Genomic DNA, 142,598 nt, shown 5'->3' on the forward strand with positions numbered 1-142,598 from the left:
AAAGATGGCCCAGCACTCTATCCACTGTGTTACCTAGCTTCCCTGCCCTGTGTTCTACTTCCACAATATTATACAATTTTGCAAAGAGCTTTTCATTTAACTTTTTTTTTGTACAAATTTATACATGACTTCTATCCAAAGATTATGATTAATGTTGGAAACTACCTAGTTTTTCTTTTTCTTTTTTTCTTTTCTTTTCTTTTTTTTAGTGGGGCAATGAAGGTTAAGTGACTTGCCCAGGGTCACAGATCTAATAAGTGTCAAGTGTCTGAGGCTGGATTTGAACTCAGGTCCTCCTGAATCCAGGGCTGGTGCTTTATCCACTGCACCACCTAGCTGCCCCCCAACTTTTTTTTTTTAAAGGAATGTTTAATGAGGTTATAAAGTCCAGGTAGGGCCAGTCTGTAAAGGGTTTTATAAGCCAAATAGAGATGTATATATATATAGACTAGAAACAAGAGGAAGCCCCTGTAGTTTATTGACTCACAGGTCTGATATGGGTTTGACCTATACTTCATAAATATCACTTTGGCAGCTATAGAGGATTGAGTGAAATGGAGAGAAACTAGAGATAGGGGGATTGATTAGAAGGCTATTTAAATAGTTGAAGTGTGCAGTAAAGCCAGCCTGAACTAGGGTGATGACCATTTGTGAGAGAAAGGAACATAAAGGAGAGGTATCATAGAGGTAGAAATGACAAGATTTGATAGAGTGGATATGTGGAATAAATAAGAGTGAGGAATGAGGATGACCCTGAGGTTTAGAACCTAGGTGACTATGTTTTTGGCATATTGAGTTTAACTGGAATATATCCAGTTTCCAGTGTCCAACAGGCAGTTGGTGATGTATGTCTGGAGCTCAGGAGAGAGACTGGGGCTGGATATATAGATCTGGGAATCATCTTCATAGCTAATTGAACCTAAAGGAGTAGCTAAGATCACCTAGTGAAATAATATTGAGACAATAGAGAAGATGGCCTAGGATAGAGCATAGGGAGAAACCCACAATGAATGGGAGAGACAGATGAAAGTCCAGCAAGGAGACTTAGAAGGGAGTGGTCAGACAGGTAAGAGGAGTACTAAGACCCAGAAAGGAAAGACTATCCAAGAGGTAAAAGTGATCAATATTGTTAAATGCTGGAGAGAGTTCAAGAAGGATGAGAATTAAGAAAAGACATTGGATTTGGCAATTATAAGATCAAGGGTATCCTTCAAGCACCTAGTACAGTCCTTACACAGAATAGATGCTTAATAAATATATTGAATTCAGTAATATATATCAGAAAGATATATATTAAACAAAACAAAACAAAACAAAAAACCTTAAGAAAAGTCATAAGAGGCTGCTCAATTTCCAAACTGGAAATTGTTGGAATAAGAATGAGGCTCCTCCCTCCCTCCCTCCCTTCCTTCCTTCCTCTCTTCCTTCCTCCCTCTCTTCCTTCCTCCCTCTTTCTTTCCTTTCTTTTTCTTTTTTTTTTTACCCTCAGTTCGGTGAGAAACCTAACAGTTCTCTTTATTCTACTCCCATATAATTGACAGGGAGTTTAACTTATAGTTAGTACGGTCCAGGGCCCTTCGTTATCCAATCACCTCCACAGATTTCAGGGAGGGGGGCGGGCCCTGCAGCGCCACCTCTTAGCTTCGAAAGGGGGCGGGCCTCCGTGGCTTCTTGGACCGCGGCATTGTGGCTGCCTGGCAGTCCATCGAACCAATGAAAATGAAAGAGCCGGTTTGAATGACCCAATCCTGGATGGGGAAGAGGAGGGGTCTCGGCCCCATATAAAACGATCGGCCAGGGGCGGAGTGGGGTAGAGGGTGGGTTTTTTGTGTGTGTGTCTGTGTCTGTGAGTGGGTTCAGTCAGACCTTGTCCGAGAGCAGCGCTGCTCTCTGTCTTCGCCTGTCTGCCCTCCCCAGCCCCAGTCTGACTCCGGCTTCGCCATGACCACCACCACCACCTTCAAGGGCGTCGACCCCAATGGCAGGAATAGCTCCCGGTAAGCGGAGGGGGAAGAGGAAGAGGAAGAGGAGGAGGATCCGTGGCTTGGGGGAGGGGAGGGGGCGGAGGCCCGAGGCTCGGACCCCTGAGTCCGGCTGGCTCGGGCTCTGCTGGAGGGCGTGGGTGGAGCCGTAGGATGCCTCGCGTTGCCGTCGGCTTTAGCAGTTGGCTGGGGTCCGGTCCCCACCGCTTCTTCCCCGGGCTGGCTGAGTGGATCCCCTCCGGGGGATGGAGAAAGGGGGAGCGAGGCAAGGCTCCTTTGTGTGAGGAGCCGAGGCACTGGCCGCCCCACCCGGCTCACCCGCCGGGACGTGGACGCCGGGGCTCGTGGTCCCCACCCCCTGCCCTAGCTGGGGCTGGCCTGGGCTTTGTAAAAGGGGAGGGGGTGGCTTTTCTGGAGAGACGGGCGGGGGGAATCCTTGAGACATACCCCCTCCCCCCCTCCCCCCCCACCGACCAACCTCTTAGACACACACACACTTCACACTCCGTGGTGAAGTTCAGTCCCGCTCCCAGCCTGGAGTACCTGTCTGTCATGGTCTGCAATAGCCCCGACTTGTGGCTGTACTCTTACCCCTGTCCCCTTCCCCCGCCGAAAGGCCGAACTCGTGCTCCCGGCATCCATCCCCTCCTCCTTCCCCCCCTGCGGGGAGGGTGTTCTATGTCTGGGTGTAACCCACTCTCTCCCTCGCTGGACTGGATTGGAGAGGCTCGAGAAAGTAAGCCTCCCTTTGACAAAGGAAGGCTCGCCACCCCACCCACTCCCTCCCCTGTCCAAGCCCACCTGAGAAGCAGGGACCCTAGAGATCCTCTCTGTGGTCCACCCTTTTGGACAGCACCCTTTTATTCCTTCTCCTTTCTGCTTTCCCCCCTTAACATTTCTCTGGGGACTTGATCCTCCCATTTCCCCGTTGCAGTAGCTTCCTGCACTTGGGTGGGGCTAGAGGCACATCTATTGTCTCTTCTGTGGCCGTTCCACCTGGGAAGAAGATCCTCTGCAGGCTGGAAGGCAGAGTTATCAACACCTCTTTAACTCAACCTGGTGGTTTTGGGGGAAGTGGAGGGTTATGGTGTCCAGGCTGAAACCTTTTAGGCCCTTAACTTCTTGGAAAGGTTCGTTGGATCCTGGCTTTCTTTAAGGTGTCTACATTGTTTAAGCTAATCGGGCTCTGTGGCTTTAAATGTATTCCAGCCAGCTCGAAAGGAGCATGCTCCTCCTGGGTTGGAGGAGGCTTAGTACTTGGCTTCAATGTGTTCAGTTCTCCCGTTGATCACACAACCAGTACTGTCTTGGCAAGTGGCTGGTATTGGGGTCCTAGGGAAATGTTACACAGGGAGCCATTTTGTGGGGCGAAGGAGGCAGAGGTATGACAACAGTATTTCATAGGGGCTGTGGGAAAAGGGTTAGAGTACTTGAACAAAAAGCAAGCTGAGACCCAGGAGTCTTTTCAGAGAACATCTGGAAATCACGTCGTTGGTATCGCTTTTGAATTCATCTGAAATACGTGTTTGTTTATACAATATAAATTAGGTATCACGTTGCTAGCCTTCTCAATGGGTGGTGGAGGGGCCTGGAGGAAGGAAGAGAATTTGGAACTCAGTTTTAAAAATGAATGTTAAAATTTAAAATCTGGATGGACAGGATTTTTTTTTTTAAGCAAGAATGACAGTTTCTTGGGGAAAGGTGAGTGACATTTATTAGGTGAAAGTCCAGATACACAACTAAGATAGTACTTGCCCGCTGTTTGCCTTTTCATCTTTGAGCTGGAATGAATGTAATTAAACACAAAGTAACTTTTTGAAAGGGTAGTTTTAGGAAGAAAACCAAGCCTGGGTTTTATATTTCCTCGGAAGTGTCTCCTCCTGTTTGATCAACTTTCTGCTTAGCTGTCTGAGATGGTTAGAATGAGATCGAAAAATCTGGAGTTTTCTGGTCACCTTTTGGAGTTGATGACATAGTATACACATCACACAGAGGTTCATAAAAACTTTTATTTTTCTTTGCAAAACACTGACGATGCTGAGTTTTAGTGAAAGTTTTTATGGTGTAATTAGCATTAATTTACCATGAAGATTGACTTCCATAATTCATCATGACTCTGTATTATTGTACCTCACTTTCACTGTCTTCATCCTGTTTCCTGTATTTCCAGAACTTCCTTGTCTCATCTTTGCCAGATTTTCACAGCATCAAGTGTTCTTAACCTGGGAAGTTTGTTTTTTTTTAAAAATAACTTTCAATATAATTTGTCTCGGTTGTAATCTTATGCATTTTATATATTTACATTATTCTGAGAAAAGGGGTTTAATAGTCTTCACCAACTGCCAAAAAAGGAGGGGTCTATGACACCAAAAAAGTTAAGAACCTCTGGTCTACATAATTGTTTGATTTGAGGTTCCCATCCCCCCCTCGGTAAAAGTAAACTGATTTGGAATTTTAAAGAGGTAAGGTTAAAAAGGTTTTTTTGTTTTTTGTTTTTTTTGAAAAATGCATTCTACCACAGATAAATGGGCATAGTACTAATACTTCATTCAATTTGATCTTGAATTAGTCATAGTTTGTAATATCCAAGGAAAGAATGGACTCTACATTTTAAACAGAAGTTAATTTGATTTTTAAATCTCCCGAACCTTTGTTTAAGGACTTTTGCTACTTGCTGCTGTAAATGTCATCCACAAGGGCTTACTCTGTTGTGGGAGGCCACGATGTTGGCAGTTGTAGAAGGAACACAGACCTTTAGGGTGGGACGAAGCTTTTGCCTTTTTAAACTGTTGTTATACTTTTTAAAAAAAGATTGTAAAATTCCCCATTCTGAATACATTTATCTATAAATAGTTTGCTGTAACTTCCTTCTTAATTAAAAGAAGCTTTCCAGCCCTGAGAGTAAAGGGAAGGTGGACTGAGACTAATTGACTAGAATAATTCAAGTAGTTTAGCTGATAAAATTGCATATTTAGAGTTAGCAGAGATCTTAGAAGCTATTTAGCCCAACTTCATTTCACTTCAGCTGTGGTCCTTTTATTCCAAATCTAGTGCCCTTAATATATAGGTACAGATGGTAATTTAGCCCTTAGTGCTTTTATGGTTTACAAAGTACTTTCCTCAATCAACCACGTGGAAGGATTATCCCCATTTTATTAATGAGAAAACCGACTCCATTGGCAACCTGTCCATAGTTCACACAGGTGAGAGAGAATATGGTGCATGCACAGTGGATAAAGTGCCAGACTTGGAGTGTGCTAGACTTAAGCTCAAATAGCACAGCTGATAATGTTTAGCTGGAGGAATCCCTTTTATAATCAACAAGCATGTATAAAGTGCCTTCTGTGTGTCAGGTGCTGGAACTAAAGACAAAAAGATGAACTAGTTCCTGGCCTGAAAGAGTTTACACAATATATAGATATAGATAGCATTACATACATTCATACAAACAAAATAAATACAAGGTAATTTGGAGGGACAAAGACACTGGTTCCTGGGGGAGGGGGTGTCAGAAGACATATTCTGAAGATGGCACGTGGGGTGATGGAAGTTAGGGGTGCTCAGAGTTAAAAGGTGAGGATGGGAGCTTATTTCAGGCCCGGTGGGGGTGGGTACAATCAGTGCAAGGACTTGGACACAGAATACAGAATGTTGTATGTGAAGAACAGTAAGAAGGCTGGTTTGGTTGGAAGGAAATGTGCATGAAGGGGAACAATGTATCATGCCTAATAGAGGAGCTTGTATTTGGCCCTAGAGGTAATAGGTAGCTATTGGAGTTCATTGAGCAGGGAAGCGACACAATTGACTTGTGCTCCAGGAAAATTATTCTGGCAGTTTTATGGAATATGGATTGGAAAGAGGAGAGTCTTGAGTCTGGGATACCAGTTAGGTTATACCAGTAAGTAGTTCAAGTGAGAGTCGTGAGTGTATGGGCAAACTAGGGTAGTGATTCTGTGATTAGAACAGGACAATCTCTAGATGTTGAGGTAGAACTGACAAAACTTAGCAAGTGGATATGAGGGGTGAGGGAGAGTAAAGGGCTGAGGTTGTAAACCTCAGTTACTGGAAAAATTGATAGAAATAGGGAAGTTTGCCTGAGGCTTGGGGGAGGGGGAAGAGAACAAGTTCTGTTTTGGACATGTTAGAAATGATAAATTTCTATCATTTCTATCCGGTAGGTTGTTGGTGATGAAGCAAAGTTTAGGAGGTCTCTAAATCTGGGAATTATCTGTGGAGAGGAGAAACCCATGGGAGTCAGAGAAGGCTCAAGATAGAGCCAGATGGTATATGGATGATGAACCAGCAAAGGAAACTAAGAAGGGGCTGGTATGGGAGCTAGGAGAAGATAGAGAACAATGTCATAAAACCCAGAAAAGAGTTTCTAGGAGGAGAAGATGGTTAATGGTGTCAAATATTGCAGAGAAGTCAAGAAGGATAAAGAAACGTTTATCTGATTTCAGTTGAACTAGGAAGCCATAAGTGTAAACAGCTTTTCCATGAGTTTTACTTTGAAAGAGAGGAGGGAAATGGTTGGGTCTAGCCAGGGCTCTTAAACTGTTGGGACAGAACTAATAGACAGGGTGAGACACAATTAGGAGGATTGTGGGGGAGAACTGCTAGAGGGGGTGATGTGAACAGAGATATACTTGTTAATGTCTTGGTCTCTTCAGAGACTGGGGGGTTATGTTGAGATAGGAGAATTGGTAGAGAAGGAAATTTATGGTAAACTCCCATTAGTCAAGGATGAAGGAAGACTTCTCCACTGAAGGGTTGAGAAGAGCTATGGAATAGCTGCAGGTGAAGGAGGAGAAGGGACAGTATTTGTGAGCTATAGAAAATCAATTTTGGTGGAGTAAAAGGGCCTCCTAAATGTGAACCAAGGAAACAAGTTGAGCAAGTTGTAACTGAAGAAAAGAGTTTTGGCTTGAAGGAGCAAGACCTGGGGCCCAATCAGTTAAGCCTCTTCTTCCAAAAACCAAAATGGGGAACCAGTATCCCTGAACTATAGGATAGGTTATAAAGCACTGCATAATAGGGCAGCACCTGAAAGGAATTTAGTGCTGTAAATCTGCACAGAGCTGAGTAATAGGAGAACATATATGGAATTTACCTTAACTATGCAGAGGCTCAGATTCCTAAATTTATTTGTTCTATTTGTTTATTTGAACTGTGTGTTGGACACAGAAATGGGGGGGAGGGGTGGCAGCTTCTTACCCCTTAGAATTGATGACAATGGAGAGTTAATTTAAATCTTATCAATGGAGGGAATCATTTTGTTTACAATCTCTTACAATAGGAAAATAATTTGTTAAATTTTATTAATTAATTTATTTAATCTTTATAAGTCATTTGTGGTGGTGGCAAAAACCTTTCCCTCCCACTTCACCCCCCAAAAAAGAACATTAAGCAACAACAATCTGATTCAGCAACTACATCTGACAATGTACATAGCATTCTGTGCCAGTGGTTAGGTCACTGTTCTTCTGGGAGGATAGGAAGTTGTTTCTTTTGTTTCCAGGGACCTTCTCTTCATTTATATTACTATAGACAGGCATAGAGTTTTCTTTGGATTCTGCTTATTTCATTCCATTTGTCTGCTCATTTTTTTCTGTTTCTCTGAATTCTTCATTTATTATGTCTTGCTCAACAATAGAATTTTATTTCATTCACATGCCATTTTTTCCTAGCCATTCCCCAATTGATGGGCACCCTTAATCTGTTTCCACTTCTTTGCTACCACAAAATATTGAGCATAAAATTGAAAATAGTGTCTGGCATTTTAATATCTTTGCCAGGAAAACCCCAAATGGGATCACAAAGAGTCAGACATGACTGAAACAACTGACCACCACCACCAGAAAACACCCTAAAGAAACCACTAGGATTCTAGAAAGAATCCTGGATTCTAAGCATATTCTTCATACATCAGAATAATTCTTAGTTTTTGAACTAAATGTGTTTGCCTTTGTACCTAGTTGCTAATTGTTATTAGGGGTCATAGGCAAGATTAGTGTTATGTACAAACTGCTTAAGTGATTCTGAGATTTAAAACATTGCCTTATTTTCTACCATAATCTGGGCTTCAGTAAGTGGTGGAAATTAATTTATATCATATCCTCATTCAGTTTCTCGGGAAATAGTTCTAGATGGACCACTTTGGAGACTAAAATCTATTCCACTCTAAAATTCATCCTTGTAAATCAAGAAACTGGTAGTAAAGGCTTCTTTGCAAATGTACTCAACTGTGCCCATATAGTTTTAGTTTTCTGTAGAAATCTTTAGTGTTGGTTTACCAAGGCTTCCAACAGCTTCCATTCGTGATGAAATGTTATTATTCAGAGATGAGCTTGAACTGTGACTTCAGTTTTTCCTTAGTGGTCCTGTCTGCCTTTCTTCCTTGGAAAGTTTTTTAAACCCATGGTGTATGTTTGTTTTATATACTTTTAAATTCATAAGACTGTTGGGTTATTGATGAAGCTTTGTCCCTTTATTCCTAGGGTGTTACGTCCTCCAGGTGGTGGGTCAAATTTTACTTTGGGCTTTGATGAGCCTACAGAACAACCAGTGAGAAAGAACAAAATGGCATCTAATATTTTTGGAACACCTGAAGAAAATCGACCTCCTTGGGCCAAGTCAGCAGGTATCCCTCACTTGCATGAACTCAGCTTACCTTTCCAAAGTATACTCTCTGCTTAAATAATCTCAACTGTATACTGTCCATGAGGAAGACATTAAATCTTAGTCTAATCAAGAATAAAATAGGAAAGTTTAATTCTTTGTTAGTGAAGAACCTGCCTGGAAATAGTTACTATCCTTTGGATGAACTGATAAATTTTTCAAGACTGATTTATTAATCCTAAAACGGTACTGGGTGATATTTTTCTTTTTAGTCATTACATTCTTGGATTCTAAGGCTTTACTCTTATTTTTAGGGGCTCAGTCTAGTAGGGATGATCCTGAACCATCTGGACTCCAAAGAAGAAACTCTTCTGAAGCAGGTTCTGGAGATTTTTTAGGTCCAAAGGTTAGTATGCCATATTATAACGTAAAAAGAATGCTTTGGGATTTAAAAAAAAAAAGAAAAGAAGAATAGCTAACCCCTGTACAGTGCATGAAGATTTATAAATTGCTTTATATATCTCACCCCCAACAGCTTTGTATACTACTTCTATGGAAGGTGTAAGGCCACACATGAGACTCGAGACCCTTGGGCTTAGAGGCTGAGCTCTAAGTTAACATCTATTCAAACTTCTCTCTTAAACCAAGAATTACTTTTTGAGTGTGTGTATTTAACTATAGTGTTAGATTCATAGTCTCTGTTCAACTCACTCACTTTATAGATGAGGAAATTGAGGTCTAAAAAAGTTGTAACTTTACCAAAACCTTATACTAAAATAGCAAGACTAGAGCTAGAAATTAGGTTTCTAAGGTGCATTATTTTTCAGATCTGGTGGCTGCCATCACATGTGGAATTTAGGGGAAACTAGTTTAATTTTTTGGCAAATTATTCCCAATTGACTGGCCAGGTTTTAACCCTTAATCCCAACCCTTACTAGACAAAGATACAATGTACATGTCTGCTCTAGCTACTTAAAAATTGTCCAAAGTGCTCAGATCATTGTTGAGGAAGTTGAATCTGGAGGGGCTTCCACCCTAGACTAAATCAGTCAACAAGCATTTAATAAGAGGGACCCTAAAGTCCCTTTCTAAATCTATCCTCCTGTAATTTTCAGGGGATTTAGAATTGATATGTTGGATTTTTTTCAAAGGTTGGGGTAAGTGGGTTTAATAATTTCATATTTTGATAAGAGTTCAAGGTTTTTAAAAAGAACCAAAATCCACCAATCCACACAGCTAGATGACCATGAACCACAACATTAACTTGATATTAAGATTGTTGATAGAATTATTTCTTTCACTTTCAGTTTGGTGCTGTTTATTGGTTAAAGGTGGAAGTCATTTGTCACACAGATGCACACAATCATAATGTCTTAGGCTGAAAAAATAAATGAGAATTTTTAAGAAGGTAAAAGGGAATATGTATAAGTCAGACCACCTCAGCCAAAGAGTAGGACTGAACAAGTTAAAAAAGCTTTTGACATACCTAGATTTTTCTTTTACTGTGCTTCGTTTTGTCTCTTGTGCAAATATAAATTTGTTAGGAGACATTAAAGAAAGAAATCTTTTAAAATAGGAATTGCCTCTTTTGGGGGGGGGGGGCGGGCAATGGAGGTTAAGTGACTTGCCCAGGGTCACACAGCTAGTAAGTGTCAAATGTCTGAGGCCAGATTTGAACTCGGGTCCTCCTGAATCCAGGGCCAGTGCTTTATCTATTGTGACACTTAGCTGTCCCCCCAGGAATTGCCTCTTGAGTTGATTTGTGAATTTCATGATGTGGTATTTAACAAGAACTAAAATACCAATATACTTATCAATCTAGCTAGCTTTCTTTTGTGCCAAAACTCTGTTGGATATTAGATCAAAAACATTTTTGTAACTACTGTCTCTGTCAAACAGCCTCTAGGTGAAACAGAACTTGTAAGCCTCTGGCTGCTTGGGTTCACATGTTGTATCTGTGTTGACAAGTGTTGGATACAAAGTCTTACTTTTCCTTTCTTTTCTTTGGCAGGGAGAAGGCGATGTGCATGGTGAGTACTTCTAGTTTGTTTAATATAGTGGTATCTGTGCTTTGCTGCAAAAGGACAAGGACTTAACTAAATACTGTAAAATCCAGCCTTTTAAGTATTATCTTTGAATGTAAAAGAAGTGGTAGAAAAACATTATTACTGTTGCTTTCGATCAGGCTTTTGATAGGCCAGTTTACCCCTTCTATATATGTAGTTTATATATACACACACACATATATACATACATACATACATACATACACACACATACATACGTGCACACACACACATACCAGTATATGACATTTTGTATGACATTGTTCGCGTGGGCCTTTGTTATAGATGAGGTTCTTATAACTATCTTTCTGGTGATTACAGTAACTAAACTTCCTTACATAGAAACCGAAACAAAAGCAATGCAGATAGAAGGTAAGTTCACTTGGGAAAAAGAAAACTTGGTAGCAAATTTCTGTGATAAAGGTGTGATATCCAAGATACATAAGGAAATGATACAAAAATATTAAGAACAAAAGCCATTCCCCAGTAGGTAGATGGTCAAAGGATGTGAACAGACAGTTCTGAGGAGAAAAGCAAGCTATCAACAACCATATAAAAATGCTTCAAGTCACAAATAAGTGAAATGCAAAGGGAAAAGATGGATGTGTAAAAATATTCATAGCAATTCCATTTGTTGTAGCCAAGAACTGAAAATCAAGTTGGTAATTCTTCTCCCCCCACCCCCATCAACTGGGGAATAGCTGCATAAATTATGACAGATTCAAGAGAAAATGTATACAATAATAACATTGTGAAGGAAAACAATTGTGAGATATAAGATTTCTGATCAGTGTATGACCCTCAGAAGTGGTGGCAGACAGGTGGTAGATTAGAGGTGCAGAATTAGACATATGTTTTCAGATAGGGCCAAAGTTTACTATTGTGTTTTGTAACTATATTTGTTAGAAAGGTGGGCTTTTTTGGAGGGACGGGGGAGAAGTGGAGTAGAAAATTAGTGATAGTAATACTAAAAATCAGAACTATCAATGAGACATTAAAAAAAAAATACACAGAAGAGAGCTTACAGTAGGGGACATGGCCAAGCAGGGCAGTATTGGAACGACTATATTAAAATTGAAATAGAATAGAAAAAAATTTATCTTTTCATAGTGGTGATTTCATTTTTATAAGCCGTCCCTTTTCCTTTATCCTTTATATGTAGATGTTCATGTTTTGTGTTTGTCATGTTCATAATAAAATTGAGTAAAAATTTTAAATGGGAAAAACTGCAGCTATATATGATTAGTGCAGTAACAAGACATTGGTTATTGATTTTTGATTTTAACAAATGAAATGCATGCATTTTTGCTGTGAGCCTAGTTCAGAGCTCCAGTCTTGGAAAGCTTCTAAGGAGATTGTCACTTAACCTATGTAATGTGAGAATTTCATATTTGTTTGGATTATTAATTACTTTTATGGAGTATTCCCTGAATTCAGAATATTGAATACAAGTCATTGAGATTCTATCATGTTTCTGGAAGTCATAGAATAGTTTTCATTCTGGGAAAGGTTTTTTCCTCTTGGCTTTCTTGTATTTTAAAAATTTAAACCAAGGTTGTAGAGAAGATTTTTGTGAACATTTCATTTAAGGGTTTGTTTAATCATGTCAAAAAATCCCTGAAATATTAATATGTGAAATTTCAGTTGAATTGTCCCTTCCTATTAGAAGTCTGTTTTGTGGAATGGGATTTCAAGTGACTATCATTTTACTTTTCTCATTCCATATTTTTGAAACTCCTAAATCTTAGCTATAGAAATGCAATTTTATTAAAAAAACTTTTTTCCAATTACATGTAAAAACAATTTTTGTCATTTGTTTTAAAAAAATTGAGTTCCAAGTTCTCTCCTTTCCTCTCTACCCTCCCCCCTCACTGAGAAGGCAAACAATTTGATATAGATTATACATATGCAGTCATGCACAACATATCTCCATAATAGTCATATTGTAAAAGAAAACAGACATGCCCCCCCCACACTTCCCTCTCCTCCAAAAAACCCCAAGAAAAATAAAGATAGTAAAAAAAAAGGTATACTTCCATCTACATTCAGACTCTATCAGTTTTTTCTTTGGAGGTGGATAGTATTTTTCATCATAAGTCCTTTGGAATTTTCTTGGATCTTTGTATTGCTGAGAATAGCTAAGTTGTTCACAGCTGATCATTGTCACTATTGCTGCTACTGTGTACAGTGCTCTTCCCAGTGTTGCTCACTTCACTCTGCATCAGTTCACGTAAGTCTTAGAGGTTTTTCTGAAACCATCCTGCTTGTCATTTCTTATAGCACAATAGTATTCCATCACAATCATATACTACAACTTGTTTGGCCATTCCCCAATTGAAGGGCAGCTCCCCAGTTTCCAATTCTTTGCCACCACAAAAAGAACTGCTATAAATATTTTTGTACATATAGATTATTTCACCTTTTTTATGATCTCTTTGGAATACAGATCTAGTAGTGGTATTGCTGGGTCAAAGGATATGCAGAGTTTTATAGCCCTTTGGTGTAGTTTCAAATTTTTCTCTACAATGGTTGGGTCAGTTCACAACACTACCAACAATGCAATAGTGTCCCAATTATCCCACATCCTCTCTGACATTAGTCATATTCCTTTTCTGTCACATTAGCCAATCTGATAGGTTTGAGGTGGCACCTCAGAGTTGTGTTAATTTGTATTTTTTCTAATCAATAGTGATTTAGAGCACTATTTTTTTTTTTTGCAGGGCAAAGGGGGTTAAGTGACTTGCCCAGGGTCACACAGCTAGTAAGTGTCAAGTGTCTGAGGCCAGATTTGAACTCAGGTACTCCTGAATCCAGGGCCGGCGCTTTAGCTACTGCACCACCTAGCCTCCCCCCACTATTTTATTTTTAATAAGAGTTTGTTAAAAAAACCAGTTTGTTTTAATGTCCTTTTTTTGTTTGTTTTTAGTGAGGCAATTGGGTTTAAGTGACTTGCCCAGGGTCACACAGTTAGTAAGTGTTAAGTGTCTGAGGCTGGATTTGAACTCAGGTACTCCTGAATCCAGGGCTGGTGCTCTATCCACTGCGCCACCTAGCTGCCCCTAATGTCCAATTTTTAAAAGTAGAGTTTGTAGGGAAACTTTTTCGCCCATCAATAAGACTGTGCAATTTAGTTTTTTTAATTAGGTATTCTTGTTAAGGCAATATTGTTAAATCCTTTTACCAGATAATTTAAATATAAATTAAATGTGTACCTTTTACTATGAGGTTCCTAGCTAAATTAAAGCATCAATACTGATTATAAGTGACTTAGTATTTAAAAAGCTTTTAACCATCTTGATAGAGTTTTAGGAAGCTTTTCTGCACCCTTGGGTGTGGGACAGGACTGCAGATCCTCCTTGCTCTGACACTCACCAAGAAAGAGAAACACTCAGCTGGCCTGCTTCTGATTTGCCATCTTGGTAAAATGAGGACACATGATGATTTCCTAAGATCCTTAACAGCTCTGACTAGAAACTGTTCTATAACTACTTATCTCATTCGACTAAGTTTCACTGGACTTTTGTGTGCAAGGTTTTAAGCAAAAGCTTAAAGCAAAGCAAAACTTGTACTGATGAGTTTGCTTTGATGCTTCATACCTTACAGTGATGTGTGGTGCATTTCCTTGAATTTTAGCAGGAATATTTGTCTAAAAACTTCCGAGGGATTTCACCTAGAAAGATATGAAGAAGTCTTAGACCTATTTTAGATCTTTAAGACTTGAAACCCTTCTCATGGTTGTCTTGATTTGTAGACATGAGCTGAATTAATCTGTTTTGACTTTACAATTTGTTTTATACAACAACGAGTTGCTATAGTTAATATCTTTCAAAATCACTTAGGGTGTGAAGCTAAAGTATGTATGGTTAAACAGTGAAATCAGCCTTTGTTGGAGAGAAAATTAAAGCATATTGTATACTATAGTAACTTTAATTTATAAAAGTATTTTATTATTTTCCAGCTACATGTAGAGATAGTTTTCAACATTTCTTTTAAGATTTCTAGTTTCAAATTTTTCTCCCTCTCTCCCCCATCCCCACTGATAAAGGTTTTATATGTACAATCACATTAAACATATTTCTGCATTAGTCTTGCTGTGAAAGAAGAATCAGAGAAAAAAGGAAATACCTCAAAAAAAATGTATTGCTGAGAAGAATCAAGTCTACTATAGTAACTTCCAACCCTTCTGAGTTAATTTAGCTATTTTTTAAAAAGCAAAGCACTCCAACAAAGGCCATCCCTTTATGCAGTTATGAGCGTTGCTTTTTTAAAACCGTTCTTTTCTATGTATAGTGGAATGAATTTTTATCCTAGGAGATTGTTTCTTTAAGAATAGCTGCTGGAGGGGCAGCTAGGTGGCACAGTGGTTAGAGCACTGGCCCTGGAGTCAGGAGTACTTGAGTTCAAATCCGACCTCAGACACTTAACACTTACTAGCTGTGTGACCCTGGGCAAGTCACTTAACCTCAGTTGCCTCACAAAAAAAAAAATAGTAAGAATAGCTGCTAATTGGGAGTTAACCATACTACCCATTTAACTTCCTGATCTTAAGCAAAGGTCTAAACTTGGAAAACATTGGTTCCAAATGACTAACATTATGAAATGGAAAGGCTAGTAGAAATGGGAGTAGAGTTTGTGTTGTCTAACACTTATGCATCCAAAGTGATATTTCTTCAAGGGGACAAAAAAGGGAGGTCTAGAAAGTAGAAAGGGGCAGACTGTCTAACTTGATTTTTTTATCATGCCAGAAAATGTGGAGGCAGACTTACAAGTTGACCTGGGACAGAATGAAGAGAAATCTGTGCCTGCTGCACCTGTTCCCAGCCCAGTTGCATCAGCACCAGCACCATCCAGAAGAAATCCACCTGGTGGCAAGTCCAGCTTAGTCCTTGGTTAAATATGACTTTTTTTTCCTCCCCTTCATGCTTGTGAACTGCACAACTTGAGCCTGACTGTACATCTCTAAAATTTCTTTCATTAAAAAAGCACTTTATGTACTACTGCCTTTTTTTTTTAATTTTTTTTCTTTTATTAGAACAAGTAAACCCCCATTTGTCCAGGTCTGCAGGCTATGGCATGAGTGTTCTCTATAGTAGATTGCTGAGGGAACACTTGATGAAACTTAGTGATGTGTTTTCAAGAACTTAAAAACTCAATTCTAAATGTGTTAGGTTTTTTGTAACTAGGTGGTTTTTTAAACTCCATTCTTGATCAAGCTTACTGATCAATTGAGGCTCAATAAACCCATGTAAACAGTCTAAAGGTACAGTTCTTCTCAGGCCCCCGAAATACAAAGTTGACTTTATCCAAGACTGTCTCTTTGGTTTCGACCTAATTTATCCTGTAAATATCCTTTGCTACAAGCATCCACACTTTACTGTGCCATACAAACTTGTAAAAAGCCCTGGGCCTCATATGCCTTGCTGACTGGAAAGCAGAGAAACTGTCTTTGGATTTTGAACATAGGAATTAAACCACGTGTAAAATTGATGTCTGACAAGCTGAGCCTAAGAGAGGGGAAGGAGTTGAGTGTCCATTTGAATTTAACTGGATTCAAAAACAGTAGAGCAAGGGGAGTGACTCATACTGAAAGTGAGTATTCATCAAGGAATGTATCCTGCAGGGGTATTTTTCCTACAAAATGACTCAGTGCTGTGTGCATGATCATGCTGGTGCTTGACCATGAAGTGAAAGTCTCATCTTTAAAATGTGTTGTAATTTCATTAATCTGGGCTGTTTAAAGTAAACAACAGAGAAGTTTTGAAGTGTTGTGTCCTGTGTTTGTTTTTTTGGGGGAGGGTGTTGGGGGGGAAAGGTAGATTTTTACTCTTTGATATGTTTTGTTTTTTTCCTTGCACCTATGAATTGTTCATTTCTTTATTCAGCTATTTTTACAACTTACACTTGGTTTTGCCTTCTTGGTTTTAATTTTTTTAAACTCAAGAAATGGCAGAATTAAAAAACAAATAAAGGGGGCGGCTACGTGGCATAGTGGATAAAGCACCGGCCCTGGATTCAGGAGTACCTGAGTTCAAATCCAGCCTCAGACACTTGACACTTACTAGCTGTGTGACCCTGGGCAAGTCACTTAACCCCCATTGCCCCGCAAAAGATCCCCCAAACCCCAAAAGAAACCAAATAAAGATTTGCTATCTCCAGAAATGAGATAATGGAATAGTATGGATAATACTTGCCTAATGTAATTCAATAGCATCATATACTTCCTCCCTAAAACATTTTTTCCAGACCTGCTGGATAAACATTTTCTTCATATCAATGTGCTACATTGATGACCATAGCTGAAGGCCAACAAGTAGAAAAACAAAAGGCTGGGCTGTTCATTATCCATGGAATGATGGAAAGTGACCAGAATTAAGGTCTAATAAAATGATGTCCATAGTTTAGAGGCTGGCTGGTTTTTATTTTGGGCCACGAGACTACCATTAAGAAAGGAAGCTTGAGAGACAGAGAGAAGAGGGAGATTGCTATTAGCATTATGGTGGATTAGGCTGCAAAATGGATAGAGCCCCAAACCTGGAGTCAGGAAGACCAGTTCAAATACAGCTTCAGGCATATACTAGCTATGTGACTGGCCAAATCACTTAACCCTTTTTTGCCTTAGTTTCTGCATCTGTAAATGAGCTGGAAAAGGAAATGACAAACCACTCCAGTGGCCAAGAAAATTCCAAATGGGGTCACAAAGAGTTGGGACACAACTAAATGACTGAACAACAGATTACCACTATTGGAAATTTTTATATGGCTTGGAGGTAGCCACATAAGCCGCCCAGGTTTTATTTTAGCACAAGGAACTATATTAAAGAGTTTGGGACCTATGCTTATTCTTGGCTCTAGGGTTTTCACCTTGCCTGAAGAATGTATATTTGGAAGACTATCTCATCAAATACTGACCATACTTACTTTCTTGCAAATACTGAAAAACATGTTACTTGCTAAACAGTGTGAATCTACAGTTTTCACCTGCTTTTGTATTTGCCTTTAACCAAATCAGGTTGAGTCAGACTTATTAGCTTACATTTTAAGAAACTGATCATAGATTAATTCTAAAGCATGCAAAAATGTGATGTCTCTGCTGAAAAAGATTACACCAAGGGTTCCCCTTTCTACTCCCATCCTTCCAAATGGTAAGGGAAGGCTAATTTCCATGAAGACTTTAAATTTAACAGCATTACATTCTGGTTACCTCCCTTGGCTTTACCTTTGGCTACTGCCTCCTACTTATACTCCCGTATAAGTGGCTCAGAAGCCAATAGTCCAACCCCTCATTTAAAAAAATTATTTTAAGTTCGATCAGTAACATTTAGTAAATGCCAACTATGTTCCAGGCACTGAACAGGTGCTGGGGATACAAAAAATGGCAAGACAGTCTTCAAGGAGTTTACATTCTAAAGGGGCAGACAACAAGCAAACATAAAAAAAGCAAGCTATATACAGGAGGAATAAGACATAACAGAGAAGCACTGAAATTAAGAAGGGTTGGGGAAGGCTTCCTGTAGAAGATGGGGATTTTATTTGGGACTTAAAGGAAGCCAAGGAGGTCAGTAATTGGAGCAGAGGAGGGAGAGCATTTCAGGAATAGGGGAGAACCAGAGGAAATGCCCAGAGGTGAGAGAGGCCAGTGTCACTGAGTTGAGGAGTACTGAATTCTCTCCCTCTCCCAGTCCTTGAGAAGGCAAGAAAAACAAAACCCATTACAATATGCATAATCATGCAAAACAAATTCCCACATTAATCATGGCCAAAAAAAAAATAAGAAAATACATTTCAATTTGTGCTTGAGTTCGTCCACTCCCAGTCTGGAGGCTGACCGAATCAGGAGCCCTTTGGAATAGTGGTTGAATATTGCCCAACCTCTTTATTGTACAGATGAGGAAATGGGTCCTTGCAATTGTCAGACATGGTGTTCTCACTCCCTATCCTTGCCAGGGTTGGTTTTTTTTCACTGTACCACAATATCCTTTTTTTTAATCATAAAAGTATTTTTGTTATTTTCCAGTTACATGTAAACATAGTTTTCAACATTTGTTTTCATAAGGTTTTTAGTTCCAACTTTTTCTCCCTCTCTTCCCTCCCCAAGTCAAAAAGCAATCTGATATAGGCTATATATGTACAATCACATTTATGTGTTAGTCATGTTGTGAAAGAAGAATCAGAACAAAAGGGAAAAACCTCAAAAAACAAAAAAGCAAAAAGTAGAAACAGTATGGTTCATTCTGCATTCAGAATCCAGTTCTTTTTTTCTGGCTATAGAGAACACTTTCCATCATAAGTTCTTTGGAATTGTCTTGGATCATTGTATTGCTAAGAAGAGCTAAGTCATATCAGTTGATCATCACACAATGTTGCTGTTACTGTGTACAATGTTCTCCTGATTCTGCTCACTTCACTCAGCATCAGTTCATGTAAGTCCTTCCAGGTTTCTCTGAAATCCTCCTGCTCATTGTTTCTTACAGCACAATAGTATTCCATTACATTCATATACCACAACTTGTTTAGGCATTCCTCAATTGATGGGCATTTCCATTTCCAATTCTTTGCCACCACAAAGAGCGCTGCCATAAATATTTTTGTACATGTGGGTCTTTTTTTTTTTTAATGATCTCTTTGGATACAGACCTAGTAGTGGTATTACTGAGTCAAAGGGTATGCACAGTCCCATAGCCCTTTGGGCATAGTTCCAAATTGCTCTCCAGAATGGTTGGATCAGTTCACAACTCCACCAATACTTTAGTGTTCCAATTTTTCCACAGCTTCTCCAACATTTATTTTCCTTTTTTGTCATATTAGCCAATCTGATAGGTGAGTGTACCACGACATCCTTAATGAAGAAAGGATTCTCTTAATCTTCAGCTTCCAGAAAAAGGAAGGTGGCTTTCCAGGGTGGACCTGGAGCAGTCTATATGCTATATAGGGGGATGGACAGGGATCCTGAACCTTTTTGTTGTTCAGTAATATCTGACTTCCTGGCACCATCTGGGGTTTTCTTGGCAGAGATACTGGAGTGGTTTGCCATTTCCTTCTCCAGCTCATTTTACTGATGAGGAAACTGAGGCAAACGGGGTTAAGTGATTTGCCCAGGGTCCCATAGCTAGTGTCTGAGGCCAGATCTTAACTCTGGGAGATGAGCCTTCTGACTTCAAGCCCGGCGCTCTATCTACTGAGCCACCTAGTTAGACCTTTAAAGCAGATTAATTGCCACTTCCCCAAGGCTCCCCAAGTTAGAAGGTGCTCCGCCGCCTCGACTGACGGGAATGCCCTGATGAGGTTTGTCCTGCCAATTAGCCTCTCATTAGCCGCCCTTGGAGACATGGTTGCCTTTAGATGCTCATACCCTAGCGGCCCCAGGAAGCTGCCGGCGGGAGTGCAGACAAGTTACCGCCCCGGCCCCGCCCCGCCCCGCCCCTCCAGCCCAGGCCCCGCCCCTCCAAGCTCCGCCCCTCCCCTCACCCCACTCCTCTGACTGCAGCCTCTGCTGTTCCGGATTCGCCGCGATCCCGGGCCATGGAGCGGAGACCTCGTGCGTTGAGGGTGCTGGTGGACATGGACGGTGTGTTGGCCGACTTTGAGGGCGGCCTCCTGAGAGGCTTTCGCCTCCGCTTCCCCCAGGACCCCTACGTGGCCCTGGAGGAGCGGAGAGGCTTCTCGGCCCGGGACCAGTACGGGGCCCTGCGGCCCGACCTCGCGGTAAGAGGGGCCGGGCCGGGCCGGCCCCAAGCCTAGGGAAACCCTGCCGGGCTCACACCATCTCCCTCCCTCCCCTAGGCAGGACGGCCCGGGCTGAGCCCCGCGAACGCGTGAGCGACCAGGTCCTTCCTGGGCACTACGAGTCCGCTCTTCCAAACCTGCACCTTCCCCTCCTTTGGCCCCGACCTCAGCGATGTTTAGGAAGCTCTGGGATAGGCCAGTTCTCCCGTGAGCCTTCCTTTAGCAGGATGACCTTCACTGGAGTGAGAGCCACCGTCAGGGTGAGGAGGCTAGCTGGAACATTGTGTCTTTCAGGAGAAAGTGGCAAGTGTGTATGAAGCACCAGGTTTTTTCCTAGAGCTGGAGCCCATCCCTGGAGCCTTGGAAGCTTTGCGGGAAATGAAATGCATGAAGGAGTAAGGAAGTGTGTGGGGAGGTGGAGGGAGGGAGGGAGCAACCAAGGCAGAGGGAGGATTGAGACTGAACCAGTTCTTGGGGCCCCAGTTTCTCAAAAGGATCTGTTTATTTTGCAGCACTGAAGTCTTCATTTGCACAAGCCCACTGCAGAAGTACAATTACTGCACTAGTGAGAAGGTTGGGTTTTGTTGGGTTAGCATGTTTTAGAATTTCAAAGACTCATATAATGGGGGGATGAACCTAGTTTTCCAAACCCTGAATTAAAAAAAACAACCACCCAAACACCTCCCCCTAAGAAAACCAGAAAACACCAAGCATATGGGTACCTTGGGTAGGGAGGAATGGGTAGGAGGATGGGGGTGGAAGAGGATTATGCACTGTCTAGATATGCAAGTACAAAGCTTTTCCAGTCCTGGGACTGGCCAGTTTTCTCTTACAATTTGGCAAAGATACCCCAGCTCACTCAAAGAAAGTGAAAGCTTGAGTGTCAGCACATGGCTGAGCACCCCTTTCCTCTCCATTACAACAGTACCTTTGGGTGGACAAATACCTAGGTCCCGAGTTTGTGGAACGGATGATCCTGACCAGGGACAAGACAGTAGTGTCTGGGGACCTGCTCATTGATGACAAGGATACTATTCAAGGTTGGGACTTGTTCCTTAGAATTTTTTAAGGTGCAGGTTTGCCTCGGCACCACAGAGGGAACTTTTTGTGGACTCTTGTTAAAATACTGTGTGATTGGGGCAGCTAGGTGGCACAGTGGATAGAGCACCAGCCCTGGAGTCAGGAGGACCTGAGTTCAAATCTGGCCTCAGACACTTAACACTTACTAGCTGTGTGACCCTGGGCAAGTCACTTAACCCCAATTGCCTCACTAAAAAAAAAAAAAAATACTGTGTGACTCCAGTTGCTTTCTTGTGCCCTGCCCCAGGCCAAGAGGAGAACCCAAGCTGGGAGCACATCTTGTTTACTTGTTGCCACAACCAACACCTGGACCCATCCCCCTCCAAAAGAAGGCTTCATTCCTGGAGCGACAACTGGAGAGCCATCTTAGATAGTAAGCGGAAAGTACCACCAGGAGAGGACTGAAAGGGCATCTGCCGTAGGAACAAACAAGAGCTCTGTAAGCCGCATCAGCCCATTTTGGGAAGTGACTTGGAACAGGAGTGAGCAGTCGAGAGGAGGGAAGCTGAAACAGGCCAGGAAACAAACTTGTAGTCCAGGGGTAACCTCCCCGGCACAGAGCCAACCATTGAGTACCTCCAGGAATAACTGCCAGTATCACAGTAATAGCATGAGACTATGGTCACAAACTGTCAATAAAAATGTTGACTGAGGCCTGCTGTGTCTGTTTGGAATAGTGAAGGGGGCAGAAGGCCTGAGTTATCTTCCCAGACATTAACCCACTCATTCTCTTGTGCTGGTTTCACTCCATGGTCCTTCAGGCCCCCTCCCCCCCCACCTTCACCAGTCTTCTCTTGGGCTCCTGAAAGGCCACTGCAGATGAAGCTACAGATGGGAGAGAAAAATCTCTTTGCCTTCACTGCAGAGGTGGGAGAATACGGGTATGGAATACTGCACATACTGTTAGATGCAGCTGAGATGTTAGTTGGTTTTGCCAGCTTTTCTTATCTCTCTAGACCTTTGTTATAGGGAAGGGCTGGATGGTTCCCTGAGTATAGGGGAATTGGGAAGGATGCATTCAGAAATCAATGTGATGTAAAAACCCAGACTGCAGCTAGGTGGTGTGGTGGATAGAGCACCAGACCTGGAGTCGGGAAGACTCCTCTTCCTGAGTTCATATCTGGCCTCAGACATTCACTAACTAGCTATGTGACCCTGGGCAAGTCAATTCACCCTGGTTGCCTTATTTTCCTCATCTGTACAATGAAGTGGAGAAGGAAATGGCAAACCACTCTGGGATCTCTGCCAAGAAAACCCTAAATGGGGTAAAAAAAAAAGTCAGACATGACTGAAAAAAAAATCAAAAAGCTTCAATAAAAAAAGAAAATTTTATTTAAAGGAGAGGCAGAAATATACAGCCACCTATGGCCTCAACTCTTACCACAAAATAGTACAGTTAACGATTATGCAAATGTAGCAACCCATTCTAGAGAATGGCCCCCTCATGTGCTTAACTGCCTTCTCCCAGGTAAGTCTTCCTAAGGGGCCAGATGATGCATTAAATGTATTTCCTGGCCCTTCAACAAGGATGATTTTATATCAAACTGAGAGGGCAGAACCTAAAGAGGGTGGCTGGAGGATAGAGTGGCATAAACCAACTGGTATGATAACTGATCATCCCTACATGTTGTTGCTCTTGGACACAATCTCATTTGAGCTTCACATTGACAGTCATTTTATATCCATTTTGCAGATGGGAAAATCAAGGCTCATGGATGTTAAATGCCTTGTTTAACAGAGATCACATGGCTGGTAATCAGGCAGGGCCTGAACTAGAGTTCAGGTCCTAACTGTTCCTCTTTCTTCTACACTCACTCCTATTTAACTAGAGTAACAAAACTTTTTGATATTTGGTGTATGGCATTCATCTCAGGGCTCTGTAGTTTTACCTTGCAGATTTTGAGGGAACCTATATATTACTAGCCAAATCCCCCTACCAGAGAGGTATAAAACCCTTGGCCACTATCTGCTGCCAGACAGTGGCACTGTCCCTATCGATAGTACCACATCTTGTCTGTCCTCAGATTACTCTTTCAAGGCTTCCCCATCTTACCCCCCAAACTGCTTTACTGTTTGATGGGACATTTTTCTCCTGAAGAACCTTATGATCTTTCAGTCCCTGTAGCCCAGCTTAAATTGGTCTTTTCCCAGATTCAGCTTCCCTTACTTACATGGCCCTTCTAACAAGCTTCTCCACCAACTGTGCAGGGCCTGGTGAGGATGGACACCACCTCGCTGGCACAGTATCAGTCAGTCTCTGGGGAGTGGGATGCCTACGGCGGTGTGTGCACTCAGATTCTGGGCTTCTTCTACCTGGCTAGGGGAGCAGTAGTCTTCCAGGAAGATGGTGGCCAGATTGCTAAGTCTCTTATTTGCAGAGAGGGAGAAGCGTAGCATGCATTCCACCACAGGCAGGGCTGTGAGTTCCTGGATGGACTGGGCTGTGCTCAAGTACATGAGTGTTGTGACTGCTGACATGACGGTCTCCTCATTGGAGCTGGACAGGCAGTTGATGATGGGTTTAATGCCTCCCATCTGCAGAATATACTCTTTGTTGACTTTATCCAGGCACAGGTTGCAGAGGCCACCTACAGGACAAAAGAAGTCAAGCACCTTGTTGGTTTCTGGACCATAATCCTAGGGAGAGGGGGAGAGAAGATGGGGAGGAGGCCACATTTCTGCAATTCTAAAACTTGTTCCTAGGATCACATCATAGAACTTGAGAGCTGGAAGATGTTTCTGTGGCATTCTAGTGCAGTAGAGAGTTTGTTTTCAGGCATGGCTTACTTTTTGTGACTCCATTTGGGGGTTTCTTGGCAGAGATACTGGAGTGGTTTGCCATTTCCTCCTCCAGCTCATTTGACAGATGAGGAAACTGAGGCAAACAGGGTGAAGTGATTTGCCCAGAGTCACACAGCTAGTAAGTGTCTGAAGCCAGGTTTGAATTCAGGAAGACTCATGTTCCTGACTTCAGGCAGGATGTTCTATCCACTGCGCTGCCTAGCTGCCCATTCTAGTCCAACCCCTATCCCAAAAGAAATCCCTATCACAGCACACCTGATAAGGGGTGACAAGCTAATCCTAGGGGTGATGGGGATTCTTATTTTGGATTTTGCTTTTGGAAAATTCAATTTCTGCTTTTTGGATAGATGACTGGGGCCCATGGATAAAGGTGGAGAGACCAAACCTAAAAGCAGTTCCTTCTAATACCAAACCTAAGGATTAGACCCAATAGGAGAGAATCCTGTGAGAAGCCAAGCAAGTCAGGAAAGACTAACTTTCATCACTTTCATCAGGCTTTACCTCTCCTGGGATTTCTGGCTCTGTCTTTGCTCTAGAGCACGTTCAGTTCATAACCATCCTCTTCCCTAGTAAGTGATGTGTAAATATTCATATTTATCAAAAATATGAGAAAAGGGGGGGGCAGCTAGGTGGTGAAGTGGATAGAGCACCAACCCTGGATACAGGAAGACCTGAGTTCAAATCCGGCCTCAGACACTTGACACTTACTAGCTGTGTGACCCTGGGCAAGTCACTTAGCCCCCATTGCCCTGCAAAAAGAGAGAGAGAGAGAGAAAACAATGCCTTTCCTTCAGTCCCCTTGAAACAAGTTTACCAAATGGAACTTTTACTGGGAATTCATAGGAAAAAGAGAAGCACAACGATGTCCATGTTCTCCTAGTCCTGATCCCAGCCTAGAGTTTAGTCCCAGGCATGGCTGGCACCTGAATCCTTGTCCTCCTCTCAACCCTGTCTGTTTAGTTACATCTGGCCTCAAAAGCAATTGAGCATGACCTCATGCTGCTTCACCCACCAGCTGACTTGCCTCTGTCTCCAACCCAACTTCTCTTGGAGTCCACACTAAGTTCCTGTTTTCTGTCTCATGTGTGGAGCAAAGATGATAAACCTCTCATCTCTTTTCATTCCAAATTATTCTAGTTGTCACTGCCAGAAAACTCTTCTTAAAACAGCTGTGATCATGTGTGACAGGACTAATATCTGTTGGTTGTCCTCCACACCCCAGTTAGGACCATTCCTCCTCCTTCCTTCCTGGCACACAGATTAGTTTTTACCAAAAGGAGACAAAGCTGCCACCCTGGACCTGTTTGGCCTCCAGTTGGCTGATAGTTTCCTCTTTTTTGGATGGCTGACACTTAGGGCTCAGTAGGCCCATGAATGGAGGTGGAGAGACCAAAGTTTCATCTAAGGCCACTGAGTGTCACATATCCCAGCTCTCTTAGGGCAAAGTAAACTGCCTGTTATTAGTTGTTCAGTGGTTTATGAGCACCTCATTTCATCCCAACAGGGATCCTAAACTATGAATGTGCTGAACCTGAGTCACTTCCAACATCATGTAATTCACCTTCTCATTCCCCAGCTACTCGAAAGCCTCCAATGGCTTCCTTCCCCACTGCCAAATGCATAAAGTGAAAGCTTCTGAACTTGGCTCTGTGAAGTCCTCCACCATTTGGCCCCTGACAACCTCATCTCTGACTACTTCCCTCCACATAGCACACGTTTTACATACCAAACAACACTCCCTGCTATTCTCAAAGTCTGCCTAAACATCTCTACTTCTGGCCTTCTCATCAGTGTCAGAATTGCAGGACTGGATTGGAAGAAAGAACTAGAAGGAAATAATAGAATCCAGGGACCTGGATAGAATTCTGGCTCTATTACTCATGTGCTGAGGACCCTCTGCCAACCCTTTTCAGCTTTACAGAGCCTCAGTTTCCTCAATCTTATTCTTTTGAACATAGCACCTCTTCCTCCCTCAAACATTTAAGAGAGGATAACAAACAGGCAACAAATTGACCAACTCCCCCCCTTAATAAATAGCTAGCATTGACGTAGGGCTTTACAATTTGCAAAATGTTTTACATATGTTATCTCATCTGATCCCAGTAACAACCCTAGGAAGCAGGAGCTAGTTATCCTCTTTTTAGAAATAAAGAAACTGAGGCAGGCAGAGGTTAAGGGGCTTGCTCAGGGTCACACGGCTAGTACTTTCTGATCCAGTGACACTGGCTTCCTTGCTATTCCTCAAACAAGACACTCCATCTCCTCATTGTGGGTATTTTCACTGGCTGCCCCTCATGCCTGGAATGCTCTCCCTCCACATCTCATCTCAGCTAAAATCCCACGTTCTACCACCTTTCTCAATTCCTCTTAAATCTAGTGCTTTGCCTCAGTGATTACTTCCTACTTAAACCCAAACAACTCTGGCTCTTGTTTACTGGCCAACAAGAGGCCCCAGCCCAGGCTTCTTGATGGCTCAGAGTGGGTCTAAAGAGCAATTGTTTCTATTTTGGCCAGAAACCCTAAGGGTTTTCCCCAACACCCCCCATTTATTTATTTTCTTTGCCACAAGGTAAAAGAGGCCTTTATTTGCTTCATTTCTTACCTAGACTTAATCACTGAGTGGGTATTGCCTCTGGCAAACAGCCCAGTGAGAGGCCTTAGCTTAAAAGGCCTGCATCCTTGGCCATCTCCAGTTGTCCTGATTTATATCTTGTCCCTGGACCCAGATGGCTCTGGAGGAGAGAGTGTGAGGCTGGTGACTGCACAGCCCTGTTTCACTTAAATCCAGAAGGAAGGACAAACAACAACTTTCTATTTAACCTATATAGAACTTGTTTGTACACAGTACAAACAAGATAGCTAGGTGGTGCAGTGGATAGAGCACAAGGCCTGGAGTAAGACCTGAGCTAAAATCCAGGCTCAGACACTTACTAACTATGTGACCCTGGGTAAGTCACTTCAACTTGCTTACCTCAGTTTCCACATCTGTAAAAAATGAGCTGGAGAAGGAAATGGCAAATCACCCCAGTATCTTTGCTCAAGAAAACAACAATAAACATAGTTGTTTGTGTGTTGTCTTCCTCATTAGTCTGAGTTCTTTGAAGGGGTCTATCTTTTGCTTCTCTTTGTATCCCTGGTTTGGTAAAATAGAAATTGTTTCTGTTCTGGCTAAAAACTCTGAGGGTTTGCCCCTCCCGGATTGATTCTTTTGTGAAGACAAATCAGGCCATCTTTTTTTTGGGCAGGGCAATGAAGATTAAATGACCTGCCCAGGGTGTCACACAGCTAGTAAGTGTCAAGTGTCTGAGGCTGGATTTGAACTCAAGTCCTCCTGAATCCAGGGCCAGTGCTCTATCCACTGTGCCACCTAGCTGTCGTTCCCCACCCCCCCCATCTTTTGACTCAATTCTTACCTAGCCTTGAATTACTGAATGGGTGTTCCCTTAGACAAACTGAGACCTGGGAAAGACCTTAACTTAAAAAGGCCAAGGTCTCCCATTGTATCCAGGGCTATGGACATTTGTCCTGATCTATATCTTGCCATTGGACTCCAATGGTTCTGGAGGAGAGAGTGAATCTGATGACTGCACAGTTCTGCCTGACAAATCTAATTCACCTGCAAGTCAAGACATCAGCCTTGTGATGTCATTGGTCCTCTTTGAGAACAAAGGAAGAACGACAACAATGCCTGCTTCATAGCACAACGCTGGCCACATAGTAGGCCCTCAATAAATGTTTGCTGACTGACAAGTATCCAAGGCTGAATTTGAACTCAAGTCTTCCTGATTCCAAGTGTTCCAGTGCTCTACCCACTTGCCTCTTAATGCCACAGACTTTTTTTCTTCTGTTTTCCTCTGGAGCTGTTATCCCCAAACTGCCAAAATTCCTTTAGGTGTTGCATTCACTTCCTGCTATCCTCAAAGTGGCTTCTGTTTCTTCCTTATTAAATGTCTGGCACTCAGCTCTTTTACTTAATCATTTCTTCTCACCTCTATTGCTCCATTTCTCAGCACTTACTGTCCTCTCTCTCCCTTCTCTCCCCCTCCTCCCACCTAGCCTTATTTCTCATCCTAAAGACCATAACTCTACCGCCTTAGCTGGAGGAAGACTTCTCTGGGGGCCTCAGGCACTGCCTAGGGAAGGATTCACTCTGGCCTGGCCTCCTGCAGTCTTCAGGACCACATTCTAAATTGGAACCTCACTACCACTGGAGTCTAAAGGCAACAAAGCATCATGTAGCTATGTGGGTCTCTTGGTTAACAGCTGTGGTCACTAAAACAGTGTTTCTCATCCTGAAATTGTGAGCCTTGCTGGCCCACAACACTGCTATTAGCAGATGTAACTACAGCACTGTGTGCTGTAGAAGCACATGAAAAATGAAATTATTAACAAATAAATACTTCTCCAGTGTAAAGTTCTTTTTAGAAGAACCTAAAGGAAATTTTATCAATACTGAATCAAACCTCTTAGGAAATGCTGTCCACTAAAATTCTTTCTCGTAGGCCTTATCTTTGCTCTTAGGAAAGTATGTGGTGGTAACCAGTTTTAGAATAAGAAATACCTAGATTGGGGCAGCTAGGTAGTGCAGTGGATAGAGCACTGGCCCTGGAGTCAGGAGGACCTGAGTTCAAATCCGGCCTCAAACATTTGACACTTACTAGCTGTGTGACCCTGGGCAAGTCACTTAACCCTGACTGCCTCACCAAAAAAAAAGAAAAAGAAATACCTAGATCTCGTTAAGCTCATTGCCTTCTCCTGTTTAAGGATCCACCTAATGGCAGAACCCTCTTTCAATATTTCCTGAAGGGATTAGAGTATTAGGAGGTCCCTTGGATTATTGCAGTTCCTTTGCAAGCAGCTGTGAGAGAACCCTTGAGGGGAGTGGTCAGAGATGGGTCAGGTGAGTTAGGAGAATGATCCTGTACTGTTAGATGAGATAAAAAGTTAACTTTGAGCTGTGGAACTGTGTGGTGAAGTTTTCCTTGTTCAAGATTCCTGTGAATGTTACTTCAGAATGTGTTACTGTTGTGGGAATACAGTGGGACCCCAAGAAACCTAAAGATCCCAACCCCCAAGGCCAAGGGAAAAACAGCTCTCTCTCCCACCTCAGGTATGAGCCCAGTGTGCTGATTAGTCATATCAAGGTCTGCAAGATGATATGAAGGATATGGATGGATGTTGCGTATGCTACTGATCCCCTCACAGTTGTCTTGCCCTTCCCTCCCCTTTCTTTGTTTGGTAAAGATACAAAAGGCCAGGATTTCTCTTACTCCAGTGGGACAGTCACCATGGCGATCTTTACCCTGGCTGTATATCTCTCTCCTTTTTTTTTTGCAGGGCAATGGGGGTTATGTGACTTGCCCAGGGTCACACAGCTAGTAAGTGTCAAGTGTCTGAGGCCGGATTTGAACTCAGGTACTCCTGAATCCAGGGCCAGTGCTTTATCCACTGTGCCACCTAGCTGCCCCTATCTCTCTCCTGATAAATCTCTTTTTATTTTACAAGATTCCTGATGAGCCTCCAATTCTTTGGGTGAGCTGGCCCCTCAATCCAGGTAGCAAACCCTCCCAAACATTATGTCAGAGATGTGACTGAGGGCATGTGGGGACTGTGCCATTCTGCACATCTCTCTTCAGCAGATTAATGCTTGAATTTAGATTAATGTTCAATGAATAAAAACTGTTTCTGGCAGACTTGTGCCTGTAACACAAAGCAGATTGTTATGAGGAGAGTACCTTCATTAATCACAGCCACCATCTTCTGAAACCAGAGCTCAAGACAGCCCAACAAGATTATAAATTCAGAGGCAGTTTTCCTATTCCTTTGTATCTTCTTTAGCATGGGCTGTGGATTATTAATCAATACTTAATATTATTGGTGGAATCCAAAGAGTAGCAAAATGAAATGCAATCATTCCAAATGGGAAGATCAACAATAGAAAAGGCCAAGAAAGGGACAATTTAGCAAAAAGTTTTAGAAAATTGAGGACCGAATTTGCATAATTAAAAAAAACCACACCATCAGATGCACTTACGCTAATCTTTTGCTGTTGAAAAGCATCTGTAGCTACTCACTGCAATTTTTTGTTCAGTCATTGAGTCCTAGTGAACAGTTGAAAGGAAGAACTCCAAGCCTTCTTAAACACAAAATGAATGAGGAAGACGAGGTGACCTCTAAGGGTTTAGGGGTTTAGAGCTGGCAGGAACCTTGGAGAGCTCCCTGAGAAGGCAAGATTCTATTCTCTGGTTCTAAGCTATAGGACAGTCCTTAAAAGACAAACAAAAACCCAAAACCTTCTGAGGAATAACGAGAAAAGCAGATCTAATCTTAAAACTGGAACACAGGGGTCATAAATGAAGGAGGGATAATAATAGCTCACAACGATGTAGAGCTTGGTTCACAAAGCATTTTTGTCAAAGGAGCAACATCCATCCCCACAATAGATCAGGCTGTTTTTCCTTAAAAGGTATTGAAACTGTCCTTGAGACTGAATTGATATAGGGGGTTGGATCACTGAACTCCCTTTCTGGTGGGATGAACGCAAAAGCTAGCCTACAAAGAATCAGGAGCTCCTCTCTTAGGCTTTCACACATGACAGATCACAGCCAACATGGAGGTCAGGGAGTGACACCCCACTGAACCAGTGCTGAATATCTGAACTTATTAAAAACAATCAATCAGACGGTCTTCCAATGACCTGTTTTGTTTGAACCCTGAACCACAAGACTGGCCTGAGTCTGGCCTGGCTTAAAAAAATTTTCCTCATGAGGTAATTCAAACACTATTATCTCTACTTTACAAATTAAAAAATGGAAGCTTAGAAGGGCAGGTGCGTCACAGTGAGGAGAGTGCTTGACCTGGAAGTCCAAGAAGACCTGAATTCAAACTGTGCCTCAGAGATGTAGTAGCTATGCAATCCTGGACAAATTATTTAACCTGACTTGGTTTCTTCAAATGTAAAATGGGAATAGTATTTACCACAATCAATCAAGAAACATTTATTAAGGGGGCAGCTAGGTGGCACAGTAGATAAAGCACTGGCCCTGGATTCAGGAGGACCTGAGTTCAAAACCGTCCTCAGACACTTGACACCTACTAGCTGTGTGACCCTGGGCAAGTCATTGCCCTGGAAAACAAAAAAAAAAAAAAAAAAAAAAGGAAGAGGCATGCTTCACCCTCAGCCTCCTGAAAACATGACTGCATTGATCAGAGTTCTGAGGTCTTTCAGGATTGTTGCGGTAGTATAGGGCTGAACTGGTTAATTAAAGGGGGGAATCTGGGAAGGGAAGAAAGGAAGCCAGAAAAGGAGTGATAATGTGGAAGGACTGGAGCTTACTATGATAGGATCGGGATCAGGCCAGGGCTAAGTGAAGTGGGACAAGACCTTTATAGATATTTTTCTGCCATTGTAATTTCCAATGCCTTACTCCCTTTGCCCTACCCCAGCCCTCAGGCCCTGCCACCATCTAGTGCTGCTGGGTGTCTCAGGAGAGGAGGAGCTGCCTTGCCCCTGAGACATGAACAGGGCCCTAAAAGAAGCTAGGAGCAGTTCCGGGGCTAAGCCCCCTTCTCTTTCTGTTCCTTTTGTCTCTCAGGCCTGCCAGAAACATTTATTAAGAGCCTACTACAGCCAGGACACTATGCTAAGCACCAGGGAAACAAAAGAAAGGCAAAAGACCGTCCTTACCCTGGAGGAACTAAAGTCTAATGGGGGAATGTACAATTGAAAACTGATTTTGATTCTGTTTTTAAGACTTAATTATGCTCTCCCATACCCCTCTAAGTCCTTACCTTTGTATAACACCACCCTTCACTATAACCTGGAGAAACATGCCTAAAGGGCAAGCTTTCATCTTGTGGAATCTCTACCCTTGTAGTGTCCACCTTAGTAACCTCACCCACTATCTGCTGGTCCAGAATTGAGTTTCTTGGGTAACCTCCCCTAAGCACCCACAACCCAAAGCAGTGGATTCAAAGCAGTGGCAGCCCAAGGCCAACTACACTCTCGACTGCAGACTAATCCGATCACCTGAGGATTACTCCCATCTCCTAACAAGGAAGCAATGGGGAGGAGCTGAGGTGACTATTAGCCTACCTCCTTATTAAAATATCCACCAATTGGGATTGTGATGATGTAATGTCGGGCCAATCAAAAGAAGACACACTTCAGGCCCTTGAGATTTTGCTCTGTCATCTTGCTAATTGTTGTAAAAGACGGTCTGCCCTCACTCAGGGTCTTTGGTCATTGAGACAGGTCACAGATCCAATTTATTTGGTTCCTGCTGGTCTAACTAGCAAACTGACCATGCTCAGAACCCTGTTTCTTGGTTTACCTTAATTTTTATAGTGATAGGAGAAAACGTGCAAACAACTGGGTACAAATGAGCGATGTACAGGATACAGAGGAGATAATCAACAGAGAGAAGGCAGCAGAATAAAGAGGGATTGGGAAAGGCTTCCTGTAGAAGGAAGATGGGGAAGCCAGGGGGCCAAGATGAGGAGGGAGCACTCCAGGGATGGGACACAGCTAATGAAAAAGACCAGAGCTGAGACATGAAGTGTCTTGCTTGAGGAACAGCCAGGAAGCCAGTATCACAGATTAAAGAGTTTGTTGGGGGAGGGGGAGGCTAAATTATGAAGGGATTTTGTATTTGATTCTGGAGGTGATAGGGAGCCATTGATGTTTATTGAGTGGGGGAGTGACATGGTAGAACCAGTTTGGGGAAAATCACTTTGGTGGCTGTGTGGAGGATGGATTGGAGTGGGAAGAGACTTGTGGCAGACAGACCCATGAGCAGGCTATTGCAATAATCCAGCTGTGAGGAAATAAAAGGCAGTATCAGTGGTGGCAGCATGAGAACAGAAAAGGGGGCAGATTCTCCCAGGGTTGTTGTAAGGATCAAACAAGAGAATATTTGCAAAGCACCTTCCAGATGTTAAAGTGCTATATAAATGTTAGCTATTGTTGTTGTTAAACCAGGTTACTAGTGACAGAGGCAGGATTTCAACTCAGGTGCCTTGATTCCAAAATCTAGCCACTTCCTGCATACAAAGATTGAATGAATGAATGAACGAACAATGAACGAGCATTTCTTAAGTATGTACTATGTATAAGGGGGTATCTAGGTGGTGCAGTGGATAGAGCATTGGCCCTAAAGTTGTGAGGACCTGAGTTCAAGTCTCACCTCAAGACACTAGCTGTGTGACCTTGGGCAAATCACTTAACTCCAACTGCCTTAAACATCTGGGGCCAACTCCAGTCATCCTGATATATATGTTGCCACTGAACCTAGATGGTTCTGGAGGAGAGACTGAGGTTGGTGACCTTACACAGACCTCCCTTACTTAAATCCAATTCAGTGCAAGTCATGACATCACACCAATGTCATGGTCCTCTTTGAGAATGAAGAACAAACGACAACAACTATGTATAAAGGTCTGTGCTAAGTGCTAGTGATACAAACAATAACAAAACAGTCTCTGCTATAGGAGAATTAAGTTACAGACTAGGCCCCAAAACCCAGTGGTCTGGATGGTAAGTAATCCAGTTTGGGTACAGTTTAGAGGAGAAATAAGGCTGACAAATAAACTCATCTTTAGTGTCATTTCAATTAGCAGGATGACCAAATTTATAGGTAAAGGGAAAATCTGATGTATTGTTTTAAGAAATACATTAGAGGGGCAGCTAGGTGGCGCAGTGGATAAAGCACTGACCCTGGATTCAGGAGGACCTGAGTTCAAAGCCAGCCTCAGACACTTGACACTTACTAGCTGTGTGACCCTGGGCAAGTCACTTAACCCTCATTGCCCTGCAAAAAAAAAAAAAAAAAAGAAATACATTAGAACTCTTTGAAGTCAGGGACTATCTTTTGCCTTTCTTTATAGCCCCACTGCTTAGCACAGTTGTTGTGCAGTCAATCGACTCTGGTTTTCTTGGCAAAGACCGTGGAGTGGTCTGCCATTTCCTTCTCCAACTCATTATACAGATGAGGAAAATGAGGCAAATAGGGCTAAGTGACTTACCTAGGATCCCACAGCTGTTAAGTGTGTGAGGCCAGATTTGAACTCAGAAATATGAGTCTTCCTGACTCCAGGTCTGGTGCTCTATCTACTGTGCCACCCAGATGCTTGCTTGGCACAATCATAGGTGCTTAATAAGTGCTAATTGACTGACAAACAGAAATTCAATTCAGACTAATTAAACACCACTGAATTATGATTGGTTCAAACATTGATGTAATTTGAGAACCTCAAAATCCAGAAAACTGTTGCTTCCCCCATTATTTTAATCTGTTGCCCAAGGGCTTGAAACAGATCCTAATGAACAGTATCTTTGAATGATTAGGTGAATAATTAGGCTTACTTATGTTTTGTATCCCAGAAAAAGGCATTTATATAGTAAGTTTTTTGGGAAAAAAATCCCAACAATTTAAGGATTCCCACTATCCCGGGAAATGCAAATGAAAACCAGTCTGAGGAGCCACTTTACATTCATTAAATTGGCAAGAATAGTTATAGGCATCCGATTCAATTCCCAAGGAGTGGTGGAGAAACAGACACATATGACACTGCTGGTGGGGTGATGAATTGGTGCAGGCCTTTGGGAAAGCAAAAAGGAATTATACAATCAGAACCAAGAAACTAGGGGCAACTAGGTGGCGCAGTGGATAGAGCACTGGCCCTGGATTCAAGAGGACCTGAATTCAAATATTTTGTGGCCCCAGTGAAGAGATGGTAGAAGTACAAAATGGAATTTAAATGAAAAATGGGACACCTTCTATTTGTGCCGACGCTAAAATTTAATGGCCATGTGGTTTACCCCTAATGTTCATTTATTTCCCATCAATTTTAATGGGGAGCCAATTATCTGACCCATAACTGGTTGCTGGCACCCTGCTTACTTTCTGTAAGGCTGTAATGACATTTTTAAGATTTTTACATTCAGAGGTCCAAGAGGCCCTTTCTTGTGTTAAAGCTAAGCTATGCTACTCCCTCTAGCCCAGAGACTGCACCTTAATCATGCGCATCATTGAAAGAATGACTGCATTCTCAATGGCCCTATCACAGTTGTCAAGTGTGCCAGCAGCGCCACCTGCGGGTGGTTCCAAGAAAGAAACTATTCCTGGACAGAATGTAGTTTGCAGAAATAACCCTTATCTATTTAATGGGCAACTAACTAGGTGACCTAGTAAATAGAGTGCTGGATCTGGAATCAGGAATACTCATCTTGAGTTCAAATCTGGACTCCAACACTTAAGACAATCACCTTTGTGATGTCTTTGGTCTTCTTTGAGAATGAAGGGTGAACAAGAGCTGTGTGACCATGGGCAAGTCACTTCATCATGTTTGCCTCAGTTTCCTCATCTGTCAAATGAGTTGGAGAAGGAAAGGAGAAACCACTCCAGTATCTTTGCCAAGATACCCCAAATGGGTCACAAAAGATCAGATGTGATTGAACACCTATTTAATACACATACAATTCTCCAAAATGGGATGATTTGGGAAAGTCACAACTCTTTTGGGGAAAGCTTTTTGGGGAAATCTAAGCACATTAAGTAACTTTGCCAGAGATACCTTCCATGGCAGATCAAAATGCTCCTATACTGATTTAACTGGACTGATTATTATACAATCACTTGACTATAGTGGCAGCTATTAAGCCTCTATGTTAGGCCCTATAAAGTCTATACATGGGGCAGCTAGGTGGCACAATGGATAGAGCACTGGCCCTGGAGTCAGGAGGACCTGAGTTCAAATCCAGCCTCAGACACTTAATACTTACTAGCTGTGTGACCCTGGGCAAGTCCACTTAACCCCAATTGCCCTCACTAAAAAAAAACACAAAAAAACAAAATAAAGTCTATACGTTGGTTTGGCAGCTGATCCTATGGCTATATTGTTCTATAACTAGTTAGCAGGGTTGGGTCAATGAGTAATTGTGATGAAATAATGATAATAGCTAGCATTTATATAGTGCTTTAAGGTTTGCAAAGTGCTTTACAAATATTAATCTCATTTTATTCTCACGACAACCCTGGGAGGTAGTAGATTCTATTTGTATCCCCAGAAGAGGAAACTGAGGCCCATAAAGGTGAAGTTACTTGCCCAAGGGTCACATAGCTAGCAAATGTCTGAGGTAGAATTTGAACTCGGGGCTTCCTTTCCATCTATCTGCCCTATGGTTGTTAAAGATATGTCCTAAATGAAAGCTCACCTTCATATAGAACTTTAGGGTTTGCAAAGTGCATGATAATACATCATTTTATTTGATCTTCACAATAATCATATAAGGTAGGTACTCTAGGTATTACCTGGAGACACAAGGCAGACCATCATCACTGATTATAACTTTTCTGTATTATAATCATATTTTATTTGGTTTTTTGTTTTTTTTGCAGGGCAATTGGGGTTAAGTGACTTGCCCAGGGTCACACAGCTAGTAAGTGTCAAGTGTCTGAGGCCAGATTTGAACTCAGGTACTCCTGAATCCAGGGCCGGTGCTCTACACTGTGCCATCTAGCTGCCCCATAATCATATTTTAGACAGTGGGCTGCTCCTCTGAAATTTTTCATCTATACACAAGTGAATCAACTACACAAAACTAGACACTTAAAAGTATTTTATATCTCACTGACTTGAGGCCAACTTAGTGAATTTTTCATCTATAGCAACTTTCAAAGATCATATACAATGACATGTGGAGGGGCTGCAATCTGCAATGGTGAAGGGTGGGTTTTGTTGTTCAGTTATGTCTGACTCTTCATGAACCATTTTCTAGTTTTTCTTGGCAAAGGTAATGTAATCCTTTGCCACTTCCATCTCATTTTTTTTTTGTTTTGTTTTGTTTGTTTTTTTTTGCGGGGCAATGGGGGTTAAGTGACTTGCCCAGGGTCACACAGCTAGTAAGTGTTAAGTGTCTGAGGCTGGATTTGAACTCGGGTACTCCTGAATCCAGGGCCAGCGCTTTAACCACTGCGCCATCTAGCTGCCCCCACTTCCATCTCATTTTACAGAGGAGGAAAGCAAGACAAACAGGATTAAGTAACTTGCCCAAGGTCACAAAGCTAGTAAGTGTCTAAAGACAGATTTGAACTTGGGTCTTTCTGACTACAGGACTAGGGCTCTATCCACTGGGCCACCTAGCTGGACAGTGTACTCAAATTCTTTTAAAAAAAGGTATCAAAGAAGCTACCTCTCATAAGTGAAAGGGTTCTACAAATACAATAAATGACAGGACACAGAGAAATAAGCTATTATTGCAGTGATACAGATTATGGTGCCTCATGACCAGAGGAACCCCTACAGAGGCAGCCAGTGGCACAATAAATAAAAGTGCTGGGCCTGCACTCAGGAAGACCAGAGTTCAAATCCTGCCTCAGTCATTTACTAGCTGTGTGACCCCGAGGAAGCGACTTAACCTCGGTGTCCTCAAAAATAAAATGGGGATAATAATAGCACCCATTCTGTGGAGTTGTTGTGAGAATCAAATGAGGTAATACTTTAAAAGCATTTATCAAGTGCCTGGCACACAGTTGTTGCTTAGTCAAAGCTTATTTCCCTTCATTATTCTCTTCCCTACATTCCATGAAGCAATTTGTAATGCTAAGATGTGTAAAGAAGGGTGGCACAGTAAAGAGACTATTGGACTTGGGAATCAGAGAGACCTGAGTTCGAATTCCACCTCAGATATGTGCTAGCTGTGTGATGCTGGGCAAGTCATTTAACCCTGATGGACTCAAAAAAAAAAAAGAGGAAGGAAAGGGAGGGGAAAAGGAATATATCTCAGTAGGGTCAATGATTTATTTAGCTTCCTTTTAGATATGGCCAATATGCAGACTTTTCCCCTTGATGATGATACATATTTCGTTTTGTTTCGTTTTGTTTTTTTGAGAGGCAATGGGGGTTACGTGACTTGCCCAGGGTCACACAGCTAGTAACTGTTAAGTGTCTGAGGCTGGCTTTGAACTCAGGTCCTCCTGAATCCAGGGCCAGTGCTTTATCCACTGAGCCACCTAGCTGCCCAATGATACATATTTCTAATAGGGTACTGTTTTGTTTTGTTTTTTTTGTTCTCCATTTGGGGTCCGAGAAAGAGTGGGCAGAAGAAAGGGAAAGATCTTTGCTGACTGAAAAAAAAATTTAATTTAAAAAAAATCACTGTTTGATTCAAGCTTGCTAGCACAACCCCAGGTAGTAGTTGGTGACAGCAGCCTCTATGCAGGCTGCCTCACTATTCTGAAGGTTGGAGTCTCTCAATGCAGATGACAGCCCCCCGTGTGACTTAGCAGATGGTATTTGAGAGTTTTCTGTGGATGAAGTCCATTATCTTCCAGCTGCTCAGTGATGAGCCTCTCTCCTCTGTGAATTTATAGGGGGCTGGCACAGCTTCATGGGGGCCTTCTATGCCATAAGGAGCATCAAAGTAAGATTTTAAGTCTCCTTCACTCCACATATACTATCCGTTGCCAAATCTTGCTGTTCACTAACTCTGTAACATGTTATAGTTCAGATTCCTTCTCTCTATTCTCTCAGCTACCACCTAGAGGCAGCTAAGTGATGCCATGGTACACAGAGCACTGGATCTGGAGTCAGGAAGTTGTTGAGTCATTTCAGGTATATCCGACTCTTTGTGATGCCATTTGGTGTTTTCTTGGCAAAGATACTGAAGTGGCTTGCCATTTCCTTCTCCGGCTCATTTGACAGATAAGGAAACTGAGGCAAAAAAGATTAAGTGACTTGCCCAGGGTCACACAGCCACTAAGTATTTAGGCCAGATTTTTTTCCTTTTTTTTTTTTGGTGAGGCAATTGGGGTTTAAGTGACCTGCCTAGGGTCACTACAGCTAGTAAGTGTCAAGTATCTGAGGTCAGATTTGAACTCAGGTCCTCCTGACTCCAGGGCCAGTGCTTTATCCACTGCGCCACCTAGCTGCCCCTTTAGGCCAGATTTTAATTCAGGAAGAGGAATCTTCCTGACTCCAGGCCTGGTGCTCTATCCACTCTGCCACCTAGCTGCCCAGAGTCAGGAATACCTGAGTTCAAATCCAACCATAGACACTTATGAGCTGGGCAAGTCATTCAACCTCTGTCTGCCTCAGTTCCTTCATCTGTAAAAGAGAGGTAATAATAACACCTACCTCCCAGGGTTGTTGTGGGAATCAAATGAAATAATACTTGTAAAATGCTTTGCAAATCTTAAACTTCTATATAAATGCTAGTACTACTACTACTACCACCACCACCACCACCACCATCACTACTACCACTACTACCACTACCAGCAGCAGCAGCAGCAGTTGTCATTGTCACCATCCAGGCCCTCATTATCTTTCACTTCTATTGCTGCAACACTCCCTTAATCGGTCTATCTCTGTTCTCTCCCCACTTCAGTCCATTCTCCACACTGCTGCCAAAGATATTTTCCTTAGGCATAGATCTAACCAAGTCACTCTCCTCCTCAATAAACAGGGGCTCCCCACACGTATCTCATATATAAATTCCTGTTTCATTTTTAAAGCCCTTTACAACCACACCGCAACCCCTCCTTCCAGCCTCAGTGGACGTTACTCCCCCTGTCACACTCTGTGACCCAGCCAAGCTGGCTGTCTTTCTGTTCTCACACATAACATTCCCAACATCTCTCAACTCCAGCCTTCAAGGCATGGAGTGCCCTGCCTCCTCATCTCCACCTCCTGGAATCCTTCCCTTCCTTCCAGAGGCACCTCAAGTATCTCCTTCTATATGAAGATTTCCTCTGATCCCTTGGGCATGAGCGCCCTTCCTCTCAGACTACCTTGGGTTTAACGGCCATTTCTTCTCTTTCTTGTTATAGGTCCAGTTAGAACAGAAGCTCCACATGCGTGGGGACCATTTCATTCATTCCATTTTTATCCCTGGATAGTCATCTCAACTTCTGTCTTACCACTGGACTAAGCACACAGTAGTTGTATAATAGATATATGCTGGTGGGCAGCCTGCTGGGGCACAGGCTAGATGCCCAGGCTCCAGCATATGTTTGCTTTTGCTATTGCAAACTCTATTAGTATGGGGGATAGGTGGGAAGCATTTTTTAAAATGTTATTATGGGGGGCAGCTAGATGGCGCAGTGGATAGAGCACCGGCCCTGGATTCAGGAGTACCTGAGTTCAAATCCGGCCTCAGACACTTAACAGTTACTAGCTGTGTGACCCTGGGCAAGTCGCTTAACCCCAGTTGCCTTACTAAAATTAAAAAAAACCAAAACCAAAACCAAAATGTTATTATGGGCATCTAGGTGGAGCAGTAGATAGAGCACCAGCACAGACACTTGATACTTACTAGCTGTTTGACCTTGGGCAAGTCACTTATTTAACTCTCATTGCCCCACCAAAAAAAAGTTCATTACAAATTCTTATGTTTTTGTGCAAGACATGATATCTCAAGCTCGGGGAAACCCAGTTGAAGCAGGTGTGTGGCTGTGGGCAAGTCATCCTCTCTGAGCTTCAGTAAAGAGGGGGTAATAAGAGGGTTGTTAGGAGAGTCCTTATGTGTTCTGGAAATGTTTTAACATAAACACAAGTTGTTACTAATGAACACTGAGCATCTGAATGGTACTTTAACCTGAATAGTAATTTTATTTTTTCAAAGTGTTTTTCAATCTTTTTTTTTTAGTCTAGACCTGATTTCTCCTTCTTTCTTTTTAATTTTATGAATTGCTTTTGATATATTTCTTCCCCTTGCTCTCCCGGGACAGTCATCTCTTGAAACAAAGAATAAAAAAGGGAAGAAAGTTGTTTGATAAAATTAATCAATATACTATAATTTCATTATTTGGAGAAATTCCCTTGTGTGGAAAATTCCTCCACAGATGTAGGTAAACAACCCATCTATGACTTATAGTCTCTAAGACATTCCTGAGATACTGATCCATTAAGCTACTTGCCCATAGTCACACAGCTAAGACTTGACCGAGGGGTTTTCTGACTTCCAGGGAAGCTCTTTCTTCATTTTGCCACACTGTTCCTTGTTCGATCTTACTATTTTATTCTCACACTATCATTCTAAGTTAAGCAGAGCAGGTCTTATTATGTTCATGTTCTACAGGTGAGGAAACTGAAGTCAACAGATCCTATTGTGCATTGGTTGTATAGAGAGTTAATGCATGGCTCTCATAAGTAGAGGATGTATTTCCAGTAGATGATGCATTCTCATCACTAACAAATGACTCTAGCCCAAAAGCCTGGACAGAGAAGACTCCAAAGCAGGGGAATATGGGGGGGCGGGGGGGAGGGTACAAAATTGCAAGATGAGTTTACTTCTTCCACCACCCAATCCCACAGGCCCTTTACCGATGGCAAATTCCACTAAGGTATCGCTGTCCTCGCTCAGTACATCGAGGAATAAATCCAACACCTGCAGGTCCCGGAGATACTGGTAGTTGTTGGGGTCATAGGCAAAGTTTGCTAGATTGGCCAGGACCTGCTCCTTGGCTTCTGTAATAGAAAAGAAACATTAGGTTGATGAGGGGCACTGTGTCCCCTTGGGACAGAGAGAGGAAGGGCCAGGGACTTTCTCTCTTTGTCCCAGGCTATAAACAACTCCCAACCAGGTTCTTAAGATGCAAAACACCCAAATGTTTTAAAAGAAGAGGCTAAAAATTTCACACCAGCATGGAGGGTGGGGTAGCCTGTGCAGTGACGTGTTATACTCAAGTGTTTCGATGTTTCTATTTCTTTTTTTTTTTTTTTGGTGAGGCAATTGGGGTTAAGTGACTTGCCCAGGGTCACACAGATAGTAAGTGTTAAGTGTCTGAGGCCGGATTTAAACTCAGTTCCTCCTGAATCCAGGGCCGGTGCTCTATCCACTGCGCCACCTAGCTGCCCCCATGTTTCAATTTCTGCCACAGTTGTGGTGTTGTTATCTGACTATCTAGTGTCGGCTGATCCACTATCACCTAGAGGAGGTGATGGGACAAAAGGAATTTCTCTAGATTCAGGGTTGGTAGGGAGAATGAAAGGTTCCTGGGGAAAACAGAAGATTCAAATGGTAAAAGAAGAGTCATGAAATCCATGCTCGACATACTGGACCTCCTTGTAAGGATAATGGAAGATGGGAGAGTATTAAATGGGAAAAGAAGAGCTGTACCATCAGGACTTAAAAGATTTGGAGCTCATACTGAAGGGAGAGGCTGAGGCTGCTTACCCTCCAAAGGAGGTAGGAGATGATCCCACAAAAGACAGCGAGAAAAGTGAGCAGAGCCAGTAACTGGTGATTCCCTCCTCCCAGGGACTGGGACTGGCCATTTGTAGGTGTGCTGTCTTCCTGAAGAATGAAGGCAAGAGGGACCCTATCAAGACTTGTCAGAATGGATGACAACTACCCACTTCTAGGCATTCACGTAGGCACAAGTCACCTCTGCTGAAAGGACGCTAAAGGAACCTCTCTCTGCCAAAGGGCCCGAGCAGCTAATAATTTCTTTTTTTTTTTTTTAGTGAGGCAATTGGGGTTAAGTGACTTGCCCAGGGTCACACAGCTAGTAAGTGTTAAGTGTCTAAGGCAGGATTTGAACTCAGGTATTCCTGACTTCAGGGCCAGTGCTCTATCCACTGCGCCACCTAGCTGCCCCAGCTAATAATTTCTTAACTTGCCTTTGTGAATTCCATCCTTCAAAAGGCAGAGGAACCAATTAGGAAAATTTCTTTTCTGGGTCTGAATCTCACTAATGGAGAGAACCTGGTTGTTGAGATAGAAATGATGGAAATTCTGGAGGGAAGTAACCACTCTTTCCTAAAGTTTGTAACAGAGGAGAGGAAATCTAGGCATTGTCTGACACATACCCTAGATTAGAGGAAAGAAGATTTCAAAGGGTCCTGAGGAAAGAGAGATAGGATGCCCTGGATCAAAATGTTCCAAAGGAAGGAAGCCTAGACGGGGGAGGAAAGATGCTCAAGAATGAAATTCTGAAGACACAAAAGAGAAACAATTCTAATGAGAAGGCAAAACTGGATTTGTCTGAAGAGACTGACGTGGCTATACAGAGAATTCACAACCAACTTAAATTTAAAGAATAAATTTACAGAAGATGGAAGCAATGACGAGTAACAGAGAATTAATGCAAACATATGGCATGTTTCCATAAAAAAATAATGACAGGAGGGGCAGCTAGGTGGTGCAGTGGATAAAGCACTGGCCCTGGATTCAGAGGACCTGAGTTCAAATCTGGCCTCAGACGCTTGACACTTACTAGCTGTGTGACCCTAGGCAGGTCACTTAACCCCAATTGCTTCACACACAAAAAATAATGACAGGAATGCTAAAGCTCAGAATGAGTTGAAGCTATCAATGGCAATGAAATGCAACAAAATAGGTTCCTGAGAGGAAAAGAAGGATCCAAGAAGGGACAGAGCTACTGTTGGCGGGTAGATGGGATGTTGATAACTAACAATAGAGAGAACACAGAGCTACTTAAATATTTTTTTGTTTCTTTTTTTTTCTGCCAAGGAGAATGACATTTATGGTGGAAATTACGAAACAAAATCAACTAATAGGAAGTTGACCCCCAAGATAAGTAAGGAGATAGCAAGAAAGTGCCTCACTATCCTTGATGAAAATTCACCTGGCCCAGATGAACTAACTACATCCTCAGGCTCTGAAAATAGAGCCACTGTAGGTGATCTTGGAAAGATACTGAAAATTGGAAGAGGTGCCATGGGTTTGGAAAGAAGGGCAAATGTCTTCTCTGTTTTCAAGATAGGGAAGACAAAGCATACAAAATATAGACCAGTGAGCTCGATTTCAATTGCTGGGAAAATCCTAGATCTGTTCATTAAATGAGATAGTTGGTGAACATCTAGAAGGGAAATAGTGATTACAAAGAGCTAGCACTGGCTTCATCTAGAACACGTCATGCATTATTGTGCTATAAGAAATGACAAGGAGGATGATTTCAGAAAAACCTGGAAAGATTTACATGAATTGATGTACAGTGAAGTGAGCAAAACCAGGAGAATTTTGTACACAGTAAAAGCAATATTGTTCAATGAAGAACTATGAATGACTTAACAACTCTCAGCAATACAATGATCCAAGACACTAAAAGACCTCAGACACTAAAAGACTAGTGATAAAGAATACTATCCACCTCCAAAGAAAAAGCTGATATTGATGGAACACAGACTGAAGTACACTATTTTTCATTTTGTTTTTTTCTTTTATTTGAGTCTTCTTATACAAAATGACTGCCATGGAAATGTTTTACATAACTGTACATGTATAACCTATATCTGATTGTTTGATGTCTCAGGGAAGGGGGAGGGGAGAGAGGGAAGGAGGAATAGAATTTGGAACTCAAAACTTATATAAAAATGGGCTTTCTTTAGGGGTAACTAGGTAGCACAGTGGAAAGAGCACCGGCCCTGGAGTCAGGAGTACCTGAGTTCAAATCCAGCCTCAGACACTTAACACTTACTAGCTGTGTGACCCTGGGCAAGTCACTTAACCCCAATTGCCTCACTTAAAAAAAAATGGGCTTTTTAGTGTTTTTTTTTTTTTTAAAAGAATAGGTCATGGGCAGCTAGATGGCGCAGTGGATAGAGCACTGGCCCTGGAGTCAGGAGTACCTGAGTTCAAATCCGGCCTCAGACACTTAACACTTACTAGCTGTGTGACCCTGGGCAAGTCACTTAACCCCAATTGCCTCACTTAAAAAAAATGGGCTTTTTAGTGTTTTTTTTTTAAAAAGAATAGGTCATGGGCAGCTAGATGGCACAGTGGATAGAGCACTGGCCCTGGGAGTCAGGAGTACCTGAGTTCAAATCCAGCCTCAGACACTTAACACTTACTAGCTGTGTGACCCTGGGCAAGTCACTTAACCCCAATTGCCTCACTTAAAAAAAAATGGGCTTTTTAGTGTTTTTTTTTTTAAAAAGAATAGGTCATGGGCAGCTAGATGGCACAGTGGATAGAGCACTGGCCCTGGAGTCAGGAGTACCTGAGTTCAAATCTGGCCTCAGACACTTAACACTTACTAGCTGTGTGACCCTGGGCAAGTCACTTAACCCCAATTGCCTCACTAAAAAAACAAACAAACAAACAAAAAAAAGAATAGGTCATGCCCAACTCACCTCATCCCCTTTTTGTCAAGATTACTAAACTGGTAGATGAGGGGGAATGTTGCATCTAGGAATGCTTCACCTAGATTTTTTTTAATCTATCATTTATCTATCATCTCTCTCTCTCTCTGTCTATCATCTATCTTTATTTGCAGGGCAATGAAGGTTAAGTGACTTGCCCAGGGTCACACAGCTAGTAAGTGTCAAGTGTCTGATGCCAGATTTGAACTCAGGGCCTCCTGAATCTAGGGTTGGTGCTTTATCCACTGCACCACCTAGCCGCCCCCCTCACCTAGATTTTAATACAGATTTTGATAAAAAGTATCCCATTCTATATTCATGGAGAAGACGAAAAGACATAGATTAGATAATAATATACTCAGATGATTTCAAAACTGGCTAGATAAGCCAAATCCAAAGACTAGTGTTAATACTTCAGTGAAAACGTGTCAGGATGTCCTGTAGAGTACCCCAGGGTCTGTGCTTGGACTGTGCCAATAACATTTTTACCAACGATTTGGAAAAAATCCTATATATCTTCATCGAATTTGCAAGTGACATTAAGGTGGGAGGATCGCTCATACAATGGATGACAGTCAGGATCCAATAAGAAATCTCGATAAGCTGGAGCATTGGGCTGAATCATTAAGAAGAGGAAATTCAATAAAGATAGATGTAGAATATTGTATCTGGGGACCAAAAAAATCAACTTCAATACAAGGAGGCCCAGTTAGACAGCAGTGTGGAAAAGATATGGGTGTTTTAGTACAAGTGCAGTCTGAGTCAGCAACCAAAAAAAGCTTGATGTAATCTTGGGCTGCATTAATTGGGGCACAGCTCCTGAGAACAGGGAGGGGAGAACAGGGAGGGGATAGTGTCAGCGTACTCGGTCCTTGTCAAACCCTATCTGGTATAATCCAGATGTCTTCCAGTGCACTCAGTTCTGGGTGCTGCTTTTTTCAACAAGCTGGAGAGTGATCAGAGGAGGGGAACCAAGATGCTGAAAGGCCTTGAGTCTGTGACATATGGCCATCTGAAGGAAGACTTGGTAGGGAAGTGGGAAGTGGGGGAGGGTGGAGGCTGGGGAAGTAGAAGGCCAAACACCACCTGAGTATTTGTTTGTTTGTTTCTTTTTTTTTTTGGGGGGGGGCAGACAATTGGGATTAAGTGACTTGCCCAGGGTCACACAGCTAGTAAATGTCAAGTGTCTGAGGTTACATTTGAACTCAGGTCCTCCTGAATCCAGGGCTGGTGCTTTATCCACTGTGCCATCTAGCTGCCCCACCATCTAAGTATTTGAAAGGTATTAAAGAGAAGAGGAATAAGCTTTATTCTGTTTGACCTGAGAGGACAGAACAAGGAGAAAAGGATGGGAAAAAAAGGGACCAATTCAGGCTCAATGTCAGGAAAAACAATGAGAGCCAAAACAAAGTGGCATGGCCTCCCTCAGCAGGTACTAAGTTTTCCCTCCTTGGAGGTCTTCAAATGGAGGCTTCAAGTAGAACACTTGTTAGGCATGTTATTGGTGGGGATTCCTTTGGTGTATGGATTGGACTAGAAAGCTGCTGAGGTCCCTTCTCACTCTCAGGTTCTGTGATTTCCTCTGCTTTCTCCCCTTTTTCTCAGAGCACCCTAGCTGGCCAAGCTTAAGTGAGGTGCTTATCTGAGAAGATAACTCTTTTTTTGGGGGGGGTGGCGAGGCAATGAGGGTTAAGTGACTTGCCCAAGGTCACACAGCTAGTAAGTGTCAAGTGTCAGGCCAAATTTGAACTCAAGTCCTCCTGAATCAAAGGCCTGTGCTTTATCCACTGCACCACCTAGCTTCCCCAAAAAGATAACTCTTGGAATCTTTTAACAATTGAGAAAATGAAATAAGGCAATAGGTGTTGAAGGAAAAAAAAATAATGAGAGAAACTCATTTGTCAGGAGAGTACATTGCTGATGTTTTCTGATTTTTGTTTGGTTGTTTTAATTTAAAGACATAACTTGGGGTGAGGAAAGAAAAAACCCTAGCAAAAGATTAAAAAGGTCAAGGCTCCACTGATGGAGATTTGTTTGTCTCTTTCTGATAGACTAGTAATTGTATAATAAACCTCAAATTACTGATGTTATATATACATTATATACTTACTTATTTCTACAATAAGGGATGGGGACCTGTGATTTCACTTCTATAGGGAGTATCTAGTGACAAACTTACTCCACCAAGGCAGGCTGATACTCCTATTACAGCTTATAGTCTTAGGGAGTTGCTAGGTCATCCAGGCCCGTTTGTGTCTGATTTGCATTTATTGTTGTTCAGTTCTGTCTACTTTTCATGACCCCTTTTGTTTTTTTCTTGACAAAAATACAGGAGTGGGTTTGCCATTTCCTTCTCCAGCTCATTTTACAGAGGAGGAAACTGAGGTAGACAGGGTTAAGTGATTTGCCCAGGGTCACACAAAGAGTAAGTGTCTGAGGTCAAATTTGAACTCAGGTCTTCCTGACTCCAGGTCCTTCACTCTATCTACTGCACCACAGTAGCTCAAAAGAAACGTGAGATATACAAATTTAGAGACATCTCCACTCCAAATGTTCATGTGAACTATTTGTGCCCGACCTGTGGTAGTCTTCCAAGTTCATATTGGTCTGATCAGCCACAGTCAGACACACTTTACTTTGACCCAGACATAGAGATGTCATTTTGGTCCTCTTCAAGAATGAAATGGGGCAGCTAGGTGGTGCAGTGGATGAAGCACTGTCCCTGGATTTAGGAGTACCTGAGTTCAAATCCGGCCTCAGACACTTGACACTTACTAGCTGTGTGACCCTGGGCAAGTCACTTAACCTTTATTTCCCCGTCCAAAAAAAACCCAAAAAAATCACTGTGACTCTTTCTCCCCAAAAAGACAAACAAAAACAAAAAACCGGGGCAGCTAGGTGGCGCAGTGGATAGAGCACCGGCCCTGGAGTCAAATCTGGCCTCAGACACTTAACACTTACTGTGTGACCCTGGGCAAGTCACTTAACCCCAATTGCCTCACCAAAAACCCCCCCAAAAAACAAACAAAAACAAGAATGAAGGACAACAAGAAAGTCTAATTTGTAACAAAAACATTAAAATAATAAATGGCATGTAAGCTGTTTTTTTGGGGGAAGCAGGAAGCCAGCTCAGTACAAAGGACCTGGGTCTGATAGGTCCCTCCCCACCCTCACCTTGGCTCGATGTCTCCTGGAACTCAGTGACCAATGCCTGCAGGTATTCTAGCCGTCCTCCCTCTGGCATAATTCGAGGCTTTGGGTCCATGGTAGGATGTTCTGGGGAACACTTTAGGAGGTGTTTGTGAACAAGCAGCAGGACTGGACAGGCAGATAATCTACCAAGATATCATGAAGGAAAAGGGAAAAGGTGAGAACCACTGCTCTAGGCTCTCATGCAGTGAGATGGATGGCTAAATTGGTCCCTCTGTACCTACATCCCAGACTGGCATGGCAAAAGATTAGCTGGACCCAGAAGTGACTAAGAGTAAGAAAGTGAGCTGGACTATATTTGGAAACCTCAGCGTTTTGTGACCACAAGCCTATTCCCTAAAAGAAAAACCTGATTTAAAAACCACTATTTCTCCAGCAATGGTGACAAATTATGAACCAACACGATCTACTTCACCAGACAGCTGTAATCCAATGATGTTGGCCACACGACATTCCATCTCCTTAATAAGCGCATTTTCCTTCTGAACTGGGTTCGTCTTTGTCTCCTGACTTCTTTCCACTAAAATCCCACCTTCTTCAAGAAGCCTTTCCTGGGCCCCCTAATGCTAATACCTCCCCATTGTGATCATCTCCAATTTATTCCGAATATATGTTGTTTGTACAAAGTCATTTGCATGTTGTCCCCTTTAGACTTGTATGTGAGGGAAGGGACTGTTTCTATCTTTCTTCATATCTTTAGTGCTTAGCACAGTGCCTGGCATAGAGTACATGTTTAATAAATGCTTGTTAAGGGGCAGTTAGGTGGCCCAGTGGTTAGAACACCGGCCCTGGATTCAGGAGGACTTGAGTTCAAATTTGGGTTCAGACACTTAATACTAGCCTGTGTGACCCTGGGCAAGCCACTTAACCCCAACTGCCTCAATCAATCAACCAATCAATAAATGCTTGTGAATTTGACCTCACTTTTCACTGGCTGTCCTTCATGCCCTCACACCTACCTCTTATACTCGTTTCCTTCAAAACTCCGTTCTAGCAGCACGTTCTATAGGATGCCTTTCTTGCCTCCTTCCTCCCTCATGAACATTGTAATTATTTTGCAAACACGTAAATATATTTCTCTTTCTCTCCTCCTCCCACCCCCCACTCCCACTTCCTTCTATGTAAGCTCCTTGAGGGACCTTCCCCCCTCTGTATCCTTCCTAGTGCGTGGCATACAGTAGGGGCATAATAAATGCTGGATGACTGACTGAACTTGGGTGCTCTGATTCCAGAGCTAGTGTTCTGAAGGAGGCCCTTCTTCCCAGCACACGTGGTCTCGGTAAAGACCAATGCAACACAACAAAAATAATTTCCTAAGTTTCAAGGATCCTGCCTAAATCTCACTATGGGGAAGGGTGGCAGGCGTAGGGACACAAGCAATGCGCTTCAGAGACAAGGGGGTCCCTGGGATCCGTCGCTTCAGGACTGATCTGGGGACAAGCGAAGCCCCCGTACAGACTACCGACCTTTAGCCCAATACTCTGCACCTACCGCGCCCGTTCAGCATCTCAGCTCCTCCCGAGCGGAAGGCGGTGCTAACACCGCCCTCAGCCGGGCGGAAGGGGCGTGGCCTAGCGCCGCCCTCTGCAGATCCCAGCCGGAGGAGGGGCGTCTGCGTGATGTAGAGCGAGGGATAAAAGCACGGGAATTCTAGGGCAGCAGAGCTAGGACTCCGGGCTAGACGCCAGACCGACCGATCCAGGTGTTTGTGGGGCCTCTGAGACTGGGAGATAATAACAGCACCTACCTCCCTGCATTGTTGTAGGAATAATTAATTACCAAATATCAATCTCAAATGAAATTAATATTTGGATAGCACTTTGCAAACCTTAAAGCACTATACAAATGGTACCTATTATTATTTCTTCAGTCCCGCCAGTTTGGCCTCCTTGCCTTTCTTTACACACCAAAACCTCCGTCTTCTTTCTTGGTGCCTTTGCACAAGCACCCCTCCTTTGTCTGGCATGCACTCCCTCCTCGATTTTGCTTCTTTGAGTTTCCTTCAGATCTCACCTAAAGCACCGTCTTCTACATGAATCCTTTCCAAATTCCGTTAGCCTTTCTTTCCCTCTTCAATTACATTTTCTTTCATTTATTTTGTATGTTGGGGCATCTTAACCTAGAGCTAGGCTAGTAGCCTAGAGCTATATTTTCCAAAATTAGGGCTGAGTCCCCTGAGAGACTGTGGCTTGGCACCAAAAACGCCAAGGGGTGTGACAAAAACCCATGAGATTAGGAAGATTAATGAAGCCTACTCCCATTCCATTTCCATTCTTCCTAGGCTCCCCCGTGAGTGTTTCCTACTTAACCCTATTATAACCTAAACTTGAACCAGTCGTGTTAAGCAGCTGGAAAGCAAAATTTCTTGTTTCCCTCTCCCCTACCATGCTCATACCCAAATTCCTTCAGCAGGTGGGCTCTGCCATCTGGGGCAGTCTAAGGTAAGATCTCACCCCTGTATCCCTTTGCCTTTTTTGTTTTTGTGGGGAAAAGTAGTATAGGATGAGTCAACATGGACTGGTTGTGATGCAGATTTCTCATTTGATAGCTCATTGTGTTGCCTATCCCATCAAAAACTCACCCCTCCTCTGAACATCCCAATTTCTGTGGGAGTACCACTATCCTTCCAGTCTCCCAGGTTCTCAACTTCAGTATCTTTTACTACTCTCTCAACTTAAACTGTTCTTTTCAAAGTTACTAATGATCTCTTAATTGTCAAATCTGATGGACTTTCCCCAACCATTATTCTTTTTTTTTTTTAGTGAGGCAATTGGGGTTAAGTGACTTGCCTAGGGTTACACAGCTAGTAAGTGTTAAGTGTCTGAGGCCGGATTTGAACCCAGGTACTCCTGACTCCAGGGCCGGTGCTCTATCCACTGTGCCACCTAGCTGCCCCCAACCATTATTCTTGAACTCTTTGCAGCATTTTACACAGTGGACCACAACTTTTCCTTGACCACATCCTTAAGAGAAACTTTTAAAATCTCCACCCTCTGAAAAACGACCTAAGGGTGTTACCTATTTAAAAAAAAAAAAAGCAAAGGAGGCGGCTAGGTGGCGCAGTGGATAAAGCACCTGCCCTGGAGTCAGGAGTACCTGAGTTCAAATGCAGCCTCAGACACTTGACACTTACTAGCTGTGTGACCCTGGGCAAGTCACTTAACCCCCATTGCCCCGCCAAAAAAAAAAAAAACCCCAAAAAACCCAAACCCCAACAACAAAAACCAAAACCCTCTTGTAAGGAAATAAAAGTTGCGGCATCTACCCTGTAACAAATACAAGGAATGATCACATGTAAATCTTGGTTGGACACATAAGCTTACCTCTCATGTAAAACTGAAAGACTGCTTGGTTGAGCCCTCAGAGGCTGTGACACTCACCCCCTCATGTAAAGTACCCACATATAAAGGACATAAGGAAAAATAAGGGGAGCATCCCCTGCTATATTCTTTTACAAGGGGCTGAGGACCTTGGTTGCAGGTTTAATAGGAAGAATTCCACGTGTAGGTAGGTACTGGTAAAGAATATCATGTGTAAGGTATACCTGATAATGAAGATTCCACCCCGTCCCCCTTCCCAAGGCTTACCTTTGCCTCAAGGGGTTATTTCTATTAGGTCTAGGGGGTCAATTTACATTTATATGACTAATTTGTCTTATGGGAATGTTATAGCCAGGGGGCTTAAGGCTCAAGCCTTTGTCTCCGTTGACCTGCAGCTGTATTGACAATGTGGCTTCTGGGTCATCTAAGGACATAAAAAGGCTCATCCAGTTGGAGTTGGTACTCTTCACACTTGGAGGATGTCTAAAACCACAAGTCACCACACCCTGCCCTACCTGACCAGACACATTTCTATATTGAGTGGAGGAAGTCCCATCTCCCCAAATTGTGTTGCAGTATCTTTGGTGAATATCTTTTTTTTTTTTTTTAGTGAGGCAATTGGGGTTAAGTGACTTGCCCACGGTCACACAGCTAGTAAGTATTAAGTGTCTGAGGCCAGATTTGAACTCAGGTACTCCTGAATCCAGGGCTGGTGCTCTATCCACTGCGCCACCTAGCTGCCTCGTGAATATCTTTTCCATGCATGTGTGTTTAACTGTCAAATGACTAATGAATCTCTCATTTTGTTCCAACACTGAACCTAAACTAATGGACTGACTTGACACAAGTCTTGCCCATTCCAGGGAACTTGTGCTGGCTGGTTTAGATTCTCAATGAACCTTAATTGTATTTCTGAGTTCCCCATGGATTCAATTTGCTCTTCCCTCCTACCCTGTACCTCCAACTGAATGAAAGTGTTTCTTCTCTTTCTCACCAGATCCAAGCCTTTCCCCAAATCTCCACCCACTCTAGCACTAATCACACAACATGGGCTGGTGACTGCCAGATTTTCTTTTCAATAAAGGAGAATAAAATAATAGCAATGAAAAGAGAGTGGGCAAAGGGAAGACTAGTTCATTTGGATAGAATGTGGCAAGTGAACATGCTGCTAAATGGAGAACAAAAATGGCTTCTCCTGCTTTTAATTCTTTACATCCCTCATAGAAAGGTGGTAAGGGCAAAACTCAGAGCTAATGGGAGTTGTTCCCATCCCCAGCACAGAATAGTGGGGATGAAGATGTTTTGCCAGTCTTCAATCTCAGTTGTCAGGCAATCTCTTGGCCCACTTTTGTCCACCCAAAACAACTGCCCCGGCAGTGGTAGCAGTGTGACAATCTGTTAATCTCAAAAAGGAGGCGAGAAGGGAGCACACACCTGTTAATCCAGCATGTGGCTCAACCCTTGGCCTGCCCACCTAGCCTCAAGATGAAGATGAAGTTCTTAAGCATACTCCCTTAGTGCCCCTCTACCAGAAATTCCCCAACATACTACACTATGAACTGGTGGACTCTGGGATAAACTCTGCTTGTGTTGACCATCTCCCTAGCAGAGCAAATGCTATGCTTATAGCTTTAAAATTCGGAAACAATTTTTTGAACTATTAAAAATTTCTCATTGAAGAGTTTTAGTGGATCTTGAACCCGTTGGCTAAAAATAGAAAAATGGAATTAGTCTGCAAGATCAATTGATATCAGGAAAGATAGAAATTTGCTCACTTCTTTTTGATATGGGGGGGATGGGATATGGGTTAGGGATAGGGGTTGGGGTTCTTAGGAATTCCTCTTTAAAGAATTACACCCTCTTGCACACAAAAGTAGTTAGAATAAGGTGGTAGTTTATTTAGGAGCAAGGGAAGGGAAGGGAAGGGTGGGGGGAGGGAAACCATGAAAGAAATCCTTGGACTTCTCATGGGGAGATAGGCACAAAGCACATGGCTCAGAGGTACCAAATCTCCTCGAACAGGAGACTGGAAGGTACTTTTATAGAGGACTGATGGGGGTGGACCATCTGCCTGTGAAAAGTTCCTTTAGTGAGGGAGGACCATCCCCCACTGGGGGTAGCTGGGGGAATTGGGTGAGGAGTGGAGGATCATCCCCCACTGGTAGTGACTGGAGGAATTGGGTGATGGGTGGCTACAGATCTCTCTTCAGGACACAAAGGCCGAAGCCACACCCAAACTCATCTTCCCAGGGTAAGGGAGACCAGAATGAAGGGTAGGAATCCAAAGCTAGCTTATCTCTCTACGTGTTATCTGTCCTCAGGTTTAGTTTCTCAAGGAGAAGGTTCCTTGATGTGCCCCAGAGAACTTCTGGGGTGCTCTGCACCCCATGATATTTTCAACAAAAACCTTTGCATATCATTGGATCATTGGTGGAAGGTACTGAAAAATGAGGATCATGATTTATTAAGTGTAGCCAACAATGTGCCTCTTGCATTTAAGATCATATATCCTTGTGAAGTATCTTTTTCAGCTACTACAGTCATTTAGAACAAATATCCAAATAAACTACTTATGAGACCTTTGAACAAAATGTCACAAAATATTGAACCGAGATTTTCATGTATAATGAAGCATATTCAATCATATTGTGGCTTTATTGGTGACTCCACTACTTAGCATAGTGCCTAGCCCATAGAAAGCACTTAAAAAATGCTTGACTGATATTCCTTTGCCTAAGATATCACGAATACTAATATTTTAGTGAGAATGAAAAGAGGTTTTAGATCATTAAAAAGGAAATCATATTGAAAATATTGTATTTACTCATTTAAAAAAATTTCTATTTTGGGGGCAGCTAGGTGGCGCAGTGGATAAAGCATCGGCCTTGGATTCAGGAGTACCTGAGTTCAAATCCGGCCTCAGACACTTGACACTTACTAGCTGTGTGACCCTGGGCAAGTCACTTAACCCCCATTGCCCTGCAAAAAAAAAAAATTCTATTTTGTGTATGTGGTATAATGCACACAACTATCACTTTAGCTGTACATGTATATAAATAAGTAAATATACATATATTAGAATTATGTGCTCAAATTCTTGACACATACTACATCATGATCAGAAAAGTTTGGAGAGATGGTCTTAGAGTCAGGAAGCTCTGGGTTCAGGTCGTACTTCTTATACAGACTATATAACCCTTTGCAAGTCACAACCTCTCTGTGTCTTCAGATAGCTAATACTGTGAGTTGTAGAACAAGTCTTGACCTGCATATATAGTTTCCTTATCAGGAATTGCCTATTAAAGTGAAATCACAGGTTTACTCTAAAAAAAAATATTTTGTATCTATCTATATATGTATGTGTGTATATATATGTATATATATCTACACACACACACACACACACACATATAATCTCTCTAGAGAGGGAATGTAAGCTCCCTGAGGGGAGAGACTTTAGTGCTTTTTCTTTGTATCTTTACCAATTAGCCCAGTGTCTGGCATATAGTAGGTGCTTAATAAATGCTTGTTGATTGACTCATTCCACAAATGTGTAACAAGCCCCTCTTATGAGCAGGGCTGTGTATTTGGGCAATAAAGGCAACATGATATAGCAGCAGGAACTGGACTTGAGACAGAAGACCTGGGCTCAAAATGTTAAGAAGTCACTTTTCCTTTTCTAGGACTCAGGGGGGAAATTATCCTTGCCCTGTTTACCTCCCAAGATTGTTGTGATGAAAGTGTTTTGTAACCCACTAAATTCTCACCAGTAAATGTGAGATGAAGAAGACGGTAAGTCCCTGCTCTCAAGGAACGTATAGTCCACTAAAAGAAAATGCATTGAAAGACAATCTTATAATCTTCAGGACTATCTTACTTGCTTCAGCAGATGGTAAAGAGTAGCACATGAGCAAGGGGGTTGGGTGGTGAGGGCTGCTAAGGACAGGTGCTTAACTATCGCTATGCACCTTACTGACAATGGACAATACACTTCTTCCCCCAACTGCCTCCAGTTTGGGTACTTTTTTGGCCTATTCTCCACTGACCCTACAATAGGGCAGAGGGAACCAAAAGTAAATAGTCTGTAACTTTCTTCACGTGCACACATCTGGACACAGAAGACAATGGTTAGTAGGAATGTGTGTAACTCCAAGGGCATATAGAATTTTTTTCCCCTAATGAACTTTAGAACTTAAAAGCAAATCAACTCCAATTTTCTCATTATACAGGGGATAGAAATAGAAGAGAAGGGGCAGTTACTTGCCCATGATCACATAGTAACAGACAGAATCAGAAAGCACCAAGGTCTTGATTCCTAGTCCAGACCTTTTCCCACTCTATGATGATGCTCCCTCATTATTTCTCTGTTATCTGATTCAGTCTTGTGCTACTATCAGGGTAGAGGAGGTATAGACTCCAGCAGATTATTCAATTTACTGATGAGACAGGTGGGTTGATGGAGTCACCCTCCCAGCATCAGTTAGGTTGGGCAGAGAACTCCTGAATATGAGTCTCCTATATAGCCCAATGAAGGTCCCAAAGTCCGTTCTACAAGCTCATACATATTGCTTTGACCTTTCCACTTTTAAGAGGATACCCTTATTCCTGCCGACAAATGACATGATTCTCTTAGCAAGGTTGCAGCTACTGGGGCTGGCCTCTTGGGGGAGTTAATGTACCAATTTGATCTCATTACCCAGTAGAGAAACTGACTCCACCCAGAGCCTAAAATGAGTGGGTGGGTGAGTGGGTACCCTCCATCCTTCTATTATCTTACAGAGCAATGAGCACACTGGAGGACAAGAATCTCCCACCTTTCTGTTCTAGATCCACTAGATCTTTGTGGTGGGAGGAAAGACAGATGAGATCCAGGTTAAATGTGTTCTCTTGTCTTTTCAGTGAGTGGCTCCAAAATTAAACTACTTCCCTCTTTGTGTCACCTCTCCCCAACCTTGCAGAGCCTCCCACTGTGCAAAGTGATTCTCTGTCCTTGGTCCTTATCTTGCCCTGGGATTGTTGCCACTATGGGGAAATAGGGGTGGAGTGGAATGAGGAATGTTGAGGAAGAGAGAGGAGAGCAACGACCTAGGGTTTGGGGGTCAGAGAAAGAGACCTTTTTGTAGGTAAACTACAATTTCAAGGATTAACTTTTTATTAGGCCTTTGCGCCACTCCCCTTGCAAGGGCTGTTGTCGTTCTGTCATGTCCAACTCTTTGTGATCCGGTGGACCATATGGTCCATGGGGTTTTCTTGGCAAAGATACTGGAGTGTTTTGCCATTTCCTTCTCCAGTGGATTAAGGCAAACAGAGGTTAAGTGACTTGAGCAGGGTCACCCAGGAAGTGTCTGAGGCTGGATCTGAACTCAGGTCTTCCTGATTCCAGGCCCAGCGCTCTATCCACCTAGTCACTTAGCTGCCTCCTGACCTTGCAGGGGAGGGGGCCACTAAAAAAAAAAAAAAAGCCCTTAAGGCCTAGTATTTAGCAGCAAATGTAAGTGCCTGCTGGCCCATGCCAGACTCCCAGTCTGTCCTACTGTTACATCATGAGCTCTGAGAGCTCCTAATTCTCTCTGACAGTCTTTTACCCATCTTTGCATTCTCCATGATGGCTAGCACAATGCCTGGCACACAACAAATATCCTGGGAATCTGAATTCCTCTCTGCCTTATCGGGAAAAATAGTTCAATACAGGGGCTTATGCCTGAAGTATCTCTGCCTTATAATGCAGGGGAGAAGTGGGATTTTAGCACATGGAAGCAGGGAGCTCCCAAGAAGGGCCCACATTCACTCAATGAGGGGGTGGGGTGCCAATGAGGGCACTGACTCACCCCTGCTGGGCAGAATCAGGGCCATGGCACTCCAGCCCTGCATGCATGCAGCAGGACAGAGAGTAAGTTCAGGCCATGCAAAGAAAATCAATTCTTAAAGGTCCCTGAGAAAGCTTCTTTTTGGAAATTCAATCCAGTCAAATAAACAAATAAAATTCCACCCAGACTGCTCCTGCCAAGAGGAGGGAAAAAAAAAAAAAGAAGGGGCGGGGTAAGGGCTATAAAACTTACCCCACACCTATTTTTCTGTGCTTCATTAATTCACTTCATTAGTTCAAAGAGCTTTATATAGTTAGCTGCTCCAGGAAACAATGTCCTTGTGTGTAATTCAAACAGACTGTTTTTCTTGGTCTCTGCTAGAACCAGTCTGGTTCCCTCTGCTCAGCACTGCCCAGAGCCTCCCCTAGTTCTCTCTGAGGTGGACCTTGCTGCCCCTTCCCAAGAGGTGGGAGAGGCAGGGGACTGGGAAAAGATACAGCAAATTCCTTTTTCTGGTCCCCTCAAGGGGAGAGCGCCAGGGGTTCGAGGAGCCTTCCAATCACAGGCTAAGAGCTCAAGAAGCTAATGCTTCATTGGCCCTTGAGTGGGGAGAGACCAGAGAGATGTAGTTAAGTGAAGGCTAGCACAAGAAGACCCAGAGTCAGGGAGAACTTAGGGTCTATGGACCCTAGAGCTCCTTGGCTCAGACGCTTGTCACATATGTCACATATGTGACTTTTGAGTGTGGCTGAGTCACAGGCTCCTCTGTGTATCTCAGGTTGAGGTCCTTTTCCAAAGCAGGTTCTTCACGGGCTCTTTCCATCATTTGCTTCTCTTCCTCCTCCTCCTTCTTCTTCTTCTCCTTCTTCTTCACAAGGAAGAAGCTGAGGCCTATGAAGAATGCAGCTGAGATGAGGAAGAAGCTGGACATGTAGAAAACATAGCTGAAGTTGCCAGTCGTGTCCAAAAGTAGACCTGCATGGGAGAAGGAAGCCAGGTTGAGTGAGACAAGGGATGCAGAGACCTCAGGAGTTATTTCTGAGCCTCCTCTTCCCTGAGAGACTCCTAGGTCATGCTGAAAAACTCACATAACTGACATAACATTTTCCCATTTACAAAGTGATTCTCACCACAAATCCTGGGAAGTGGCCAAGGCAGGTAATATTATCACCATTTTATAGTTGAGGAAATAAAGGCTGCCCTAGGTCACATAGCTAGTTCAATGGCCCAGCCAAGGCTTGGATCCTGGCCTTTGGGCTCCAAATCCTATGCTTTTCTCACTCTATCATCTGCTTAAGTCAGACTGAATGATACATGGCAATTTCTCCTTCCCTGGGCACCTACTCATAGGCTCATACCACTTAGATTCGAACAGGGCCTTAGATACCATCTAGTCTAGCTCTCATTTTTATAGATGAGAAAAACTGAGGCCTAGAGAGATTAAGTGACTTGCCTGGCATTATAGAGATAGGAAGTAACAGAACCAATGCCAGTGTTCTTTCCATGATACCACATTTATCAATACCCTCTTTTTTCCTCCCAGGGTAAGTTCTCTTTCCCAGTTATCAGCCCCAGCTGTAATCTCCCTTTCCTCACCAGCCAGTGGAGGAGATATAAGGACGGTGAAACTGTCAAGGATGGTGAAGAGGCCCAGGGCACTGGAGAATCTGTTCATGGGCACAACATCCATGAGCACCTGGAAGATCAGAGCCCCGATGCCACTCATGGAGACGCTGTACACCAAACAATAGAAAACCAATACAGAGAAGCTGGCTGAGATGACACAAATGAGGTTGCTCAGTCCATTTAACAAGACCGCCAGGGTGAAAAGGTACACACGGCGACCAGCAAATATTGAGCGTCCAGCCACCAGCCCAATCATGGGCCTAAGGAATATGTTGCTGAAGCCAATAATGGAGATGAGCAAAGCAGCCTTGTGTTCTTCTACGTTGTGACTCAAGGCAAAGGGCACCAAGAAGATGTGGGGCACCGTGAAGCCCATCAGCATCCATACTACACCCAGGGTATAGAAGCGGTAGCCCTGGTTATGGAGGAAGACATCAAAGGCCAGATGTCGTTGCACAGCCCGACCACAAGTCAACAGACAACCCGATTCAGGGGCCTTGTTGGGTGAGGGACTGGCCGACTCAGCCATAGGAGCCACGGGCCTCATTACGGCCCCACAGACGCAGCCATGAAGGAAGACCCCACCAAAGATCAAGAAGGTGCCTCTCCATCCGAAGGCCTCAAGGAGGTGTCGGGAAAGCAGGGGCCAGAGCGTGATCCCGATGGAGACGCCAGCCGAGGCCAGTGCATTGGCCAGCGTCCGGCGGTAGGAGAAGTAGTGTCCCAACACTGTGATGCCTGCCTGAAAGCTGAAGGACATGCCCAGGCCTGCAGGGGAAGGAAAAGATGCCATCTCAGTAATCCATCTAGTTGGGTCTCCTCAAGCTTTGATGAAAGTTGAGGTCCATTCCCCCACACCCAGCAGTTCCTTAAGGTGGCAGTTTTACCCCTTTCCCCACCCACTCATCTAGCCCAGGTAGACATGGCTGAGGCTGCTCCTGGGGAATAAGCCAGGGATCACTTCTGGAGCACACCAGAACAGCACAGCACCCCTGCCTTCAAACAGCCTGCCTATCTATTTCTCTCCCCAACCACACTTCTCGCATCCGCCGTCTTCCCTTCCATCTCCTGCTAGTGTTTCTCCAAGCCCCCATCCCACCAAAGCCCAGACTTAGGAGGTTAGGGGGAGAAAGAGAGAGGGCAGCTGATGCCTGTCACCTGTGATGAATCCGGCTGTGATGTAGAGCTGGCTAAGGGAGCGGGAGAAGGAGCCGGCCACCATGCCTGAACTGGCCAGGACTCCCCCTAGCATCACTGTCACTCGGCAACCAAAGTGCTCCACCAGCACACTGCAAATGGGCCCTGAGGGGGGTGAAACCAGAAAGAAAGAGAGTGGGGCAGGTTAGGGATGGAGCCAGAGACAGAGCCTGCAGTCCTGGAGAGCCCCGTATGAGGAGACATCTGGACCAAAAGGAGCTCCTCCATCCTATCCCATTCCATAGGATCAGACAAGCTCCAAGCTGAAAGGAATCTCAGTGCCCAACATTTTTCTGAACAGAAATCCTTTCTACAATATTCCTGAAAGTCATCCAATCCATATGCCTCTCGTGATGTTGAACATACCACCCATTAAGGCAGCCCGTTCTACCAAGAGGCACCTAAGTGGTACAGTGGATAGAGTGCAGGACATGGGGTCAGGAAGAGCTGAGTTCAAATTCAGCTTCAGATGCTTTCGAGTTTTGTGACCCTGCTCAAGTAAGTCAATTAACCTCTGTCTGCCTCAGCTTCCTCATCTGTAAAATGAGGGTAACAATAGCACCTGCTCTCTACAGGATTATTTCTATTAGACTTTTTTTTTTGGTGAGGAAATTGGGGTTAAGTGACTTGCCCAAGGTCACACAGCTAGTAAGTGTTAAGTGTCTGAGGCCGGATTTGAACTCAGGTACTCCTGAATTCAGGGCCAGTGCTTTATCCACTGCGCCACCTAGCCGCCCCTCTACAGGGTTATTTCGAGGATAAAATGGGGAAGGCTTTTTTGCAAACCTTAAGCACCACATAAATGCTAATTGTTATTATTGTTGTTAATTTTGTTATGACACACCTCTGTTTGTTAGGAAGTTTCTTTCTTTCACAAAGCCTCCAGCTGCCTCTTCCCAACTGCCCCTCATTTTGCCTTCTAAGGCTATCTCAGGAGATCTGTTCTTCCCAGGTCTTGTGTCCTAAGTGGCCGATTAGGCTGCATGGAGTTAATGATTAAAAGTATATGTGTAAGTAGCCTTCAGACACAGAACCCTGGAACAAGGATTGGTTAAATGCATTAAGGTTTGCTTAGGGGGAAATCTTCCAACTTATTCCTGTACCCATTTTTTCCTCTACCCAATGAAGGCATCCCCCACACAATCCAAGACATAGATATCTGGAAATGAGCTATCACAGGCCATCTGCTTCTGGGTATCTATCCAGGACAGCACCTCCAGCCCCACCCTACCCCACTCCACTCCACTCCCAGCCATACTATTAACTTTAGTCCCAGTTCCTGTGCTCAGTATGACTCAGAGCTTTCTCAAATGTCACCATCCCAATGACCTGACAGTGTGAGAAAGAAAGTATGTAAATGAGTGTACAGATTAGAGGCAAATGGGAAGGTGTGTGTGTGAATGAGAGATATTATGTGTGAATGTGTATGTAAGAGGGTGTGGGTGGGTATAACAATGTGGACATGATAATATGGGTGTTTGTATATAATCATTTGTGGTTAGAGAAGAGAAGAGGGGTGTGGGTATTTATGTACATAATAAAGAGAGCACAAGAGTTGGAATCACAAATCTGAGGTTTGAATCTGTAATTTACTAGCTGTATGACCTTGGGGAAATCAAACTCCCTGAGCCACCTCAGTTTCCTCATCTGTTAATTGGGGAAAATAATACTGACTTAATAGAATTGATCACAGTAAGAATTAAATGATATAATGAATGGGAAACTCTGTAGAAATAAAGAGCTGTTGGGAGCATTATGAATTGGTCCAACTATTCTAGAAAGCAATTTGGAATTATGCTAAATTACAACAATACCCTTGGACCCAGGGATCTCACTGCTAGACATCTACCCTCAGAGAGGTCAAGGATATAAAGAAAAGTCTCATATATTCAAAAATATTTATAGCAACACTTTTTGTAATAGCAAAGAACTGGAAACAAAGGAGATGGCCACTGGGCTGAACAAGTGAGGAGCAGGAATGTAACATATTATTGTGCTGTCAGAGATATGAATATGATGTCTATGTATACAGAGAAGCCTAGGAAGACATATGATGAACTGATGCAGAATGAAAGAACCAGGAAAACAATGTATACAATGACTGCAACAATGTAAATAAAAAAATAACAAGGCAAAAATTGAATACCATGAAATTATCATGACCAAGCTTAGCCCCAAAGAAGAGCTGTAAGAATTTACTTCTTTCCTTGTTTTGCAGTTAGGGAATGATGGGTATGGAACACTGTCTGTAACATCCTGTTTGGTTCATGTGTTGGTTAGTTTAGTTAAACCAATTTTTAAAAATATTTTTTATTCTTTATTATTGAAGATATCTCTTTGGCAGGAGGAGAACTAGATAAGAAATGTAGGAAATATAAAAATGAAAGATTCAGTAAAAAGTTAAAAGAAGCTGAATCTGTGTTTCTGAGGCAGAGGAATAAGTAAATCAGTTTGTTCCCCACTAATTAGTTCAACATTCCACAAACACTTATTAAGTACCTATTATGTTGTGTGCTAGGAAGGAAAAGACAAAAATGAAACACTTACCCTCTAAATAAATTACGTCTGATTAGGAGGGGAAGGGAATAAGCGTTTATTAAGGACCTACTAAGTACCCAGTATTGTGCTAAGTGCTGAACAGATATCTCAGTTGGTCCTCACAACAATCCTGTAAAGGAGACACTATTATAACCCCCAATTTCCAGATGAGGAAACTAAGGCAGACAGAGATTAAGTGATTTACCCAGGGTCCCACAACTAGTTACGTGTCTGAGGCCAGATTTCAACTCAGGGGGGTCTTCTGGATTCCAAGACCAATGTTCTATCCATTGTGCCATATAAGTTAGGGTATTTAAGGAAGCATCAAACATGTATGTTAAAGTCTCTTAGTATGAAGTTAGTATACATCAGAAGTGAGGCTTGACCCCAGGACTTGCTGAGCCTCAGTCTGCTCTTCCAGCCACCATTCTTTTGTATACAGGGCCAGAGATCCACTCCTTCTTCTCCAGCCAGGAGACTCCCTGGACTCGGGTCTTTACCCCAACTACTAGAGGGTGGGCCAAGGACAGGCAGTCTCTGTTCCCGTCTCTCTGCCAGATTTGGTAATCCACCTCACCACAACAAATCTCATGAAAAAGCGAGGAAAAACATTCCCTGGTGATTGGAAGACAGCTGGGGAAACCAGCATAGCATGCTCTGGGTCATATGAGAGGGGAAGAAAGGGAGGGAGAGGAAACCAGAACCTCAGTTGTCCTCCTGGTTTTTACTATGGAGGCCCAAGCTGAGGGAGGTAGCATGTGTGCAGATAGAGGAGGTGGGGCTCAGAAAACAAAACTTGTCCAAGGGATTGGGAGAGGATTTCCTTCTCAGTCACAAACTCTGAAGACCCTGGCTCCTTGCCCTGCTCTTCTGTGGAGAACTCCTGGAATTGGCCAAGGTCAGGAATGAGGCAACCCATTCTAGGAGGAGGTTACTATGACAAAGGCCGAAACCAGAACCCTTGCCAGGAAGCAGCTACTGTGGGAGCCTCCGAGGACTGCTGGGGAAAAGAACAGCCCCAGCAGAGGCTGATTCAGGGCCTGAGAGGGAGAAATGGTTTGCATTTATGATAGCCTAAATAAATATATCATACTATAGAGTTATAAGAGAGGCAGTCCATCATAGTGAACTGGGAGTCGGCCTCAAATCCAGGAAGACCTGGGACATACAGGCAGGTCACTTAACCTCTCAGAGGTCTAGGCAACAGTCAAGCTATCCTTTGCAGAGAAGGTGCTGATATGCATGGGTGGAAGGAATTTCTTCACCTGGGAGTTCCCGTACTAATGAAATCACAGGTGGAGTCCCTATCCCCATCATTAAGTGCTTTATAGATCACCTTATCTGATCCTCAGAAGAGTTCTAAGAAGTAGATAAAACCAATTATAATGAACATTTAGATAGTGTTTCATAGTTTGCAAAGCACTTTGTGCAGCAGGTAAAGTGGGAAAGCATAATGGAAAGGTTCCTTCCCTACCTCATCTTACTTAAGAGCTGGCACAGGTATCTGCTGACTGCTCTTAATTGGATATTGAACTGAAACCCCCACTAAAGGGGCAATCCCCATCCCTAAGGGCTATTATTCCTGCTGGCTATAAGATGTAAGGATGCCTTAGCTTAAAGAGCTGGTGAGGGGGATGCCTTTTCCCTAGAAGGTGGAAAGCTGTTAGCTTAGAGCCTCTTAGAGAAACCTGTATTTGGGATGGGGTTGACCCTTCTTTGTATCTTCTCTGCTTTGGTACAGGACTTTGTGAGATCTCCAAAGGCTGCTGGCTCTTTCCTGGGCACAGGGGTTGGGGGGGCAATCAGGGTATCAGCTTCCAGAACAGTTGGGGCAGAAATAGTGGCAGAGAGAGACCAGCCAACCAAGAGGGAATCCCATAGAGAAAGAAAGATTTTAGAAGATAAGAAAGAGTTCACTTAGTACTGATGGGAATGAAGGTGAAATATGAAATAGTTAATGAGTAGCACTGTTGCAGATGTCTCAATGAGGCCTCTTAAGGGACTACAATCATCCTATGATTCTTTACTGTTTAGTATTCCTTTGTCTTTGTGGCCTGTGTCATATCTGATTCATGTTTGTATTGTGGTATGTTTTTACCTCCTCCAAAACCTGATTTCTCCACTGGGGGAACCCCTTAGACTAGGACTAAAAATAGAGTTGTTCATGTGGCTAATGTGGAAATATATTTTGTATGATTTCAAATACATATCGTATTTCTTACCTTCTCAATGGATAGGAAAGGGGATGTTGGGAGGGAGAGGATTTGAAACTGAAAATAATTTTTTTTAGATGAAAACAAACAAAAGAGAGTTTTTCATCTAAATTGATGTGACCTCATCCACCTAAGGTCACAAAACTAATAAGTATCTGAGCTGAACTGGGGCAGCTAGGTGGCACAGTGGATAGAGTGCTCAGGCTGGAGTCAGGAAGACTCACCCCCCAGAGTTCAAATTGACCTGAGAAAATTACTAGCTGTGTGATCTTGAGCAAGTCACTTGACCCTGTTTGCCTCAGTTTCCTCATCTGTAAAATGAGCTGGAGAAGGAAATGGCAAAATGCTCCAGTATCTTTGCCAAGAAAACCCCAAATGGGGTCGTAGAAAGTCAGACAACAAACATCTGAGCTGAGAGGCAGCTAGGTGGTATAGTTGATAGAGAGCTGTGCCTGGAGTCAGGAAGACCCAAGTTCAAATCCAGCTTCAGACACTTCCAAGCTGTGGGAACCTGGGCAAATCACTTGTCCATTTCAGTTTCTTCAACTGTAAGATGAAGATAATAATAACACTTACCTCCCAAGGTTGTTGTGAAGATCAAATGAAATAACATTTATAAAGCACTTAAACCAATGCCTGGCACTTAATCAATTCTTATTTCCTTTCTTCCTCTCAGTTTCCCCCCTCCTATCCCTCCAGCTCTCCAGAAAGTACCAGGGAGAGCTGTAGTTCTTGGTTCCACCATCTCACATCTTCATGTGCTGGTCCCTCACTTCCTTTTCCCATAGTGAGAATTCTCACTGCCCGGCATCATGCATAGAGCAGCCTCAGTAGTTGCTTCCTGGATGGCTTCCACCTCCTCCTGGAACAAGCTGCCTCGTCTCTGACCACAGACAGTTCTGGGAACACTCCAAGGGACAAGAAGATCATAAACTCCCAGGATTCAGGTCAGAGATCTAGAGCTGGAAGGGACCTTAGAGACCATTTAATCTAACCTCCTCATTTTGAAGATGAGGAAACTGAGACCAAGAGACATTAAGTGACTCACCCAAGGTAGTAAATGGCAGATTGAAGATCTGAATTTAGGTCCTGTGACTTCCAGGTTCAGTGATGATGTAAGCAACCAGAGAGTCTTTTAAAAAAAATTTTTTGGGGGGCAGCTAGGTGGCGCAGTGGATAAAGCACTGGCCTTGGATTCAGGAGGACCTGAGTTCAAATCCAGCCTCAGACACTTGACACTTAACTAGCTGTGTGACCCTGGGCAAGTCACTTAACTCTCATTGCCCTCAAAAAAACAAAAAACAAAAAGAAATTTTTTTGAGAAGATTCAGAGAGTCTTAAGAATAATTACAGGGGCAGCTAGGTGGCACAGTGGATAGAGCACCGGCCCTGGAGTCAGGAGGACCTGAGTTCAAATCCGACCTCAGACACTTAACACTTACTGGCTGTGTGTCCCTGGGCAAGTCACTTAACCCCAATTGCCTCACTAAAAAAAAACTAAAAAAAAAAAAAGAATAATTACAGCATACTGGCAAACACCCTATTGACTGAATTTGGTGATCCACTGTCAGCCTGATTCCCGTAGAGAATAAGTTCCCATGTTTAGGGAATCCTCTGGGGCACAAGACTCAGTAGCATGGGGTGATAACCACTAGCTGCTATCCCCCAGCCTAATTCCAAGAAAGAATCTTCTGGGTCTGTTGGGGGGGAGCAGGGGAGCCTGGTACAAAGTTGATGGAAAGCCCAGTTCAAGCACTGGATTTGGATCCTTGGAGCTTCATATAAAAAAGTGGGAAGTAACTATAGGACAAGCTTAAAGATTTTTATTTTGTCTCTAAACTTTTATTGAAATTTCTTATTTTTTATATCTTCATTTTCCAATACCACTCCTCTTTATAATAAAGAATAAAAGAGAAAAAAGCAGATCAGCAAAACAAAACAAAACAAAAACACAACAAACAAAAAAACAAAACAATCAGGAATATCCACTATTGTATGGTATGTTCCACACCCATAGTACTACTGTACCTCAAAAAGAAAGGGTGTGTGTGTGTGTGTCTGTGTCTGTGTGTATGTTGCAACACCTTTGCTTGAAGATATTTTAAAGATTTTTTTTCTGTCGAAGGCAGGGAAAAGGGATAAAAGTTGGAAAAGGGTTTTAGCCCAGCAATATCACTACTAGGACTGTATCCCAAAGAGATAAAAAACAAAAACGAAAAAGACTTGTATGTACAAAGATATTTATAGCAGCTCTTTTAGTGGTGGCAAATAATTGGAAATGGAAGTGATGTCCATCAACTAGGGAATGGCTGAACAAGTTGTGGTATATGATTGTGATGGAATAGTATTGTGCTACAAGAAATGATGGGCAGGATACTCTCAGAAAAACCTGGAAAGACTTATCTGAACTGATTCAGAGTGAAATAAGCAAAACCAGAAAAACATTGTACACATTAACAGCAAAATTGTATGATGATCATCTGTGAATGACTTTGCTATTCTCAGCAATACAAAGATCCAAGATCATTCCAAAGGACTTATGATGAGAAATGCTATCCATCTCCAGAAAAAGAACTGATGGAGTCTGAATGTGAATAAAACATTTTTTTAAAAAAACTTTCTTTTTCATCTGTTTTCTTTTACAACATGATATATAGGAATATGTTTTACATGACTGTACATACATAGCTTATATCAAAGTATTAAAGTGATGGAGAAAGAAAAAAGAAAAAGAGTCTTAGAATCCTTGGCAGAAAGTTTGACAGCAGATGCTGAGTTAGGAAAAGGATTGGACTGGACTTAGGTTCAAATTCCAGTTCTGTTCCTTACAAGCTGAATGACTTTGGACAAGTCACTTAACCTCTATTTATTAAGGGTAATTAAGATACTTAATACGCAAGGTTTCTATGAAAAGCAAAGGAAAAGTGCTCTAAAAAGTATTATAAACTCATATGTCAAAAGAATAAATTGGACTAGGTGGTCTCTGGTCCTTTCTTGCTTTCACATTCTATGAGTCTTTTTTTTTTTTTTTTTTAGTGAGGCAATTGGGGTTAAGTGACTTGCCCAGGGTCACACAGCTAGTAAGTGTTAAGTGTCTGAGGCCGGATTTGAACTCAGGTACTTCTGACTCCAGGGCCGGTGCTCCATCCACTGTGCCACCTAGCTGCCCCACATTCTATGAGTCTTATAATTCATCCCACCAACCAAATATGTGACCTTGGGCAAGTCATTAGACCTCAAGATCTACTAAAGTAAAACGAGGGGATTAGATGAGATGATCTCTAAGCCATTTTTCAGCTCTAACACCCTGGTCCTAGGAGTGTGGACTCAAATGAGCATGAAGCCCCTGACTCTACTCCTTCCTTCAGGCTCAAGGTCAGTGCCTTTGTTTCCACTCAGTCCTCCCCCTTGCAAGGAACTCACCTCCAGCATGGAGTAACGAGATCATTATGGAGGGGAACCAGGATGTCTCGCTGTTGCTGGCTCGGAAATCATGCTGGAGATCAGCGAAGAAGATACCGATACAAGTAGGAAAGCCCAATGTCAGGCCCTGGACTACCACGGTGGCCAGCAACACGACCCAAGACCAGCTGCTCTCTTCCTGCTGTTGGACCTGAGGCATTCTCTCCTATAGGAGTCACCTAGGGTCAGGGAGGAGAAAGAAGGAGTCAGGAGTCCAGTCAGCAACTAGGCCAGTGGCAGCCTGGGCCACTTGCCTTCCCTTTCGGCCACCTGTCAAATTCACAGGAAGGGCCTGACCCCACAACAGAAACCCATTCCTCCTTCTAGGCCTGGCATCTAGTGCTACCCAGATTCTCCTAAGGGAGCACCACCCTTGGGAGAGGGGAGCAGTTAGCCCACACTTTGGCTCCCAATCTGCTTTGACCCATTTCCTGGAGCCAGGTAGGCAGGAGGAAATAAGGGAGGGGCCTGTAGAGAGTGAGTGGGAAGTGGAACGTCTGGGTGGGGATGAATGGGGCAGAAAATGAATAAGGCTGAGCCCTTAGAGAAGGCTAAGGGGCACCAAGCCCACAGGTGCTCAAGAAATGTTAAAATCTTTCTACCCAGGCTCCCCTAATGAGAAGGCTTATTATGCTTTCACTTTCAGGTGTTTAGTGAACCAAGTCAATTACAGCTGTAAAATTCACCCTCATTTGCCTTGAGAAAGCAAGGGAAAACTAATTTTAAAAGTACTCTGATATATGGTACTTAGCAACCTTTAATGCTCCTTGTGACCTTTCCCTACAACCCCCCACCTCCACATCACTCACTTTCTTCCTCCCAGAGCCTCAATTTCCTCCTTAAGAAGTCACAAAAGGGTTTCAATATTTAATAACTCCTTTATTTTGTTTTTAATTTACAATACCACAGCATCATATGCAGTAGACATAAGAAATAAATGTGTGTGTATATATATGATTTTTTTAATTAAAAAATTTTTTTTTAATTTTGTGGGTCAATGGGGGTTAAGTGACTTGCCCAAGGTCACACAGCTAGTAAGTGTCAAGTGTCTGAGGCCGGATTTGAACTCAGGTACTCCTGAATCCAGGGCCGGTGCTTTATCCACTTCGCCATCTAGCTGCCCCTGTGTATATATATGAAATAAAGAAAAAAATTTTCAAAAAGTTATTGAAACATCAGACCCCTTTGTGACTTTTGGTCCACCCTATATAAATAGTTCAAAAAATTATATTCACAATGATCTGCCACAAAAGCATGTAATTCAAAAAACCTGAGCAAGGCACAAACATTATTAGGGTCATGGCTTCTGTGGAGGTGCCTGGATGACACTTCAGAGCTTTAAGGGACCTCAGCAATCATTTAGTTCAAATCCCTCATTTTTACAGAGGAATCCAAGGCCCAAAGAAGGCACTAAATTAATTTATTCAAGATCCCTCACTAAGAGGTACTAAGTGGCAGAGGGTGTGGGTGGGTGTAACAATGTGAACATGATAATATGGGTGTTTGTATATGATCATATGTGGTTAGAGAAGAGGGGTGTGGGTATTTATGTACATAGTAAAGAGAACACAAGAGTTGGAATCACAAATCTGAGGTTTGAATCTGTAATTTACTAGCTGTATGACCTTGGGGAAGAGTTGGGATTTGAACCTAGAACTTCTGAGTCTCAATTCAGCACTTACTTCACTTTATAAGTAGGACAAGAGGGAGTAGGTACGGTAACGATTGGAATGACGCCACCTGCTAGAGATTTACTGTAGAAAAGCTCCGCCATGAGGCGATGGTTTCTGAGGGCAAGACCATGAGTCTTTTCTTTGGCATCAGGAAGTGACATTTGATAGTGGGAGGAAGAAGGGGGAGCCTGGCGCTCTGACTCGCGCTCTTTCCTGAGGACTCTGGTGGAGAAGGGAGCTAGAAATACGCTCTCCCTTTAATAGATAGATGAATGTATGCCTCTCTCTCTCTCTCTCTCTCTCTCTCTCTCTCTCTCTCTCTCTCTCTCTCTCTCTCTCTCTCTCTCTCTCTCTCTCTCTCTCCCTCTCGGGTTTTTCAACTTACCCCAAAGCTCTTTAAAGATCCTGAGATCTTTAAATCTGTTACTGTCTGACCAACGCTCAGAAAGTAAGCATTAATTAAGCCCCTACTGTGTGGTGCCTACTATGCTAAGCACTGGAGATGCCAAGAAAGGCAAAAGACAGCCCTTGCTTTTAAGGAGTTCACAATCTGTCATGCAAACTTGTTCTCTAAATAGAGAACAAGTAGGAAATAGTCACAATAGGGAAGGCACCAGAATTAAGGGGAATGTTTTCCTGTGGTGGTGTTGGTTCTTTTCAGTCCTATCTGACTCTTCATAACCCCATTTGGGGTTTCCTTGTGTTATGGGCCCAGAGCACCCCAGAAGTTTTCTGGGGTACATCAACGAACCTTCTCCTTGAGAAACAAAACCAAAGGACAGACGCACCTAAAGAGATGGATCAGGACTGCACTAGCTTCAGGACCACCCCCCTTCATTCCGGTCTCCCCCACCCATGGGGAGATAAGATTGAGTGTAGCTTCTGGCTTTGTGGTGGTAGGAGAGAGATGGCTTGAGAGATCCACAGCCACCCCTAACCCAACTCCTCCAGCCACCACCAATGGAGGATGGTCCTCCCTCAATAAGGGAACTTTCCACAGTCAGATGATCACCCCCATCAGTCCTCTATAAAAGTATCTGCCTGTCTCCTGCTTGAGGAGAGAGGTATCTCAGAGCCACGCTCTGTGCCATGCCTTCTCCCCATGAGTAGAAGTCCAAGGATTTCTCTCTTGGTTTCCCTTCCCCAGCCCCTAAATAAACTATTATCTTATTCTAATGGATTTTTGTGCAAGAGGACATAATTCTTTTTATTTTATTTATTTATCTATTTATTTTTTTGCAGGGCAATGAGGGTTAAGTGACTTGCCCAGGGTCACACAGCCACTAAGTGTCAAGTGTCTGCGTGCATTTGAACTCAGGTCCTCCTGAATCCAGGATCAGTGCCCCACCTAGCTGCCCCAGGTGTAATTCTTTAAAGAGGAATTCCTAAGGACCCCAAACCCCTACCCTATTTCCCCACAACACTTGGCAAAGACACTAGAGCAAAAAAAAAAAAAAGACACTAGAGTAGTTTGCCTTTTCTTCTCCAGCTCATTTGACAGATGAGGAAAGTGACTAGGGGTAAGTGACTTGCCCAGTGTTACACAACTAGGAAAATTTGAACTCGGGTCTTCCTAACTCTAGGTCCAGAGCTCTATCCACTGTGTCACCAAGCTGCCCTTCCTACAGATTTTGTGTAGAAGGTGGCATTTTAGCTGGGACTCAAAGGAAGCCAGGGAACCCAGGAGGTGGAGAAGAGGTAGGGCATTCCAGGCATGGAGGGCAGTCAGAGAAAATGCCCAGAAACTGATAGTGTGTCTTGTTCTTGTAACAGCCAGGACACTGGCTCAAAGAGTACGTGATAGAGAGTAAGGTATAAGAAGACAGGAAAGAGAGGGGCAGCTAGGTGGCACAGTGGATGGAGCACCGGCCCTGGATTCAGGAGGACCTGAGTTCAAATCCGGCCTCAGACACTTGACACTTACTAGCTGTGTGACCTTGGGCAAGTCACTTAACCCCCATTGCCCCACAAAAAAAAAGAAGAAAAAAAGAAGACAGGAAAGAAAGGTGGGAGTGGGACTAGGTTATGAAGGGCTCCGAATGCCAAACAAAGCATATCATATTTGATCCTGGAAGTGATGAGACACACTATGCCATTGGACCAGTGGGCATCTTAAGTTCTCTATAGTCCAAGTTACCTCCTGAGCTCTGCAATCAAGTCTTCCCCAACAGAGTTAGCATAGTGCCCCAGAAAGAGGTTTGAATCTGTAGTCAAGACATCTTTGTTCTGGTCTTGGATCTGCCACTAATTAGTTGTGTGACTTTGAGCAAACCCTTTCCCACTGTGGACCTTAGTTTCTTCATCTGTGAAATGTAAGGGTTGGTTCTCTAAGATCTCTTCTAACTTTGACATCATATGATTGTTGGATTCCCTACCTCAAATCCTCCCAGTCTAGAAAGCAAACCAACCTACCTTGTGTTCTCTGCTCAGCATTAACTGAGCCCTATGTCCTTCTTTTCTCCTAATTCAATAACCCCCTTTGACAAAGCAACTGTCTCACCTGTGGCAGCCTAGAGGCGAATGGATCAGAGACAGTGACCCTGACCCTCCAAACTAAGTGTACTTTAGTGAATAGGGGTAATCACAGAAGCAAGCAACAACTTCCCTGAGGTTGACTGTCTCCAGGAAGGAGGCTGGCAGTTAGGTGGTGCAGTGGATAGAGCACTGGATTTAGAATCATGAAGGCTCATCTTCCCGAGTTCAAATCTGACCTCACACGCTAGCTGTGTGACCTTGGGCAAGTCACTTTACTCTATTTGCCTCAGTTTCCTTATTGATAAAATGATCTGGAAAAAGAAATGGCAAACCATTCTAGTAGTTTTGCCAAGAAAACTCCAAAAAGGGTCACAAAGAGTCAGACACGACTGAACAACAACAACAACAACAACAACAACAACAAAAGGAGGGAGGCTATTACCAGGATGCTCACTCCTACTGCCTTCCTCCTCATCTCACTATCTCACTATTCAGGAGCATCATCTGAAACACCCAAACGCTTACTTGTCAAGCTCCCTGCCACCTGCTTAAGCCATTAATACTCCTCAAAGCTGATAATCCTTAGGACTGAGTTTCCTGTCTGAGGGTGCTTTCTTCAAGGAGTCAAATTCTTTCAGAAGGCTCAGCATAGATCCATGCCCCACCTGTCCCCTCCCTTCCTGTCTCCTTCCTCCTCCCTCCATCAGAAAATCTAGCTGGAGGTGGTTAAACAGACATTGGCCCCACCTGTGTCATAGTGACCCTGAGTGTGTCTGAGTGCTTCACTGCCAAATTTGCCTTACTTCCTGTTTAAAGTCCCTTCTGTTCCCCCTTCCCCTCATCTTCCACAGCCATCTCCATCATCCCAAGGAGCAGACTCTTTGGGATCCATGCACCCTTCACTTTAGGATTTGTTTCCTCAGCAAATTTGAAAGGTCAATGACCATCAGCTGATCTTACACTGTTCCTGCCTGGATTGTTAATCAGGTTTACTCAGACCACTAAAAACCCAGCCCTACCTCTAATATCCCAGCTCCTCTAATTTCTCTTCTCTGCCTCTTTTTCTTTCCCTCTCCCATTTTTCTTCTTCTTTAGACCTGCCTTTTAACCTCTTTTATTATAGTTGTTATTATTTAATATCTAAACTTGAGGAGGCAGCTAGGTGGTGCAGTGGATAAAGCAAAGGCCCTGGATTCAGGAGGACCTGAGTTCAAATCTGGCCTCAGATACTTGACACTTACTAGCTGTGTGACCCTGGGCAAGTCACATAACCCTCATTGCCCCGCAAAAACAAAAAAACCCCTTGACAAACGTCAGCAAATATAAACATTTTCTTATGTAAATAAAAATAGGAAAAAAACCCCAGATGAGTTAGGTGGCATAGTGGATAGAGAGCAGGGCCTGAAGTCAGGAGACTCATCTTCCTGAGTTCAATTCTGGCCTCACTTACTGGCTATGTGATCCTGGGCAAGTCACTTAACCCTGTTTGCCTCAGTTTCTTCATCTGTGAAATGAACTGGAGAAAGAAATGTCAAACCACTCCAGTATATTTTCCAAGAAAACCTCAAATGGGGTAATGAAGAGTCTAACAGAATTGAAATGAATGAACAACATGACATGATTTTGATGGCTTGATGAAGTTCTGGATTAGAAAAGACAGTGAGACTTGAGTTCAAATCCAGCCTAAGGGACTTACTAGTTGTGAGACCATGGACAAGTCGCTTAACCTCTGTCTACCTCAGTTTTCTCACCTGTAAAATGGGGATGATAACAAAAGGTCCTTCCCACAGGGTTGTAGTGAGGATAAGATATTTATAAAGCACCTGACAAATATTAAAGCACCATGTAAATGATAGCTATCATATTGTGTATGACTTGATTTTTTAAAGTCTATATTAAATTTATTATAGTAATTTCAATGCTATCATGCTTACTGTCATCTTCTGAACGTCTATCTGTTCTTACACACACATATACACACACACACTTTTGCTTTCACTATCACTTCTCTCCCCTCCTTCTTCCAAAAAAATCCTTCTTTCGTAACAAATTAGTAAAGCAAAAAGTATCCATACACTGTTCATGTCTAAAAACATCTATCTCTTCGTGTATCTTCAGTCAATCATGGCAATCTTAAGAGTCAAATGTAAATTGATCATCAGTCCTCTGGAAGGGTCATTGTATCAGTCATAGCTCTCAAGCCTTTTACATTGGTTTTCTTTTTTCTTTCTTTTTTTTTTCAATTTTTTTTTTGGCAGGGCAATGAGGGTTAAGTGACTTGTCCAGGGTCACACAGCTGCTAAGTGTCAAGTGTCTGAGGCCAAATTTGAACTCAGGTCCTACTGAATCCAGGGCCTGTGCTTTATCCACTGTGCCACCTAGCTGCCCCCCCCCCCCGCCCAGTTTTCTTTTACAATGTTGTACTTACTGTATAAATTGTTCTACTGGTTTGCTTACCTCACTTTGCATCAATTCATATAAATCTTCCCAGGATTCTCTGAATCCATCTTCTTTGTTCTGTCTTAGACAACAATAATATTCTATCACATTCCTATACTACCTTCTGTTTAACCATTCACCAGCTGATGGACACCCATTCTGTTTCCATTTCTTTGCTGTACCCCAAAGTGCTGCTATAAAATATTTTTGCATATATGGTTCCTTTCCTTCTTTCTTTGATCCTTTTTAGATAAAAGCATAGTACAGACAGCTCTTGCTTTATGTAAGTGAACCATTCCACAGACCTCTCTACTAAAGCAATTTGGAGGGGGAGAGAAGGAAGGGAGGCAAGGTGGACATGTGGGGGTCTGAGGGACAGAATAGAGCAGGGAGAAGAAAAACAGTGGGGGACAGACATGTGGAGGTGGGACAAGCACATAGATAGGAGAGGGTAGTGACAGGTTGGACAGGGTTATAGAAAGACAGATAGGTGGTTGGTGGGTGGAGCGAGGCAAAGGTCTCTTTGGGAAATGGAAGTTTCTAGCTAATTTCCCAATCTAGTGGCTGTAGCAGCAGTGGTGGCAGCCTCTCAGCACTTCCTTATGTTCTGCTTTGACTTGGAGGGTTTGGGGTTTTCTGTTTTTGTGGGGGTGGGTGGGAGAGAGAGCACAATATTATACAATAAAGTTAATGTAGGGTTTTTTTGGAATGAGGATTTCTTTCAGAATTCTTTACATAAAGTCAAATTTGCATAATGTAAATTTACATATAGTAAGAAGTGTCAGTAATGGTATCTTTGGGTCAAAAGGTATGCCTTTTAGTGACTTTTTGGATATAGTTCTAAATTGATTTCCAAAATGGCTGGAATAATGCATAGCTCTACCAATGGTGTATCAATTTGTCTTCTCACAGTCCTTCCAACTATTTCCCCTTTTGTTATAGTTCCCAATATAATGGATTTGAAATAGAACCTCAAAGTTGTTTTGATTAGTATTTTTATTTGGTTAATAGCTTGCCATTCTTTTAAAAATTCTGTTCATGTCCTTCAACCATTTATGTATTGAAATAGTTTTTCTTATCTAGTCCAATCAATTTATTACATATCTATATATTAGACTTTGATGCAAAAATTATTCCCAATTTACTACTTTCCTTCTAATTCTAATGATACTGATTCCATTAAAAAGTAACTATATGCACATGTATAGCCTATATCTGATTGCTTACTACCTCAGGGAGCGGGGAGGGTATAGAGGGAGGGAACGAGAGAGGGATAGAATTTGGAACTCAAAACTTTAAATTAACAAATAAATAAATAAATGAAAAGTAACTATAAAATGTGTAACAACTAGGAGTCCAATTAACAAGACATACACATAGGGGACAGCTAGGTGGCACAGTGGATAAAGCACTGGCCCTGGATTTAGGAGGACTGGAATTCAAATCTGACATCAGACACTTGACACTTACTAGGTGCGTGACCCTGGGTAAGTCCCTTAACCCTCACTGCCCCCCCAAAACCCCAAAACAAAACAAAACAAAAAAACAAGTCATACACAAGAATTATATGAATACATATACAAAAAGCTCTCTACAGAAATAAAGACAGGATTAAATAATTGAAGAGCAATTAATAGCTCATGGTTGAATCATGCCAATAAAATTCAAATGACAATTTATAGATTCATTGCCAATCATCCTACTAAAGTTTACTTTATAGAACTAGAAAAATAATAACAAAATTAATAACAAATTAATAAAAAGTCAAGAATCTGAAGAGAAATAATGGGGAAAAAATGGAAAAGGAATGTAGCAGTACTAGATCTCAAACTACACTAGACAGCAGTAATCATCGAATCTATCTGATACTGCTTAAGAAATAGAAAGGTTGATCAGTAGAACAAGCTAGGTATACAAAATTCAAAAGCAATTGAACCTATTAGTATATTGTTTGGTAAATCTAAGGATTCTAACTACTGGTGTAAAGACTCACTATTTGACAAAAACTGCTTGAAAATTGGAAAGTAGTCTGGTAAAAACTAGATTTAAAGCAACATCTCACACAATATACGATAATAATCTTCAAATGGATATGTGACTTGGAAATAAAAGATCATAAAAACAAATTAGAGCTGAAGTTTATTTTGCTTTTGACTGTTCCTTCCTCAGGTTTGCCCTCCCTTTTTTTTTTCCCCAGGGCAATGAGGGTTAAATGACTTGCCCAAGGTCACACAGCTAGTTAAGTGTCAAGTGTCTGAGGCCAGATTTGAACTCAGGAGCTCCTGAATCCAGGGCCGGTACTTCATCCACTATGAAGCACTTCAATTAAGAAAAGTAGTTAGTTCTTCTCCCTTCTTTTTCACTTGTCTCCTAGTATATTTCTCTTTCTCCTTTTTCTTTTCTCAAAATCAACAAAACAGAACAGAACAAAAATATGCTCAGTCCTTGTGTTTGTATGTTACTTAACTCCCTCTGTGACCTTTAAAGACAGGAGAATTCTAAGGAGGCATTCCCCTCTTTTCCTATTAAAATGTGATCACTTCATAATTATTTAACTCCTTCCAGATATATTTACCTTTCTAAGTTTATCTTGGCTCTTATGTTTGCATTTTAAAGTTTTTGTGCAGTTACTGTCTTCATCAAGAAGGCTTGGAAGTCTTCTACTAAAAGTCTTTTTTTCTTCTCTACTTTTACAAGACTTTACTCAGTTTTGCAGATTGTTATTCTTTTTTATTATTTTTTTAATTTTAATTTTTTTGCAGGGCATTGGGGCTTAAGTGACTTGCCCAGGGTCACACAGCTAGTAAGTGTCAAGTGTCTGAGGCCGGATTTGAACTCAGGTACTCCTGAATCCAGGGCCGGTGCTTTATCCACTGCGCCACCTAGCTGCCCCCTCTTCTTTTTTATTTTTAAGCCTTTAGCTTTTGCCTTTTCAGATTATCAAATCCCAAGATTTTCTCTCCAATAACATAGTTGCCACAGTCTTCTGTTGTCATGACTGGTTCCTTGGTACTTGAACTCTTTCTGGCTACCTGTAGTGTTTTTTGACTTGGAGGTTCTAGATGTTGGCTATGATATTCCAGGGTATTTTCTTTTTTTTGTTTTTTGTTTTTGTGGGGCAATGAGGGTTAAGTGACTTGCCCAAGGTCACACAGCTAGTAAGTGTCAAGTGTCTGAGGCCAGATTTGAACTCAGATACTCCTGAATCCAGGGCTGGTGCTTTATCCACTGTACCACCTAGCTGCCCCCCAGGGTATTTTCAGTTGGGAGTTTCTTTCAGGTGGTGGTCAGTGTCTTCACTCTATTTTCACTTTGCCTTTTGGTTCTTTTGTTTTTGTTTTTGTTGGGGTTTTTTTGCAGGGCAATGGGGGTTAAGTGACTTGCCCAGGGTCACACAGCTAGTAAGTATCAAGTGTCTGAGGCCAGATTTGAACTCAGGTACTCCTGAATCCAGGGCTGGTGCTTTATCCACTCTGCCACCTAGCCACCTCTGCCTTTTGGTTCTAATAGATCAGGGCAATTTTCTTGAAATACAGCAACCAGATTTTTTGTTTGGTCATGATTTTCTGGGAAGCCAATGCTTATTAAATGATCCGTTTTCTGAGTCAATTGTGTTTGATAACAGATACCTACACTTTCTTTCATTTTTTCAATCTTTTGATTGTTAAAATATTTTTCTTATGTCACTGAATTTTGATTGCACCTTCTATTTTTCAATGGTCAATTTTCAATTAATTTTTTTCAATGATCAGTTAATCAAGAAGTCTACGACTTGGGTAAGGTTTTCTACCATTTATTCCCAATTATTTTCTGAATTTTTTCCTCCAGAGCTCTTATTCTAATTTTACTTATTAAAAAATATTGTTTCTCTTTTTTCAGTCATTTTAGTCATTGTGGCATCTACCACAGTATTTTTATAGAGTTACTCTGTCTAGGTTTACCTCTTGGTCTTCTCTCTTTTTTTTTTTCTTGGTCTTCTCTTAATCTATCATATATCTTTATTGTGTTTGGTGGATTTTAAAAATTTTACTCATAAATAAAAATTATATTACTACTCCAGAAAGTTGGGTAAAATAATATAATAATATAATAATGAATTCTATCACTACTCCAGAAGGTATTTTAAAGCAAAAGGTGAGGAGGGGTGGGGATAGAGTGTAGGGTCTTGGGCACCCAACTGATATTCAGGGCTGGGTTGGGGCAAGGCAGGAAGTGTATGGGAAGGAGTAGAAGAGGATACACAGGATCTTTTTCTTTTGACTACTGGCTCCTGGGACTGGGGGAGGAAAACATTCAATCCAGATTTCCCTCAGCTCTTGGGGGCTGGAAGGTTCTGGCCTTTTTAGGTTTCTTCAGGGTTTGGGGGTCAGGAGTGATGGAAGATCCAGTTCACTTTTGCCCTACCTTTGCCCTGGTCCTCAGGCATCTCCCAAACTGATTCTATGCCACATTCAGGATAGGACAAATCTCAGCTCTAAGTTCCTCTAAGGGGAGGTACCTAGGAACTTCCAGCACACCTTCCATCCTGGCCTTTGTTAAGTACCTTCAAGTCCCTTCCAGCTTCAAATTTAATGGCTTCTGCATCTCAGCTTTTTCAGAAACCCCTTTTCCAAATTCCCTTTAAGAATCCCACACTGAGACCTGAGTTCAAATCTGGCCTCAGACACTTAACACTTACTAGCTGTGTGACCCTGGGCAAGTTACTTAACCCATATTGCCCTGCCAAAAAAAAGGGGGGGGGCGTCGCTAGATGGTGCAGTAGATAAAGCACTGGCCTTGGATTCAGGAGGACCCGAGTTCAAGTCCAGCCTCAGACACTAGCTATGTGACCCTGGACAAGTCATTTAACCTTCATTGCCTGGCTTCCTCAACTCCCCCCCCCCCAAAAAAAAAAAAAGCATCCCACACTAGAAAAGGGAATGCTTTGCTCACCAGGACTTTTTCATAGCCAGCCTCCTTCCTGCAAATCAGTTCCCCATATATTTCAGGAATTTCTAGTTGGTGTAAGGGATCACCCACAGTATTACCCATATCAATACTGACCATACCCAGCAATTTCCTTGTTACTTAGGCTGAGAACTTGCCTCACTCTTCACTGACATATGTCACTCTACCCATTGGCGGAGGCGATGCCTGAGAAAACAGGTCCATCTGGCTGTCTGGGACTATCCCAAGAGGCAAACTGATGGGCATATCTACCTAAGCAGGACCAAATGTCTACAGCAGGGAAGGAAGAGATGGGTGACTCAGTTTCCCTATTTGCATTATCTATATTTCCAGGGAAGCTGATTTTCTGTTCATCAAAGAAAAGCAGGCATAGTGAACAGAGTTCTCTTGCCCCAAGTTTTCCAGAAAAGACTGACAAGCAGCCTGGCTCACCCACTCTTAACCTGGAGGTTCCAAAACCAATTACAGCTCTACATATAGTACTAAGCCAGTCAGGGCCAAGGAAGGTGTTTCATAGCCTTAATTCTCTGTATGAGGGTTCAAGATTCTTTATACCCTCTTTGACAAATCTGTGCTTGGGTCTGCACAAGAGAGCTTAAGGAAAACAATCCTTCCTCTTTTAAAGTCTTTTCCCCAATAAGGTATTCAATTGTCCTGACTTTCTCTCCTTGACAATTCCTAATCTAAATACGGTGCAATGCTAGGCTGTACATCTTGTTGACATCACTATAAACCTACATAGGGTCAGAATGTAGAGACCCTAAGGTAAAAGAGTCAAAAGTGAACAATTGGGGCAGCTAGGTGGTGCAGTGGATAGAGCACCAGCCCTGGAATCAGGAGTACCTGAGTTCAAATCTGGCCTCAGACACTTAACACTTACTAGCTGTGTGACCCTAGGCAAGTCACTTAACCCCAATTGCCTCACTAAAAACAAAAAAAAAAGAAAAAAAGTGAACAATTGGGGTTTCATGTTTGTGAGTCTTATGTCCAGAACTATGGGGACCCCCCCCTTTTCTTCCTACCCACTGACCAGGCTGTGTCCTCCTTTCTAGAAAACAAATGAGGGTGGCTGCCAGTCCAGGGAGGCTGATAGAGGACAAAAAGCTACTCAACCGTTACCCTCCCAAACCCAGATTAGGCGTCCAGTAGGTTTTGAAGGTTTGAGTCTGGACCCTGGAGACAGGGATCAATAAAGCCTATCCCAAAGATCCCAGGGATTAGAGTTGGTACTTCCCAGGCCCCAGGGGTTGGCAAAGTAAATGATCGAGCACACCTTATGAGGGATCTCCCACTTCCTGGACCCCTCCAAGGGAGAGAGAAACCAGCCTTAGAATTCTGGATTCTGTTGTTGCCAAGGGAACCCAAAGTCACTGACCTCTCTTCTCCCCTTCCCAGCTCATAAATGTGACCCCAGATGTTGTTAGTATGGGGTGGTTAAGGGGAGAATTGTAGAGAGAGCAAAAAGAAAGGCAAGGTCAGGCGACCAATGAATTTCTGGATTGACTGATCAGACAAGAGACATTTGAACAGGGGAGAACCCCGCAAATGGGGGATTTCTCCATCTCCTCAAGGCTCTGGGAAGCAGATTTGGAGGAGACCGACTGAGAAAAAAGTACCGGTGTGCTCAGTTCCCAGAAACAAGGTTAATCTCTGCTTTGTGACCCTTCTCTCAGTTTTCCTTTCCACTTTACCTGCCTTTGGGCTGGGAAGGCTCTGAGTACCCTGAGATTGAAAGGCAACAGCACAGGGCTGGATTTGCAGGAAGGGGCAAAGTAGCATGCTTTGGGAGTCACTGACTTGGGTAGTCTGAGTCCAAGGGGTTCCCAGGAGAAAATTTCTCACCCCACCCCATTCCAACTCCCACAGGTGTGTCTCCCAAAGTAAACCCTGCTTAAGGCATGACCTTATCCAAGAGTCAGGAAAATGTGTGTGCCGGCCCCCAAGCACTCTTAAACAATGATAATCGTGTCTTTTAGAATTAAAAACAGCGATCAACAAAACAAAACGAAACAGTCTAGAAGGGCACGATGAATCAGGCAAGACTGGTTAGGGGGTGAGCTTGCTGCCAAGCCCCAGTGTCATCAAAAGGGTAAAGGATCTCATGTCCGGCCTCCATCCCTCCTTAACCTTTATCTGCCACCCAGGGGTTAGCGGCGTTTAAAAGGATTCTTCTCGGAGATCTTGGGCTGCGGGGGTAGGGTGGGGGTGAGAGGCGGGGGTTATCTTGGGAAAGTGCCGGGATCCCCAGTCGTGGGGCGGGGTGTGGAGTGGGAAGCAGCAGGAGATGTTAACCCTTTCGGGGTGGGGTGGGGGCGTCGGCGGGGGAAAGGTCCCTGCCTCCCCCTTCGGCTCACCGGTTCACACAGGGCCCCCATGCAGAGTGACTCCGGAGCTAGTGTCTCCTCTCTCTCTCTCTTGCAAAGCAGAGAAACCGTTTTCCTGCAGCAGATCTCAGGTCTCCAGTCTCCCTCCCACCCCCAACCCCGCTCCCCACCTCTCGCTTTATTCTTCCCTCCTCTCCCCTCCCTTCCCCGCCCCAAGTGGGAGGGTAAAAAGGAAGGGAGGAGACTCGAGCCGGCCTGGGCGGTGTAGGTACGGAGGAAGGAGGTGGGGGGGGGGGGGTTGAGGGGGAGACCAGAGGCTGTTGGGAGCTTTCGTGGAGGAGAAGCTCAAAGACCCCACTGGTTTGGCATAGACCCTTTCGTCAAACTGAAGGGATTTGGGGCCATCTCAATCTCCATGCGGTAGGGAGATGGTTGGGGAATTTCCCTCGGGGATGCTAGAAGTGGGGGAGGAGGCCAGGGTGTTTTATGTGTTTGGGGCTGGGAGAAATGGGTGGTGGAGACCCAGAGTCTGTGGCACTGGGACTTGTGCTTAGCCAGGCGCTAAGAGACTGGTATTTTTTGCACGATGATTAGCAAAGGAGTTACACATCTCCCTTTTCTGCCCTTTCCGACTATCAGCATCACAATACATATGCAGGAGGGTTAGGCGGCCTGAACTTTGGTGAGCCTTGCTTTGGAGCTGGGATTCATGTATGTTCTCTCTCTCTCTCTCTCTCTCTCTCTCTCTCTCTCTCTCTCTCTCTCTCTCTCTCTCTCTCTCTCTCTCTCTCTCAGAGCTTAGCTGGGGGGGAAGGGGGGAAGAGAGGAAGGAGAGGGTGGCTTTGACCCATCCAGATCCCACTCCCATTCCCAAACTAGACTGTAAGTCAAGGAAGATGTTGGTGGAAATAAAAGACCTTTGGCCAATTGAACAAAACACGAAGACACACACACACACAGGGTGGCTAGGCTATAGTTCACAATTCTTCAATTATGAAGGAGAGCTAGCTTCCCCCATTTTTCCTCCTCCCTCTCTCCATCACACAGAGCACCTAAGACTCCAGAAGTTCCACGAGAGGGTGGAAGAGCAGCAAGCGCCCTTCACCATCCTGGCAGCATAGTGTCTGCTACTTTGTTCCTTGTCAAAGAGGACCAATGACATGCCAATGTCTGGGTCAATGTACAGTGTTTTCCACCTCGGTTAATCAAACCAATAGGAAAGTGAAAGCCTCTACCACAGGTGGAACACAAATAATCCAAAGGAACATTTGGAAGGGAGATGTTTCTAAATTTTCCCATCTCACATTTCTTTTTTTTTTAATTTAAAATTTTTTTGGTGAGGCAATTGGGGTTAAGTGACTTGACCAGGGTCACACAGCCAGTAAGTGTTAAGTGTCTGAGGTCGGATTTGAACTCAAGTCCTCTTGACTCCAGGTCAGGTGCTCTATCCGTTGTGTCATCTAGCTGCCCCTCACATTTCTTTTGAGCAATTGCAGTTCTGCTTTGTTCACAGCACTTCTCCCCAGTGTTCTAAGATGAAAATATTAAGAGCCAGAGAATACAAGAAAAAGCATGATTCTCTCTAGACTAACTAGGGCTTCTTAAACTTTTTCCACTCGAGACTGCTTTTCACCAGAGAAATGTTTGCTCAACCCCATGTATATTGGTATATAAAATAGGCATACATAATCTTTTACTGTTGCCAAATTTTCCACAACCCCCACATTCAGTTATGTGACCCCATATGGGGTTGAGAACCACAGTTTAAAAAGCTAGGCTCTAGAATGCCAGGTTCCATCAGGAGTGAACCTGGCCCCAAACCACTTGGATCTAGAGCTGAGAGGACCACATAGTCATGTTCAGGCATGGGGCCCTGAAGTTGGGAGGATATGAGTTCAAATCTCACCTCAGGCACTTACTAACTGTGTGACCCTGGGCAATCACTTAATCCCAATTACCTTAAACATCCAGGGCCATCTCCAGTTGTCCTGATGTATATCTTGCCACTGGACCCACATGGCTGGAGAAGAGAGTGAGATTGGTGACTTTGCACAGCCCTCCCTCACTTAAATCCAATTCACTGCAAGTCATGACATCACTCAGATGTCATGGTCCTCAAGAACAAAGGACAGACAATAACAACATGTTCAGACAGCTGATGTCCAAGTGGATAGAGGGCTGGGCCTGGAGTCAGAATAGAGTTCTTTTTTTTTTCCTTTAATTTGATTTTATTTTAAAAAATTTTTTTCCCAATTATGTGTAAAGATATTTTTTTTGAGTTCCAAATTTTTCTCCTACCCTCCTCCCTTCCCTCCACCCTCCCCAAGCCAGCAAGCAATCTGATATAGGTTACACATTACAACCGTGCAAAACATATTTCTACATTAGCCATCTTGTAAGAGAAGAATCAGAAGAAAAGGAAAAAAATTCAAGAAAGAATAAACAACAACAAAAGTGAATATGGTATGCTTCCAATCTTCATTCAGACTCCATAGTTCTTTTTCTGAATGTGGAGAGCATTTTCCATCATAAGTCTTTTGGTATTGTCTTAGATCATTGTGCTAAAAAGAGTTAAGTGTATCACGATCATCATAAAATGTTGCTGATACTGTGTACAATGTTCTTTTGGTTCTGCTCATTTCATTCAGCATCAATGCACGTAAGCCTTTCCAGGTTTTTCTGAAAGCCTTTCCAGGTTTTTCTGAAATCCATCTGCTTATCATTTCTTACAGCACAATAGTAGAATAGAGTTCTCAGACACCAGAGCTCTGTGACCTTGGACAAATTGCTTGACCTCTGTTTGCTTCATCTTCCTCATCAGTAAAATGGGAATAATAATAGCACCTACCTACCTCTAAGGATTAATGATCCGATCAAATGAGAGAATAATTATAAAGTGCCTGCCCTTTATGGAGGGAGAGTAATGTACAATGTGATTTGTTGCCTGGGGATGACCCTGAGCCCTGCACCCTTGTGGACCTAGGTCTAGCCTTCGGCATTGGAAAGGGGAAGAGAAGGGGAACAGAGGTCGGTATCAACTCAATTTCCCTTTCCTTACCTCAATCTCAACCCTGTTTTATGAGTGCCATAGTAAGTGCCATGATGACAGCTATCACCATAGCAAGCTGAGTATGTTCGTTCCCAAGAGGCATCTGAGCAGAAAAGAATATCCAGGGGCCAAGACAACTGCTGCCCTCTTCCCCTTCCTGAAAAAAAAAAAAAAAGGTCAAATTGTGGCAGTTCTTGAGGCTCACCTTGATTGTCATCTTCCACCTTCATAAAATAAAACTAAACCTGGGAAACTATGGGGCTGCTGGGAAAATGATCTGGACCCGCAGAATGCACACCCCTGTCTCAAAGTGCAACTGCTTTGGACTCAGCCTTTGAAAACCCTAGAGTGGACTCCTCCTGAAGTTACTCTCCTTTCTTTCTTTCTTTCTTTTCTTTTTTTGTGAGGTAATTGGGGTTAAGTGACTTGCCCAGGGTCACACAGCTAGTGTCAAGTATCTGAGGCTGGATTTGAACTCAGGTCCTCCTAAATCCAGGGCCAGTGCTCTATCCACTGCACCACCTAGCTGCCCTGCCCTGGCCCCAAGGGGGCCAGAGTATGGGAAGAGGGACGGAGCAGAGTCCAGAGCACTGTCACAGGATCCAGTTTCTACTTAGGAACAGCAGCTTTAGGTGAGGGTATGACAATTGGGAACACCCTCAACAGACTAAGAGAATTATTTGTTAATCTATGTTGCCACCATGAGTTGGGGGGGGTATCCATATCTATGATTTTCTTAGGAGCAGGGAACTCCTAATGTGACAATCCCTTGTGATGTAGAAGGCAAAAAGAACAGAAAAACCTAAGATCCAAGCTCTAATTCAGATATGAGCTCTAAGAGGGATTCAGACCTCAGTTAATGGATAACTTACAAGTCAGGATGCTAGGTTCTCTTACCCAAATTAATCAGTACCCATAACGGGAATATAGGGAGGTAGGCAATGAAGACCTTAATAACAATGATACACTGACAAGCTATAGAAGATCAAATTAGAAACAAATTAAAAATTAAGATATTTTGAAACTAGCCATGGGAATCAGAGACATGTGCAGAAAAGACCAAATTTGTTCCCAGATTCACCTTATGACATGTAAACCCCCAAAACACACCTCCAGGGAAAAAGGTATCCTCCTGGGGGTTGGCTTAGGCCCCCAGGAACTTCAAATTAGGATAAAACCTCCCCTGTACCTCCCTAAGGTGGAGATTATTATTATTTTTTTTTATTTTTTTGTTTTTGTTTTTTGTTTTTTTTGGTAAGGCAATTGGGGTTAAGTGACTTGCCCAGGGTCACACAGCTAGTAAGTGTTAAGTGTCTGAGGCCAGATTTGAACTCAGGTACTCCTGAATCCAGGGCCGGTGCTTTATCCACTGCGCCACCTAGCTGCCCCGGTGGAGATTATTATAATGAGACTGATAATCAATTTATCCATACTATAAATGTAACTGTCTTTTCTTTCACTATTTGAGAGATACCTTTCCACTTTTCTGATTCTCTCCCTGTGTTCACTCACAGTATTACAATAAAACTTGGGAAACTGAGTCACTGAGTCTTGTAATTCTTTTGGGACAACTCACAATCCATTTGATCCTAATTCCATCCCACATCACTTCTACCAATGCAGCTTGGCAACTTGCCTATAATTTATACTCTTATAAATTAGCTCAACTGTTGTTTTTGTGGTTTGTCCTTCATTCTTTTTTTTTTTAATAATAAAGTATTTTATTTTTTTTCCCGTTACATGTAAAGATGGTTCTCAACTTTTGTTTATACAAGCTTTCCAATTTCAGATTTTTCTCCCTCCCTCCCCCCTCCCCTAGACAGCAGGTAATCTGATATAGGTTATATATATATATATAGATAGATAGATAGATAGATAGATAGATAGATAGATAGATAGATAGATATGTGTGTGTGTGTGTGTGTATAATAACGTTAAATATATTTCTGCATTAGTCATGTTATAAGAGAAAAATCAGAGCAATGAGGAAAAACCTCAAAATAGAAAAACAACAGTACCAAAAACAAAAGAAATAGTATGGTTCATTCAGCATCTATACTCCACAGTTTTTTTTTTTCCCCCTGGATTTGGAGATCCTCTTCCATCATGAGTTCCCTTGTCCTTTATTTATTTATTTTTTTTAGTGAGGCAGCTGGGGTTAAGTGACTTGCCCAGGGTCACACAGCCAGTGTCAAGTGTCTGAGGCCGAATTTGAACTCAGGTACTCCTGACTCCAGGGCCGGTACTCTATCACTGTGCCACCTAGCTGCCCCTGTCCTTTATTCTTGAAGACGACCACAACATTGGGGGAAGTGATGTCATGACTTGCAGTGAATTACATTTAAGTGAGGGAGGGAGGGCTGTGCAAAGTCACCAACCTCACTCTCTCCTCCAGAGTCATCTGGGTCCAGTGGCAAGACATACATCAGGATGACTGGAGATAGCCCCAGATATTTAAGGCAACTGGGGTTAAGTGACTTGCCCAGAGTCACAGTGTCGTGTCTGAGGCTGTATTTGAACTCAGGTACTCCTCCTGACTCCAGAGTCAGTGCTCTATCCATTGTGCCTTCTAGCTGTCCAATAGCTCAACTGTAGAGAACTGGCTATTATTGTGTTACTATCACAAATGTTATTGTGTTATTATTATTAATAGTAGAGGGGCAGCTAGGTGGCTCAGTGGATAGAGAACTCAGGAGGACCTGAGTTCAAATCTGGCCTCAGACACTTAACACTTACTAGCTGTGTGACCCTGGGCAAGTCACTTAACCCCAATTCCCTCACTATAAAAAAATTAATAGTAGAAGTGATGCCATTTCACCAGCAACTAGAATGAAATATCCTGGTAGAGTTTCTGATCTCTTTTTTTGTTTGTTTTTTGTTTTTTTGTTTTTTTGTTTTAGTGAGGCAATTAGTGTTAAGTGACTTGCCCAGGGTCACACAGCTAGTAAGTGTTAAGTGTCTAAGGCCAGATTTGAACTGAGGTCCTCCTGACTCCAGGGCCGGTGCTCTATCCACTGGGCCACCTAGCTGCCCCCTGATTTCTTTTCAGGACAATATCCTCCCCCCCCCCCAAACCTCCACCCCTCACCCTGTATTTAGTCTCCTAGTCCTTGGTTCTTAAATATCCCCAGGGGTATTAAAATCTTTTTCCATTTTTTGAGTCACCATCTTTAGGAGTACATACCTTTTTTTTTTTGAGGGGCAACAAGGTTAAGTGACTTGCCCAGGGTCACACAGTGTCTGAGGCCAAATTTGAACTCAGGTCTTCCTGAATCCAGGGCCCGTGCTTTATCCTCTGCGCCACCTAGCAGCCCCTGTACATACCTTTTTTGAGTCCTCCCTTATCACCCTCCACCTCCCCTCCTCATCATACTATCATTGAGCCTATGGCTAAAATCTGGAGTGGCTATTCCCTTTGCTTGAACTTAAGTTCCTCTTTGGCCTAGAACTGAACCCTTATGTGAGATGGATGTGGAGGTATCTGCCCCACTGGGCCTCTGGGAAGCCCCTACTATCAGCTATGACCCTCCCACTGATTTGAACCCTGTCCCTATTCTCTCCTTTCCATCCTTACCAGCTCTGGGAATAGTGTCTCTCCATACAGATCCCTGGTCTTCATCTATCTCTCTTCTTTAGAGAATCTCTGTTGGGTGTGAATGGCATAAATAAGGAAATAAGAGGTCACAACAAAAGGAGCTAATTCTCTAGTTATCTAAAGATGTCCAAAAGAACCACCTCGGGGTCACTTTGTGTTGGAGCCTGGGAGCCTGGGCCTCTGGAGATGTGTCCTTCCTTATGACCCACCCTGCTCCATCCCCCAAATCCTGTGGTGCTGGACACTGAGGATTCATCAGCCTTCACCCCCAGCAGACCCAGTGGTGGCACAAATAGCACCCAACCCAAGGAAGGCTATGTTACCTGTTCTCTCCTGCTCCAGCTGCTCCCTAAGACCAGGACTGGAGTAGAGGTGAATAACAAGAGTGAACTAGGAGGTCTACAAGGCATTCTAGATGGACAAGGTTGCAGCATGGTCAGCTGTGCTGTTAGGCACTGCCCAAGATTGCTTAAAGTACCTTCTGCCTCTAAAATTCTATATGTTTGTGACATCTGTGACCATTGTCAACACATTGTCTTCACCTCATTAATCCCCCGCCCTGCCCCTTAAGTCTCAGAATGTGACTGGGGCCTCCCTAGCATTCCTGACAAATTTAGTCCAACCCCTGATTTTATAAATGAAAAGCTGAGACCTAGAGAGCTGCTGTGAATCTAATTAGTAGTAGCAAAGTGAGAACCAGGACCCAAGTCTGATTGAATCAGGGCCACTCACTACAGAGATGAACCAAGGACTCTGTGTGAACTAGAGGAATTGGAAGAGGGAAATTTGATCGGTTTCTCTGACGCATTTCAGTTCCTACATGTGGTAGTGAATGCTTCTCCAAATGAGCAATTACATGGTGACTCCAGTGCCTGCCCTAGGGAGGGAGAGTCCCTGAAAAAGACTTAGGTGTACAAAAGAGATTTATTAAAGGAAACTCCCTCTGCTGATGCAAGTTGGCATCTAGTATGAGTCAAACTCTGGTCTTCTTGGCTCTAAGACTGTGCCAGTCTGGCCATATAAAATATTATCCTATTCCAAATTCCCTGACTTGTGACAGAAGGATGGCATAGGGATGTTCTTGGAGAGTGGGTGAGAATTAAAGAATTTATGGGGGAGTTTCTGGCTTTTTCCCCTTGAGAAGCCACATATGAATACTAACTGATTTTCTCTGCCTAGAGACCTGGAATCAAGAAGACCTGAGTTCAAATCCACCCTCAGACTAGCTGTTTGACCCTGGGCAAGTCATTTAACCTCTGTTTGCCTTACTTTCTTCAATGGAAAAATGGGGATTATAATAGCACCTACTTCCCAGGGTGGTTGTGAGAATCAAATGATAAGATCTTTGTAAAGTTTTTTACATAGAAGGCACTTAATAAGTCCTGATTTTCTTCCTTCTTTTTCTAGAGAAGAAAGAATAAACTCCCAATACACAAATGTCCTAAGGGAGAAAGGTGTTAATTATCATCTTAATTATATATGTGTATAAGGATATATCTACTTTCTAGAAAGCAAGATTAATTCATTTAAATTCTTCAGGTTATGGATGGCACTTATGATTACAAAATTCTAAGAGGTAAACATATCTTAAAACATTTTAACATTATTTTCCACTAGCTCAGCCCTTCCACTCCTCTATAGCAAACAAATATACTTTTTTTTTTTAAGTGAGGCAATTGGGGTTAAGTGACTTGCCCAGGATCACACAGCTAGTAAGTGTCAAGTGTCTGAGGATGGATTTGAACTCAGGTCCTCCTGAATCCAGGGCCAGTGCTCCATCTACTGCACCACCTAGCTGCCCCGCAAACAAATATAAACAAGCAAAAAAAGAAAATCCACATTTTCAAGGTCAAATACTCTCCTCAAATAGAGCTTTTATGGATTGTCTCTGCGCTCTGTGTACTTACAATCTATACTGAGCCAACAGTCTTCTACTGGGTGAGCCCAGTGCCTTTGTATTAAATTGCTATAAGGAACAAAATCTAAAGTCCACCTACTGCTGTGTACTGTGGGATTTACTGTGTTTTGAATAAACATTGTTCTTGGTCTCGAAGAGTTTTTAACCCAGTAGGGAAGACAAATGAACACAGCTGGAATAGAGATATCATATTTGTTCCAAGCAGAATCCCAACTTCAAGGTTATAGGGATTCACAGTCTAATGGGAGAGATAACATGCAAATAACTATGTACAGACAAGATAAATAGAGGATTAACCATTGGGTGCTTTGATGAATGTAACTTCAGCTGAGCTTTGCCTCCAAAAGCCGTGGCAAGCTCTCTATCAAGCTGAACACCTTGGCTGGATGGACAAAGCACCAAGAGAGACTGAAGACTCATCACTGCTTGGTTGTGGGGCTTTTATAATTATTGCTGTTTGTGGGTTTTTCCTGCCAATTTGTGTGCAAGGTGACTTAATGGTTGGATATTTTCATTTGTTGGAAACTTTCCATTTTATTCAAGAAATGTCTGTTCTGTTTAAATCCCTTGAATAAAGAGGAAGTTTTTTGTAATTCATTTTTAGGTTCCCTCTGCCTATGGTCAGGATGAATATTATTCATGAAATAGTAGGGTCCTGATTATCTGACTTCAGTATTTTGCTGAAAAAGAGGCTCATTTCAGGGAGTTGATTTTAAAAATAGACTAAACCCAGGGCAGCTAGGTGGCACAGTGGATAAAGCACTGGCCCTGAATTCAGGAGTACCTGAGTTCAAATCCGGCCTCAGACACTTAACACTTACTAGCTGTGTGACCCTGGGCAAGTCACTTAACCCCCATTGCCTGCAAAAAAACAAAAAAAAAACCCAACAAAAAAACAAAAAAAAAAAAGAAGAAGAAGAATGGAAAGGTAAGAGAGGAGCCTAATATCAAACAAGGAAGTTTACATTTGATCCTTTCCTCGGAGCTAACAGGGAACCATTGGAGGTAATTGAGTGAGGTGGGTAATATGGTCAGAGCTGCAGTTTAGAGAAATCACTTGGGCAGCTGAATGGAGGATGGATTGAAGTTTTGAGAGACCAACAGGGGAGGGGCAGCTAGGTGGCAAAGTGGATAAAGCACTGGCTCTGGATTCAGGAGGACTTGAGTTCAAATCCAGCCTCAGACACATGGCACTTACTAGCTGTGTGACCCTGGGCAAGTCACTTAACCCCCATTACCCCACTAAGAGAGAGAGAGAGAGAGAGAGCAACAGGGAGACTGTTGTTTTAGTACAGGCATGGGGTGATAAGGGTCTCAACCAGGGTGGTAGTATGTAAAGAGTGTCCGAAGAAAAATACAATACATTTTATATAATGAGAACAAAGGATGACTGGTATCTTCATTTCAAGAGATAAGGTAAGGCTCTAGCAGATTGGGTGGGCCCTCTGACAAATTCTTGAGTCATGTATTGCATGATTGGAGAGCAATTTGGAGTTATGCCCAAAGAACTATAAAACTGTGTATATCCTTTGACCCAGAAATATCACTATCAGCTCTATTTCCCAAGGTGATGAGGGGAAAATGAAAAAAGAAACCAAAAACCTCTTCTATAAAAGCTCTCTCTATAGGGGCAAAGAACTGGAAATTGAGGAGACGCCCATCAGGGAATGACTGAATAAGTTGTGGTACATGGTTGTGATAGGATACTACTACTCTGCTGTAAGAAATGATGAGCTTCATGATGGAAAATGTTCTCCATACCCAGAAAAAAGAACTGTCGATTCTGAATGCAGATTGAACCATATTGTTTCTACTTTTTTTTTTCTTTTTTGAGGTTTTTTTTCTTGGTGTTCTGATTCTTCTTTCACAACATGACTAATGCAGAAATGTTTAATGTGATTGTACATATATAACCTATATCAGATTGCTTTCTGTCTTGGGGAGTGGGGAGAGAAAGGAGGGAGGGAGAAAAATGTGGAACTAAAAATCTTGTGAAAACAAATGTTGAAAACTATCTTTACGTGTAGCTGGAAAATAATAAAATACTTTTATGATAAAAGATTATGAGCTTGTTGGTTTTGGAAAACCATGGAGACTTACATGAAATAATGCAGAGAGAAACGTGCAGAACCCAGAAAACATTGTGTACAGTAACAGTAATATTGCTGGAAGAGTAACTATGAATGACTAAGATATTCTGAGTAATATGGATATTCAAATCAACTATGAAGCACTTTTAAAGAAAATGTCACCACCTCCAGAGAAAGAACTGACATGTGAAAGTATGTATCATCTGGTTCCTCATACATATCTATATCAAATGTTGGCCTTTGGGAGCAGCTAGGTGGCGCAGTGGATAAAGCACCGGCCCTGGATTCAGGAGTACCTGAGTTCAAATCCGGCCTCAGACACTTAACACTTACTAGCTGTGTGACCCTAGGCAAGTCACTTAACCCCAATTGCCTCACTAAAAAAAAAAAACAAAAAAACAAACAAAAAAAAATGTTGGCCTTCTCTTATGAGAGGTTAGGAAGGAAGGAGGGAAATACCTCGAAACTCAAAATTTAAGAATAACATAATTAAAAAAAAAAAGAGTTGTAAAAGTTGGGTAGGCATGCCCAACTTGGCATGGATAGGTTGTGATCTGCTTTGCTGAAGGAAATATTCATATCAAAGAGAGATCATGGATGGTATTTGAGTATTTCCTTAAGACAGGAAAAGGAAGTTGACTGGGGTAAGTGGGAAAGGTGCCAGAGATAAACTGCCTATTTCCCAGTTTTCCCTGAGTTCCTTCTTGGCTTTCAACACTCATAATTATCTCGTGTCACCTTTTGTCACTGACTCCTGAAACAAAGAAGCATGGGAGAAACTTAAAGAGAAGCACTGTAGCTCAACACTTCTACTTAAAAAACCAACAAATCTTGACATCTGCAGGGGCGTACCTGTGTTATAGCACTCTTGAACTGTGAGCTGGAACTCAATCCTTAACTTCAAATAAGCTTGGATAGATTAAGGCGTTTCTGGGATCAGAGGAACATGAGCCCAGGAGCTTGGGGGAGGGGGAATTCCAGAAGTTAGACCAAGATTCTAGTAAGTGTTAAGTGTCTGAGGCCGGATTTGAACTCAGGTACTCCTGAATCCAGGGCCAGTGCTTTATCCACTGCACCACCCAGCTGTCCCCTGCTATGACTCTGTATTGCTGATCTCTTTACATCACATTTCCCCCCAAACCCAGTCCTCTTTCAAAATTTTCTTTCCAGCTTGGCCATAGGCCTGACACGATGCTGGTCAGGAGAGCAAGCTTCAGAGCCCTGGATTTTTGCTAAGCCGATCTCTCGGGTGCTGCCCTGGGGACAAAGAGGTAGGAGGGCAGGCCTCACCTTCGTGCGGCGTCCCCCACTTCTGTGTCCCTGTTTACTGCAGCTGCCAGAATCTCGGCCAGCCGGAGTTCTGCTGGTAGCAGATGTGGTGATGGCTGCTGCTATTATAGAATCTTGGTCTATGGAGCGGGCACGAGCCATCTTTTCTCTCTCTTTGGCTACGGCAAGGTCCCTGTTATTAAAAATCTTAAAAGCAATATCAAGGAGTTGTGAGGATGGGATCTGGGGACCCCAGTCTAACTTCTGGAGTTCTCTCCTAATGTCAGGAGCAGACTGGCTGATAAAATGAATATTGAGGACAGTAATTCCTACATCTCTTTGGGGGTCTAGGTTAGTATATTTCTTCAGAGAGTCTGCTAAGCGGCTCATGAAGACAGCAGGATTTTCATCAGACCCCTGTGTTATCTCCCTCACCTTTCCATAATTGACTTGTTTCTTAACCCCCCTTCTCATTCCCTCAACTAGGCAGGTGATCATGTGATTTCTACGAGCCCTGTCTTCCCTGTTATCATAGTTCCATCTCGGTTCTATGACCGGGACAGCTGTAAAACCAGGGACCCCAACCCAATTTCCAACCTGCGAGTGTTCATCCCCAACTTGTACCGCCAGGTCCCAAATCTGTTTTTTCTCATCAGGGGTACAACAGCTGGCAAGAATAATTTGCAAATCGGTCCAGGAAAGGTCAAACTCCAGTGTCACAGACTTAAAGCCATCTATGAACTTTGTGGGGTTCTCTGAGTAGCTCCCCAATTTCTCTTTAATCTGAGATAACCTGTTTATAGAAAAAGGGGCATGCCTTAATGTTGTGCCCTTCCCAATGGGAAATTCCCTTAATGGAAGCAGGGAAGCAGTGGGAGACTCTGGTAAGGACCTGGGTTGGGGAGATAGCTCAGGTGGAGACAGAGGATTGGGTGTAGGGCCCAGTGAGGGAGGGGTGACAGCCTTTGGCTGTGGAGTAGGTGGGGGAGGGGAAACAGTCTTAGGCTGCTGCATGGGTGGAGATGGGGAAAGGGAGATAGCCGTAGGTGACTGCAGATTAGGTAAAGCAGATGGGGTCAGCTGAATGGAAAAAACAGGAGAAATGGGAACATATTGGAGTTCCCCCCGATTGTAAATGGGGTAGAGCAGGATAGAAGGAGACTGATATCCACTCCCTGTGTGGCACAGGGAATTGGTTCTGAGATCAGCCGGTGGGCAAGGAGAGGTCTCAGTCATAGAGTGATATGACTGTGGTTGACCCATAGGTACGGAAGCAGGCGGAGAAGGAGTGGAACGAGAAACAGGTAGGGAATGAGTTTGAGGAGGAGGGGAGGCTGAGGTCTCAGAGTAGGTGCCCGAAGAGTTAGCTAATTGCTTGGGCTTGTGGTGATTCTCAACCGGCAAGGGGACCTCATCCTTTCCCTTTGACTTCTGGCTCAAACTCATAAAAGCCGATATGTATGGAATCTCTGTCCATCTGCCTTCATGCTTGCAAAACTTGTCCAATTGCAAGATGGTATTATAATTAAGGGTGCCGTGTACAGGCCAATTTCCTTCACTTCCTAGAGGATAATGTGGCCATAAATTGTTACAAAAATGTATCATACATCTCTTTCTTAGGTTTTTAATTTCCAGTCTAGTCCAATCTCTTAGAATGCACCCCAGAGGTGAATTTTTCAGAACACTCCCTTTCTGTCCCATAACTACTGTCTAAGGAGAATAGTCTGAACCAAGAGCAGAGAGCTAGTAAGGGATAGACACATAAGCATAAATGTTCTTACCCAGAAATGTGTAGTCTGAGAGTCCGAGCATGGTTCGGACATCTAGGAGTCCCAGGCTGCTCTCTGCTGTCCTGCAGACGCCGACCGTCTCTACCTCTCTGTGACTCAAACGGGAGGTTGAGTCTGGTGGGAGAGGGAGAAGAGAAACCCAGAAGGTAGGGCCTTACCTCCAGGTTGTGTGCCAAGCGTGGTCCAGACGTCTGTTTGAGCTTTCGGCGAGGGAGGGAGACTCAGGCTGCCCTCCACTGTCCCGTGCGAAAGCTGACCCTCTCTCTACCTCTCTGTGACTCAAATGGGAGGTTGAATCAGGCGGGAGAGGGAGAAAGGAAACCCAGAAGGGAGGTTCCCACCCCCCAGTTTTGTGTGTTAAGAGGAAAGAGGAAAATCCCACGTCCCTACAACGTTCGGGCGCCAGATGATATGGTGGGAAATTGGGGTACGGGTTGGGGTTAGGGTATGGGGTTCTTGGGAATTTCTCTTTAAAGAATTACACCCTCTTGCACACAAAACTTAGTTAGAATAAGGTGATAGTTTATTGAGGAACACGGGAAGGGAAGGGTGGGGGGAGGGAAACCATGAAAGAAATCCTTGGACTTTTCATGGGGAGATTTGGCATAAAGCACATGGCTCAGAGGTACCAAATCTCCCCAACAGGAGACTGGAAGGTACTTTTATAGAGGACTGATGGGGATGGACCATCTGCCCGTGAAAAGTTCCTTTAGTGAGAGAGGACCATCCCCCACTGGTGGTAGCTGGGGGAATTGGGTGAGGAGTGGAGGATCATCCCCCACTGGTAGTGACTAAAGGAATTGGGTGAGGGGTGGCTACAGATCCCTCTTCAGAACCCAAAGGCCGCAGCCACACCCAAATTTATCTCCCCAGGGTAAGGGAGACCAGAATGAAGGGTAGGAATCCGAAGCTAGCTCAGTCCGATTTGGTTCAGCTTATCTCTCTAGGAATTATCTGTCCTCTGGTTTAGTTTCTCAAGGAGAAGATTCCTCGGTGTGCCCCAGAGAAATTCTGGGGTGCTCTGCACCCCATGACAATAGCCTGACCTGTTCCTCTCTTTCCAATCTTCTCATATATCACGCCCTTCCATATGCTCTATGATCCATCCATACCAGACTTCTTACTATTCTTCTGAGAGAAATGATTATGTGTTGTTTTTTTTTTTCTCTCTTTTACTTCCTCATGCAAAGCCCATGTAGGTCGTTAGTCTCTGAAGGACAGGGCTAAAGATGAGATTGGCTTAACCCTTGGGAACACTTTCCTCTATCTTGGGCAGGACCCTACCCAAGTGGCAGAGCTTCTTCTGATTAAAATATAAAGAGAATCTAATCTAGGTGAATTCCAGGCTCGTGCACCAGAAACTCCCATGGTTCAACTTAAGTGGTCTGGGTGGAGATGGATTCCTTGTCTAGAATGAGGTGAGAGTGGTCTGCATGGGGATGGATTCTTTTGTCCAGAATGTGGCAGTCTCATGATCATGTCAAGTTATTAGCAGAAAGAGCTGAAGACTTATGGCCCACCTCCTCATTGATATGTCCACCCTAGGGACAGCTAGGTGACACAGTGGATAGAGTATCAGCCTTGGAGTCAAGAGGACCTGAGTTCAAATGTGACCTCAGACTATTACTAGCTGGGTGACCCTGGGCAGTTCACCTAACCCTGTATTTGCCTTTTTTTTTTTTTTTGGTTTGGTTTTTTTGTGGGGCAATGGGACTTAAGTGACTTACCTCTGAGGTCACACAGCTAGTGAGTGTCAAGTGTCTGAGGCCAGATTTGAACTCAGGTCCTCCTGAATCCAGGGCCAGTGCTTTATCCACTGTGCCACCTAGCTGCCCCTGTGTTTGCCTTTAATCTTCATCAATCAGGGTTGATCTCTGCCTGCCAGGGGTACCATACCCACTTTTCCAAAGGCATTTAAACATCTTTTCATTTATCTTACTTCACACATCTCCATCTCTCATATCTCCTTTCCTTTGTACTGGCTGCTCCTCATCCCCTAACCATGTCTGAAATGTTCTCCCTTCTTATCCTGAAAAAGACCTTGCAAGATTCTACTATCCCTGCCTATTATCCTATGTCTCTCCTCTTTTGGTTACTCTCTGCTTTCTTTTCTTCTACTCTTTTTTTTATATCCTGGCTTCCAGCTTTCTCATTCAATTGAAATTGATCTCTTCTAAGTGACCAAAGATTTAATAATCAGCAAATATAATGATCGCTTCTCAACCCTCATCCTTATTGATTTATTTATATATATATTTATATATATATTTTTATATTTTTAATGAGGCAATAATCATTTCAATGATCTTTTTTTTAAGTGGGGGCAGAAGAAAGTAATCAGGGTTAAGTGACTTGCTCAGGTTTTTTTTTTTTTTTAGTAAGGCAATTGGGGTTAAGTGACTTGCCCAGGGTCACACAGCTAGTAAGTGTTAAGTGTCTGAGGTCGGATTTGAACTCAGGTACTCCTGAATCCAGGGCCAGTGCTCTATCCACTGCGCCATCTAGCTGCCCCGACTTGCTCAGGTTTTGCACACAACTAGTAAGTGTCTGAGGCTGGATTTGAACTCAGATCCCCCTGACTCCAGGCCCAAGCCTCTATCCACTAGGCCACCTAACTGCCCCAATCCTCATTCCTGTTGACCTCTCTGTAACATTCAACACTGCTGACCATGTTTTCCTTCAGGATGTTCTCTTTCCAGGTTATTACTTCTTTTTTTTCTGTTTAGAATTTTATTTTCCAAAATATATATAAAAACAACTTTTGACATCAATTTTTAAAAACTTTGTGTTCCAACCTCTCTTCCTCCCTCCCTGCCCACCCTCCACCCCCAAGAACTCAAGAAATTCAATATAAGTTATACATGAGTAGTCATGGAAATCATCGCCACATTAGCTAGGTTGTGAGAGAAAACAGATAAAAAACAAAACTTCAGATTAAGGAATCAGGTTATTACTTCTAATACTGCTGTTTCTTCATTTCTTCTAACTCTCTGACCACTCTCTCTCTATCTTCTTTGCTGGATCATCTATATCATGCCATGTACTTGTGGATGCATCCAATGCAATGATCTTAGACAACTCTGAAGGACTTATGAAAAATACAATCCATCTACAGAGAAAAAAACTATGGTATCTGAATACAGATGGAAGTATATTTTGTTGTTGTTAGTTCCTTTTTCTAAAGTTTTTTTTGTCTGCTATGTTTTGCATGACTGCATATGTATAACTTATATTGAATTACTTGAGTTCTTAAGGGGGGGATAGGGAGGAAGGAAGAGAATTTGGAACACAAAGTTTTAAAAATCGAGGTTACAATTTGTTTTTACATGTAAGGTGGGGAAAATTCCAAACAAACAAATGAATGAATGAATGAAAAAAGAAACTAAACAAAAAAAAATTGTAGATGCATCCCTTGGCTCAGTCCTAAGATTTCTCTTCCCTCTCTACTATTCATTACCTCATGTACTTCCATGGCTACAATGGTCATTTTGGGTACTTAAATAACACTATCTTTTTTTTTTCCTTTCCTTTCCTTTCCTTTCTTTCTTTCTTTCTTTCTTTCTTTCTTTCTTTCTTTCTTTCTTTCTTTCTTTCTTTCTTTTTTTTTTGCAGGACAATGAGGGTTAAGTGACTTGCCCAGTGTCACACAGCTAGTAAGTGTCAAGTGTCTGAGGCTGGATTCGAACTCAGGTCCTCCTAAATCCAGAGCTGATGCTTTATCCACTGTGGGACGGGAGGGTACAGGGGAGGGAAGCAATCAGGGTTAAGTGACTTGTCCAGGGTCACACAGCTTATCCAGCCACTGAGGTTGGATTTGAACTCAGGTCCTCCTGGCTCCTGGGCTGGTCCTCTATTAATTGTGCCATCCAGCCACCCCTTCAATGATCATTTCTGGAGAGTTGAATGCCAGCTTTGGATATCTAACCCTAGTCTCTCCTGAGCTCTAGTCATGAATCACAAACTAACTATTGGCTATTTCAAAACAGATATCCTATAGGCATCTCAAATTCAGTGTGTTCTGCATAAGGCTCATTATCTTTCCTTCCAAACCTATCCCTATTCTGAACTGCCCAGTCACTCAGGTTTGCAATCTTGGTATCATCCTCTACTTCTCATGGTCCTTCCTCAGACATATTTAATGAGTCCCAGATCTTGTTTCTATTTCCACAGACTTGCCTGCACATGCCTCTTCTCTCCATTCACACACAGCCACCACTCAGGTTTAAACCCTCATCACCTCTTGCCTAGAATATTGTGGTAGCTTGCTTTTTGGCTTGGCCTTAAATCTCTCTCCAAGAAGCTACCAAAGGAATTTTCCTAAAGTACAGGCCTGGTCTTGTCCCCCTGCCTCACACAAACTCACATACTCAAATTCCATTAAACATAATAATCCTATTAGGATTAAACAGAAATTCCTCTATCACTTAAAGTTCTTTGCAACTTGGCTCCTTCATACCTTTCCAGCCTTGCACAATACTCCTCTTCATGAACCCAACAGCCTCCCCACATATGTCCCACTTCACTTCTTTGTACCTTCGCACTGGCTCTCCCCCATGCCTAGCATGTGCTCTTTCTGGATCACCATCTCTTCAAAATCCAGCTCAAGAACTATCTTCTACATGAAGCTTTCCCTCACCTTCCCAAATGCTGGTTTTCTCCTGTTAAGGCCTGAAATGAATCAAAGCCACAAACTGAGGAATAAAGTGTCTTTAATTGAGAGAAGAGGGTAGAAAACCTGCCCCCCTAGGGATGTCTAGTGGATTTTCCAAATCCAAGACCCATGCAAAACCTTTAGGAGGGTAGGGGAAGAGTCAGTATGAGGTAGTGAGAACTGCTCATGAGACCCCAGTGGTCCTTCACAATCCATACAAGGAAAACCACTTCATTTTGGCTGATTTGTCATTTATTTCATGAATCCCAATGGAAGGGAGCAAGTATGCTAGAAGCTGAGATCCAACTTGAGCAGGATTTCCCACAAGGCAAAATCCCTGCATTGGGGGACCTAGGGTATGGTTCAGTTTAACCTAATCAAGAGTAAATATCTCAGGGTAGCTAGGTGGCGCAGTGGATAGAGCACTTGCCCTGGAGTCAGGAGTACCTGAGTTCAAATGGGGCCTCAGACACTTGACACTCACTAGCTGTGTGACCCTGGGCAAGTCACTTAACCCCAATTGCCTCACTAAAAAAAAAAAAAAAGAGTAAATATCTCAAGAGCAGGACTATAAGGACATGGAGCAGCTAGGTGGCTCAGTGGATAAAGCATTGTCCCTGGATTCAGGAGGACCTGAGTTCAAATCAGGCCTCACACACTTGACACTTACTAACTGTGTGACCCTGGGCAAGTCACTTAACCCTCATTGCCCAGTCCAAAAAAGAAAGAAAGAAAGAAATATAAGGACATTCTGAAATAAGGAAATTCTGAAAATACTGAAATTCTGACATTACCAAGAACATTTAAGGGAGTGGCAGTCCATATTACATCTCTATTAAAATTTTCTGTCATTATGTTAACAATTTTCTGTCAGCACCATCAAATGATTCCACCTAAAAGGGTCTAATATAGTTTTTTTTAACTTTTTTTTTTTTTTGTGAGGCAATTGGGGTAAGTGACTTGCCCAGGGTCACACAGCTAGTAAGTGTCAAGTGTCTGAGGTCGGATTTGAACTCAGGTCCTCTTTTTTTTTTAAAGTGAGGCAATTGGGGTTAAGTGACTTGCCCAAGGTCACACAGCTAGTAAGTGTTAAGTGTCTGAGGCCGGATTTGAAGTCAGGTACTCCTGACTCCAGGGCTGGTGCTCTATCCACTGCACCACCTAGCTGCCCCAAGAACTTGCCCAGGGTCACACAACTAGTAAGTGTTAAGTGTGTGAGGCTGGATTTGAACTCAGGACCTCCTGAATCCAGGGCTGGTGTTTTATCCACTGCACCACCTAGCTGCCCCTCTCCATTTGATTTTTTTTTTCGATGCACAATCACATTAGACATATTCCTACTTTTCCATTTGATTTTGAAAGCCCTCCTTTTAACTGGTTCCCACTGCCCCCAGGCAATTCAAAACTCTGGAATCCAACAAGGTCAAGTTCATATTCAGCTTCATTCAATACTTCCTAGGAGAGCTGGGGCTTTTCAGTTTTCAGAGGACTTTTCAGTTTGTATCCTCAGCACTTAGTGCAATGCAGAAGTAAAAACTTAAAGGAAGCTTTCGTTCATTCATTCATTCATTCATTCTTACTTCCCTCTTTTTTGTGGGCTGGGCTACTTCTCTCCTCCAGCCTCACTTTCTCATCAGCCATTTTGTTGGCACTTCCCCTCCAGAAGTGGTTTTCTTCTCAAACCAAGCTCAGGAAAAAAAAATGGCTGTAAAAGTTGAGAATTTGTAAAAACAGAATCTATAACTCTGTTTCATAGCTCTGAATCCCCATCCAGAAACACTACTCTGACAAAATGCCTCATTTTAAAATCTATCCCTTTCCTGAGCTCCCCAGGAAGAGTTAAAAAACACAACACATTCATCTATACATACGTCTACATCTATTTTATTATTTAAAAAAAATAATTAACAGAGGCAGCTAGGTGGCACAGTGGATAAAGCACTGGCTCTGGATTCAGGAGGATCTGAGTTCAAATTTGACCCCCAGACACTTGACACTAGCTGTGTGACCCTGGGAATCACTTAACCCTCATTGCTCCACCAAAAAAAAAAAAAGAAGAAGAATTAACATTTGGTGGGTTGGGGAAGGCTGGAGTAGGAAATAGAAAAGAAATACAAATGTGACCCATTTTGCTAATTTTTGGTAATCACAACAAACTAAGATTGCTCATACAGCAACCATATAAGAAAGGCTTGAAGATCAAGGTGGTCCATGTATAACCTATATCAAATTGCTTACCATTGCAGGGAGGGGGAAGGTCAGAAAGGGAGAGAGAAAATTTAGAACTCAAAATTTTAAAAAATGAATTTTAACTAAATTACTAAAAAATTATCTTACCAAGTTAGAAAAAATTATAACAAAGTTCATTCAGAAGAACAAAATGTCAGGAATTTCAAAGAAACCAGGGAAAAAAAGATGTAAAGTGTTATGGGCCTAGTGTACCCCAGAAGTTCTTTGGGGTAAATCAAACAACTTTCTCCTTGAGAAACTAAACCAAAGGACAGACACACCTAACCAGTCTCCCCCACCCCTTGGGGAGATAAGATTGGGTGTGGCTGCTGCTTTTGTGGCAGGAGGAGCAGAGAGATGGTTTGTGAGATCCAGAGTGCCCCTCACCCAACTTCCCCCAGCCTCCCCCAATAGGGGAACTTTACACAGTCAGCCAATCACCTCATCGGACCAGCATCAGACCTCTATAAAAATATCTGACTGTCTCTTGCTTGAGGAGATAGGTATCTCAGAGCCATGCCTCTGTGCCATGCCTTCTCCCCAAGGATTTCTCTCTTGATTTCCTTTCCCTAGCCCCTAAATAAAGTATCATTTTATTCTAATTGGACTTGTGTGCAAGAGGGTGTAATTCTTTAAAGAGGAATTCCTAAGAATCCCTACCCCTACCCCTATCCCAAACCTCCACTTATTCCCTCATAACATAAAGGAAGGAGATTCAGCAGTATCAGACCCTTGTTAATAAGAATGTATAGGGGGCAGCTAGGTGGCGCAGTGGATTAAGCACCGGCCCTGGATTCAGGAGGTCCTGAGTGCAAATTCGGCCTCAGACACTTGACACTTACTAGCTGTATGACCCTGGGCAAGTCACTTAACCCCCATTGCCCTGCAAAAAAAAAAAAGTATAGACCACCTAGATTTGATGGAGTTGCTTTATTATCTAAAAGGAATTTATGAAACCTTGGATTAATAGGAGCAAAATGCCTTCCAAGTGCAATTCAAACTGAACCCACATAGCTAGCAGGTAAGTCCCTAAATGCTGACTTCTTTCCCCAGGATAGTAAGTCCCTATCTTGTAAAAACCTTTGGGCCCCTGGGTTCAGGAAGCCTTGGATTCAGGAGGACATGAGTTCAAATCTGGCCTCAGACACTTGACACTTACTAGCTGTGTGACCCTGGGCAAGTCACTTAACCCTCATTGCCTCGCAAATTTAAGAGAAAAAACCAACAACATTTAAGCATCTTTGTTCTTGACAAACCCCATTTTTGGGGAATCATATAATGTTATCACAGTGTTTCAGTTAAGTTGAACTATCAAACTGATTGGTATTTCCTGCATTCTTGTTATAACTGAAATTGTTAAACTGATTTGCATTACTTCCATTCTTGTTACTGTATTTGCTTTTAGGTTGATTTGTATCGTGCTAATGAAACTGATAACACCCAGTACCCAGTGAGGAAAGAAACTTTATATACCCTCAAAAAGAGGAAGTCTTCAAGCTCCTTTTTTGGAAGGGGTCTCCACATGATTTATGTCCGCTTGTTCTTGGGACAAATAAACTGGTACAATGTTTTTCCTGTCTGTCTCTGATCTGGTTTTTACTGTAGGAGACATTATGAGAATAATTTCTCTGATCTGTTTTCTTCTGTAGGAGACAGGCATAAAACCTTATTATTAAGGTGAGAGCATTGCTGAAGTGTAAAATGGATAATTTCGATTCTTTTAAGTTAAAATTTTCTCGTATAAATAAAACCAATGTAGCCAAGAAGAGAAGGAATGCAGAAAATTGGGGGAAGGCACTTTCATGGACAATCTCTCAGACAGGATGTGATTGTGTTGAAATACTGCTGTTATGTAGGAAATGATGAGCAGGTTGATTTAGAAAGACATGGAAAGATTTGGACCTATGAAGAAAGAAGCTAACCACTTCTAGAGAAAGAGATGACAAGTGGGAATATGCACGGTATGTTCTTACCTATGTGTGCATGAGTATACACGTGTGTATATTTAAAGGTAGCTATGTCTATGTCTATGCATATACACACATGCAGATGTGTGTGTGTTTAATTATAGTCTTCTTTGGGAGAGGAGGGAAAAATAAAATAAAAAGTATACAGCGGAGAACAAAAGAAAACCCATGAGGAAGCAAAGCCAGGTAGCTTTGAAAACAATGTGTAGTATTTATTATATAGGTTTTCTTGAAAATGGAAATTGACTGTTTTATATTGAATCCTCTTTTATGTTCTTCTGTGTATGTGGTGATGTTCATTTTTTCCCTTTTCTTGTTTTATATATATATATATATTTTTTGCGGGGCAATGGGGGTTAAGTGACTTGCCCAGGGTCACACAGCTAGTTAGTGTTAAGTGTCTGAGGCCAGATTTGAACTCAGGTACTCCTGAATCCAGGCCCGGTGCTCTATCCACTGCGCCATCTAACTGCTCCCTCTTGTTTTATATTTAAGTTTAAAATGGATTAAAAAAATTTGCAAAAAAAAATGTTAACTATATCTGATTACTTGCCCCCACTTCAGGGGATGGGGGACAAGGGGGAGGGAGGAAAGGATAGAATTTGGAATTCAAAACTTTTTTAAAAAGTTTTAATAATTATTTTAATATGTAATTGGGGAAAAATAATATATACATATATAATAAAAAGGAATGTTAAAAATTGTCTTTACATGTAAGTGGGAAAAATATTATTTTAAAAAAGATTAAGTTGGTCCCATGGCCAGAAGGAAGATTGCAGGCTTGAGTATTAGGAATGGATGATACAGCCAGTCTTTGTTGTTTGGATGGAGCCCTGGGGGTGAGGGAAGGGGTTGTATAGTCCTTTTTCTAACCAGTACTGAACAGAAGAATGGCAACTTGACCCAAGTAGAAGTAGATGAAGTCTGGGGCAGCTAGGTGGAGCAGTGGATAAAACACTGGCCTTGGATTCAGGAGGACCTGAGTTCAAATGAAACCTCAGACACTTGACACTTAACTAGCTGTGTGACCCTGGCCAAGTCCCTTAACCCTCATTGCCCTGCAAAAACAGAAACAAAAAACATTAGAAATAGATGAAGTCACATGTATCACAGAGTTGCCAGAGTTCCTCCCCAAAATGCGTTGCCAAGTGGGATGGTACTTCCTGCCTCTTCTTTTTTTGTTTTTTTTTGGTGAGGCAATTAGGGTTAAGTGACTTGCCCAGGGTCACACAGCTGGTAACTATTGTGTCTGAGGCTGGATTTGAACTCAGGTCCTCCTGAATCCAGGGTTGGTGCTCTATCCACTGCACCACCTAGCTGCCCCTTCCCATCTCTTCTTGACATGTACAACTATGTTCTTCTTTACAGTAAACTGCTCCAGGGCCTGAGTAGCACTCTCTACAAAGTTTTACTGCTTCTCCTTGGACATATCTGCATTTTTTATTAAAGCAGCCTTGATGTCACTCAGGATAACTGGATCAAGAGCCTTGAAAGATGCAAAATCTCCAGATCAGAGCAGGTGATGGCTGGGGAGGCTGCAGGGACTGCAGTGTTAGGATGTTTCACAATATTAGATAGTAAGCTCCTTGAGGGCAGGAGACTGTCTCCACCCCTTACACCTCCCTTTTTTGTATCCCCAATGCTTAGCACTGTTCTTGGCAATACTAGGGACTTAATAAATATTTATTGATCGATGGATAAAACTGTACACATTTCTTATGCCAGAAAACAGCCCTTTCTATGCCCTATATGTATTTACATTGTGATACAGTGATACTCTAGTCTTATTCTTCCAGCTAAAGGCAGGACACAGCTCCCCTTGAAGGTTCCAGTGGTGTCCCCAGTGTTTGGAATGTTTTCCTTTAATTCTATCAGCTTGAGATCTCTCATTCCAGTAGGTTTACAATCACCAGTCATTAAGGCCCTCGTTCCATTTAACCAATTAGCTTTTCTATATTTACTGCAAAGATATAGCAAGAACAGAAGTGTAAATATTTCTCTTGGACACTTAAGAATAATTTTTCCATATCACTGAACCCAGCATGGCCTATAGGTGCTGGATTGGGTGGGGAATATCCCTGGGGGCTTTACCCTTCACCCTCTTTCTTCTGACAAACGCCTACATGGACTTCACCTCCTGGATTCTTTTGGTTTGCTTTTCTGACCTTGCAAAGCTCACAAAGGTCATCACTATCTCTAATCTCCTTCACCCAAGAGAGGAAAAAATAAAAACAAAGAGGCAAATATCCATAGACCACATGCCAGCATGGGATGGGAAGGGGCCAAAGCAGCTCTCTTTATGGCATTGCTTCCCCTTAATGTGAAAGTAGGGAGGAGATGGAGCAGAGCAGGAGCCAGGTCCTGGCTGACTCATTCCTTGTGAGTGTAGCCCAGTTCTGGTTACCAATCAGTAGGCTGATTCTTCATCACATCATGTGATCAGCCCAGAACCAGCTACAGAATATCTGCACATGCCCAAATAGTGGAGGAAGAGCCCTTCCATTACTGGTCATTGAGCTTTTCTTTTTTCTTTTTCTTTCTTTTTTTGGGGTGGATGGGGCAAATGAGGGTTAAATGACTTGCCCGGGGTCACACAGCTAGTTCGTGTTAAGTCTCTGAGGCTGGATTTGAACTTGGGTCCTCCTGAATCCAGGGCTGGTGCTTTATCCACTGCACCACTTAGCTGCTCCCTCAAGCTTTTCTTAAAGCAGGCTCCTCAGCCTCTTCCATATTGGCTGAGAGCACACTGATGCCTACTCACCAGTCCACTGTTACAAAAGACAAGTTGGATATGCTACTGTAACATAGAGAGGGCTTTGATTTTTATTCTTTTTTTTTTTTTTAGTGAGGCAATTGGGGTTAAGTGACTTGCCCAGGGTCACATAGCTAGTAAGTGTTAAGTGTCTGAGGCCAGATTTGAACTCAGGTACTCCTGATTCCAGGGCTGGTGCTCTATCCACTGCGCCACCTAGCTGCCCCGGCTTTGATTTTCAAATGTTACCTAGGGTATGGATAGATTTCTGCTCCAAACTCTTGACCCAATCAATGCCCACTTGGGCTGGAGAGTGGTGGATGATAGCCTCTCTGAGCATGATGGCCAATGTAGAGGAAGGGATTTGAGGAGTTCCTCTAAGGGTCTTCACCTAATACACAGTGTCCTGGACTGATTGACTACTGAGGATCTAATGCTCTGAGTTTCCTCCTTTCTTCCTCTCCATCTTCTCCCTCTTCAAATCTCCCATCAAAGGGTAGGTTACATTTGAAGACATAAATTTGAATTTTGCCCTCTGCCTTATTGATTCAGGGCTTCAAAGCTGTTTTTGTCACTTGCCCCCTTTCTTCCTCTCAGCTCTCTCTTTTGGATCCTGAATCAGGCTGACATTGTTGGGTAAGTGGAGCTAACTCCTAGAGTTGGTCTTGTTGAGGACTGAACTCTTCCTAGCAACAGTAAATTAAGTTTCTAGAAAATTAAGATATACAGAGAGCTTGTAGATCTCCCATAGACCTATGAAGAAATAAGAAAATGTAGCAAATTCACCAAGAATCCCCATCTAAACTCCTGCCAGGGTATTGTCACTCCCTTTCCACAATGGAAGAAAGAAGGGGAATCAGAGATAGTAATAGCTGGATCAAGAAGAAGACAATTATCCAAGCAGAGTGCAGTGGATAGAATGCTTACTCTAGGGTCAGAAGATTTTGGTGAAAATTCAGGCTTTGTCTCAAATTAGCCATGTGACTCTGGGAAAATCACTTTATAGTTAGAATAGATGATCTATGAAGAGATCTTCCAGCTCCAAGTCCAATAAGGACCTACTTCTTATGCACAGACCACAATTGTTCTAGATGTTTGTGGGAGGCACAAAAGTGATTGCTATTGGCTTCCTGAACTTTTGGACTTTAAAAGCCTCAAGTCATTTATATTTGGCTTGGGATTGTGTTTCTAGACTTACAGATGAATAATAATAGTTAGCATTTATATAGTGCTTTAAAGTTTGCAAAGTACCTTACAAATATCTCATTTGATCCTCACAACAACTCTGGGAGGTAAGTGCTATTGTTATTGCCATTTTACAAATAAGGAAACTGAGGCAGAGAAAGTGACTTGCCCAGGGTCATGCCCTCTACCAGTGCATCCCCATGTGTTTATATTAGCTTGTCCCCCATGCCTAGAATGCTCTCCCTTTTCACCTCTGCCTCTAGTTTCCCTAGTAAGTATCTGAGGCTGGATTTGAATTTAGGTCAAGAATCAGGAAGACTCCAAGTCCAGCTCTCTATCTACTGCACTATGAGTATAAATAGCCACATGTATGATTTATACCATAAGACTTTATGACCAAATGTTGAAGTCTAGACTTGGAAGGAGATGGTAAGCTGAAGATTTATCTATCTCATGGCTACTAAGTGTGGTTATCAGTTAGCATAACTATGGTCATCCTCTATCTCTCTCTATGCTATATCATTTGATGATCTCATAAGCTCCTCTAGGTTCATATATCCCTTTGATGCTAATTATTTCCAGATCTATATATCCAGCCCTAGTTTCTCTCTTGAGCTCTACTTACATATCACCAACTAACTGCTTTTTTGGTCATTTGGTATCCCATGAGCACCTAAAATTCAACATGTCCAAAACAACTCATTATCTTTATCTTTAAATCTTTCTCTCTTCTGAACTTCTCAATTACTGTCCAGGGCACTACTATCTTCCTGGTGATCCAGGCTTGAAATCTTGGTGTCATACTCAATTCTTCACTCTCATTCACCCTACAAATCCAGTCAGTCATCAGATCTTTCCATTTTTACCTTCACAATGTCTTTCTTATATGACCTGTATTTTTTATACAACCAGCTCTGCCTCACAAATCCAATTCACAAGCAAGTCAAAACATTACCCTCATGAGGTCATTGGTCCTCTTTGAGAATGAAGGACAAACAACAACACAACCACTACCCTAGTACAAGTCCTTATCACCTAGACTATATTACAATAGCCATCTTTAGGAAAAAACAATTTATTAATATATCTTGCTTTTGTTTTTATCTAGTCATGTCCAATTCTTTGTGACTCCATATTTTGCTTTTATTTCCCTAAATTTCTCATAGTATCTGTTTTTCTCTCCCCTCCCAGAGAGTCATCCCACATAACTAAGAATTTTTTATTTTGTGGGGCAATTGGGGTTAAGTGACTTGCCCAGGGTCATACAACCAGTAAGTGTTAAGTGTCTGAGGTCGGATTTGAACTCAGGTACTCCTGAATCCAGGGCTGGTGCTCTATCCACTGTGCCACCTAGCTGCCCCTAAGAATATTTTTTAAAGAGAAAAACAAAGAAGAGAAAAAGATCAGCAAAATACATGGAAAAAGTCTGAAAATTCAGCAATGTTCTACAGCCATATATCTTCCCTGCCCCCAAAGGAACAAGATTCACTTTAAATGGTTTTATGATTTTTCTTTTATACTTTTCCTAAACTGTAGGTTTTCCCATAGGTAATTAGACTAATGGGGTAGACAGGTGGTTCAGTGGATAGGAGACTGGGCCTGGAGTTAGGAAAACCTGAGTTCAAATCCAGCCTCAGACACTAGACACTTACTAGCTGTGTGATCCTGGACAAGCCACTTAACCTCATCTGTAAAATGAAATAGAGAAGGAAATGGCAAACCACTCCAGTATCTTTGCCAAGAAAACTAGAAAAGCAGTCATGAAGAGTTGGACATGACTGAAAAGTAACTAAACAATTAGACTAACATCTACCAGGTTTTCCTATGCCTCCCCATTCCCAACAAAAAGGGTTAGAACCAAGCCCATACTCTTTCTCCTCCCCACCTTAGTTTTCCCCTAAAAATTGAAAGAGCAGTCCCTAGGATCTGATTGGTCCTTGCCTCTGTGCTTCTTGGTGGTCTCTGGCTGCACTAACATGGCTTTCTGGTTACCTTTTGTTGTTGTTATTCAATCGTCTCCAGGCATATCCATCTTTTTGTGACCCCCATTTGGATTCTTGTTGTTCAGTTATTTTCAGTCATGACCCCATTTGGTGTTTTCTTGGCAAAGATACTGGAGTGGTTTGCCATTTCCTTCTCCACCTCATTTTACATATGAGGCTAAGTGACTTCCTCGGGGTCACTCAGTCAGTGTCTGAGGCTGGATTTAAACTCAGGAAGATGAAGTCTTTGTGACTCCAAGTCCAGTGCTACAAAGCACTATAGTGAAACCTCACTGTCCTGGTTACCTAAGGGTATAAAAAGTCCCATCAGTGTGAAGTCTTAGACTTGTTGGCTTCTGGAAGAGAGTGTAGATACCCACACTTACCCTATTGACCATATGAGAAAAGCCACATCTACGAAAGCTGAAGCTAAGAGCTTCTGTATCTTGATGATATCCTTTCTATGCTAAAGATAGGTAAGCCCTTTTTGTTAACTGTTAAATGACCCAGAAGTGCCTCATTTCATCCCAACATCACACCCAAACTAACAATGTATTGGCATCAGCCCTGCCCCTAGTACCATGTAATCCTCCCACCCCTTCCCCCACTCAAAAAACTCCAATGGCTCCCTAGTACCTCTAAGATTTTTAAAAAATTATTTGTGTGGGTTTATTTTATATGGTGTAATTTTGCTAAAGTTGTTCATTGTTTACACTAGTTTTTTACTTCACTCTCAAGGGATCTCTAAGTGTACCACTTTGTCATCTGCAAAAAATGATAGTTCATTTTCTCATTGTCTATGCTTATTCCATTAATGTCTTTTTCTTCTCTTATTTGTATAGCTAACATTTCTATAGTATGGTATAATATTGTATAGTATAATTATTGTGAAAATGGACAGCCTTGCTTCACCACTGATCTTTTTTGTTGTTGTTTTAATAATAAACATTTTTATTTATAGTTTGGGGTTCCAATTTTTATCTCTCTTTCCCTCCCTCCCCTCCCTCCTCCCTGAGGTGGAAAACAATCAGATATGGGTTATACATGTATGATTATATCAAATATTACCTCAGATTTCATATTTAAAAAGCTTTACAAACTGGCTCCTTCCTACCTTTCTAGCCTTCTTACTCTTTACTCTTCTCCACGAAACTCTACAATCCAGATTGCTCTTCCATAAAGTCAGATAGTCGGTCAACAAACATTGATTAAATACTTGCCAATGTAACACACAGTTTGCTAAGTGCTGGGGGTACAAGAAAAGGCAAAAACAAACATTCTCTACAAGGATCCCACATTCTAATAAAGGAAACAATATGGAAATAACAGGATACAGACAACACATATAGAGAGCAGATGGAAAGGGAGAGTACTAGGAACTAGAGGGGAAAGATCTCCAGAGTTGAGTCTTGAAGGAAGCCGTGGAAGCTAAGAGGCAAAGCTGAGGATGGAGAATATTTCAAACATGGGGTACAAGCCAATGTAAAGACATGGAGATGAGCTGGGAGATGGAATGTCCTGTGAGAGATATGATGCAGCTGGATTAAAAAGTGTATGGAGCAGGGGCAGCTAGGTGGCGCAGTGGATAAAGCACCGGACATGGATTCAGGAGGACCTGAGTTCAAATTTGACCTCACTTAACACTTACTAGCTGTGTGACCCTGGGCAAGTCACTTAACCCCAATTGCCTCACCAAAAAAAAAAGTGTATGGAGGTGAGTAAAGTCTAAAAAGATTGGAGGAAACTCCGTCTCTCCCATCTGATTGTGAAGGCTAATAGCCTTCTTGTTTTGGGGCTGCCCAGGATCTCATGACCAATGGGGCTTGGGGGAATTTTCTCAATCTTGGGTCTCCACCCTCTTCTACCCTTCCCTACCCTTTTGCTGAAGCTGCCACCCCATTACACTTATTTCCTTGCCTCGATTTCCACAGGTTCTGGCTCAAGAAGAAGGACATATCCAATGATTTGGTATCTTGCAATCTCATGTCCCACTATGACCATTTTCCAGACTCTCTCCAAGGTACTGCCTCATCTGAATCCCCTTCTGCTTCTGCTTCTGCTTGTCTGGGCCCCTTCCTGTTGGGTTAAGCTCCCTTCCTTCCTGTCCTAGGAACCTCCCCCTTCACTTCCCCCTCCCTATCTACCCAAGGACTCTTATCTGACTTCAACTTAGAGAAAAATCAACCAGACCTTCTTTCCTCCTCTGACACGGTTTCCCATAGTTCAACCCATAGAATGTAGCCTTATGATTCTGGTTTGTATTGGCAAGGAAGGAAAAAAAAAGGTTAAAAATTTAAATTTTAAAAGGATGAGCTTCTAGTCACTATTCCTTAAACTCTGTCACCAGACCTTTATAGCAAAATGCGAGGCCAGGGGGGCAGGGTCCAGTGGGAAAGATGCCTTTTTTTTTTTTTTAAGCCAACAGACTGAATTGTTCTGCATTTTAGATGAGCTAGAAGGATTTAATTTAAAAGGAGCCCTTTGCAAAGTTTGTATATTTTGGTTATAAGTCTTTTAAAAGTAAGCTTAGGGGCAACTAGGTGGTGCAGTGGATCGAGTACCGGCCTTGGATTCAGGAGGATCTGAGTTCAAATCCAGCCTCAGACACTTAACATTTACTAGCTGTGTGACCCTGGGCAAGTCACTTAACCCCAATTGCCTCACCAAAAAAAAAAAAAAGTAAGCTTAGTTAAACTTTGGTTTCTATAATTTGATGAAAAAATAGTACTCTTTATGATTAGATAAACGTTTGCTCTTTAAAAAATAAAACATCCTAATCAGATGTGAACACAAACCTTTGGTAGAGAGTGAAAAGCTTTGGAATAGTGGAGAGGGGAATTTATTCACATTTATTATTATTATTATTATTTGGTGTGAGGCAATGAGGGTTAAGTGATTTGCCCAGGGTCACACAGCTAGTTAAATGTCAAGTGTCTGAGGCCAGATTTGAACTCAGGTCCTCCTGAATCCAGGGCCAGTGCCTTATCCACTGTGCCACCTAGATGCCCCCTTCATATATCTTTTGATGCTTCTCTAAATCCTTTTTATCATTTCTTATGGCATTTTCTATTACACTGAAAGGTCTTTTAAAAGTGAATAAATTAGGGCAGCTAGGTGGCACAGTGGATAAGGCACTGGCCCTGGATTCAGGAGGACCTGAGTTCAAATCCAGTCTCAGACACTTGATACTTACTAGCTGTGTGACCCTGGGCAAGTCACTTAACCCTTATTGCCCCACAAAAAACCTCAATAAAATAAAAGATATATGAAAAGACATAGAATGAAGTAAACAGAAACAGAAAAAGTTATACACAATGACTATAACAATGTCATGGAAAGAACAAAAAAGAAAAATGAAAAAAACAACTCAACACTATGTGATTATAATGACCAAGAAGTTTGGTCTTGAAGAAGAGGTCAGAAAAATATACTTCTCTCTATTCTTTGCAGAGGTGAGGGACTATGGGCATAGAATATCATATATGTGGCCAGACATACTTTTATTTGAATTTCCCTCCCTTTCTTTAATCTTTATTGGGCATTGAGGTGACACTGTGGACAAAGTGCCAGTCCTGGAGTCAAGAAAACCTGAGTTAAAATCCAACCTCAGACATTTACTAGCTGTGTGACCCTGGGATAGTTACTAAACCCTGTTTGCCTCAGTTTCCTCATCTGTAAAATGACCTGGAGAAAGAAACGGCACACAGGAAAAACTCCAAATAGAGTTATGAAGACTTGGACAGAACTGAAATTACTGAACAATAACTATCTTGGCTAGAATGGATGACTTGTTAAGTAAGAGTTGGAGAAATATTTTTGGAAACAAAGATGATCTTAAAACAAGAGAAATCGATAATTTTTTAAAAGAAAGGACTTTCCTGGTAGCTGAAGGTTGAATGCAGAAAAAACTTCAAATTTTCTTTAGGGACTTATCCCGAGATATAGGAAGAATTTATCAACTAAGGTGGTTTAAAAAAAAGGAAATGGTTATATCTATATAATTTCTCTCCTGAGGGTAGTCCCCCAACTCTAGCTTTCATTGGCCATCCAAGTCTATAGAGGGTGGCTGACTACTCCCTCTCCCTCAGGGTTCTAGGGGTAATGCTGAGGGGCTGGGTGAGAGGGATAATGTGTCCTCCTCAGAAGGCAGGATACATTATTCAAGTCTTGGGGCTTCTTCTCCCCATCTCCCCCATTCCTTCCTTTTCCTGGTGAGTTAACAGTTAACCAGTAGAGGATGCTTCTCTCAGATAAGAACAGACTACATTATTCAAGCCCTAGAAGCTTATCCCTCCGCCCCCCCAAAAAAATTTCCTTCCTTTCCCTGCTGAGTTAGCAGAGGTTTTCTGAAGTTAGATAACAACGAATTGTAAAATTTCAGGGTCTGGTTGTCTCAGGGGGTGGGGGCAGCAGTGGCACCACATTTGGGGGAGGTGGTCTACATTTTTAGAAGTGTTGCGAAGAATGTGAACCCAGATTGGGGAGGGACTTTGTGTTAGATCTAGGATAAAAAGGGAAGTTTGCTGTGGCAAAGCATGCACAACTTCTTTGGGGTGTGCACCCTTTCTTGCAAGATCATAATAAAATGTCTTTCCTTCCTTGCACCAGACTGGAAGTCGTGCCTCAGTTTATCTGTTTCTAACACTTCGGCTTCTAGTACTGCAGTCAGTCACAAGTCCCCATTTGTGTGCTCCTTATTTATTATCAGCCAGGGTTCACTCTAATAAAAGGTATTTACTAAATGGATGTAGCAAGTACACACACTTGTTACAGAAACATTTATCTCATTTGATCCTCCAAATCTTCTATTTGATCCCACCCAAACCAGAGCTGCAAACTTCTCTCCACACTCAAGGTCCCTGGGAATAGTGGACCCAAACTTAGAGAGGGTATATGGCCAATTGGTAAACTCACAACTCCTACTTACTACTAGAAGTCCCTTTTTCCCCTTCACAGAATCCTTATGAAGTTCCCTTAAGGTATAGCTCTTTGCTGGGCTCTGAGGGTTGATGAAGAGTCCTAAAGCTTTCTTTCTTCAGTGTACCTAATTTCTTCAAGAATTTCTTCTAGGGGCAGCTAGGTGGTGCAGTGGATAGAGCACCAGCCCTGGAGGCAGGAGTACCTGAGTTCAAATCCAGCCTCAGAAACTTAACACTTACTAGCTGAGTGACCCTGGGCAAGTCACTTAACCCCAATTGCCTCACTAAAAAAAATTAAAAAAAAACAACAAAAAAGAATTTCTTCTAATGTCTTCAAGACATATCTCAGTTCTGGATGCAGAAGCTGTTGCCAACCGTTGTTGCTTCAAGGACATGGTTACTGGCTCTGATAGGAACTTCAGGCCTTTCAAAGTTCACAAGGTCTTTAGCTAGTCAATGTGGGAAGAAGGAGGGAGAAAAAAAAGTCAATCCTCTTCCCTGCCCCAGGGAAATCCGCTTTTCTCTAGTCTTTTCACCATTTGACTTACCTTGTGTGACCTGCTGCTTCAAAGTGACTTCCAACTGACTTACACTGTTATACATAGGCCCAGAGGTAGGTTTGGTCTTTTCAGCCAATCACAGTTTATTTCCTGTTTTCATCCAATGGTCAAAGCATTGTATTCCTCTCATATTTATTAAAGACTTTTTTTAAACCAAATACATCATATTCCTCTCATATTTATTAAAGACTTTTTTTTTTAACCAAATACATCATATTTTTGATTGCTGGATTGACTCAATTGAACTGTCTGAGCCTTTGGTGAGATAGAAGGTGTAGTAACAGAAAAGACCACTATTTCTGGAGTGAGATAGGAAACCATCACCCTTAAGCATCAACAAGATGATTTGTCCCAAGTAAAGTCTGAGAGGCATAAACCTTGGTACCTTCCCTCTTTCTTGCTCAAGATACCTGATGGCTATTTGTCACCTAGTGCTTAGTTAGGGTCACTGATCTTGTGCATTCATTGTGAGTCAGCTTCTGGGAATGATGTAGGAAGGAGGAGGAAGGAGCAACTGTGAAGTTTTGAAGTGTTTTCAATATAGCACCCTGAGGCTGGTTTGGCAAAAGTCCCACTGTTTGCCCAACCAGACTTTTTCCCCAAGTCTTTTCCTCGTAAGAGACAATCATTAACCTTTCCCAGTGCCTAAGAATCAAAACCACATCAAAAGGTAGCCCAAAGTGCCTGCCACTTGAACTTCAGGGACAGGGTTAAGATATCAGCATTCAGTACCTCCAGGGCTCAATGTCATTCAGTAGAGTCTCTGTCTAGTCTCCTCCTTCCCTCTTCCCCCAGCCTCTGAAGGAATTATTCTATCCGTGGCTCCTTCCCAGTTCTAAAGTGGCTCTGAGAAAACCTAGGTTCTCAAGCTAAGGCTGTCTTTGCTGGTTGACTAAGTGGTACACTGGAGAGACTGCTGGGCCTGGAGTCAGGAAAACCTGAGTTCAAATTCAGCTTTAGACATTTACTAGCGGTCAGTTTCATTAACTATAAAATGGAAATAAAAATAACACCTACCTTTTAGGGTTGTGAGCATCAAATAAGTATTTGTAAAGTGCTTAACACAGTGCTTTGCACTTAATAAATACTTGTTTCCTTCATTCCTCTGTTGTTAAAAAGATTGTTGTCATTCATTCTCAAAGAGAACCAAAATGACATCCCAACGTTGGGGTCAAGGTACAGTGTGTCCAACTGTGGCTGATCAGACCACTGGGAGCCATCTGGTGCCTCACCCCTCCTCTGTTGTACACATACTGTAAATTCACTAAATTAATGGGGCCCCAAAATAAATAAAAAATTTACTGGGGCCCATTAATTTGGTTTTTAAAATAAGTTTCAAAAATGATATTCCTTTTAAAAATATTTATTTTTAACATTATTTGAAGCATACTCCTTTTTAAATTTTTAAACAATATTGGGTTTTTTCCCCAGTTACATGTAAAGACAATTTTTAGCATTCTCTTTTTTTTTTTTGAGGCAATTGAGGTTAAGTGACTTGGTCAGAGTCACTCAGCTAGTTAAGTGTCTCAGATATGAACTCAGATCCTCCTGACTCCAGGGCTGGTGCTCTATCCACCACACCCATGTAGCTGCCCTTTTAACATTCATTTAAAAATTTTTTTGCGTTCCAAATTTTCTCTCTCCCTCCCTCCTCTCCCCATCCCTGAGACAGTAAGCAATTTGATATAGGTTATACATAACATTTGTTTTTAATAATTTTGAGTTCCAAATTCTCTCACTCTCTCCAGTCCAGATACCTAACATACATGTGAAGTCATGAAAAACATATGAAAATGATATTTCAATATAATTGGTTTCCTTGTAGTCCTCTGTATTTTATTTTATGCATTCAAAAAACTTTTTTTTTTTAGTGAGGCAATTGGGGTTAAGTGACTTGCCCAGGGTCACACAGTTAGTAAGTGTTAAGTGTCTGAGACCAGACCCGAATTCAGGTCCTCCTGCTTCCAGAGCTGGTGCTCTATCCACTGCGCCATCTAGCTGCCTAAAAAACATTTTGAGATGGGGTCCACAGGCTTTACAAGATTGCCTAAGGGAACCATGGTGTGATGGGGAAATAGGTGGTGTGGGGGTCCTTAGGTATATTCCTCTTTAAAGAATTACACTCTCGGGGCAGCTAGGTGGCGCAGTGGATAGAGCACTGGCCCTGGTGTCAGGAGTACTTGAGTTCAAATCCAGCCTCAGACACTTGACACTTACTTACTAGATGTGTGACCCTGGGCAAGTCACTTAACCCCAATTGCCTCACAAAAAAAAAAAAAAAAAGAATTACACTCTCACACACAATCCAATTAAAATAAAATGGCTTAGAGATGGCTTAGAGACATCTTTCTCTTTGAATGGAAGAAAGGCCAAAGTTTTTATAGAGGAGAGACGGGGTAACCACCTGACAACGGGAAGTTCCTTGTGGGGGTGGGGTGGGGAAAGATTCCTGAAAGTTAGGGAGAATTTTGTTTTGGAATGATAGTGCTGACCTCTGGAATTATCTCTGTCTCCCCAGCTCAACTGACTTTCCTGCTATAGAATTCAATCTCCCCTAACTTTTTAGGTGTGTCCCTCCTGATACCTAGTTGGCCAGTTTAAACTTTAATAGTTCCTTACCCCCATGTCAACGGCACCAAAAAGGCTAAGAACCCCAGCTTCTAGAAAGACTTCCATGAGCTGATACAAAGTGAACTGAGCGGAACCAGTAGAACACTGTACACAATAACAGCAATATTGTACAATGATCAGCTGTGAATGACTTAACTATTCCCAGCAGCAATACAAAGATCTAAGATAATTCTGAAGGACCCATGATGGAAAACACTATTTACTTCCAGAGAAAGAACTGATGTAATCTGAATGCAGATCAAATCATATCTTTTTTTTTTAACCTTTCTTTTTCTTTTTTTTGGTCTGTGTTTTCTTTGACAACATAACTAACATGGAAATACATTTTGCTTGACTGCGCATGTATCACCATCATCAAATTGCTTGCCTTCTTAATGAGGGGGGAGGGGAACTCAAAATTGCAAAAAAACAAAGGTTAAAAATAGTTCTTACATGTAAACTGAAAAAAATTCAAAAAAAATTTTTAATCCTAATGTTTGTGACCCTATGACTCTATAAACTTTCCCTTCCTCAGGGGTTGCTGGACATGCAGGCTGCCAAGGCCTCAAGACGAATTCTGAGTAACTGAAAAACCAATAATGGTATAGAAAAAACAGATCATGAAACATACCTCCTTTCTCTTGGTAGAGAGATGGCAGATAGCTAGGGAAAATGGTGTGTGTGTGTGTGTGTGTGTGTGTGTGTGTGTGTGTGTGTGTGTGTGATCAGAGAGGGAGCATTTCATTTTTTTTTTTTTCTTTTTTGGTGGGGCAATGAGGGTTAAGTGACTTGCCCAGAACCACACAGCTAGTAAATGTCAAGTGTCTGAGTCTGGATTTTGAACTCAGGTCCTCCTGAATCCAAGGCCAGTACTCTATCCACTGCACCACCTAGCTGCCCCGGGAGCACTGCATCTTAAAAAAGTTTTTCTTATCTATTTATCTGTTATAAGAAAAGGTTCAACTAGCCAAGAGGTGGAAGTCTACTAGGGCAAAATGCTATATACATCAACAGAATTTACCTAAATATTTATCTTTGTTACAAAGGAGGGTTCAATTTTGGGAAGGTGGGATAGGGGAGGAGAGATATTTCCAGAAATGATTGTGATATATAAATAAAAGCTACCACAATAAATCTTTTTTTAAAAGTAAAATAAAAAAAAATTTAAAGCCCCTTGACCTTTTAGCATCATCCACCAAAAGTTTAGACAAATGTGGGATGGGCAGGGCTGAGTACCTCTAGCCTCTTTTGGGGGAAAACAGTAGACTCTGAACCAGGAATGGGCTTGGACTTGAACACTGCACCTCAGAGCAGAGTTACTTATTACTCTGTTATGTTTTAGAGGTGTGATGGGGATTCTCCGGGTGGAGGTGTGGGCTCAGTTGGTCCTGCATTCCTGTGCCCCACCCCCATTATCCTTGAATACATGGTAGGTCTAGAGAGTGTGGTATGGTAGAAAGAACACTTGAATTGTGGGAAGAAGCCTTCAATTTGAATCCTGATTCTTTTCCTTATTAGCCCTGTGTCTCTTTGCCTTTCTGGGCCTCAGTTTCCTCCTCTGAAAACTAAGGGGCTAAGCATTTCAAAATAGGTATTTAAAGTATAATTACAGATGAGTCAACTGAGACTCAGAGGTGAAGTGACTTGCTGTGGAATCAGCTGTTTATTGTCTAAGGTCAAGTTCAAATCCAGGTACTTATTTCTCTGTAAGGGTTGTAAAGGCTTAAGTCTATTAGGAGCTACATTTGGGGGGGGGCAGGGCAATGAGGCTTAAGTGACTTTCCCAGGGCCACATAACTAGTAAGTATCAAGTGTCTGAGGTCAGATTTGAACTCAGGTCCTCCTGAATCCAGGGCCGGTGCTTTATCCACTGCACCACCTAGCTGTCCTGTTTTAAGTCTATTAGTTAAAGAAGTTATGTAGTTGCCTTTGTCCCCACTGTACCCTAACCCATTTCATCCACTTCAGCCCCAGTTTGAAGCTAATAATCTAGAATACAATACACTTCAGCCCCCCAGGGGTCCAAGCTTTCCCTAAAAAACATAACAGTCATCCCCTCAGGTGGGGGATAGATCCAAGACAGGTTCCAAGGATAGGAAAGGCCCTTCAATATCTCTCATTCCTAATCTCAACCCTTAGCAGTGGGTCCTAGAAACCCTCTCTACCTGAACCAATCTCATGTATGTTCAGAAATCTCCAGCTGGTTTCCTGGGGGACCTGACAACCAGTGTTTTCCTGATCTTGAATCTAGATGATGGGGGATGCTGGTGATAACTGAGAAGAGTCACACCCACTCTGTAGGCTTGCCTGTGTTTTCCACAGCAGGGTTGACTGGAGCCTGGGTCTCTCCCAGAGCTTGGTGCCCAGTGCCTAGGGTTGGCTTAGGATGCCTGCTGAGCTAAGCTCTAGGAGCATCTTATTTGTGATTTCTTACTAATGGGGACTGAACTTCCTTCTCAGTGGGAGAAGGAAGCCCTAAGAACCTCAGAGGGCCAAGCCAGGACCCAGTTTCCCCAGAGACCATTGTGCCTGGAAGCCTATAGATGGCGGGATGGTGGTGGTGGTGGTGGTGATAGAGTTGCATTGTGCTCAACCCACTTCTGCCTAGGCTTTTGGTGGGTGATGCTTAAAAGCCAAAGTGAGGGTTAGGTTGCAGGGGTGGGGTGGGAAATAAAAGCTTTTTTGAGGGGGGATGGTGGAGAACATTGCCTGGATACTCTTCCTGGCCTTCTGGACCTCCATTTAGCCTTTCCCACCTGTCCCCTTCCTCTGGCCCTCCAAACTTATCCATTCCCCCAAAATCCTCTTCCACTACCCTTGTCCTTGGAGTGAGATAGAATCCAATTTTATTTGTAGTTGAGACCTTGGTCAGGAGGGAGGGCGGCGGCGGCGAGAGGAGTCGTGGGGAGGGGGCGGCCCTCCCTCCGACCGTCCCTCGCCCCGTTAAGACTCGGGGTACTGCTTCAGGGTGATGGAGGCCCCGCTGCTGACCATGACTGCCGGGTAGAGTGGCTCCAGGAAATTGGTGAGGAAGCGGTAAATAAGGCTCATGCCCCCGGCCACGCCGTAGAAGGAGAGGCAGCCGGCCGGGTAGTCCAGGGCCACGCCGATGGTGCGGTAGTAACCCCCCTGCAGCACGGTCTGCGTGTTGTTGTGCCAGACCGAGAATTTGAGCGAGTCCCACTCGAGGCACCACGAGGCGCTGTTGCGGCCGATCAGGTAGACGATGTTGCGCCGGGGCCTCCCGCTGGGCGGGGGGCTGCAGCTGTACGTGACGCCCACGCAGACCCATGAGTTGGACACCTCGGCCTCCCAGTAGTGCTGGCCCTCGGCCATGCTTCGGGTGCACAGCACCTGGGGCCACTGGTTGAAGCCGGGGAAGGGGCCCGAGGCGTAGGGCTCGAGGAGGATGCCCAGGTTCAGCACCGAGTGAGTCTCCTTGAACAGGAACAGCTCCTCGCTGGCCGTGGCTGAGTCGAAGTTCAAGTTGCAGTAGCCTGGACCGAGAGAGCCCGGAGTCCAGAGAGGGAAGATGTGCTGATTTGCATATCATTTGCGTAAGGGTCATTCCATTCACCTGAGGAGTGCCCGCCTCCAGGGGACCCCCTTCTCTGGGGGCTCCTCAGCTCTGGCCGCTTTCCCTTCCTCTGACTGAGCTGCCTCAGCCCAGAAGGATGACTAGATGGGCTTCCCCTAGGTTACCTTAGCAGGAGATCAGAGGGAGTCTGGGGCTTATGATTTTACCTGGCCAGGCTCTCTGATGGAGGAAGCCCACACTTAATACAGTGCCTGGTACACAGTAAATGCTTGGTCAGTAAACATAACAGACCATAGATTGGGCAGATATTGCATATCTAGCTGGAGAGGGGCACAAGGGAGTGGGACTGAACTGAGGGGCTTACAGTGATAAAGCTGTGTCCACTCCCTGTCCTGCTAAGGAGAGGACACAGGCATGCTCTTCATGTAGAAACTTTTAATTAAAAATAACCAAAATGCAGAACAATATTCCTATGTATGTAGGGGGAGCATTCCCTACCTGTTTAATTAGGGAAAGGCACCTGCAAAGGGGGGGGGGCTTTGAGGTGAGTGTGGAAGGTGATGGAGTGAGAGAGTTGGGCCTTGGATATGAATTTGGGTATGAAGTGGTTGGCAAGTGAAGGGCCAGGGGACCTTAGGGACTTAACTTTTGTAAAGAGGCAGAGGACAGAGGGGGGTTCTGGCTCAGTCAAGGTCAAAGGAATAGAGTACTAGCTCCCAGCTTTGCCCTGATCACCCCCCTGTGGCCAGAGGTTGTGTCACATGCAGAACCCGGAACACCTATGTACAGCAGAGCTAATCTCAGGGTCAGCAGGAGCCTGGGTCACCTGCTCCTCAATATGGAGTCTTCTGGCAGAAGAACTTCCACTCACCACCTGATGAGGCTGCCTAAAGTCAACTCCCTCATCAACATCTCTGAAGTCTCAAGATTATTTGTTTGGGGGTTGGGATGGTGGTTGGGTGGGGAAGGGTAGAAAGGGCTGGTATCGCTCCCAAGGAAACAGAATGAAAGAAGAGTAAGTGGCAGAAATGACTTATGAGTCAGGTCCCTTCCAAGTCCACCTTAGAATTAGAACAGACTTTAGGGAATCATCTGGTGCGATCCCCTCATTTTGTAGAAAAGGAAGTGGAGGTCTAGAAGGTGAAAAGATTTGCTCAGGGTCACATAGATAGGTGGCAGAACTAGGATTTGAACCCAGGTCCTTTCATACCAGATCTAACCCTTTCCCCACTGTACCTGGCTGCTTCCATCTCCCTCAAAGGGCAAGGTACCCCAGGGCCCTGACTCACACTTCAGTAGATTCTTCCTGTCCACAGCTGGGGGCAGCACCTCATAGGAACGCATCTTAATTCCTGGAGGAGATAAAGACCCTTTTGTAGATGCAGTGACCTCAGTTAAAGTCACTCAGACTACATCCTAACAACTGGTTTCTCCCAGTCACAAGCAGCCAGGTTACTGGTCAGAGTGTTCCAGGGCCCAAGCCATTCCCTCTCCTCCCCAAAAAGTATAAACAACATAGGTTCCTCCCAGTCTCTACCCTCTCCCCAATTTCTCTTCCAACTAGGTAGGTGTGGGGAAGGAAAGATACAAATAATCCCTAGTCCCAATTCCTCTTCAGTCCCTTCCCAGTCCTCATCAAACCTTCCCAGGTGACTGACACTCACCCTTTAGAAGAAGCTGGTTGACAAAGCGGAGGCCCACCACAGCCAGCTGGGCCCGCAGCTCAGCCAGGATCTCCGAGAGCCGAGGAAAGCTGTTTGTTTCTTCACACGTGGTGCCCAGCAGTGACTCTGTGCAGCCTGGGAACCGCTTCAACCTCGGGAACTCCTAGGAGGTGGGATGGGCTGGGGCCAGGGACCCAGGGAGAGGAGCCCTCTCTGTCAGCTGTGTGCCAAGCAGTGGCTGGGAGCTTCGGGCTGCCCCAGGGGTGGCAGCTGTGGCAGTGAGGGAGGTGGGGCACAAGTTGCCTGTCTTCCAACTCCCATGGCTTCTTCTCCCCTCTCTCCCTCCTTCCCTCCCTCCTCCTTTATGATCCTGGCAAGTACTTCTAGCTCAGGGTACTGCCACATTTATGGCTTAAGCTATGGATTGGATGGGTGAGTCATTGAGGGGCCACTTTTTTTTAATGAAAAGGTTGCTTCGGAGCCTTGGGAATAAATTTTTTGGGGGGCTGTGGGGCAATGAGGGTTAAGTGACTTGCCCAAGGTCACACGGCTAGTAAGTGTCAAGTGTCTGAGGCCAGATTTGAACTCAGGTCCTCCTGAATCCAGAGCCCATGTTTTATCTACTGCACCACCTAGCTGCCCTGGGAATAATTTAAAAATGGTTCTTTTCTTGATATTCTGATTTCAACAAGGGCCTAAAAATAGTTTTGTTCAGGATGAGGGAATGACAAGAATGTACTTGCTTGCAAATCCATCCTCAGTCCATTCTACTTTCACTCTGGGAAGCAGAGTCTAGGCAGGAGAGGAAGGGGATTGAAGGGAGGAGTTTGCATCCACCTCACCTTCTAGACCTGGCCTGGCATGACTGAGGCAGTCATTAAGAAAGAGCATGACACAACAATGATCATAAATTTAAAGATGGAAGAGACCTTCTATGATTAATGTGTTGCATTGTTTCTTTAGAGATGGAAGGTATCTTAGGGCCCAAGCTCTGACCTTTTATCTGACAGATGAGGAAAACTGAGACCCAAAGGGGTTAAATGACTTGTCCAGGGTCCTTGGAACTAGTAAGTGTCTGAATCAGGATTTGAATTCAGGTCTTTCTGACTCCAACTCCAACACTATCTGCTAGCTGCCTTTCATAGGAAATTGACCTATTGCCCTGATATAGTAGAAAGATTAGGGAAGAACTTTCCAACAGAAAGGAAGGGTTGTAGGAGGGGATTAAGCATGACATTCTTTCTACTCTACCTTGTTGGGGGAAATTGAAATAAGAGTTTGTTCTCAGTTTGTAGCCTTTCAGAGTTCATCCCTCGTCATTGATCACTTAACCAAAAAGATGATCAAGGGAATGGACTCACTGATTTGGGCTAATAAGGAAGGGAGCATAGATTTGTGGGAACACAGAAGCATGGACCCCTCTAAGGTTAGATGTGGAAAAAGGTCATTCTAGTATAACCCCTTAATTTTCTTTGCTCCTAATCTTCCCTGTGTCAACTGAATTTCCATTAGTTTTAAAATATGACTCAAAGGTTATCTTCTCTAAGGCGTTTCCTTAACCACCTCAGCCCCTGCTGCCAAGTTGGTTATGACTTTCCCCTTCACAAAATTTTGCTTTTAGGCATAAATGTATTACTTTTGCATGTATGTGTATGTGTGTGTACATAAATACAGTATATATATATGTATATAAAACTATAACTATTTGTCTAAGTCATATCATCCAAGTAAACTTGTGAACTCCATGAGGCCAAGAACCATGTTTATCTCTACTTTGTATTTTTTGTCCCTGCCCCTAGCATGGCATTCTGGACATATGTGTTTAACGTATTCCTGTTGAATTGAATTAAATTTTATAGAGAGGAAACTGAGACCCAGAGATATGTGGGATCACGGATTTAAGGGTGAGAAGGGAATTGATCCTCTAGTTCAACCCAAACTCGTTTTACAGATAGAGAAGCTGAGGCCCAGGGAGGTTAAGAGACTTATCTTACTACCTGTAAGTAGTACAGGTACTACTTACAAGTAGGTGGAGAGACTTGTCTTACTGCCTATAAGTAGTACAGGTACTACTTACAAGTAGGTGGAGAGACTTGTCTTACTGCCTATAAGTACTACACATACTAGCCATAAGTAGGTTGTAACAAGAAAAGGATTCTAATTTAGGTCTTCTGATTCCACATCTTAATTATGAAGTGACTTGCCAAAGGTGGCAGTGCAAGTCAGTGGTAGTGCCAGAAGGAGAACCCAGGGCTTCTGATGTCTCTCCTAGGGGCTATTCTACTGTTATAAGACCTAGGCAGGGCTTGGGGAAGGGCTAGTGGTGGGATAAGGGGTAGTGCTATTCGAGGAACTCCTACCTCTAAAAACTGCTGGTCACTCTGGTTGGTAAGCAGGCTCCGGAGCCAGACACTATCACCCTCTAGTTCTAAGAGGCGACTGTGGCTTTGCTGGATAGAGCTGCCCAGCTGACCTAGAGCAGCTGCCTCCTCCTTTTCCACAAACTCCAAGACTTTCACCTGCAGTCGCTTTACCTCCCTCCCGATGTCCGCGAAACAACGATTTACATCCTCTCGGACTGTCTGGATCAGTTTCTGGAGGAGTAGGGGAGAAGATCCCTGACCTCCCCCCACCCTAGGGATCCTGAACCCAAGAGTAGGAGTACCCATATAGCAGAGGATACCTCCCAGTGCCTGAGCCAAGGCCCTGCCCCTAGTCCCACATCCAGGTAAGCCCCTACAGTGAAGGAAAGAAAGGAAAATGTCCAGTGGTTTGGACCTTATATTAGATCTAGAGCCAACCCAGGGGCCAAAAGCTAGCAATGGAATTGGGAATCCAAACAAGGAGTACTAACTGAAGGCAGTTAGGTTCTGGGAATATGTTGTACCTGTTCCCATCCCATCCCATCTCAACCCCATACCAATTTAGCTCATCCCATCCCAATTCACCCCACCCATCTCATCTTATCTTATCCTACCCCATCTCAACCCATACCACTGGAACTCATCCCATCCCAATTTATCCTTTCCATCTCATCTTATCTCATCCCATCCCAATATCCCAAACAATCTCATCTCATTTCATCCTACCCGAACCACTTCATTCACCCTGAGAAGTCAGGGGTCAGATGCTGACTTTCTGTATGTCTTTCTAAACCCTGTAACATCACACTGCATCCTGACTTGTGGGCTGCCCCAGGAGATACCCTAGAAGCCAACCTTACCGTGAGGAAAGCTACCCGACCACGATGCTTCTGGCTATCAGACGCGATGATCAACATCTGGTTCTCTACATTGGCCTGGACTTTCCGGACTTCTACCTGGGGTGGAGGGAAGAGGATACAGAGGAAGTCACCCCCTTCAGAAGGACAGACTTCAAAGGGTTATGTCTTCTATCTCTCTGTTGCCAAAGTCATTGCTCTGTTTCCCCCTAAGAACCACTGTATTGGAGCAACTAGGTGGCATAGTGGATAGAGCCCTGGTCCTGAGAGTCAGGAAGACCTGAGTTCAAATTTGACCTCAGATACTGACTGGCTGTGTGACCCTGGGCAAGAGACTTAATCCTGAGAGAGAGAGAGAGAGAGAGAGAGAGAGAGAGAGAGAGAGAGAGAGAGAGAGAGAGAGAACTGCATTTCAGAGCTGCTGATGGATTTCAGAATTACCAGCCTTTGGGCTGGGCAGTGAAGGTTAAGTGACTTGCCCAAGGTCACACAGCTAGTAAGTGTCAAGTGTCTGAGGCCTGATTTGAACTCAGATCCTCCTGAATCCAGGGCCAGTGCTTTATCCACTGTGCCACCTAGCTGCACCCTGCCTATAACTTTTTCTGGTAACTCCAGGGCCCACATGCTGCTCTGCAGAGCACTAGGCTCTCTCTCTACCTCCAGTGCTTTAGGAAGCAAGAAGGCAGATCTAGATCTGCTCCTGAAAGTTTTCTCACCCTTAAAATGAAGAAAGAGAGGCAGCATGGCATAGTAGATAGAGGTCAGCCGTCAAAGCCAGGACAACCTAGGTTTAAGGCTCTGCCCCTGACACACACCAGCTACATGATCCTAAGCAAGTCAGTTAACTTCTCTCTGTGCCCTGGACAGCTCTCTAAGATGCTAAATTGCAAAGATGGTGTAGAATTGCATTGTTAGAAAGGTTCCTATTCCAAATGAAATCCCAGGTTCAGTTTCTAGAACAATGGTTCTTAATTTTTATTTTGTGTCATGTCCATGACAGTCTAATGAGGCCTATGGACTTCTAAGTATATATGTGTGTGTATGTATATATTCATTTATCTATCTATTTAATTATTTATTTATATAAAACTCATGATTGAAGGAAAATTCTAAATTTCAGTTAGAGGTTAGTACAGATAAAGATGTAATAATTTTCCCCATCCAAGTTCATGGAACACTTGGGATCTATCCATGGACTCCAGGTTCTGCTATATATATATATATAGATATTTAATTATGTTTGGATCAAGAGTCATAAGACATGGATTATACCATTGCACAGAGGTTCTTGGTTAACAAAGGATAGAAAGAAAGCAAAACTACTCAATTCCTAGCTTGTTTTTGTATTTTTTATCGAGAATAATATTCAGATTGGAAAAGGTAAGAACAAACATGTCTTAAGAGGAAACTGAAGTCAAGAGAGGTTGAGAAGATTTTAAAAGAGCAACTGTGCTTTAAAATGAGCATATGCATATGCGCAAAAATATTTATAGCAATTTCTTTTTGTGGTGGCAAAGAATTGGAAAATGAAGCAATTTCCCAATGAGATCTTCTCAGTTGTTTCAGTTGTGTCTGACTCTTCAAGACCCACTTGGGATTTTTCTTGACAAAGATATTGGAGTAGTTTTGCCATTTCCTTCTCCGGCTCATTTTACATATAAGGGAACTGAGGTAACAGGATTAAGTGGCTTGCCCAGGGTCACACAATTAGTAAATATCTGAGGTCAGATTTGATCTCAAGTCCTCCTGACTCCAAGCCTGTAACTCTATCTGCTGCACCACCTAGATGCCAAGAAATGATGAAAGAGATAATTTCAGAAAACCTGGGAAAACTTGTATAAATTGATTGCAAAGTGAAGTGAGCAGACCTAGAACAATGCATACAGTAACAGCAATATTGTAAAGATAAACAACTGTGAAAAACTAAGTAACTCTCTTCAATACAATGACCCACTAGAACTCCAAAGGAATCATGATGAGAAATGCAATCCATCTTCAGATAAAGAACTCAGGAATGCAGACTGAGATATTATTCTTTATTTTTCTTGGGTTTTTTTTGTTGTTGTTGTTGTTCTGAACATGGGCTAATGTGGAATATGTTTGCATGACTTCATATTTATACTAGGTATTATATTCTCTTACCATCTCAACTGATGGAGGAGGGGGCAGAGTGAGAATTTGTAACTGAAAATAAAAATATTTTTTAAAAAAATGAACATATGAATTCAGCTCCCAATGGAATGTTTCAGAAAAATTGAAAGAACTTGAATATCTTACTAGTGAATTACTGCTAGTGGTCTCTGAAGGACTTGTAAAAAATAGAAGTGGTGAAAGTTCTGATTTTTTCAAAGAGGAAAAAAGTAAATCCTGGAAGCTATTTGACTGTTGCCAATCCATTGGTAAAATTCTAGATTGGATTCTTAGTCACATAGTTCGTGAACACTTAGAAAGGAAAAGAAACATCATTAATATAGGAAGCATTGTGGGTTCACTATGAACAAGCCATTCATTTTGTTAGGATTACTACCTAAGTAGATAAGGGGAAAAAATGTTTGGACAAGCCAGAGCTTTTAAAAATTGTTTGACAAAAATTTGCTCTAATATTGGCAAGATGGATAAATGTGGTTTGGATGATAGTAGAGTTAGGTAGATTGGTGGTTGTTATCTTTTGTTCTCAAAGAGGACCAAAATGACATCACTATTATAAAAAAAAATGGGCTTTATCAATGCCCAAAGACCCCATATTGATTGGATTGACTGAGATTGACTGACTTTGCTGATTAAAGTGCTTAAAATTAATTCATTTAAAGTTAATTCAATTGAAACCACACCTGCCCAACTCTGAAGAGGGTGTGTTCTAAGAGACTGTGGACTCTGACTTCAACACGGGACCACCCTCAAGTCCAGTGAACCAATGGATTTGGGTGATGCTAACCAATCAGCTTGAAGCAGTGTGTATGGACTGCCTCTCCCCTGGGACTCAGAGGAAGCTGGGACTGGCAGTTTGGTGCTGGAACAGGCTCATGGTGGAGGACTAAGGAGAAGAAGCAGGCCAGGCTCCTCTAGAGAAGATAGGCTTTTTTGTGGCTTTCTGACCCACATGTTCTTTTTTTCACTAATAAATGCTTAATGCCCAAAACTGGTACTAAAACTCGTAAAGTAAGTAAACCCTAGCTAGCTTTCCTTACACTTGGGATAGGAATAAGGCAACCACACATTAGATTTTTTTTTTTTGTGGGGCAAGGGGGGTTAAATGACTTACCCAGGGTCACACAGCTAGTGAGTGTCAAGTGTCCAAGGCCGGATTTGAACTCAGGTACTCCTGAATCCAGGGCTGGTGCTTTGTCCCCTGTGCCACCCAGCTGCCCCCACACATTAGATTTTCTTTGTTTGTTTTGTTTTTGGGGGTTTTTTGAGGGGCAATGAGGGTTAAGTGACTTGTCCAGGGTCACACAGCTAGTGTCAAGTGTCTGAGGTCAGATTTTAACTCTGCTCCTCCTGAATCCTTTATCCACTGCGCCACCTAGCTGCCCCCCCCATATTAGATTTTAAAAGTCACACTATGTTAGAGTCAAGTTACAGTGTGTCTGCCTGTGGCTGATCAGACTACTAGGAGCTGGGAAGGCTCTACCACAGGTTGGGCACAAATAATCCATGTGACCATTTGGGTTGGCTTCTCTAAATTTGTGCATCTCATGTTTCTTTTGAGCTACTTCAAGTCCACTTTGCTCATAGAGCACAGCACCTTCCCTGAAGAGGGCACACCATGCTAGGTGGTCCTATGCCAGTGTCTCCCATGTCATGTAATCAATTCCAAAATTCTTAAGAGAGACTTTGAGAGTGTCCTTATATCACTTTTTCTGACCACCATGTGAGTGCTTGCCTTCTGTGAGTTCTCCATAAAATAGTCTTTTATAGGCAAGCATACATTTGACATTCGAATAGTCCATTGGAGTTGTGCTCTCTGTAGTAGAGTTTGAATGCTTGGTAGTTTGGCTCGAGAGATGACCTCAGTGTCTGGTATCTTATGCTGCCAGGTGACCTTCAGAATCTTCCTAAGACAATTCAAATGGAAGTGATTCAAGTTCCTGGTGTGGGGCTGGCATACCAGGTTTCACATGCATATTACAATAAGGTCAATACAATTGCTCTCTAGACCTTCAATACCTCTTCTCTCCTACACTTTCCTTTGGAGCCCTCCAAATGTTGAGCTAGCTCTGGCAATGTGTACATCAACCTCATCGTCAATGTGTACATTCCTGGAAAGTATACTGCCAACTTATCCACAGTATTCAAAACTTTTCCATTTGCTGTTAACTGATGGTTCCACGTATGGATAGTGTGGTGCTGACTGACGGAGCACTTGTGTTTTCTTGGTATTAATTGTTAGCCCAAAATTATCACAAGCAGCAGAGATTTGGGGTTTAGCACTGCATTTGCTCATCTGGATCAGAACACTAGCAAACATCATGACTGGTTTGATGAAAATGGGGAAATTCAGAAGCTGCTAAATGGAAAAGAGGGTTTACCAGCAGGATAGTTCATCTGTGTCTAAGAAGACAGCACTTAAGTCCATCAAAAGTAAAGTACAAGCAAGCTTAGAGAGATGCAGGATTCTTGGCTCAGTAAGAAGGCAAACGAAATTCACTTTTATGCTGATAGTAACAATCCAAGGCACTTTTATGATGCCCCTATTTATGGGCCCAAAGCATAAGATGCATCTCAACTACTCTGTGCTGATAGAGCTACATTGATTAGTGATAAGGACTTGATCTTGGAGAGATGGTCTGAACACTTCTATAGGTTCTCAACAGACCATCATCAATCAATGCTGAAGCCACTGACTGTTTACCTCAGGTTGAAGTCAACCCCTCTCTAGACAAATTTCCAACTGAAGATGAGGTTTTGATTGCCATTAGGCTCCTTTCCTATGACAAAGCACCCGGTGCTGAAATTTACAAGGTTGGGGGTCCATTGCTCATACAAAAATTGACTGAAAAATCTTTCTGAAAAGGTAAGTTATATGCTGGTTGAAGGACTACACCAAAGACTATAAGGTGACACAGTGGATAAAGTGCTGGCCCTGGAGTCAGATACTTTCTAGCTATGTGACCCTGGACAAGTCACTTAACCCTGTTTGCCTCAGTTCCTCATCTGTAAAATGAATTGGAGAAAGAATTGACAAACCACTCCAGTATCTTTGCCAAGAAAAGCCTAAATGGGGTCACAAAGAGTGACACGATTGAACAACAAATAATCACTTCAAGTTTGCAAAGCACTTTACATATATAAACTCATTTGATTCTCACAACAACCCTGGGAGGTAGGTGATATTATCTTTATTTTATGGGCAGACAGAGGCTAGATGACTTACCCAGGATCACACAGCTAGTTAGAGAGACAAGATATGAACTCAAAGTCTTCCTGTTCCCAGGCCTGGCACTCTATCCACTACATTACCTGCCTGCTCCTGCAGTGATTTGGGTACACAGACAAATTAAGTGACATGCCTAGTATCATACAACCTGTATTTGTCAGAAACAGGGCCTTAACACCCCAGGTCTTCCTGACTTCAAGGCCAGCTTCCCATTTCTCTCCTCCTTCCCTCCAAATCTCTAGAGGTCAGAACTATGCACTTAAACTAACAAGATGATACAGAATTGAATAGGATACACTGAGGCTTAAAAAAAAACAACTCTCAAATAACAGGATGGGAGAGACTTGGCTGAACAACAGTTTCTTTGAAAAAAGACTGAAAGATTTTAGTTGGCTTCAAACTAAATACAAGAAAATAGTGTGACGTGGTTACCCAAAAAGGAATAAGATACTTAACAATATTGGAGAAAGAATGGACAGGGCAAAGGAAGAGATCGAGTCCCTTTGTCCTCTGCTACAAATATGAGAGTGGGAGCACTCCTAGATTTTTGGTCCTGTTCTGGACTTTCCACTTTTTTGCGGGGGAGGAATGAAGGTTAAATGACTTGCCCAAGGTCACATAGCTAGTAAGTGTCAATTGTCTGAGTCCAGATTTGAACTCAGGACCTCCTGAATCCAGGGCCAGTGCTTTAGCCAATGCATCACCTAGCTGCCCCCTGGACTTTCCACTTTAAGAGAGGAATTGACTAACTAAGGTGCACCCAGAGGAGGGTAGCCAGGATGCTGAGGAATCTGAAGAAAGCAGAATGTTTATTTTTGAGGAAAAGAGGCCTGAGACAGAGCATGAGAGAGCAGTCTTCAAGTTTCTAAAGGACGATAGCAGCTAGAAAAGCTCCCAGGCTTATTCTTTGTGGTTCCAGAGTGGAGGACTCAGACCAGTGGACAGAAGGGATAGAGGCTAATTTTGCTTCAGTGGAAATGTCACCAGGGTCATGCTCAGAGTTGCCCTTTCTCAGTTGTGGTCAACCACATGAGAACTTTGGAGCCTCCTTCCAGACATGGTGAGCCCTGCGCAGTTCCTTGGTGACCTCCCTCTAAATTAAATGAAGAGAGAGCTTCTGGCTTGGCCTCTTGATCTTCAACTCACCAGCTGGCATTTTATAGCATTAGGACTTCCAGTGAAGGAGGTGGGAGGAAAGGACAGGCCCTTCTTTGGCCACCCTGGCTCCGTGGCTACTATGCCCATAAGGTGGCTAGGGCAGGGGCTCAACGAGGTGAGCTTGGACGTGGCAAATGGGGGAGGGGAGAGAGAGACAGACCGAAACAGAGACAGAAACATACAGAGAAAGAGAGAAACAGAGAGACAGACAGAGTGACAGAGAGAGAGACACACACACAGAGACAGACAGACACAGACACAGAGAAACAGAGACAGAGAGTGACAGAGAGAGACAAAGAGAAACAGAGACAAAGAAACAGAGAGACAGACAAAGAGAGACAGACAGGAAGGCAGAGGGGGAGAGATGTACCTATATAGATATAGTTATAGATATTTATACATATCTATTTATTTACACACATATGTGTACAAATAAATAACACACATAGGCCATGCTCATTCTCTCTCTCCACACACATATATTATGCATGTGTATACAGTATGCATATATATGTATATGTGTGTGTTTATATATTATTAAATAAGAAAACATAAGTGCTTTGCAACTTTGCTTTAAGTGCTTTGCAAACAAACCTTAAAGCACTATAAAAATGCTATTGTGTTTAGTGGTTTTCATTTGTGTTTGACTCTTTGTGATCCCATTTGGAATTTTCTTGGCAGAGATACTGGAGTGGTTTGCCATTTCCTTCTCCAGCTCATTTTACAGATGAGAAAACTGAGGCAAGCAGGGTAAAGTTTTACCCAGGGTCACACAGCTAAAAGTGTCTGAGGCTAGATTCGAACTCATGAATATGAATGAGTCTTCTTGACTCCGGGCCTGATGCTCTCACTCACTGTGCCACCTAGCTGCTAATGCTAGCTATTATATATTGGAGGACTTTCTAACAATGAGGGCTATTTGAAAATGAAATGGGTCACCTTGCTAGGTAGTGAGTTGTCAGATCACTGGAAGTGTATAAGCAGAGGTTGGATACTACCCCCTTTCCCTCCCTCCATCTAGGATTGTTATAGAATGGATCCTTTCATTGTAGGAGTGAGAGGTCTGACTAAGATGACCTCTAAGAATTTGATTCTGACTAGATAGAATGAGGTAGCTAGGTGGCTTTGTGAGGTGGCTAAAGTATGAGACCTAGAATCAGGAAGATCTTGAGTTGGAATCTTATTAGCTTTTTCACCCTGGGCAACTTGCTTATGTGTCTGAGTTTCCCTGTCTTTAAAATGGGGATGATATTAGTACCTACCTTACGGGGTTGTCGCAAGTTTCCAATGCATTAATAAGTGTACAGCCTTTTATAAATATTGAAACTTTGTACTATGGGGCAGCCCAAAGGTCTTTGTAGAGTTTAAAGCTTTAATAACTTCAAAAATGTAAATGTGACAAAGTCACAAAAAGCCACATTTGAAAGACTGTCTAAAATTTTAAGATGTTGATACATTTCTTTTTAAAATTTGACATAGCCTCCATCTTGTGCTATATCTCTCTCTAGGTCAGTTTTCAGGCTTCATAAAAACTTTCCTCATCTTCTGTTCAGTGACTAAAAGTATCTTCATTTGTAATCTTAGCCTTAAGATTATCCAAATGATAAAGTATTAGTGTGTACAGGACAGTTTTTATGTGGCCCCAAAAGAAAAAGTCTACTAGAGATAGCTGATGGGACCAGAGTGGCCAAGCAGGAGGACTACTACTAATCCCCTGGTTTAAGAAAGTATCATCTGGAAAATTAAACTTAAATTTAAATTTATTATTAAAAATGTACAAATCTAAATAAGTATATAATAAATGTAATTAATTATACTCTCAAATGATGCCTTTTGTGTTTCTAACATTTAGGCTTCTGGAATTATTAAAGCTTAAAACTGAATTAAGACTTTGGGGGGGGCAGCTAGGTGGTGCAGTGGATAGAGCACTGGCCCTGGAGTCAGGAGTACTTGAGTTCAAATCCGGCCTCAGACACTTAACACTTACTAGCTGTGTGACCCTGGGCAAGTCACTTAACCCCAATTGCCTCACTTAAAAAAAAAAAAAAAGACTTTTGAGACACCCTGTAAAAATGCCAGTTGTTGTTGTTGTTGTTGTTGTTGTTATTATACAAATTCTCATGTTCTATTTTAGACCTGAGAGTCTATGAGTATACTGTAGCTGAGTTAAAAGAGTGATGATCATAAACTGTAACTGAATCTTGGCATGGATAAAAATCTAAACTTTGCTTGAGGCTCCATTTAGGAAGCTTATCCCAGCATGGGAGAGCTAGGAAGCATCATTCTCAGCAATGGGGAAAGCAGAGCAGCTGGCTGGACATTGCTGAGAGCAGATATCCTTATCCCATCCTGCTGATGAGACAGCAACTGGGAACAGAAGGGATTGTGGGAAGAGAAGTTAATCAGAGCCAGTGTGAGGAGTGCTTAGGGAGGGCCGGGGCTCCCATAATCAGATCTGTCCCAGTACCCTGGCCTTCCCCAAACACGGATGTCACTGGGCATCCCTAAGCTTGTAGCAGGCCTGGCTCCTTGAGCTGTCCCCTCACCCTGAGCCCTCCTCCACCCAAGTGGATGACCCCAGCCACGGAGCTTTTTAAAAAGGCTTCTAGTAGATCACAAAGAAAGCCTTCCAGCCTTACTTCCTCACCTCCTTGCGGGCTCGCTCCTCCTCCAGCGGGATGGTGTCGTGATTCTTATGCTCCTCCAGCAGGCAGGCCCCACACACACAGCAACCCTCTGTCCTGCAGTAGAGCCGCTGAAGTTTGCGGTGTTTGCGACATAGCTGTGCTTTCAGATCCCAGATAGGCTCCAGCAGACGGTGACCTTGGAAGACCTGGTCCTCATAATGAGTGCGAAGGTGATTCTCACAGAGGGAGGCTGCACACTGCAGACACGACTTGACCGACTTGAGTTTTTCTGGGGAACAGAAGTCACAGGGGATATCTCCAGGGCCGGCCACTGCTCTGTTTGGCGCTGGGGTCTGGTTCTGCGTGAAACAGGCCACGATCTCTCCTAAGATGACGTTCTTTCGAAGGTGGGGTCTGGAGGTGAAGACCTCCCGGCACTGGGGGCAGTAAGGTGCTTCCCCCATGGCTGCCTGGTGGTCCCAGTAGTCCTGAAGGCAGTTCATGCAAAAGTTGTGCCCGCAAGCTGTGGTGACCGGGTTGCGGAACACTTCCAGGCAGATGGGGCATAGCACCCGGTCTTCAAAGATGCAGAGGCTGTTGCTGTTACTCATCTTGACTTGGGTTTGTGGAATCTTAGGGGGCAGGGGATGAGGGGAAGGGTTGAGTCACGGTGGGTCAGAGGGATGTGATGCTTGACTCAGTCCTGGGAGGGCCCTGGGGAAGGGAAAAGCAGAAGGAGCCGTTATACCGAAGTCAAATAATGTCGCCTCTCAGGGGCTGGGGCAGAGGGGAAGTTGGGAGTAGCTTCTCTGACTATAGGAAAAAAGCTATAGGACATTCAATCCTTGTCTTAGGGAGAACCTTCAAAAGGAGGGAGTCCTAACCCTTTTCTGTCCTGGACCTCTAAGCTTTCAGTAAACCCTCCTGGACCCCCTAATAGGAAAGGAAAAAAACTCCACCATTTACCATGCATACCCATAGAAATAAAATAAAGAAATTCATTTCAATAATTAAAGTCCAAAAGACCTTATAATTTGCCAAGTATTCTCTGTACCCCCTTTACAAGTTTTTCATATTCCTTAGAAGAATGAGAACCCCAAACTGGAAATCCCTACCCTATAGGATGAGTTAATCTTTCAGCTTTCCTGACAGATAGCCCACTTGGGAAGCATGGCATCTCCCCCAAAACAAAGGTAAGCCTAACTTAAGGAGAAGGCAGTAGTAGTAACAGGACCATTCATAGCTGTTCAGTCATTTCAGTCAGGTCTGACTCTTTGTGACCCCATTTGGGGTTTTTCTTGGCAAAGATACTGGAGTGGGTTGCCATTTCCTCTCCAGCTCATTTTACAGATAAGGAGACTGAGGCAAACAGGGTTAAATGACCTGTCCAGGGTCACCTAGCTAGTGTCTGAGGCCAAATTTGAACTCAGGAAGGTGAGTCTTCCTGACTCCTGGACTAGCACTCTGTGCACCATGGAGCCACCCAGTGGCCCCAAAGAAGACCATAACCCAAGCTGAAACTCAAAGGCTTCTCATATGACACAGAGTGTTGGATTTGTTATTATAAAACATAGGCTCTTGGTCAAAGGCCCCAAAGACTGAACTCCGTGTTCAGGGTATAGGGCAAATAATGATAATAATGATAATGACCAGGACGACGACGATGATGGTGGTGATGACGGTGATGATAATAACAACAACAGCAACAACCACCACCACAACTGGAGATTATATAGTAGGTTCACAAGGCATTGTGCATATGTCGTCTCATTAATTCTTTTAACCACCCTGTGAGGTAGGTGACATTATTACCCCCATTATACAGATGAGCAAACCTGAATCTCAGAGAGGTTAAGTGAATTGCCAGGGTGACACAGCTAGTAGAAAGAGGCTTCCTTTGGACTTCCAGTCCAGCCTGGGTCCTACTGCATACCCCAGTAGTAGCCAGGTGAGCCAGTGGAGACTAGGGAAATGAACAATGCAAAGGGTGGGGCAAAGCCTGAGCCTTCTAGTTTCTCTAGACTAACAATGGCTAAATATTCATGGCATGAGGAACAGCAAAGCAGTCAAGGCTCCGTTCTTGCCCATATTAGGCACTGAAAATATGTTTGTTGAATTAAACGAATAGAAATCACTTCTGCTGGAGTACACTAAGCCAGTCAGTACAGAGAACTAATTGTAAAATTTTCATTGTGAGTATTTACACCTCAATAAATCAGGGCTTGGCCTACTTTTTTTGTTGTCATTGTTGAGACTAAGAAAGTGATGGAGAAAATGTGACTAATAATGCAGATTAAACTTAAAAGCATAACATGCATTTATTTATTAAATATTTACCAGCACACTTCCTGCTTCCATCTCAGACAAGGGAAGGTGTTAAATCATTTTAAAATCATTTATTTTTTTTTTTAAAGCTCCTTACTCAGAGAGTAAGAGCCATCACCCTAATTCAGGTTCTCTGAATCTTTTTTTTTTTTTGGGTGACGCAATTGGGGTTAAGTGACTTGCCCAGGGTCACACAGCTAGTAAGTGTTAAGTGTCTCAGGCTGCATTTGAACTCCACTGTGCCACCTAACTGCCCCTTTTCTGAATCTCTTAACAATAACTGGTCTCCCTCTGTCCATTCTCTCTGGCTTTCCAGTGGAATATTTACACAGTTGTTAAAATAAGCTTCCTAATACACATCTGACCATATTACTGCTCTCCTGGACAGAAATCTTCAATGATGTCCTATTGCTTACTGGGTAAAAATATAAGGACAGATAGATGCACAGTGAGTAGAGCACTGAGCTGGAGTCAGGAAAACCTGTGTTCAGATCTGACCTCAGACATTCATTAGCTGTGTGACTCTGGGGAAGCCACTTCACACTGTTTGCTTTAGTTTCATCATCTGCAAAATGAGCTGGAGAAGGAAATGGCAAACCACTCCAATAATTCTGCCAAGAAAACTCCAAATGGGGTCATGAAGAGTTAGGCATGACTGAACAACAATAACAACAGAAATATGAACTCCTCAGCCTGGATTTAAGAAAGGCTCCACAATGTAACCCTCACTGGTAAATTACAGTAGATAAAGCAACAGATTTGAAGTTAGTGTTTGAATTCCAATTCCAGCTCGGCTTGTTTGATGTTTTTTTAACCTTTTTTTTTGGGGGGGGGCAATGAGGGTTAAGTGACTTGCCTGGGGTCACACAGCTAGTATCAAGTGACTGAGGTGGGATTTGAACTCAGGTCCACCTGAATCCAGGGCTGGTGCTTTATCCATTGCGCCACCTAGCTGCCCCCTGATGTCTTTTTAACCTTAAGCAAATCATTTCATCCCCCCTGAAATTCTGCTTTCCTCATGTGTCAAATGGGCAAAGGTGGGGGGGGCATTGGACTAAATAACCTCTAAGGTCCTATCTGCTTCCAAATCTATCTTCCTGTATTTGATACCTTCTTCCCAGGCTTATTTCACATTATTCACTTTCCTACATAGAGTTTCAGGCAAAATAACCCACTGGCTGCTTCTCCTAGCTGATATGCCTTCTCCTCTGCAGGGAGCAACCAACCAAGATCCCAAAATGACACAATGATTTGCCCAAGGTCAGACAGGTGGTAAGAAGCAAAGCTTGGACTCAAACCCTGTACTCTAACCCTAGGCTTCCTCTGTTGCTGTACACCCACAATCTGAATTCTTCCTTGCCCACTAAAGTCCTCTTTCTTCCTCAAGTTTTAGTTTACAAACAACCAGAATCTTTCCTGATCCTCAGAGTTAAAGTGATCCTCCCAACTGCTCATGTATAGCTTTATATTGAATTGCTTTGAGTTCTTGGGAGGGGGAGGGAGGAGGAAGAGAATTTGGACTCTTCTTGCAGCCTGGCATGGCCCCCTCTAATCTGTTCTTTGGCTGGAAAAGAATCTCCACCCATCTTTTTTGTGGGCTTTGCTGCTGCCCAGGGGTTGTTTAAATGCTGTTTTGGGGTAATTGTCAGGAAGAGAATTGGAATACAAAGTTTAAAAAAAAAGTTGATGTCAAAATTTTACTTACATGTAATTGGAAAATTAAAACTCAATGGGAGGGATTTTTTTTTTTTTTTTTTGTTTTTGGGTTTTTTGCGGGCAATGGGTGTGTAAGTGGACTTGCCCAGGATCATACAGCTAAGTAAGTGTCAAGTGTCTGAGGCCAGATTTGAACTCAGGTCCTCCTGAATCCAGGACCAGTACTTTAGGCACTGTGTCACCTAGCTGCCTCCCTGGATCAATATTTTTTAAAAAGATTACAAATAGAGCAATATTGACCTTAGCAAGAAGGGCCACCTTTTTCTCAGAGATTGGAGAAAAGGAGGGGAGATTAGGAGATGATATGGAGGGATTTTAAGGCACATAGTAGACGAGAAGAGGGAAATCATAATATGTCTTCTTTTTTCTAAGTAAAATTGAATTCCTCTGCTGAGGAAGAGGTAGACAGGTAGATGGAGAAGTGGATAGAGTGATGGGTTGCAGTCAGGAAGACCTGAATTCAAATCTGATCTCAGACACTTACTAGCTGTATGACCCTGGGTAAGTCACTTAACTCTGTTGGCCTGTTTATCTGTAAAATGAGCTGGAAAAGGAAATGGCAAATTACTCCAATATATTTGCCAAGAAAACTCCAAATGGGGTCAATAAGAGTCAGACACAACTGAAAATAATGGAACAACAAGTTGAGAAAGAGGAGCAGAGTAGGGTAGGGATGCTTGGAGGAAAAAGGTTTGGAGAGTATGTATAGGGAGTAAATCAGGAAAGAAAAGCAGGACTGTGGTGCAGCAGTGAGGGCCCTGATAAGCATAAATTTTCAGTGTAAAATTGGGGTATATGAATATAATGGAATATTATTGTGTTGTAAGAAACAGCTAATGTGATGAATACAGATATAGATGCGCAGAAAGACTTACTGATGCAAAGTGGGCAGAGCCAAGAAAACAATATACCCAGACTACAACACTGTAAAGCGAAAGAACAATCACAAAACAATCAGAAATGAATCTTGTGAAAATATAAGAAACATAGAAAAGAACATATCTCTGAAAGAGATAGATGACACCTCCCTAAATTCCTTTATACAGGTATATGGTAGGGGCGGGGAGGGAGTGTGAACAGGCATAGAACACTGAAAATTATGTTATTTGAAAAAATGTATTGTTAGGTTTTGTGTGTGGGGGGGGATTCTTTCTCTTCTTTGTCTTTTTGTTTTTTTCTTTTAAGATTATTTGTTATAAGGGAGGGCACTCAGAGAGAAAGGGGGAGAGTATAAGTGGAAATATAGGTGATGTAAAAAAAGATATCAATAAATTTATTTTAAAATTTTGTAGTATACCAGGTACATACAGGTATGTGACTTTTCCTATTAGCAATCAACATCACTTTGATGCCACAGGCATGCAGAAGACAGTGGGTATTACCTAGGGGAGGAGTTTGACAACGTATGACAGAAGACAGGACAAAGGAACAAGGGATTTGAGGGTAGACTATAGAATATAATTGAACCATATAATCATAAGATCAAGATCGTAAAGGGAAGAAAGTGAGACCAAAGAAGAGGAGATAAGTAGGTGGGAAAAACAGGGAAGGAAGGTCTAGAAATTGTGATGAGGATAAAAAATGGGTTTAGGAAGCAAAGCAGAGGGAGAGGTAAAAGGATTTTTGATAAGAGAGAGAAATAGAAGAGTTCTGGATTATGGAGGTAGTACTCTGTGTGTGTGTGTGTGTGTGTGTGTGTGTGTGTGCGCGCGCGCGCGCGAACTCACACAACATATATACTGAAGTTCTTGTGTATGAAGCCCGGGTTTGGGTGGAAAGAAGGCTGTGTTAGGAAGT

The 142,598-nt window shown here is 42.9% G+C and overlaps 5 protein-coding genes across 10 annotated transcripts; 2 read left to right on the forward strand and 3 right to left on the reverse strand.

Moving 5' to 3' along the window:
* The first annotated feature begins 1,771 nt into the window (after positions 1-1,771).
* Positions 1,772-15,660, forward strand: JPT1 (Jupiter microtubule associated homolog 1). 2 transcript variants are annotated; one of them, XM_043963841.1, is made up of 5 exons: positions 1,772-1,997; positions 8,480-8,622; positions 8,915-9,006; positions 10,612-10,630; positions 15,412-15,660. In XM_043963841.1, the coding sequence occupies exons 1-5, from the start codon at positions 1,942-1,944 to the stop codon at positions 15,558-15,560; spliced, it is 459 nt and encodes a 152-aa protein (XP_043819776.1). In that variant the 5' UTR covers positions 1,772-1,941; the 3' UTR covers positions 15,561-15,660. The 2 variants fall into 2 exon arrangements, with proteins under 2 accessions (XP_043819776.1, XP_043819773.1); XM_043963838.1 differs by lacking the exon at positions 1,772-1,997 and adding an exon at positions 3,220-3,364.
* A 4,470-nt stretch (positions 15,661-20,130) lies between these two features.
* NT5C (5', 3'-nucleotidase, cytosolic) lies at positions 20,131-22,122 on the forward strand. 2 transcript variants are annotated; one of them, XM_044004243.1, is made up of 5 exons: positions 20,131-20,368; positions 20,684-20,784; positions 20,902-20,977; positions 21,315-21,429; positions 21,717-22,122. In XM_044004243.1, exons 1-5 carry the CDS (start codon positions 20,186-20,188, stop codon positions 21,872-21,874), a joined length of 633 nt encoding a protein of 210 aa, XP_043860178.1. In that variant the 5' UTR covers positions 20,131-20,185; the 3' UTR covers positions 21,875-22,122. The 2 variants fall into 2 exon arrangements, with proteins under 2 accessions (XP_043860178.1, XP_043860179.1); XM_044004244.1 differs by having other exon boundaries at positions 20,902-20,962.
* A 698-nt stretch (positions 22,123-22,820) lies between these two features.
* On the reverse strand, positions 22,821-50,143 carry ARMC7 (armadillo repeat containing 7). 3 transcript variants are annotated; one of them, XM_044004774.1, is made up of 5 exons: positions 50,056-50,135; positions 48,554-48,714; positions 41,597-41,740; positions 34,040-34,080; positions 24,008-24,057 (listed from the first exon to the last, which is right to left on the reverse strand). In XM_044004774.1, the coding sequence occupies exons 2-4, from the start codon at positions 48,642-48,644 to the stop codon at positions 34,073-34,075; spliced, it is 243 nt and encodes an 80-aa protein (XP_043860709.1). In that variant the 5' UTR covers positions 48,645-48,714; positions 50,056-50,135; the 3' UTR covers positions 24,008-24,057; positions 34,040-34,072. The 3 variants fall into 3 exon arrangements, with proteins under 3 accessions (XP_043860707.1, XP_043860706.1, XP_043860709.1); XM_044004772.1 differs by lacking the exon at positions 34,040-34,080 and having other exon boundaries at positions 22,821-24,057; positions 50,081-50,143; XM_044004771.1 differs by lacking the exon at positions 34,040-34,080 and having other exon boundaries at positions 22,821-24,057.
* Positions 50,144-57,301: 7,158 nt separating this feature from the next.
* On the reverse strand, positions 57,302-82,761 carry SLC16A5 (solute carrier family 16 member 5). 2 transcript variants are annotated; one of them, XM_044005357.1, is made up of 5 exons: positions 82,641-82,761; positions 68,714-68,931; positions 60,501-60,644; positions 59,313-60,110; positions 57,302-58,691 (listed from the first exon to the last, which is right to left on the reverse strand). In XM_044005357.1, exons 2-5 carry the CDS (start codon positions 68,910-68,912, stop codon positions 58,420-58,422), a joined length of 1,413 nt encoding a protein of 470 aa, XP_043861292.1. In that variant the 5' UTR covers positions 68,913-68,931; positions 82,641-82,761; the 3' UTR covers positions 57,302-58,419. The 2 variants fall into 2 exon arrangements, with proteins under 2 accessions (XP_043861292.1, XP_043861293.1); XM_044005358.1 differs by lacking the exon at positions 60,501-60,644.
* A 39,358-nt stretch (positions 82,762-122,119) lies between these two features.
* LOC122752987 (E3 ubiquitin/ISG15 ligase TRIM25-like) lies at positions 122,120-139,492 on the reverse strand. Its single transcript, XM_044000028.1, has 7 exons — positions 139,472-139,492; positions 136,781-137,371; positions 127,602-127,697; positions 126,739-126,972; positions 124,379-124,541; positions 124,004-124,066; positions 122,120-122,673 (listed from the first exon to the last, which is right to left on the reverse strand). The coding sequence occupies exons 2-7, from the start codon at positions 137,369-137,371 to the stop codon at positions 122,120-122,122; spliced, it is 1,701 nt and encodes a 566-aa protein (XP_043855963.1). The 5' UTR covers positions 139,472-139,492.
* Positions 139,493-142,598: the final 3,106 nt, after the last annotated feature.

The sequence above is a fragment of the Dromiciops gliroides genome, chromosome 4, assembly GCF_019393635.1.
Source record: "Dromiciops gliroides isolate mDroGli1 chromosome 4, mDroGli1.pri, whole genome shotgun sequence".
Taxonomy (NCBI): domain Eukaryota; kingdom Metazoa; phylum Chordata; class Mammalia; order Microbiotheria; family Microbiotheriidae; genus Dromiciops; species Dromiciops gliroides.

Coding starts and splice junctions, on each gene's coding strand:
- JPT1 (XM_043963838.1), top strand. CDS start 3,249: ATGTGTTCAGTTCTCCCGTTGATCACACAACCAGTACTGTCTTGGCAA. Junction 3,365..8,479: donor GTGGGGCGAAGGAGGCAGAG/GTATGACAACAG, acceptor CTTTATTCCTAG/GGTGTTACGTCCTCCAGGTG. Junction 8,623..8,914: donor TCCTTGGGCCAAGTCAGCAG/GTATCCCTCACT, acceptor TCTTATTTTTAG/GGGCTCAGTCTAGTAGGGAT.
- NT5C (XM_044004243.1), top strand. CDS start 20,186: ATGGAGCGGAGACCTCGTGCGTTGAGGGTGCTGGTGGACATGGACGGT. Junction 20,369..20,683: donor CCCTGCGGCCCGACCTCGCG/GTAAGAGGGGCC, acceptor TGTGTCTTTCAG/GAGAAAGTGGCAAGTGTGTA. Junction 20,785..20,901: donor GAAATGAAATGCATGAAGGA/GTAAGGAAGTGT, acceptor TTTATTTTGCAG/CACTGAAGTCTTCATTTGCA.
- ARMC7 (XM_044004772.1), bottom strand. CDS start 48,644: ATGGACCCAAAGCCTCGAATTATGCCAGAGGGAGGACGGCTAGAATAC. Junction 41,741..48,553: donor CCAGGAGACATCGAGCCAAG/GTGAGGGTGGGG, acceptor TTTCTATTACAG/AAGCCAAGGAGCAGGTCCTG. Junction 24,058..41,596: donor CTTAGTGGAATTTGCCATCG/GTAAAGGGCCTG, acceptor TTTGTCCTGTAG/GTGGCCTCTGCAACCTGTGC.
- SLC16A5 (XM_044005357.1), bottom strand. CDS start 68,912: ATGCCTCAGGTCCAACAGCAGGAAGAGAGCAGCTGGTCTTGGGTCGTG. Junction 60,111..60,500: donor CACAGCCGGATTCATCACAG/GTGACAGGCATC, acceptor CTTCCCCTGCAG/GCCTGGGCATGTCCTTCAGC. Junction 58,692..59,312: donor TATATCTCCTCCACTGGCTG/GTGAGGAAAGGG, acceptor TCTCCCATGCAG/GTCTACTTTTGGACACGACT.
- LOC122752987 (XM_044000028.1), bottom strand. CDS start 137,371: ATGAGTAACAGCAACAGCCTCTGCATCTTTGAAGACCGGGTGCTATGC. Junction 126,973..127,601: donor GTCGGGTAGCTTTCCTCACG/GTAAGGTTGGCT, acceptor CTACTCCTCCAG/AAACTGATCCAGACAGTCCG. Junction 124,067..124,378: donor CAACCAGCTTCTTCTAAAGG/GTGAGTGTCAGT, acceptor TATCTCCTCCAG/GAATTAAGATGCGTTCCTAT.